We start from the raw sequence: 136358 nt of genomic DNA, 5'->3' as shown, positions 1-136358 counted from the left end.
TGTGAATTTTTTAATAATTTTTATTTATTTATTTAATTATTTTATTTATTTATTTTTTAATGAATTGACCTGAACTCAAAGATCAAATGCAAGCCTTGAGCATAAAAAGAAATCCAACACAGACTTTAATGACTTACCAATTAGGGCTTCAACTAATGATTATTTTATAAATCAATTAATCCTTTGATTATTTTGGTGATGAGTGGGATTTAAAAAAAATAAATAAATAAAAATAAATTTAATTTTACCCCCTTTAATCAAAAACAGGTCACTTTTTCAAATTGAACAGTGTAGAAAATCTGCAAATGATTCATTTACTGGTTCGGTCATTAACGAAAAAAAAAATAAAAAATAAAAAATAAAAAAATAATTAAAAAAATAATAATAAAAATTAAAAAAATAAAAAAAGAACAGAAAAAAAGTTGATCATTGTTTTTGATGTTTGAGGACAATTGAAATCAGACCAAAAATAATGATCTACTGGCAGTATTATGTGATTCCCTCCACTACAATCAACAAATACACACCGGAGATCAAGTACTCCTTCTTGCCGCTAGCGTCCAGGGTGACGCCGCACACGGCCGACACGGGTGCGGTGAAAATGGTGTCGATGTCCTGATTGGGTCCCTTGAACATCTGCGGTGGGGGGGAGGAAAAATAAAAAATAAAAAATTTGAACATGAAGCTTTGAGGACACATCAAACGCAATAGGCTTGCGACGACCTTGATCTGCTTGACGTCATACTGAATCCTCTTGATGGGGTTCCCGTAGATGTCGTTTCCAGAGTCCACCTCGCGCTCGCCGACCACCTTCGCTCGGATCACTGTTCAAGAAAACAGACGGTTTAGTACATTTGTATCCGTTTCCGTTTTGCAGCAATTAGCATTAGAATTCACATTCCTGGTGAAAACACTTGACAAAAAGGGCTTGTTGCAACATGGCCCTGGCTGATCTCTTATACTCTGCTGCCACCTTATGGCCGTTTTCTGTAATAACTACCATTGCTTTAAGCCACATATTCACATCAGGAGCCGCATCAAAGCCTTTGGTATGCTCTTTCATAAAAACGTGTAAACACGGTTTTGGGAGGGGTGGATACAGTATTTAAAAACGTTTTTACACGTTTTTGGGATTGAATGAGTTAATCACGAAAATCATGCTGTGGTATTTTTAACATTGCATTATGACTGATGCTTCCTGCTTCCAGACATGACCAGCTGAACTGGAGATGCTATGATGACTAAAAAAGGTTTTTCATTCTACTCTATTTAAAGAACCTGAAAGCGGATACGAACACAGTGTGCGCGTGTTTGACGACGTCCCGCTTCAACTATGCTTACGACATTAAATTCTCAATGGAAAATGTGAGCAAGAGAGTCAAGGAAAAACAATCAGAAGTGGATGAAATACACAGAGACATTCACTGAGCCACACTCAAGTTTGTTAACATCACACTCACTACGCTGCCCCACATGAGAAAGAAAGGACAACTACTCTGTATTATATATAAAACAAAACAGCAGCGTAAGCAAGGGTTCAAATTACATCCATTGATGTCATTTTTACAACACTGTGAAGTGCTTTCATGTGAACTTTCCGCAAGCTCCTTCAAGCATTTTGTACAGGTTGAATAATGCTCAACTTTATATACTTGGAACCGTGCGCAAACGTCAGCGTTTTCAGTCCCACTCCGCAAATATTCAGCACACGAGTGTGGTTGTACCTGGCTGGCGCTCCGGCCTGCATTCCTCTCCGGTTTTTCCCCCCTCCTGCTCTCACTTCCTGACCTCATTTTGAGTTGCATTCTAACGAGCAGAGGATCGACGACGGGGGTGCTAAGATGACAGGAAGTTGCCGTTAAAATTAGCAGTGTCGGCAAGATACACAAGATAAATGTAGTAGCCCAGCACGTGTAAAGTTTAAGATGAAGCACCTGAACACAACCCCCCAAAACTAGTAAGTAGTTCAATGGTATAATCAACCAAGCCATGTAAAAAAATGTCTCAAGGATCCATATCCAAAATTGAAAAGGAAGTCAGACATTTTGGCGTGAAGCAGCCATTTTGGGGCTCATACTCGGATGAACGTCGACAACGGGATTCACACAAATGAGTTCTAATCAGGTACACTAGATGAATTGGCCACGCTAAATTGCGAACCACAGAGGAAGAAGATGACTACTTGAACTGTAGAAGATCTAAATCGACACAATCATGGTAGACAAACCGTACAAGATGTCAGACACATAAGATGACAATGTGATCCATAGAAGCAAACCACAGGCAGCAATTGTAGAAGAAGACAACAGAATCCAACAAAGATTTTGCAAACTAGAAGACTAACTGTAGAAGAGAGCAACGCAAATCGTAGAAGACTATACGAACTGTAGAAACCGAAGACTGAAGGAGCTAAAGAACTGCACAAACAGAAGATGTGAAACAGAAGACACCAATGTAGAAGAGGATGATACAAAGCACAGATAAGTGGGCAAAACAATGTGAAGAAGAAGACGCAAACTGAGGCACAGGACGATGCAACGTCGTGAACGGAGAGACTGTAAAATGTAGAAGACGCAAACTAATGAAGAGTAACTATGCCAGGTAGAAAGTCTCCGCAAAACGTAAATTCCAGAATTAGGTTGAGAACAGTATGACGCCAACTGTAGAAAACCCAATATAGAGGACACAAACAGTATAAGATGTGACTCAATAGACAATGAAGAACCCATAGAAGAACCACAGAAGATGAACGTTGTAGAACACGAACTGAACCGTGGAAGAAAAAGATGATGGGAACGGCAGAAGACATCACAAACCATCAAAAACAAGTCATAGAAGACGAAGCAAGAGTCATACGTAGAAAAGACAAGAATTTAGAGGGACTTTGGACAGACCTAGTCACAGTGGAGTCTACAGACTGCAGATCAAACACCACAAGGTCATGTGATCTGCGCCACACCGCCAATCCAACAGCAAACCACCGAGTGACCCACATTTCGCTTGTTAGCGTTCTCAGGATGCGGCGGAATGACTCAGATTTTGATTTTGGACAACTTTTCCATGCACAAAGTCCCCCGCCACCCCACTGCACCACAGCCCCCTCCTCCAATCAGCCCACCACCACCACCATGACGACCCTCTTCCTTTTCCACATGCTGAGCCAATTACATCAGGCTGCGCTAAAGCTAAAACGTCAGCTGTAATTTCTGTCATGTCAGCTGTATGCCATCTGCAATGCTAATGTACAACAGCAGCGTGTTAACAAACCCCTTTATTTTGAAATACACCATCCTGGTATGGACTTCCTCCTTTACTACTTACGCTCACCAAAAGTTAAATGGTGAAACTTAAAAGTTCCTCTTTGTGAAAGGTGGATGTTGCATCATTTCAGACATCAGTAGAATTAGCCTTTACTTCAGCATGTTTGACTTCCCCGCGTCTTCAAGTTATTTCTCTGCCCTGCGAGGCAATTTATAGTATCTTTTGTACATTTGTTTGACTTCCTGTTCCTGCCAATTAATTTCACTATACTTTGAGGAACGATTATAGTAAGAGTGACATTAAGCTAATAGGAGTAACTGTTTAGTAGTCTTTAGTGTACATTTGTTTGTTTATAAATAAACATGTTTCGTAGTTCTACTTTGAGGACTTAGTATAGTAAGAGTGAGATTAAGCTAATAGGAGTAACTATTTTGTAGTCTTTAGTGAACATTTGTAAATATGTTTCGTAGTTCTACTTTCTGAGGACTTAGTATAGTAAAAGTAAGATTAAGCTAATAGGAGTAACTTTTGTAGTATTTAGTGTACATTTGTTTGTTTATAAATAAACATGATTCATAGTTCTACTTTCTGAGGACTTAGTATAGTAAAAGTGAGATTAAGCTAATAGGAGTAACTTTTGTAGTATTTAGTGTACATTTGTTTGTTTATAAACAAACATGTTTCGTAGTTCTTTCAGTGTCCTGAGTGAACATTTCCCGCCATGTCTCCCTGTTTATTTAGCCGGCTAATGAGCATTAAATTTAAATGTTAAGCAGTCAGTCAATAGCCCAGCTAGGCAGTGTTTCAACGTATTTGTCTTTGTTACTTCGCTGCCAGCCTCTCATGCCGTCACAGCAGCATCTAAAGTGTGCTTGGTCATTTCTTCACCGCCTGGACTAAAGACGACCGATTAGCTTAGCGCTAGCTAGCTACCATTGGCCAGGGTACTGTGAGAGATCCTGGGAGTTGAAAAAAAAAAGTTATTTTTAACTAAAAATGTCCAGCCTGAGTTGCAATTGGAACAGCATAGTAAGCATTACTGGCATTTTTTATGTCTACAATTGGACATAAGGCCACAAATGCTTGAGTCCCCCTAATTCTGCCTAGCAACAAGCAGCCGCGTAACCACAAGAGAATTGTTGCTGTGCTAACTAGCAAGTTAAAACCGTATTGTCGCCGATGTTTGCGGCGAGAGCATGACACTGCATGACCGCTGCGGCTTGCGGCCCGCCATGCAGAATCAATGAGCATCAAAACAGCTTGTCATACACGCAAGTTATTTACAGTATGGAAGCCATTTCCACTACATAAACACCCATTGTCGCACCGCATCATTTTGACGACGTTGATTGCAGGAAGCACACACAGACGGCTTAAAAACAAAAATGCTCTCAACGACTGTGCCGCTGGGTCACGCGTAAACCAAAAACCACATTTTAGACTTCCTGTAATGGACTGTTGACTCACGAAAGGTCTAAAAAACACACCGGCTCACCAAACACAGACATCCTGTTTCTCAAGGAATGGAATCAAAGGAGCATAAGACGTTTATTTGTTGGGATGATTTTTTCCCCCCTAAATATATTTTTCGTAGCTTCCACATCCCCGCTTGACATGCACTGCTTACACTAATAACAAGGCTGTGAGCAGAGGCTAGTTTACAAAATAACGGTCAGTTTTGCCAAATTAGTGATTTGGTTGCTGTATTTAGCAACCAACCCCAAACAGTGACTATTTTTCAAAAGTGTGCTTAAAATTAGGGATGCACGATAATGCTATTTTCAACCGATACTGATAAAGCAAAAATTTTGAAAGTGCGGATGTCGATAACCGAATTTGGAAAGTGCCGATGGTGATGTCGATAATCAATAAGGTAAGCCAATAATTGTTTGCAAAATTAACTACAATACAAATATACCGTGGAGTTTACTATTAGTCTAACATGTACAAATGCATTGAAACGTGTAAAGTTTATACAATGTTTCAATTTATGTAAAGCACCATGAAGCTGAATTTGATTGATATGAGCTACAACCACAACAGATGGACCAACGTGGCATGTCGATTATCGGCCGATTTCTTTATTATCTGGTTTATCTGACGTCAAATAGTTTGATAATTGCCGCTAATTATCGGCCGATTTCTTTATTATCTAGTTTATCTGTATGAAATCAAATTGGTTAATAATTGCCAATAGTTTTCAGCAAATGTCTATGATCCGGTTTATCTGTAATGAGTCAAATTGGTTGATAATTGCCGATAATTATCGGCCGATTTCTTTATTATCTGGTTTATCTGTTTGACATCAAACAGTTCGATAATAGCCGATAATTATCGGCCGATTTCTTTATTATCTAGTTCATCTGTATGGAATCAAATTGGTTGATAATTGCCGATAATTTTCAGCAAATGTCTTTTTAATCTGGTTTATCTGTAATGAGTCAACTTGGTCGATAATTATCGGACGATTTCTTTATTTAGTTTAGCTGTATGAAATCAAATTGGTTGATAATTGCCGATAATTATCAGCCGATTTCTTTATGATCTAGTTTATTGTATGAAATCAAATTGGTTAATAATTACCGATAGTTTTGAGCAAATATCTTTATGATCTGGTTTATCTGTAATGAGTCAAATTGGTTGATAATTGCTGATTAATTATCGGCGGATTTCTTTATTGTCGGGTTTATCTAAAGAAATCAAATTGGTTGATAATTGCTGATAATTTTTGGCAAATTTCTTCATCTGGTTTATCTGTACGACGTCAAATTGGTCGATAATTATCAGCCACCGATCTTATTGTACATCCCTACTTTAAAATCTATTTTATTTCGAAGTCATATTGCCCAGGACACATCAAAGTCTGCGTAAAAACACCTAAAACGTTCCCACTCGTCATATGAAATTCACTACAGTCAATAGACATAACACAAACAAAAACAATGACAAGCAAGTGCAACTTCTCACACCAATTTTCTCACACATTGCTAATTTTATTGCTTCCCCCTCGCTTGAAAACACACCCAGGATGTCATCCAGATGTCACCCGAGCCGCAGCGTTCACTTCCAGCGTTACCGATGTTTTTTTTGGCATGTTTTGAAGTGCTCGTCCCTTTTATGAAGCATTCCTGTAATTCCGAAACTCGCACCACCCCTCCTCACAAAAAGGAGTGGAAATCAAAGTAAAAAGACAAACTGGACACTAGAGAGGAAAGTTTGCGGTGTGGTTGAGATTCGATTTCTTCTCAAACGCTCGCCCCCCCCCCCAACCCTGAAGTGAGACCGACCCTTTCCACACTGCTTCTCTCTTTTTCCCTGCGCGGTGCCACGTTGTCCCGGCCGAGCCCCGTCGGCATCCCGAAGGCCCCGTTTCGTTCCCAGACTGCGCGTTTAAACACACTTACAGAAAACTAAGAAAACAGACAGGAAAAAAAATGCGATTATGAATGTGTCTCCAATGCAAGTACAGACAGAGTGTAAAAATGCGCTTTAGTGGGGACTTGACTCAACTTGCTTGATCTTTGCTACAGAAATTTAGGACTTGCTTGAAGATATTAGCGACTTATGTTTACACCACACTTGTTGGTAGAATTTTATAAAGTCGTCGTAGTGAATAAGAATGAAAGTTAAAGTGTTTAAGCAACTAATTGAAGCAGATAACTACATTGGCTTTCATATTAAGTCGTGATTTATTTTCAAGGGAAGCTTATACTATAAAGCCAAAAAGATTATACAAAATCGTTATTGTTGGATTCCCACATATGTTATTGTGATTTGTATTCTCCACACTTTTTTTTGCCACGTAATAACTCCCACTTAATACTTCCAATTAGGGCTGCACGATATTGGAAAAACATGCGATATACTTGCTGAACATAGCGATATCGATATTATTGCGATATTTAACATGTACCTAAAGAAATGTCATTTTTTTTACCTAATGAAAGAAAAACATTTTTCATGTGGCAAAATAAGCAACCTTAATGTAATCTTAGTTAATTAATTGTAATTATGTCTTGATAATTTTCAACTATTGAATGGCGATGCACATTTTAGTTAGCGTCTGACTGGTCAAATTCATATAAAAAGCGTAAAATTCCATATAAAACTTATTGCGTGCCTTTGCGATATGCATATTGCAAGGGCCAATATCGCGATATCGATATTTTTTCGATATATTGTGTAGCCCTACTTCCAATTTACATTGTTCAAATTTCAACTAGCTACAAAAATTCACGTCTCTCAGGATATATATTTGATTCCACATTACTTACAATATTTGTACAATTCACATTTAATATCAACTTTTCCCCATTCATCGTCAATGGGACAGACATTGAACTTTTTCTAGGTATCACTTTCCATGCCCACTTTATAACTCAGAATTTTGGCACAGTTGGTAAAGTGCATTGTCAAACCAGTAGGTTATAATTTTATAATTTATCTCTCACTTAACTTCATAAGCATTCCACATGCATTCAAATCTTAGCGTTTATCAGCATTTATTAGCATTCAGCATTCCCGCGCAATTTCTCCGGAAATTGCACTTAGTCTAGTTCAGATTATTCATTCATTCATATTCCCAAAGCATTTCATGCTCAGCATGCGGTTTCCTTGGCAACCTGAGGGTCACATTGGGACTGCGAAACACTCATGTATACACTTTAATGTCTCAACTGAATCTGTATGTAATGAATAGACAGCAAAGCATAAATGCTCCCCATCCAACCTGATGGGATCTTGAGCAATACAGCAAAGAGGAAGCGGCAAAACTGTCCAAAAGATTGCCGTGCTAACTGCGAAACTTGCGACGTCATACTCAAAAAGACCTTTCCTTGTAAATATTTGTTTTTCTAAATACATTGGCAAAAAAAGTAACATTTACAGAAGGAGAATTCTGATGGGGACTGTAAAGTAGCAAAATGTGGAAAAAGTGAATCACTGTGTGGACTCCCCAGATGGAGATATAAATATATATTGTATAGACAACAACACAGTAGACCAGACGCTTGAAACGTTTGTCATGCGGCTTAAAATGATGCAACGGCGTCTTACTTCCAGTCCATAAAGAGGAACTTCTACAATTCACCTTCATCATTACTGAGTACCCAAAATGGGTCACACAAACGTAGTGAAAAAATTCCAAGGTGTCCTTGATTCTTCAAGGAAAACTGCAAAAAAAAAAAAAAAAAAAAAAAAAAAAAAAAAAAAAAAAAAAAAAAAAAAGTGGTTTTCAAATTTTTTTTAGCTCATTCTGTAGCTCCCTAAAATGTCACAAGATGGCACCAAGGCGCTGTCTAAGAGAAAAGTAGTAATTGGTGTCAAGGAAGTATAAAGAAGTTTAAGATATTAGTATGAGCAAATATAAACATTGAATTACTGGCTGTTTTTCATGATATTTACTGGTAGTTTGATTATATTTTTGTACATGCAGTTGTCATGTCATCATTTTTTTAATTTAATATGAATGTGGTGCTCTAAAAGTTATGTTTAAATATACAACAAAACTCTTTTTGTGTTTTTAACATGACATTTTCTTTAATCATTCTAAAAGTAGGTCACGACTTGATGACAGCAGATGAGAACCACTGCACGACACTACAATAACTAAAATCTAGCCAAGGTTAAATAAACATCCTAAATCAAGACAAAATATTTTTGTTCTTTTGTCTGATGAGATATTTCTTCAGACCAGACAGTTTTTGTGTTAAGGGCAATTCTCTTGTGTCGCCCCTCTTAAAATATTTTCAAAGTATTATGACTATAATTTCATGAGTGCAAGTAGTACAAATACAGATGTTTCTTAGATGCTTTTTTGGGGTAAATGAAAATCTTGCCAAGCCGAATTTACTGTTTGATTGTGAGGTCTTTCTACATAAATTGATTGATTGATTTCTCATACAATTAGAGCAATTAAGGACCCGTTAAGCCCAGTTTTTGCAGTGTCTGTTGTGCTCTAGAAGGGGCTCTGCAGGAGGGTGCTGCTTTTAAAAATCAGCATGCAAACCGAGTCGTGGCCTTGAACAGCACACAACACCACTAGAAGGCTAAACAGATTGATGATTCGGGTGCTAGTTGGTGTGGCATGTGGAACAGACAACAACAACAGTGTCTGGGCATGTGTGGGCGGTGTACTTACCCACGTCGGCGTTGCAGAAAGCCTGTTGCGGGTGCACCGGGGCGCAGCTGCACGCCTCGGCCAGCTCCTCCGCCCGCCACACGAGCAGCAGTGCCAGCGTGCACAGGACGCCGTTCACGCTCAGCGACATTGTTGACGCAGACAAGGCGACTCTTGGGGTTTTCTCTTTTTTTTCTGCAGTGTTGGCGGTGAAGACGCCAACGAGAAGTGACTGTCGTCTTGTCTGTAAGGATATCTTTTTTTTTTTTTTTTAAATGAGCGAGTCAAGACGTCAACGACAAGACGAACGAACGGTTGGCGTAAGTCACAAAGGTAAAGTCAGGTTGTGTCGCATTCAGAGCCGAGTTCGTTTGGTCGAGCCGTTCAAGGACTCTTGTTGTCGTCCGTTGCTCGGCTCTTTTATAGACGCTGTTTACTGGCCACGCCCCCTTCCTGCTACAGCAAGTCGGAAAGGCCAAAAAGACCGGAAACACAATTGCAGCTGCAGTAACGATTACAAGTTGAAGCCATACGATTACTTATAAAACGTTTTAACACGAGCATTAATGGCAGAAAAACACCTACCGAATTTAAATTGAATGGAATTCAATATTTATCTGTCGTTGCTAGCTTATATGCGCTGCTGCTTACAAGTAGAACATGGCTGTAAAGTTTACACAACCTCACGCTTCAGTGTTGCCAACTTAGTGACTATGTACAGCGGATATAAAAAGTCCACACACCCCTGTTCAAATACCAGGTTTGTGTGATATAAAAATGAAGCAATTACAACTGAAACAATGTGAAACAACTGAAATAATATGGTAGCAAAAGTGTGCACACCCTCAAAAGTAAATGCCTATTTCTGTATTGTAAAAGCAATATTTAGCCACGTTGGAAATTTTTGCCTGGAGGTGCGATTAATTTGTCGAGGTGAAGCGAATCCCTGCTGACTTTTGGGAAAAAGATGAGGTACACCCTGGATTGGTTGCCAGAAGAGATGTAACAATATCTAAACATCACGATACCTTATATATCAGGATATGAAAGTCACAATATGATAATTATCACGATATTGTAAAAAAAAAAAAAATTAAAAAAATAAGAATAAAAAGAGCTGCTACTTAAAAAAAAACATTTGTGCTTTTGTACATTATAGCAATGAAAAATATAAAAATATAAATGTATAAAAAATGTATTAATATACATAAAATATTGAGGCACTTACTTGCTAATGCAACCACACATTTAGTTACATATTGACTCTTTACATATAAGGGCCAAAACATGCCTTGTGAAAAATAAACTGAACTTAAAAAAAAAAAAAAAAAAAAAAAAAAGCCACCAGAGGGTGCTAGAACTGCACAAATGGAAATCAACCTGACTTTGAACAGATGTGCTGCTTTTAATATCGTGACATGACAACGATATATTGTGGCAGTTTTGATATTGCGATATTTCCGTTATCGTTACATCCCTAGTAGCCAGTCAATCTCACAATTAAACAACCATGCTTTAGTCAGCTCCCTATTTCTGAAAATGTCTGTTAGCGTGTCGTTTCGGTTTCTGTAAACCGTGAAGGTGCTTGACCAAACAAAACAAATTAGAATACAGCACAGTAATGATTTTTAAATATCATACGTCTTTTATTACATCTACTGAGGATTGTGGTATCTTTTGACACAGCTTCAGTTGAACCATGCAAATCAGAGCCAGAGTTGTGTCCTCCATTTTGCGCACCACTCCCATATTTTTGAAACCAGTGGTGGTGTTTGTCCATCTTGAACCGTGCATAGGCGTCCATTTGTGTTTTGAGAACATCCCAAAAAAAAAACTTGTTACTGTAGAGACGTTGTCCAAGGCACGTAAACACTTGAAGAAAAGAAGAAGTACCAGGACTTTTGCTCAGTTCCGAGCTAGCAAAGTCATCAAAAGAAAATTCCTGAGAAGAGATTATTTGGTTTGTACTGAGAGAGAAATGGAAATCATCACAGCAGAATTAAAAAGCATTCATCGAAGTTCCCCACGTACAGTATAAGGTATAAGTTCCACGTAATAAGCACCTCTTAAAACATGTGAGTAACCACTGGGGAAAGGAGTAAGAGTGAGTACGCAGTGAGTCCTGCGGGTGGAGTTCTCAGAGGCCTTTGTTGAAGTAGACATGCTGCACGCTATCGCCGCACTTGGATGTAATGGAGTCGCGCAGTTCGGGCTCCAGCTTCGACACGGCAATGGAACTGGGACACAAAGACGGCAGACGACAGATACGGTTAGGACTCATCAACCAATCAGATGGCTTTCAGCAATTAAAATGTCCTCACCTAATTATTTGGAATTTGTTGACTGTTGGGCTTGAATTCCTTTATTATTATTATCATCATCATCATCATCATCATCATTATTATTATTATTTATTAATTAATTAAAAAATGTTATTCAATTATATATTTTTAAAAATATATAGATGATTTTGAACAAAAGCAAATTAAGATTTTTTTTGCACACTGACTGCAGCCCTTTTTGCAGCTCTAGGCCTGAATTACTTAGTTAAACGATAAAATGTAACTAAAATGGTATAAAAAAAGCTAAATATTGAATATATACAAAATTTATATGCTTAGAAAAAAATATTTGAACAAAGGGAAAATATATAGAATTTTTTAATTATTTTATTTCGTAGCCTGTTACAGGAAAACATATTTATATTTTTTTATTATTATTATTTTATTTTGTATCCTATTAAGGCAATAAATGAGTTGGGCTTGTATTACTTGTTCTATTCAATTATATTTAAAAAAATTAAATATACATTTTATAAAAAGGATAATTACGATTGAATTTTTTTTGCAACCTGTTAAGACAGCAATCAAGTTGGGTTAATATACTAGTCTATTGATAAATATATTTGAAGAAAAAATATATATGTATATATACAATAAAATATTTAAAAAAAAAAAAAAATACAATGAATATTATGTTTTTATTTATTTTTTGTGCAACCCGTTCAGCCAGCAAAAGAGATGCGGACTTAGGAACATTAAATTAACTTTTTAAAAAAATTTGTGCAAAAATATTATATAACAATTAAATAATGATATACATTTAGATACATTTAAATGTTTTTTTTTTTATTACAGCTCATTACACCATTGCTATTTAAATTGCCTTTAGCATTTATTGACCTGAATAGAAATATTAATATTTTATTCTGCATCATCACTTATTTTCCCTCTCAATCACACCAAGAAAAATGCATGCATTATTCTTCATAGTCAAAAAAATATTTCTGGAATAATAATAATAACAGAAAGTATCCACAACAAATTCGACACGAGTTACCATCTTTGCGGGAACAGCGAGCAGGCTGCCGGTACCATGAAGGTCAAACTGTTTGGAGACAAGCGCAACAAAAGCGAGTTGACCCCACCTTGAGACTTGTATCGCTAAAACTCCTTCCAACCTCCCCTCGCCAGATGTCGTACTTACAAGACGCCCACCATCATCACTTGAATGGGCCCGTGGAGGTATGTGATTCTCTACGGAAGAGAAGAAAACACGTCTCCACGGGGTGACTCAGCAAAGAAAGGCGGAAAATTACAAAAAAAGGAACGAACCTGCATGAATTTGTATTTTTCCAGCCGCTGCATGATGATGGGGAGTATGACTGCGGAGGAGAGCGCAAAATAACGAGCCGTTTGTAAGACGGGGTTGTTGTTTTTTTTTTTTTTTGTCTGTACGTACTCATTCCCGGTGCAGCCATGGTGATCCTGGAGATGACCACCTGCGTGATGCCTTTCACCGCCGCTTTCTGCATGAAACAACATTTCAAGTGAATGCAGGAGGTTAAAGGTCGGTTTGAGTTTCAATATTTATGTTCAAATCAAATATCTTACTTGTGAGTGGCCGAGCTTGTTGCCATTTTCATCGGTGACAGCGATGCCGTTCAAGATTTCCCTGAAGGAACATTTTAGGCACATTTTCAGTCGGGAGAAAAGATTTTTTTTAAATGACGTGACGGGAAAATGACTTTTTAACTGCTTGTATATAAATAGTGGGGGTATTTGGATTAATTGGCTGCCTAACCATCAAGTGTCAAATTAAACAACCAAGTAAAATTGTATTTGTTTGGTGACGTGTACATTAGGGTCCTAGCTCTTTTTTTAAAATAGACAAAAATCAGCCGATTTTTTTTCTTCAGATTCTTAGTTTTTTCAAGACATTAGCACACCACACCTAAAAAAATAATTAAATATATATCAAAAAAAAAATTGTCAAATTTCTTTTCACTGTTGTTAATTTAAGCAAACTGAACGACAAACATATTGTAAAACATTAATGGAACAACATGTAATTCATATCTATTTTTTAAAGTACATTATAAAAATTTAAATAAAAAAATATATACATTTTTAAGTACATGTAATTCACATCTTTATTTTTGTAAAAATATATTTGAAAAATTACAATTAAAAAAAATTATAAATGACATTTTTAAGCACAACATGTAATTCATATCTTTATTCTTGCAAAAATATATTTTAAAAATTACAATAAAAAAAATTAATTACATTTTTAAGTACAACATGTAATTCATATCTTCATTTTTGTAAAAATACATTTTAAAAATTAAAATAAAAAAAATATACATACACATTTATAAGTACAACGCAATTCATTTTTATTTAAAAAAAAATTTTTTTTAAATTTAAATTTAAAAATATATATAATTTAAGTACAACGTGTAATTCATCTTTATTTTTGTAAAAATCTATTTTTAAAATTACAATTAAAAAAATATAAATTATATTTTTAAGTACAACATGTAATTCATATCTATTTTTGTAAAAAAAAATACATTTCAAAAATTAAAATTATTTTGATTTTTTTTTTTTTTATATACATTTTTAAGTAATCGGGCGATAAATCGGAATAACACCTACAGAAAGTCTACACACCCCTGTTCAAATGCCAGATTTGGTGATAGAAAAATGTCAACTTAAAAAAAATGTTTTCCTCCATTAATGTTATCAATAGACTATAAAATTAAATTCATTTTTTCTTTAAAAAAATAAAATAATTTTTTTTTTATATTTTTGAGAAGGAGTATAAAAATAAACAACATAGCCTTGGTTGTAAAAGTATGCACACCCTCATCAATGGGCATGTGGCTGTGTTCAGAATTAGCATTCAAAGTATGATAACTGGAAACTGGTGGATTGTCACGAATAAATCCCGCAAGTCCGAAAAGTGCGCATGCGGGACTCACTGTTGCCTCATCATGGGAATGTTGACACAGTTGGCCGCCGCCACGGCCGCGAAAGGGACCCATCGCGCCACCAGTGGAGGCGCTCTCTGCGGGAGGAAGGCGGCGGCGAAGCAGAGTGTGATGTGTAGCCACGGGGAGAAACTTCACACACAAGAGCGCCTACCCGGTCTCCGTGGCAACCGTACCTTCGTGTAGAGGTTGAGTCCCACCGCCGTGGCTAAAGCCGTGCTGGTGGCGGTCGCGTAGGCCACGCCGATCTGCCTGAGGCGCGCAATGATGATGTCATTTGAAGCCTGCGATGGCGATGAACGTAAAGAGGTCTTACTTGGGCGTGATGGGCGAGGCGGCGTTGCGGTTGGTGTAGTTGACCAGCGCGTTGAAGGACTGGTTGACCCACTGCCAGAAGACCACCGCGGGAACAGTTCTGGAATAACAAACCCGTCGATGCACTTTTTAGCAGCTGCCATCGTGGTTGGCGAGCATGTTTGTATTAAATTGCTTCTCTCATTTGTGTCGTCGACTACTAACATTTTTTTTTTTCGTTTTTCTTAGTTTTAGTTAGTTTTTTTTAATTAAGTGCAGGGTCAAAATAGGTCGCTAATTATTTTGTAGACAATTTTTAAACAACTGTTTGACCTTTTTTTGTAGCTATAAATCTACAGCAATACCAATATAAATATATTTAAAACAGCATTAAACAAAGACAAAAACTGACATTTTTGTTACAATTAGTAATTTTTACAAACATAAGAAGTTGTTTAAATGTGTTTATTAAAAAAACAAAAAAAAAACCACTTATTTTCACAGTATTTTATTTTGTTAACGAAAATGTTTTTTCAATTTGAGTTTTTCTTTAGTTTCGTTAACTATCTTTCATAACCTTGTCTGATTAACGCAACACCTTCTTTCTCCTGTTAGCCTTGATAAAGCCACAGATTGCGCAATAGAATTAAACAAAACTCTGCAGGAGAACACGTCCAAGGTGACGTTTGCACAACTCTAACCTGTAGAACTGCAGCATGCAGCCGGTGATGGCCATGCCGCCGGGGACTTGGAAGGACATGCGGCCGATGATGTTCATGCGGTCGCCCGAGTCGGGGTGGAAGGCGGAGTCATACAGCTTCTTGGCATAGTGGAGCTGCTCCTCGGTGGTACCCGGGGGGACCGAGCCCGCCCTGGAAAACAAAACGTGCAGTTGAACGCGTCGTCATGAACCATTTTTCGACATCACCGTGTCCTACCTGCAGCTCTCCACCAAGGCTTTGGCCTCGTCCAGGCGCGAGTCGGGCAGGAGCGCCGTCCGCCAGTCGGTGATGTTGAAGAAGTGCCAGAGGCGCCCCGCGAAGGTGGTCTGGTCCCATCGCGGGGCGTCGATGTCGAACGTGGGGCTCAGCGCCATGGCGGAGGATTCGCGAGTCGTAGGTAGGGGAGGGTTGACGTTTATCCTCCGAAAAGGTTCGGATGAAAACCTGAGGAAGAGAGTGCAATTACAGTTCTGCCAGTAGAGTTGAGTTGATTTATTGGATTAGATTCAAAATTTGATAGCAATCGGACAAAAGTTCATCTTAACTCATTTGCTCCCAAAAACGTATAAATACGTTCAATTTTAAATGCTTCACATGTCCCAAAGACGTATTTACACGTTTTTGTTTTTTGTAATGTTTTTTTTTATTCTACAGCATACAGAAGGCTTTGATGCAGCATCTGAACGGCAGAGAACGGGTGAAGCAATGGTATGGTATAATTATAATATATATATATATATATTATAATTATATAATGGTATAATTACACAAACGGCCAGCAGATGGCAGCAGAGTATAAAAGTTCTAAACAGATTTGTCAATAATGATGACATCTAATGCTAATTGCTGCAAAACGGAAACAAATAGAAATAGTTTTTTTCCTGGTGAAAGAAGAGATCTAATCGTTCTTTTGATAGGTTCCCTGTTTTATAGCAATAGAAGACAATATTCTGTGGGCCTTGCAAAATCAGACAAAATCCAGTAAAACAGCCAGGAGCGAAGGGCGTTACTTTGGTGAAAATGCCTGCGAGTGAATGAGCTAAGTTACAGGTACTTTTTTTTTTTTCCCCATCTTCATCAATCTAGATTGTCCTCGAAAAGTTCCTAAGGTGCAAATGTGCCCTTTGCATCCTCTTGAGACAAATTTCGAAACAAGTGCCCCGCTAGAAATAATTGACAGGCGCCTAGTGAATGGTTCGTCAGGTTCGTCTGGCGCTCCGCTCGGCTCCCCGACCAGAACCAGCAGAATCCAGCTTCCCACAGAAAAACAACAACATAACTTACTAATTATTCACATGAGGAGTTAGTTATTCACAGATGTTGCTTTTAAGAGACTTTGTGCAACCCAAGCTTGACTTTATCTGGATAGTTCTGGATCTGTTTACTTTCTAATGTGGGCCTGCAACGGTCAAAAGTCAATATTTTTCGTAATGCTTGCTGAGCTTTACCAGCAAACTTAGAACTGATAGGCCCCTAACGGACATTCACATGCATGAAAGTAGGTCATTAGTAGAATACGTAAAAAAAAATGCTTATATACTAACTTGTAACGTTCAAGTTTCCAGATGTTTACTTTCTCACATGCCTGCCTGCGTTAGGAAACAAACACATGGATCGTGATGTTGCTGGAGCAACTTTAGACAGCATTTTACTCACAATTAACTCAAGTACAATTTATTATAGCCGTTAAAGGAAGCACCTCCGTGTGCACCTGGAGCTTGACAAACTGGATCTACAAGCCGGAGCGCATCTGGATGTAGTCCACGCGGTCCCTAGACACTCCGGGCGTTGCGTTGAAAATGTATTTAATTGCATTAAAGAATAAACGAGGGTGTGATTCAATTGCATTCGTGAGTTGGGTGGATGGTTATGTCAGAAAGAGCAGAGAAAACATATGCCCGGTAGAGTGATGCAACTTGTGTCTCGTGTTACTGGCGATATGCCCGCAACGAGGCAAAGAAAACACCAAGAAACAGATTTTTGTGCTTTAGCTCGCACGACAATACGCAATACTCACCTTTGAGTGGGTCGTCCGACGCTTGTGAGTAAAAAGCTGCCAGGTAGAGTCAAGAAACGTAAAGAAACGTTGCACGTGGCAAGCTCTCCGCCAATGGCGCGGCGGGGCAGCTCCCGGACGCAAGGAAATCGGCCGGGTCCTAAAACCCGAGTAGATTTATCGTTCTTGAATAAAACATTAGTCTTCTAGCTTGCTAAATCGTAAAGAGTCCACGACCTAATTACTCTTAAAGTAATATTTTATTAATATAACATAAAATGCAGAGTCACAAAACATACAGTCAATACAAGAAAAAAATAAATCAAGTCAAGCGACTGCTTTAAAAAAAAAAATTAAAAAAATAAAAGTTTCAAACATTTCACCTGCCTTTAAAATGTCTATAGAAGTCTCTAACAAATAGTTAGAAATTTATCTGAATAAATGTATTGTAACGAACTGGGTTATGCGCTAGAGACGGTTTCATTCATGATATATTCCGAAATTTACAGGGACACATAAACGCCACATGACGCGAGACTTGAGTCCAAGAGCGGCTTGTGATTGGTAGAGAACCCGGAAGCGAGTTTTTTTTTTTTTTTATGCGAGTAAATATAGCAAGAGTTAGCGTGCGAGTAATTGTTTTCTTGTTCTGTTTTGTGTGTCCAGTTTCTGAATTGTATGTTGTTTTTTGAATTAAGAAAAAAACGGGGAAAGAAATCGAATCGAATCTGTTAATAAAATGAATAAAGACAAAAAAAAAAAGTAAGAAAAATCAACAGTGCGGAGTGGAGTAAAATTAGGGTAAAAGGTTTTGTACTTGAAAAGAATAAAATTATGTGACACAGAAAATTATACCCATACATATCGTTAATGTAAGTAAAAGACAAAGGCAGGATCTTACATTGTTGTTGGTGCAAGCCACTTCGGCCTCACTGTCGCCACCTGTCGATGGGAGTGAGAACAAATGATTTAATTCTTACGTCCATTTTTTTTTATCAACATTGTTATCCATCTTTATGTAGATCCTCAGCATGCTGTTTACAGCGTGAAGTGCTTTTCAAGCACTTCAGCGGCTTAATATATCCGCCACTCGCGCGTGCCTGTGCGAGTGACGTCACCGTCCTTAGTAACCCTTCGCGGCGGCGTCTCCACGACACAAGACAACAAGATGGTGAGTTGTCCGTAATTATCGTTAACTGTGCGAAAGCGGGCCGAAACGTGACCGTTACAACACGGGCAGGGATGCAAAGTTGTCAACTTTGTTCGCGGGGGCGATCCAACCGCGAAAGCCGCCCTGTTGCGTTAGCTTCAGTTGCCAGGAGGGGAGATTAGCTTAGCAAATTAGCCGCGTTTAGCATCCCAATTACCAGCCAGTCAAGAAAACGGGACATCAGTTTAGATGACGACCAAGAACGTTTTCGATGCACTGAATACATGTTTAGAAGACGGAATGAATGTGACTAGTGTTTTGCACGTCTGCATCACATGTTCGAAGGTTCTGGGTTCGAATCTGGGCTCCGGCCTTCCTGTGTGCGCCATGAAAAACTAAAGACCTGAATTTAAAAAAATCCCTGATATTTCTTGCATAAAAATAAAGTGATAAAAATCAATGTTGTGTGTGCAGGGATTGCTGTCAATCCTGCGCAAGCTAAAAAGCACACCTGACCAGGAGGTGAGGATACTACTGCTGGGACTGGACAACGGCGGAAAGACCACCCTTCTCAAGCAGCTCGCCTCCGAGGACATCAGCCACATCACTCCCACCCAGGCAAGCAGTGATCCACTCTACACAGACCTAAAGAAAAAAATCACAATTTTTACCAAGCACATTGGTATTGCTTTTGAAAATATGATTGGTCTAAGTTTGAGACTCACAAATGTTCCTCCGACAGGGCTTCAACATCAAGAGCGTTCAGTCGCAAGGCTTCAAGCTCAACGTTTGGGACATCGGCGGCCAGAGGAAGATCAGGCCCTACTGGAGGAACTACTTTGAAAACACAGACGTGCTCGTACGCCCGTGACGCTATCGGCACATTGCGGAACCAAGTCACAGTTGACATCATAACGTCACGTTTGGTTTGCAGATTTATGTCATCGACAGCGCTGACAGGAAGAGATTTGAGGAGACGGGTCAGGTATGTACCCGGTCTGAGACATTATTAATTCTTCTGCAACATGCTACACGTTTTGAAGATGCCTACCTAAAAAATAAAAAAAAATAAAAAAGTTACATAATTTGTTTTGTTAGGTGCACAGTACGTATGAAGTCAATAGAACATTAATTTTGTATGAGTAAATATAACAGAAACAATGATATAGGAATGTTTGACACAGCAAAAAATAGTCATTTATTAATAATAAAAAAAAAAAATCATTACTAAAAATATTTGGTTTCCTCCAAGGTAACGACAACAAATAATGGGGAAAAAAAACATATTAAATTTTTTTAGATTGATTTATGCTTCAATAACGGCAATAAAAAAAAAAACAGTTAAAAATGGTTATTTTTCTTAAAAAAAAACTTATTTGCAGCTACAATATCAACAACAAAAAATCGATTACTAAAAAAATGCCAGTTTGCAACAAAATAATAATTAGCTTGTTTTTTAAATAAATAAATAAAAATGCTGGTTTGTGTTAAAGCAACAACAACAAAATAATTAAATAAAAATTACCTTTAAAACGACGTGCTTTCTCCTGAAGCATCATCAACATCAACATCAAATAAAATAACTTTTATTTTAATGCTTGTTTCAACTACATCATCAACACGTTAAATATAATTACCTGGAAAAAAATGGCAAATGCTGAAGTCAACTACAGCATCAACAATAAATAAAAATAGTAAACATTTAATAATAAAAATTCAATAGTCATCTTTATGAATTGAAAAAAAATCAGTACTAAAAATATTTGGTTTAGTCCAAGGTAATAAAAAATAATGGGGGGAAAAACAATTCCTTTTTTTAATGATGAGTTCTGCTACAATATCAGCAGTTAAAAAAAAAAGAAAAGAAAAAAAGAAAAATCATTGCTAAAAATATTCAGTTTCCTCCAAGGTAACAACAAAAAATAATCGGGGGAAAAAACATTCCTTTTTTTTTTTTTAAATGTTGATTTCTGCTTCAATATCAACAATAAAAAACAGCTAAAAATATTTATTTAAAAAAAAAAAATCTGTAAAAAAAAAAAGGGTTTTCAGCTACAACAACAACAACAAAAAAAATTAAATTACTTAAAAAAATAGAAGTTTGCAACAAAATAATAACAATTAGCTTGTTTTAAAAAAATGAATAAATCAATAACTGTCATGTTGTCGCTTTTTTTTTTTTTTTTTTTTCCAGGAGCTGGCCGAGCTGCTGGACGAGGAGAAGCTGAGCGGCGTGCCCGTGTTGATCTTCGCCAACAAGCAGGACCTCCTGACGGCGGCGCCGGCCTCCGAGATCGCCGAGGGCCTCAACCTGCACACCATCCGCGATCGCATCTGGCAAATCCAGTCGTGCTCCGCCCTCACCGGCGAGGGCATCCAGGTACGCCAATTTGTTATTTTAAAGAATTAGTTTGCGCTTTTTTTTCCATTTTTTTTTTTATTTCTCCTTTCCTGCAGGAGGGCATGAACTGGGTGTGCAAGAGCGTCAACTCCAAGAAGAAATAACTTGACGTTTCTGGTCGTCTTCTCCTCGGGAAGGACGTGCGACGACGCCTCCCGAGCCTTAAACACTATACGGGGTACACCTGTGAATGTACACGCGCGCACACTACTAACCCAACGTGGAGGTTTTAACGTCACCGCCGCATTCCTATCCGTCACACTTCCGCCACTCGCGTTCCCCGTCGAGCTGCTGTCTATCAAGAGGAATATTGGAACACCCACCCTCGTTATCAGGTCAAAGCGTGTCATTCCTTAGTAATCGGTCCACGCGCTTTCATGGCCCCGTTTTGACGTGAGGTCTTTTATTTTTCTAAGTGTTTTATTTATGGCAGAGAGAATAGAGTGTGCTTTCACCACCCCAAACCTGCTCAAGAATGATACTGTACATGTTATGTATAAAAAAATAAATGAAAAAAAATGTGATAAATTACAGGAGTTTTTAAATCCACTGTAAATAGTGTGAACCCCCCCCCCCCCCCCCGTGTCTCGTCCCACTTCTTGCGACACTTTTTCGGGTTAGATTCCTTTTGATATTCTCGAATGTGATCCGTGCAGAAGTGAAGGTACTGTATGTGAATAAAAGAAGAAAGAAATGGGAAAAAAAACGAGTGTTTATGTTTACCTTGTGTGAGTGGAAGCGGCCTCAAGGTGAGCTCAGCAGCTGTCGGTGGCAGTGGAGAGGTCTCAGGCGTGCGTGCGTGCGTGCGTGCGCGGGAGACGGCTCAACTGAATGAGACAAAAAAAAAAAAGACACGAATGGATCAAAACACAAATCCAGGCCGTGTAGCATGAAAAAAAGATAAATGCTGTTGGAAAAGATTATCGGTGGCCTCATCTTCTCTCACAAACATCCCTTTGTCTCATCATACACACACAGTACTATGTACATAGCTTAATGAACAACCATTATAAAATACAATAAAAAATGTGAGTGAATTGGGTTATTTAAATGTAATCTAAAAACTGTATATTATAAAATAAATTTCTAGAGCCCACCAACCATTCACGACACTTTTTTGTCACCTAAAATGTCTGACTCGCCTGCAAAACTCCAAACAAACAAACAAACTCCACCCAGGAAGGCCCGAGCCTGGAGTCGAACCCGAATCCTCAGAACTGAGAGGCGGACGTGCTAACCACTAAACCAACGTTTTCGTCTTTGGTAATTTAATGCATGATCCTTTGGGAATGATTTTAAATGTGATTTTTAGTAGATTTGATATCAAACGGAATAATGAGTTTGAAAGTATGTCACACAGAAGTGACGTCATCTAGCAGCAGCCAATAGAAAAGCACCTTCAGTTGACGTTGCTCCCATGTTTTTTTTTTAAATATTGCGCCCAAGTAATACACATGAAAAAAATAAATAATAATACTAATACTGAAACTAACAAACCAAACTAAAACTAAGCGTTTTTAAATAACTAATAAAAACTAACAGAACCAAACTGAAAACTAATAAAAACTAAAATTCCAAAACTATAATAACTCTACTGCCATATTACAAATAAAATTGGACATACACTGTAGCATTTTTCTAAATATGCAAAAGCACAAATCAATTATTTGTACAATTTTTAGGACTAAACACAATTTCTCTTAACATTATGTGGCACTCAAATGAAAAAGTTTGGACACCCCTGGGCTACCTACTCAAATGTATTTGATTCGTGAGCGACCATATCACTCCACTTTCCATTGCATTGGACAGCTGCACGACAGCTGCGTGTGTACACGCGTGGGAGAATGTCAGGAGGGGGAAAAGAGGGAGTGTTTTACAGTACAGTATGATGTGTGTGTACTGTAAGGAGTGGGAAGAATATTTTTTTTAAGTTTGCTGAGGGTCGCTCACGTGAGAGGCCTCGGGAGGGACACTTACGGTGGGAGCGGAATGAGGGTGGAGTCGGAAACGAGGAATGTTATTGTTACAATGCTGTCAAATTGAATGAAAATACAATCTAAAAAGAGTGCTTGGACACAGTATTTCATCACCAAGTCACTGCCATTTGTTAGTAATAACGCTCCACCCCTACGTAGACAACTTAGTCGAACATTTTTAATCAGAAGCTAATGCTAACCCTGCAGCTTAATTTCACGGAAGGACAGTCCAACTTTATATTTACAATGTTCCATGCGCCCCCACTAGTCTAGACATGGTACTACTACATTGTGATGAATGTTGCGTTTTTGTAATATGAATTAAGCATTAAAACCTACTTGTTTTTATCCATCTCTGGGGCCGGTCATTTTGCCACTTGCCGTCCACTGAAAATGACATCACATTTGCTCAGTTAACGAACAATCATGTCTCAGCTGTTGTTCACAAGCTGAGCCGTGATTGGTCGTTACCTGAGTAACTGCGCTGTCATTTTCACTTTTTTTTTTTTTTCTTTGAAAAACTATTCATGATAAGTATATAAATACTTGTCGGTTGTATGAAACATTCTTTTGATTTTAATCATTTGGTACACTTTAATCAACCAGACAGAAACGTTTTAAATTCCTTTCTTTATTGGAATTCTCCAAAACACGTGTCATTTTTCCATTTCACAAAATATTTACAAAAAAAGATACTTTCAAGTTGTTTTTTTTGTCCTTTCTCTTAAAATCGAATGTCCTTAATGGCTTCTATGCAAGAAGGCTGACCAGTTCATTCTCGTTCTTTTAGAAAAAGTAGATCATCATACACTCCTTTTTTTTTTTTAACTGCATACATTGCCTCTTCTTCTGAGTGCTTAAAAAAAAAAAAATCTCTTCCTTTGCACGCTTACAGCTGCAAAGAGGAAGCCAAGAGCTATTGCGCGCGCGTACATGTGAGTGTGTGTGCTTATTGAGAGGAAGTGACATCGTCGCCCTGAAGGAAGTACGTTAGATGGCGTCGTCGGATCCTCTTCTAGTCAACGCTTGATTGGTTTGGTCTGTCCTGCCAGTCTGGTCTCTTATTTCCCGTGGTGAAAAATAATGGAAAAGTGTCCTCCAAGTGCATTGTGGGTATTGGGTGGAAGAGCCTGGGAAGCAGTAACAAGTGCAGCGAAGGAGGGGACTCAAAAATGAAAAATCCGACGACGTAAGGCAACTGACCTTGGTGGACGCGAAACCAGAAACATTTGAGAAACTTTTTTGTTTTTTTATCCCACCCATTTAAAGTTAATTTCCATTTTTCGCTCTATAAATAAAAATACAACTTCCCTTCTGTCTCCTCCCTCAGTCTCTTAAAATGGCTGCTATGCTTTTTTTTTTTTTTAAGGTTTTCTTTTAAACATTTTACATTGACCGAAAAAAAATTAAAAATAAAAAGCGATCAACCCTGCCCCCGAATGTGTATACATTGTACTCTAGAGGTGTCCGTGTAGTTTAAATGTGTGTAGGCTATAACGGCTTTAAAGCAATCGAAAGTAATCACCTGCATTTTTGTGGTACACCATTATGGAATTATTCAATTTGTGCGCTCTTTCTTAACAAGATGGCGCCAAAGTATTGGTTAGTAGTACATTGGTGTTTTCCCCCAAATCATGTCATCTGCAATCCGTATGTTTTTAGGGGTGTTGTCATATGTTTTGCTGTGTGTGTTAACTGGTGACGTAGTGCTTTGTTGACGGTTGCCCGTACAGCCCGTAGAAGTCGGCGTGTCTGTGCGACTGCGAGGCGTCGATCCAGTCGCGCACCGCCAGGCCCTGCATGGACGGCCCCCCGGAGGCCAGTCCGGGCGGCGGGGGGTAGTCCTGGGCGCTGACCCACGGGAAGGAGCCCGAGCGCGGGTACGGCGGGTGGCCGCGGTGGCCCGACACGGACGGCACGCCGGAGCAGTAGCAGTTATCCATGGTGCACACCAGGATCTTGCGCCCGCCGTACTGCGGCAGCACCGCCTGCTGGGAGGAGTGCGAGGAGCCCCCGGTGGCGCCCCCGCCGCCGCCGCCGCCGGGGGGGAAGTGCGAGGAGCCGAAATGGTGGTTGGCGCCGTCCGCGATGTGAGGCGGGCCGCACGGCTGGTTGGCCGACTGGCCCTCTCCGGAGGAGGAGGAGCCCAGGTAGGGCTGCTTGCTCGAGGAAGAAGAAGACGAGGAGGAGGAGGAGGCGTCTTTGAAATTGGCCGCGCCCGTTTTGCCCGAGTTTCCGTCCGGGAAGGCGGCGGAATGTTTCCGTTTCTCCGTTCCCGAGGTCGAACTCTGGCCGCTTGGGAAGGCCGGGACGGACTGCAGGAAGGTGGAGGGAGGGGTGAGGGGAGCTGAGGGGGAGACAAGAGAACACGTCAACACAGAATATGTTGCTTTTTTACGGAAGCGTATTGCATTCACTTGAAAGAAAGAAAAATAAAAAACTCCTGTTTTTCTGACTAATTTTGGGGGGGAGCTTTGTTTTTTTGAGTATCGGTAGATTTTTTTCTGTTTTTGTTTTTTCTGTTTATTGAATATTTTTTCCTGTCATAAAAAAAAAAAAAAAAAAAATTCCGAAAAACAGAAAGAGAAATTACTCCGAAAAACAGGGGGAAAAAAAATTATTCCAAAAAACAGAAAAAAAAAATCCCCCCCCAAAAAAAACAAAAAAAAATAAAAATCCAAAAAACAGAAAAAAAAAAATATTCCAAAAAACAGAGCACCAACTTCTCCTGTATATCTGACTGGATAGCCGATAGCCCATACACGCTAGTGCAAGCCGTTGAAGTCACAGGACGGCCATCTTGATGCTCCCATGCCGCAAGCAGATTACTGTATAAACTAGACGGTATTACAAAAGTAGCCTAATGGCAAACAAAAATGAAAGCTTATTAATAATTTTGAGTTGCTTAAACATATACATTTGCACCTTTTTTAAAAATTTTAAAATAACTCATTTAATAAATCTTGGTTAAAAAAAAACAAAAAAAACCTGCATCATTCGTATTTAAAAACAAACAAACTTATTTTAAATGTTTAAACACTTTTGTGTTTTGTACCAAAAAACAAATGATTGATTTCAATTATTAGCAAATTAATTGGGATTAAATTCATGGTCGAGCAGCCCCAGTTTAGAAGCGCGTTACCACTATCAGACATTTTCTAGAAGGGAAAAAAAAAAAAAGGGGGGGGAGGGCTACCCAAGTAATCGATTGAATAATTGATAGCACAATCAATGATAAAAATATTTGTGACAGCCGTAGTTGTAAGAATGTGCTATGTAGTGTATGTCACTATTACTCCCTGGTAAAGGCAACAAAAACAAAGATCAGACCGTGTACCTTCCAACGTTCTCTTCAAGCTCTTCTCCCGTTTGGAGATCTCCGAGAGGAAGAGCTTGGCGTTCAGATTGCCGACCTTGTAGGGGGCCAGAGTGCTTCCCACACACGCCTGAGACCTACAAAACATTCCCGATGAGACCCCGACGACAACCAGTAAGACGCGCAAGCCCTCGTACCTGTCGGTGAGGATCTTGACGGGCTTGGTGTTCTTCATGAACGCCAGCTCCTCCGCCTTGCCGAACGCCGTGTTGATGGCGCTCAGCAGCTTGTGCGCCTCGTGCCGCTGCTCGCCCAGCGCCAGGACCTGGGCGGCGTTTTCCTGGCAGAAGCGCGCTTGTGCCCGCTCCAGCGCCTCCAGCGTGCGGCCCAGGTCCTCCTCCAGCAGTTGGTGCATGCGCTGGTACTGCATGCGAACGTCCTCTTTCAGCTCCAGCACGCGGTCCTTGCGGGGGGAGGAGGCCAAAGTGTGAATGGCAACGCAAAATGGAGGCTGGGTTGCGCAATGCCAATGCATCGGAAAGCGCTTCACTTTTTTTCTTCTTTTTTTTTTTACACATTTTATCCTACAGCATCACTGTTTCCTCGTTTATTGCGGGTGTTATGTTCCAAAAACTACCCGCAATAATGGAAATCCACATTAATTAGAAAAAAAAAAAAAAAAAGAAGAAAAAGAAAATCCCGTTAATTATATATTTTTTTTTAATTTATTCTTTTTTGTTTTGATATGATTTTTACTTTATTATAAATGCTTTTTCACTTAGGTTATTTTTTTCCTTTTAAAAGTACGTTGTTTTTTTTTAAATGTACTTATTACAGTATACAGCACTGTATATATATTTTTTCCATTTATGATATATGTCTTTCCATTTTGGTATGATTTTTAGTTTATTATGAATGCCTTTTCATTCATCATTTGTTTTTTTTGTTTTTTCATTTACAGTCATTTTTCCATTAAAAGTATGTTTTTTTTTAAATGTACTTATTACAGTATACAGCACAGTATATATTTTTTTTTCATTTTTTGTATTTTTCATTTTGGTATGATTTTTAGGTTATGAATGCTTTTACATTAATCTGTTTCTTTTTATCATTTACAGTCATTTTTTCTATTAAAAGTGTTATTTTTTTAATGTACTTATTACAGTATATATATATATATATATATATATATATATATATATATAGTTTTTCATATATATGTTTTTTTCATTTAGGCATGATTTTTAGTTTATAATGAATGCGTTTTCATTCATCATTTGTTTTTTTTTCATTCACAGTCATTTTTCCTATTAAGAGCTTTTTTTTTTTTTTTTTTTTTACTTATTACAGTACACAGCACAGTATATATGTATATTTTTTAATTTATTATATGTTTTTTTGTTTTGGTATGATTTTTAGTTTATTATGAATACTTTTTCATTCATCATTTGTTTTTGTTTTCATTTAGTCATTTTTTCCATTAAAAGTATTTTTTTTTTTTAAATTCACTTATTAGTAACACAGCACAGTATATATATATATACACTGTATACATACATACATACATACATATATATATATATATATATATACATATATACATACACATATATATATATATATATATATATATATATATATATATATATATATATACATACATATACATACACATATATATATATATATATATAATGTTTTTTTATTTTGATATGATTTTTAGTTTATTGTGAATGCTTTTTCATTCATCATTTATGCTAAGCACGCTGCTAAAAAAAACAAAAAAAAGACAAACAAAAAAAACAAAAAAACAAAATGCTATAAAAAAAATCCAGCAAGGCCGCGAAAGATGAACCCGCAATAAACGAGGGAACACTGTATTCTAAAAATGACTCGTTCAACTTATGAGGACACTATATGAATTAATACATATCTTTTTTGTTCTCAAAATGGCAAGTCAATCATTTCCACATGCATTGTCCGCCACGTGCAAACGCACCTCCACCACGCACTTGTCCGAGTCCAACTTGCATAGCTGCTCCTCAATCTCCTGCACGCGGTCCTCCACGCGCTCCTGCTGCCTCAGTAGGCTTTGCTGCAAGGTGACAGTACAAGAAAACAGAAGGAAGAAGGTCTTTAAACACCGCAACATTTCCCCCTCCCTCCATCCCCGGCTTAGTTGGTCCCCATCCGACACGCACAATCCCCGCAGGAGGGGAGGACCACGCTGTCATGGCAACCAGCAGCTGTTTCGTGCTTGCATAAGTGCGTGTGTTGGGGGTTTGACTTGATAAATGAAGCGACATAAGCAGGCAGGAAAATTTCCCCTCCCGTTTTAGTGGCCCCGCTAAAAACATGGCCATGTTTTCAGAATGGGAGAGAGAATGCGAGGCGATGATGATGGAATGCTTTTCATTTCTAGTCCTGATTATTGTTGTTGTGCAAGGTGCTGGATATCATGAGCAACCGGTGAGAGAAGCAGTTGCGTAAATTATGAATGTGACCGAGTGTGATTGGATGGGTTACAGTATTTGTACATTTTTGTTTATTTCTATTTTGAAAGGAGGAGGACATTATTAACTCATTCACTCCCAGCCATTTTCACAGAAGCAATCCCGGCTGTTTTACTGGATTTTGACTGATTTTGCAAGGCCCACAGAATATTGTGTTCTATTGCTATAAAAGCATGGAACCTATCAAAAGAAAGAATAAAGTCTCTCCTTTCATCAGGAAAAAAAGTATGTTTCTATCTGTTTCCGTTTTGTAGCAATTAGCATTAGAAGAGAGCTAAGTTTCATCAGTTTTCACAAATCTATTTAAAATTGTAAGTAATTTAGCTTTTTTTTTCTACATGGCCCTGGTTGATCTCCTTTGCTCTGCTGCCACCTGCTGGCCGTTTGTGTAATAACTACCATTTCTGCAACCGTTCTTTGCAGTTGAGAGGTTGCACCAAAGCCTTCTGTAGCACTAGCATTAAAAAAACAAAACAAAAAAAAAACGGAAAAAAACGTATAAATACGTCTTTGGGACACTTAAAACAAAAACGTATTTACACGTTATTGGGAGAAAATGAGTTAATAACTGGCAAGAAACGTAATTTGACATGTCTACAACGGGTTAACATAGGGCTGCTCGATTATGAAGAAAATATTCACAATTATTTTGGTTACAATAAAAAATAAGAAATAAAATTCTTTAAAACACTAATTATGCAAGTTCTTTTTGACGAAAAATATAAAAATGTGCAAATTTATCAATTGAAACAATTCAAGCAACTCAAAATTAACATTACTAATTTTTGACGATTATGCACATTTTATAACTGAAGTAGGGCTGCACAATATTTTGAAAAAATATTGATATCACGTTATTAGCCCATGCAATATGCATATCGCAAAGACATGCAATGTTTCATATGGAATTTTATGCTTTTATTTGAATTTGACCAGTCGCTAACTAAAATATGCACCGCGATCCAACAGTTGAACATTATCGAGAGGTAATTACAATTAAATAACTAAGAATATATTTAGTTTTCTTATTTTGCTGCATGAAAAAAAAATGTAATTCTATCATTAGCAAATAAAAATGTCACTACTTTAGGTACATGTTGAATATTGCAATAATATCAGTAATGACTACATTCAGCAAATATATCACATGATTTTCAAATATCGTGCAGCCCCTACTGTGGAGTGTAATAATTGAAATTGTAATTGAATTTTGATTAATTGCACAGCCCTAGAACGTTAACGTTAATTTAACAGTGGTGTCTACTTATTTTTACACTGTAGTATTATTGAAAATTATTTAAATAAAAAAAAAAAAAAGCCTGGCAGTCCACCAAGCTTTGAAAGCACTGGGGGAAACCCTGCAGAAGGGCAACCAAAACTTTTGTACATTTTTCTAAAAGCAAAATGGGAAAATAATCAATTAAATATTCTAAAATTGGATATTTAACTATATATTTTTTTTTCATCCATATGAATCTCCACAGCCCCAAAAAATAAATAAATGTGTATTGAACCTGATGTTGATTTATCGGTGATGATATAATCAGTCCACCTCTTAAAGGTTCTACACTATTTTCATATAAAATTCAGTCAATTCAATAAACAAAAACGAAACAAGATATAGTAGCGGCATCAACTTGATCCAGATTCAAGCGAACAACCTCCCCCCCCTTTGCAGCCACATTAGCGCTTGCAGCTAAATGCTAATGCCAGCGCACAGACCTGCCTCTGTGTTCCCTGGGCCCATCTTTATTCTTATTTCGCTACCTCAGTGTGTAGCACGCTAGCATGCTAACAACAAGCCATGTCAGTGCGTGGAAATCAGGATCGCGGGAGTGCGACGTGGCTGGCCACTCGGCAAACAGCTGATTTTATCATCGGTTCCCTGATTGGAAACCACTGGCCTAGATATCACGTGCGCGCACGCACACACACACGGTTGCCATGTTACAAGCAGGACTGTGACCTGGTTGTGCTGACTGACTGAGTCGGGCCGCGAGCAGGAAAAAACGTCCGGGTCGAAGTAGAAGAAGCTTAGCAGAAGGAGGTTGGAGCTATGGATAGGTGGGTGGGATCGGGCAGTGGGGGTCAAGAGGGGGGGGTTGGGTGGTCCCAATCTTTCGCTGTCATTTCAGCACAGTGGCTTTTCCATCAGGGGCAGGGGGCCACGGGGAAGGTCTGGCCGCGCCTGGGAGGGAGGTGAATTTGATGTGCGGGGCTAATGGAGGTGAGGGGGATGGGGACGGCGAAGCGAGGAGTCAAAATCATATTAAAGATGGCCGACACAGCTCGAATCAACTGTTATTCATCTTAAAGGCAAGGCTGGCATATAAGAACCATAGCGGATTTGGTGAATATGCAAATATATGCTAAGTAGACCCTCATATCAATGTGCATGAATGCAGAACGGTAATGCAATGTAAATATTCAGCACTAAATAATTCAGTGGGTTCTAATTAGAGACCATCCAGACTATTAATAATGTAGGAAAAAAATGGCAAAGGGTATTTTTTTTTGAGGGGGGGCCTGGCTTTAGAGTTCAGATGGGCAACCACACCCCCGACTGTAACCCCCGTCACCCCTCCTGCTGACTCATAGCGACAGGAAGTACAAGAGGGTTGACACCGAAAGCCGGTGTCATGAGTCAGTCGACGCCTCACGTTTCCCCCTCTGACTAATCCCCCCCCCCACACACACACACACCTTAGAAAAATATGCACATGTGTAAAGGGGGGAGGGGTTCGAAACGGCAGGAAACCGATATGTCATTTAAAAAATTTTAAAATCCACACAATCGAGTGACGAATCACTATAATCCCCTCGCTGGCGATCCCCGAGCAAGGATGCACCTGTGCCGGCGAGATAAGCCCGCCCCTCCTCCTTCACAATGAGGGACCCTCATTGTCCCCGCCACCCGCAGCCCCGCACCCTCCGTCGCTGCATTGTGTGGCATTCCGACAGATGACAAGGACGACCGCAGCAAGCTGGATGCATATTCCGGCCTTTCAGTCAATGAAATGTGACCGTTTCAAGGCCGCAATTTAAATGTGCTTGTTGCTGCTTGGCGACGACACAAAGTGATAGCTTTTATGTGGGTGCGATTCAGCCGTAAACGCACAAAAGCACTTATTGATCGTGTCAGACCAGCACCTATCTACATATTTTTGTGCTTCCTCTATTAAGCCATTTTAATGGCGGAATAGCTAACGTTACCCACAGGCTGAGCTAGCTAGCCGGCTTGACAACAAACAGCAGCTGGATGGAAGATTCCAGTTGAAGTCGACAAGCAGGTGCTTGAAAGCTCCTTGTGGGGTGAATACCAGAGCGAGACGGATGGTAAACATCTCAAGATGACGCAGATAAAAGTCGGAATCAGATGGCTACTCAACATAAGGTATAATGAGAATCATTAGCGATATATGCTACGTATCACCGAGTCAAAAAAGGTACAAAAAGAATCATTATTGTTTGTATCATTGTATCATTATTAGCAATATATGCTACGTTTTACTGAGTCAAAAACATAAATTGCTTTATAAAAAAAAAAAAGAAAAAAAAAAAAGGAACTAGTATTGTTCCATATTTTTGCTGTGTTGCAAGTCTTGGCTCCTTAGCGCCATCTAATGTTGTGGAGGCATATCGCACTTATCTATCACGGAGAATGAACTGTTAACTGTGGTTGTTTATCAAACTGTGAGTTAGCTAGCAACCTACTTCCTGGTTTTGGTACTCGTCAGCGGTAGCTCAGGTAACAACCAATGGCGATTCAGCTTCACAAAACAGGTGAGCCATGGTTGGTCGCTCATTATTATTACTTACTGTAGCTAATTGCTACAAAATGGAAACAGATACAAATATATTTTTTTCCTGATGAAAGAAGAGATGCTAATCTTTCTTTTGGAGGGTTTCATGTTTTTATAGCAATAGAACTCAATATTGTGTGGGCCTTGCAAAAATCTGTCAAAATCTAGTAAAACAGCCGGGACCAAAGGGGTTGCTTCACTTAAAATGGATGGGAGCGAATGAGTTAAGTCTTTAAGATTGATGAAAAGACCTAAAATACAAATCATATAAAATATTTTGAAGAAATTACCTTTCGTGTTGACTGTGAGTGTTGCCAAGTTTCTCATATTAAAATACTCATAAAACTCATATTCAATATTATTAAAATACCGAGTTGATACTAGTGGGGCTGCATAAAATATATTATTGTAAAGAAACTTTACAATAATATATTATTGTAGCAGGTTGACAGTAACCTCAATAGCCCTGGCCAAAAGCAGTTTAAAAGTGTCTGTGGTGAGCGTGTGAACGTCTTACTCTGATGTCATTGCGGCGCATCTCCACGTCAGCGACGGCATGCCCGTGGCTGGGGTGGCAGCGGGCGAAGCAGCAGTACTGGCACACGGCCGTCTGCTCGGCCTCGCAGTGGTAAAGCCGGTATTCGTCGTGCTGCGGGCAAGTCCACGCCTTGACCGCCTCGGCCTCCACCAGTAGGTGCCCGAGCGCCGAGCACGGCTGCTGCAGGTGCGTCTGCACGTGCGACTGGCAGCACGGCGCGTTGCAGCGCAGGCACACCTTGACGGCGGGCAGCGGCGGGCCGCGTCGACACAGGATGCACTGGGGCGGCGGCGCCGACGCCTTCTCCACGCTGAGGGCGTTGTACTTCTCCACGATGTTGGACAGTTTGTGGTTCTTCTCCAGGCTGGGCTTCTGGCTGTACGCGTGGTTGCACTCGGGGCAGCGGGCCAGCGTGGAGTCCTTGGCCCAGGCCTCACTGATGCACGGCCTGCAGAAATTGTGCTTACAGGGCAGCTGGATGGGCTCGGAGAAGACGTGCAGGCAGATGGGGCAGATGAGCTCCTCCTCGAAGCAGTTCTTCCACGTCTCGGCCATGTCGGACGCCATGGCGGCGGGGAAAAGGCGTACGACGACGCCTCTCTGGGTTTCGGTCTGCGTGTTCTCACGAAACCCGAGCCTCCCGCCCACACCACCCTTCTCTGAAAAAAAAAAACCTGACGCTGTCCAGAAAGTGTGCGTTTACCTCTGCGCTGACACCCTGACTTGTTAGTTATTGCTGCAGCAAGTTCCGGAAAACTGACCAAAGGAGAACACACACAGTGAGGCTGACGTTACAAGATTACTGTAAACTGTGACACACGCGCTCGCACATACACACACAGGGCGGGTTTTTGTGTGTGTGGCCTACAGGAAGCAGCAGCCTGCAGGTAAAACCTTGGAATCCAAACAAGGCACAGATAACTAAACCTGGTGCAGCCCAATATGCAAATGAGCACAGGACCTCCTGCAAGTGCACTGACAGCTGCCTAGTGCTTGATTCATTAACCTGCTCCCACACCCTGATTAACACTTTTTTTTCTACCTGACTCTGAACCTTTAACAGTCACTTTTTTTTTTTCAGCCGAAAAAAAAACGAACGAAGCAGCACAGGAGGTTCGGCTCGGCTCGGTTAAGCACACAACGGCCGTGAACGCACCACGGACCCACAACAGACTCCGATTAATAACGCCTCCGTTTCGTTTTGACGTGAAACGCCATTTCCATGAGATGAATAATAATCCACACACTCACACACATACAGACAAGGCCGCGGCTCTCTCTGGCACTTTCCACTCGAAAACAAAAGGGCCTACTAATCTTATTAGATGGAGAAATCATAAATTCATAGCCGGGCCGTCGCTTTGGATGCGGTTTCACTGCATAGTTGTCGCTTTTTAAGGGCTCCAGTCGAAGCTACGGAACAAAAGAGCTTTTATTTAGCTTTAAGGATCCGCAGGAATGTTGCTTCGACACCCATCGATCGAATAATCCCCCGCCTCCACACACACACAAAAAATACAATTATTATGTATTATTTAAATCTTATTCCGGCGTCCTGCTTATTCGCCTGCTCTCTCCGCCGCCGTCGACCAACAACATATTTTAATCGACTTATCTCGACGACAATCGTAGGGGGGGGGGGGGGAAATAAAAGCGAAGCGACTCACCTCACCATTTTGTAGCACAGGTACACATTTTAAACCGCACTTTCGTCACAAACGCGGCCCTTGCTTGCATACAACAAATACATTATTTTCTTAAATATATTTATGTAACTATTCCAATGATAGAATATAAAAATATGAGGATATTAAAAGTCGACGTCGATCCGCTGTCCTTGTTATACTGGCTAGCTGCTGTCATCAGCCATCTTGATATTAAAACAACACACACATAGGATATCCACGGTGGAAAAGGTTGGAGGTCGTTTCACCGAAGCTTTTCTTCTTTTTACTCTATATTACCGACGAGATGGAATAAAAAAGGCCGTTTTTTGTTGTTGTTGTTGTTGTTGTTGTTGCTACTGCTTAATGACGCTCTTCTCTTCGGGTCCAAAAGTCCACAATCCTGACGTGCTAGTTATTTAGTCACGGCCCATATTTGGTCACACGGTCCCGTAAGAGTCGACGACTCCTGATTTATAAAAATCCAGGTCGCTTTGGGGCTGCTGGGAAGACAAACACAAAAAAAAATCTTTTGACGTTTTCTTCTTTAATGGCTTCCTTTCTTCCTGTGTCTCACTCTGCCCCAGCCAGGCTGTCGACAGAGGAGGAATGCGGGCGAGCTGGACGCTTCCTTCGGTTAGCATCAACGTAGGCGAACAGTGGAAGCAGCAACTTCCGGCGTTTCAGAATTAAACCGGATGTAAGAAGTCCACTGCAAAATATAACTTTTTAATTGCTTGTATGCCAATTATTGGGTTTCTGGAGTGACTGTCTACTCTTTAAGTGTGTAATTAATTGAATAAATACATTTTTAGTTATCTACTTCTGAAAATATGTCTACTCCGTATGCTAGCAGTTTTGTAACGTCACAGTGTATGGCAATCAATAACCAGAAAGGCACAAGTCGTCAAATTTCCAGAGTAAAAAGAACCACTTTGACGCATCGGTCAAAGCAATAGCATTTCAAAGCCAAAAGTTTAATTAAGTAGAGCTGCAGTATTAGCACAGATTAGCATTAGCTTCTGATGATAATGTCGTCATGTTTTGCTTGGTTGTCTCAAAGTGGTATGTGAGAATTGTGTTTGTTTTCATGGTCTTGGGTGATAACAAGCTGAAGATGCCCAAATGCTGGCAGGTAACGAAAGCCAGGTTTTCCAATCTATTAGCAAAGCAGTAAGTGTGGGAAAGATGAGGTCTGATTTTGACCGTGGCATGAAATATGCTAGAAAAATATGTCTAATTTTTGTTATGTTGGGGGTCGCACATGTTATTAGACACCTGGGAACTGTTTTATTGTGGAAAAGATATAATGTTTTCTGTTAAACATTATGTATAGGTAGTATTTTGGGTTGCATGCAGACAGCTTTTCAAAATAAAGCACAGTCAGGCAGTACTAACGACAGTGAAACTCAGCAGTGTGCTAATTATAGATTCCGGTAAACAATGGAGGTTGATTACACACCGAGGAAAATCAGTATGTGGTCACGCAGACCATAATAACGAGCGACGGGTTGTCGGCCTTTTGAACCATGTTAATCCTGGCTTACCTTTCCTATGATGCTTTTAGCTGTGTGCTACATCCAACATGGCGGATGATGACGTCATGATCACACAGTGCCCTCTTTATGTCACTTCAGGAAAATCACAATTCTTTTCACTTCCTGTTAAGTAAGAGTTTGACATTCCTAATTGTCATAAAAGCACAAAACAGTCAATTGAGAAATACTTTGAAGACGCCTGACAGACTTAGTAAAAATGTGCCATTTCCTGATCATTTGCATGCCAACCTAATTGTGTTTCTCAACTCCTTATCAGAGGCCCCACATTTCATATTGTCTGCCAATGAATGTCTTTTTTTTATTTTTTTTATTTTTTTTACTATGTTTACATATATGAAAGTTCTGTGTGGTCTAGTTAAATAATAACCTTTTAAAATGGTAGGCCTACAGATTATAGAATGTATTTAAGTACAAATGAAAAAAATAATAATCATCATTTTGACTGTAAATTAGGTACAATTCTTTCTGTATCTTAATCCATACCTTACTCCATAGTCATCTTCTTCTGCTAGTTGTATCTTGTATGCATCAGGTTACTGACAAGCTTGACAGCCAAAAAACACAAACCTCAGCATTTGAACGGCTCAAAATGGCGAATGAGCTTTGAAGTTTTGTGGGTCGTAATGAATGTAACCTGCAGGGGGCGACAAAGACCTTTTGACGGGGAGGGTGAGCAGTTTTGTTTACCGAAGAAAAGTTTTGTGCTTGGGTCTCTCACTCGATTCTGAAAATGAAAATAATTATTATTATCAATTAAAATGTATGTCATTTTACAATTTTAATCATAAAGTGATGCACTATAAATTTGGATTGTATTATCTAGAATTAATTTGATTAGAAGTACAGAAGATGGATGAATGCACGTATCGGTTAAACAATTATGTAAACGAAATAAAAATGTTAAATGTGCACTTTTTAAAAACTACATGAAACCGATATAAATTTAAATATAATTAAATAAAAATGTTAAACGTGCAATTAAAAAATACATTAAACCAACAAACCAATTATTTAATGAGACAAATTAAATGAACAAAGTAAGAATTATTTTTAGTCGAGTGGGGTGGTGGTGGGTGCCGCTGGTGTGTCTCAACCTTGGTCCTCGGGTCACACTATCCAGCCTGTTTTCATGTCTCCCTATTCCAACACAGCTGATTCCAACGACAGCTCATCAGCTACGCTGGACTAGGGAGACATGGAAAACCGTCTGGATAGTGTGCCTCGAGGACTAGAGTTAAACTTGAGATGGCGAAAGCGATACACTGGCCTAAATAACACATTCGTGCTTCACAACTAAGCACTCGTCTTATGAATGTTGTCTTCTGCCACAAAGTATTTTGCTTTTAACCAGATAGAAAGCCCCGCTTTCGCAGGGCATCAAAAAATTGGTAAAAACTCTTGTTGTTCCTCCCCACGGAAATCTTTAGTAAAAGGCGAAAGATTTATACGATCTGAAGAGAAACAAGAGTGTACTGACTTCTTCGACTTAGGCACGGCGAGGTCATTGCAATAGATACAACTTAAACTAACGGTGTGTTTACGACACGTTTTAACACTCACTCAAAACATCGTACTCGATAGAATAACGTTTATACAAAAAGGATATGATGAGGTTATAATCAAAGTTTACGAAATAAGAAGTATAAAACCTTAAAATAATTCTTGCGGCGCAAAGCATGCTGGGAGGAATGTCATTTCCTGGTTTACTGCGTCATCCTCGCTGTTAGCTCCTCCTCAGTGACGCGCCTTTAAATTTGAATGTAGCAAACAGCAAATAAACGTCAGACCGGTGTGGGATTAGATTCATCCCTCCATTTTCTGCGGTGTTTATCCTTGTTTGAAGAGTTGGACATCACATGCTGTGTTGTCTTGGGGGTCAGTGGCAGAGTCGGGCCGTTTCCAATGAATCTAAAAAGAATGATTTTGAATATGGGTGGAAGCCTATGGAAGACCAAAAGTGCCAACATTAAATAAATAAATACACCATTAAATAATTAAATAAAAGTGTCATTAATTAATTAAATGTGTCATTAATTAATTAAATGTGTCATTAATTAATTGAATGTGTCATTAATTAATTAATTTCAGTGAGTATTTATTTATTTATTTATTTATTTATGTATATATGTATTTATTTATATATTTATTTATTTATTCATTTATTTATTTCTCTATTTAATTATTTCATGGTCGCTGTTTTGCGGTGTTTCGTGAATTTATTTTATCTGTCAAGCTCGCCCGTCAAAGTTAGTGGGCGGGGCTGAGGCCTGATTCACTCAAATCTTGTCTAAGCGACTGCTTCGGTCTGAAGTGGTTGTCAACATGGCGGCTATGGTGATAGATTTTTTGCTGATATAGAGTGATCGAGGCTTGTCGTTGTGCAAAACCAACATCAAAATAAAAGCGATATTTCTTTTATTTCGATAAAGTACAATTTTGCCTTGTAGGCGTTTCCATTGAAGAGTAATTTGCTTCTGAGGCGTAGTTCTCGTAATGTCCCGTCTCAGCTCTCGCGAGATCTCGCAGTTCATGTAGGCGGTCGCATCATGCAACGTCACGAGAATAAATTGTTTGCGTGTTTTAGACTTGATACATTTAAGGGATTTTAAATATATCTCAAATTCTATTAGAAAAAATATTATAGATAGATGCAGGGAGATTTAAGAAGTCTTGTTTATGATGCCTGGAAACAGCAGTGGCGCGGGCAGCAAGTCAAACAGCGACATCTGCTGGCTTTTAGGTACACACGTTTGGAATGTGATAGAGTTTACTGTTTGTATGTTGTTAATTTAATGTTTTAATTGTTTTCGTATGTTTGATTTGTATTCCATGTTGGCGACAGCAGTTTTCATTGCAGCGATTTTTTTAAGTGCTCTCAAAATAAAGTTGAGCTGAATTTAAATTTGCTACTATTGTTAGTAACGTTTTACATACATAAATGCAAATTTTGTTTTGTGTGTGTATTTTTATTTTTTTTGCAATGTTTTGATCGCTTTGGTGATGTTTGTTGTTGGACTTGCAGCAGTTGTTCAATCGAGCATTTTGCACCGTTGTGGCCTCTCGCTGAGCCACTGATCCTGTACTTCCTTTTCTCCGTGACGGGGCGGAGTCACATGACTAGTAGGAAATGCGGGGGGAAAAAAAGTGTTTCCGTTAAAATTTTGCGAAGAACTACCATTGCAGCACGTCTCAAAAAGCACCTAATGAAAGCGTAAATCTAATGTCTAATGGAAACGCACCTATTTAGGTGAAAAGCGCCACCCAGCCTATCAATTGTGTTTACTAGCTACGAACACTGCATCAATTGACTATTCTGAAATGGATTTGCCTTGACTTGATGAGCAGGTTGACCAATCAGGTGTGAGGACCCGCCCACTAACTTTGACGGGCGACCTTGACAGATAAAATAAATTCACGAAACACCGCAAAACAGCGACCATGAAATAATTAAATAGAGAAATAAATAAATGAATAAATAAATAAATAAATATATAAATAAATAAATATATAAATAAATAATCACAGGGAAATTAATTAATTAATGACACATTTAATTAATTAATGACACTTTTATTTAATTATTTAATGGTGTATTTATTTATTTAATGTTGGCACTTTTGGTCGTCCATAGAAGCCTGTGTACACCATGATATCCACAAAATTAAAATAGAATCTCAAATGCTTTTACAATCCAAACTGATTTTGCTTCTTATTTTTCCCTTCATGGCTTTGCTGAAAAATATTTGAAACAGTTTTTGTCGTCTGTTTCTAAAGTAGGAAGTTAAGTCGCTAGTTGCATTTCTAAAAATTGTCACTTGAAAGTTCTGAAAAGTCACCAAGTTCGCAACTGGACTTTTGTAGACATACTGTTTGCAGCCATGCTGTTAGAAAGATGTGCTGTCAAAAGGTGCAAAAAAAAAATTAAATGTCCTGAGTAATACACTCAATTTAATTAAAAGGCAAAAAAAAAAAAAGATTACTTGCCCATCCCTACATCATGTATATAGCAATTTCCCACAATGATTGTTACAACTACTCCAGCTACCTCTGATTCACAACTGAAACTGAAGCCATTGCATAACTTGATAATTTGACAGACCATTGTTATTTCCCTTTTATCTTTGTACGCTAATGCATGAAGATAATGCCGCCTGCATCTCAACTCGGAATTCTTCACTACAGGAATGTGTGCAATTGGGCGAGCCTGTTTTCGACCCAAGCATCAGCACGACGACTTACCGTGAGAATGTTACCCGTGCATTGACCCAACCACACAAACCCAAGCGTTACGTGGAATGGAAAAGCCTTTGAAGTAATACTATGCAAAAACACAGTATAACAGCCATAATCACTGGTAACATAATCAGCGTTACCTATAATACACTGTACATAAATAGTGTTAAAAAGAGCCCTTCAAATGTCAAGTAAAACCATTCGGACATTCTTCCCGTTACGTTTTTTGAGGGGGTTCCGTTTCACTTCTTTGATACAGTCGCATGATTTTGCTTTTGTGCAAGTTTTCCCAGGTTTTCATTTCCAGGATGTAGTCGTGATTTGCGTAGAAAATCACGCGGCTCTTGTCATGCTTCTGGAAATAGTAGTTGGAGTATTTAGCGTAGTCCCTCGTCATGAATCCGTATGCGTCAACCTGAGTAGAACGAAAATAATTGGATCAGGAGCTTATATTTTTGCGTCATTGTTTAAAAACAACAACGATATCTCACTATGTCACATGTGTGAAGAGCCAGGAAGAGAGCAAATGCGCCATTGGTTGGTCGGACTATTGCCCAGAATTTCCGATTCAGGTTAGGAGATTTCAGGAACCTGAAAAGTGGCAAAAACATGCTTTCAGTGGGAGTTGTAGTCATGAAACATAATTAACTCATTCACTCCCTGCCATTTTCACCGAAGCAGTCCCCTTCACTCCCGGCTGTTTTACTGGATTTGGACTGATTTTGCAAGGACCACAGAATATTGTGTTCTATGATTGTTCTATAAAAACATGGAACCTAACCGAAAGAAAGCTTAAAATCTCTTCTTTCATCAGAAAAAAAGTACATTTCTGTCTTGTTTCCGTTTTGCAGCAATTCGGAGTGGAATATAGCTAAGTTTCATTATATTCACAATTCTGTTTAAAACTGTGGGGAAATGAGCCTGTTTTCAACATGGCCCTGGTTGATCTCTTATACTCTGCTGCCACCTGCTCGCCGTTTGTGTAATAAATACAATTTCTTCAACCGTTCTTTGAGAAGCTGAATCAAAACCTTCTGTATGCTCTAGTATAAAACCTATAAATACGTCTTTGAGACACCTCAGACATTTAAAATAGAACGTATTTATACGTTTTTGGGAGCAAATGAGTTAACAAGTGAAGGTCTACCTGTTGCGCACGTATCGTAGAAAATCTTGGTGCAGGACATAAAAACGGCTCTCGTTGTACTGCCCCGTGTAGTACGTCTGGGGCCTGAAAGTGAAAGATTAAAAAAAAAAAAAAAGAATCATACAAATGTAAACAATCAAATATATAATCAAATTCATCACCGTCTGTTTTTGTACGGGCCAAGCTCCACCCTCTCTCCTCTGAGGAGTCCCCGTAGCCACTGGAAGTCCCTCATGCCCTCTGGAATCATCACATATTTGATGCCCTGCGCGAAACAAGCTGCATGAGTGGCAGTATAATCAACGAATGGAATTGAAGGCGGGTTTACCTCGTCGTGGGGGGCCGACTTGTAGCCGTATTTCTTGAACAGATACAAAGACGTGGTGATAGAGTGCGCCGTGTGGACGTAGACGGACGTTTTGTTCCCCACGTCGTCCTCGTAACCATTGGTGACCGCGCCGTTCATCCTGTCACATTATTATAGTTATTGGTGATTTTTTTTTTGTGTGAAGTCATCGCTTTACCAATGTGCTCCATCGCGCACACAGACGCGAGACATTTTTTTAAGGGTTGACTCTTGTTAGACATGTTCAGCAAATTTTATGTCACTAAATGAAACTGGATCGGGGGGCTGAAATTTAAAAACAATTCTGGGTGCTTAAAAATGGCCAAATTGACCCACTACGACTCGCTTCCAAACAAAATGGCGGATAAAATATCTACGTCTTTTCATGGCTTTCGTGGCTTCTTGAGATTTTTTTTGTGGGTCCACTCATGGCAGTCATGCATACCAAGCAAATTTCATGTCGCCAAGTGATAGTTGCTTCAGTAAATGTATTTATTTATTTATTTATTTTTTTAAATGGCTGGATGGATTGATGTTGTCTTTCGTCTAGTTTGTCTTCCTTGTCTCGTTATCGTTACCCTTGTCCACCTGCGTGTGTCTTCCCTTCTCATTATGTGTGACCAATCAGTGCCCTCAGCCTATTGTGTTTCCCAGGTGTGTCTTGTTAGTGTTGGTGGATTTAGTCAGTGGTGTTTGTTCACGCGGTGTGGGAGCATTGTCTTGTCTTGTTATGCCGTGCTGTGTTGGTGTCGGTTGTCATCAAGCCAAGTCTCCCCACGTCCCAGCCAAGTCTTTTTCATCCAAGTCTCCCCACGTCCCAGCCAAGTCTCTCCACGTCCCAGCCAAGTCTCCCTACGTCCAAGTCAAGTCTCCCCATGTCCCAGCCAAGTCTTTTTCATCCAAGTCTCCCCACGTCCCAGCCAAATCTTTTTCATCCAAGTCTCCCTACGTCCCAGCCAAGTCTTTCCACGTCCCAGCCAAGTCTTTCCACGTCGCAGCCAAGTCTGCCAAGGCCCAGCCAAGTCTTTCCAGCCAAGTCTCCCCACATCCCAGCCAAGTCTTACCAGCCAAGTCTCCTCACATCCCAGCCAAGTCTCCCCACATCCTAGCCAAGTCTCCCCACGTCCCAGCCAAGCCTCCCCACGTCCCAGCCAAGCCTCCCCACGTCCCAGCCAAGCCTCCCCACGTCCCAGCCAAGTCTTTCCAGCCAAGTCTCCCCACGTCTCAGCCAAGTATGTCCACTTCCCAGCCAAGTCTCCCCACGTCCCAGCCAAGTCTTTCCACGTCCCAGCCAAGTCTTTCCACGTCGCAGCCAAGTCTGCCAAGGCCCAGCCAAGTCTTTCCAGCCAAGTCTCCCCACTTCCCAGCCAAGTCTCCCCACGTCCCAGCCAAGTCTTTCCACGTCCCAGCCAAGTCTTTCCACGTCCCAGCAAAGTCTTTCCACGTCGCAGCCAAGTCTGCCAAGGCCCAGCCAAGTCTTTCCAGCCAAGTCTCCCCACGTCCCAGCCAAGTCTTTCTAGCCAAGTCTCCCCACATCCCAGCCAAGTCTTACCAGACAAGTCTCCCCACGTCCCAGCCAAGTCTTTCCACGTCGCAGCCAAGTCTGCCCACGTCCCAGCCAAGTCTTTCCAGCCAAGTCTCCCCACGTCCCAGCCAAGTCTTTCCAGCCAAGTCTCCCCACATCCCAGCCAAGTCTTTCCAGCCAAGTCTCCCCACGTCCCAGCCAAGTCTTTCCAGCCAAGTCTCCCCACATCCCAGCCAAGTCTTACCAGCCAAGTCTCCCCACGTCCCAGAAAAGTCTCCTTACATCCCAGCCAAGTCTCCCCACATCCTAGCCAAGTCTCCCCACATCCTAGCCAAGTCTCCCCACGTCCCAGCCAAGTCTCCCCACGTCCCAGCCAAGTATGTCCACATCCCAGCCAAGTCTCTCCACATCCCAGCCAAGTCTTTCTAGCCATGTCTCCCCACGTCCCAGCCAAGTTTTTCCACGTCCCATCCAAGTCTTTCAAGCCAAGTCTCTCCACGTCCCAGTCAAGTCTACCCACGTCCCAGCCAAGTCTTTCCATGTCCCAGCCAAGTCTTTCCACGCCCCTGCCAAGTCGCCTCACGTTCAGTCCAATCATGGTGATCAATCCGCTCACGTCCCGCCCCATCATGGCTACCTGCTTCCCCTTTCCCGGTCAAGTCTTGGTCCCCAGTCTTCTCACGTCCCATCCAGTCCTGTAATTAGTCTTTGAAAATAAAGTTCCTTCTATTGCCCTTCCTGTTTGTCTCCCTGTAATGTTTCTCAGCAATTGGGTCCATCTCCCCTCACCCACTCAAACCACCCACCGTGATAGTCATACCTAGGTAGGAAAGAATGCCACTTCTCCTGTCTGGTGGGCAGAACACGTTTGTCCGCTTGCATTGTGAAACTGTTATATGAAAACAAAAATTCTTGATCTCCGATACAATCGCTTTACATGTGTTGTTTTTTGTGGTTTTTAATCTCACAAGATGAGACACATACCAGCACGTGTAACTGTCACAACCTGGAGACAGCTCCATCCACATACCACACATGGACTAAAGTATTGGGAAACCTGCTGTCAGTCTTCGTGCCTACCGTAAAACACAGCAGTTAAGGTGGCTGTAACACGTTCATTTATTATTCACAATTTGGGTGGATGTTGCTCCCGTAATAGATCGCGACACCATTGTATGCTGCCGGACAAACCCACATGAAAGTTGTTTGTATTGGACGACGACTCATGTGGGCAAACTGGTTTGCGTATACAGTTTGCCATAGGCTCTATTGTGTGCGCGCCTTGAGCCATATTTATTTAAAACATCCTGAAGCTTACTGAATGTCAATTGCAAATGAACGCTGCTGACGTTTGGACTTGAAAAAGAATGGACTGAAATAATATTGCATGACAACTCATAATTATAGAGCATTATATTAGCGTTACATAGAGCGTTATATTAGTGCAGGTTAATTAAGCACCGGTAATACTAGGCAATTAGATTTTGTTTTCATATCCATGTAATACATATTTATTATAAAATAGCTAGGTAATAAAACAACCAAACGTCGCCAAAACTAAACAGAAAGAAACTATTACCGAAACACGTAATCGTGTGCGTTGATTTCTTCCCCCATTTTGGAGCCGTTCAGGATGCCGGCGGTGCCCACCACAGCACAACGAATGCAACCGTCGGGCTTAGGAGAGAGGAGAGGCTCCTTTGGCTCTGGGATCAACTTGACTGCGGACATTACATCTGGCAAAAAAAAAGAAAGAAAAGAAAAGACATTATTATACTGCATTCAAGGAAGGTGGATGTCGGATTTATCGCACTTGTATTGTCCCATTCCTGATGTCAAAGCGTTTGAGGTGAATATAAACAACAAAGATGGTTGATTCCGATAAATTGTTTGTTGTTCTGGCTAACGCAAGTCTAAATCACGTTGGGTTATGTCAGTGCTTCTCAAATAGTGGGGCAAATAGTGGTATGAGATCGGAAAAGTCCGACTTCCCACCTTCCCCAAATGCAGTGTAAGTTTCATGTTTTATTTACAGCTATACTTCCATCCACATGCAATAACAAAAATTAAAATTCCTCGCAATTTAGTGTCATCCATCGGTGTCGTAATTCTTGTTCAAATTTGTCAGCAAATGGATAAAATCCTTAAAAGTTACAAAGTTTGTCTTTCTAAGATCCCTGGAAATGGTCGAAATGATCCTAAAATGGCTGCTTCAAAACAAAATGTCAGATTTCCTTTGAGGCACTGGTAAGATTACTCATAATAGATATGTCTAGCAAATGGTATTGTTACTGAGTGGCGGTGGCTTTGGATTTTTAGAAAATTTTTAGAAAATTTGGGGGTCCTGGAAATGGCCAAAATGATCCTAAAATGGCTGCTTCAATGCAAAATGGCTGTCTTCTCAGGCTTAACCTTGATAATTTTAGTTATGTGTACAAAGTCTCATGTCGTTATGTAAAAATGGCTTCAGGGGGTGAATTTTACAGAAAATTCTGATGGCCTGGAAATGAAAACGAAAAATCACCCAAAATGGCCGCTTTGATCCAAAATGGAAGACTTTCTGTGTCTTCTCAGGCCCGAGACTTTTGTGGGTCTACGAATGATAGCAAAATGACAACCTTCCTGAGACTTTACGACGTTTTGGCAACCATGTGACAAATCTCTGACGATAACTGGAAATGCCGACTCACCATTATAAGAGAATCCCATGAAGCCAAAAGGATTGTTGAAATGCGAGAGTCTGTTCCACTCGCTCATGTTAATGTTATCCTTGTGCAGGAACAAGCGTATGTTGGGAAGGAAAGCCTTCTTAAAGTTCTCATCCTTGGAATTCCTCAAAGATTGTTGGCACCTCTAGAGAGAAAAAAAAGAAATGAAATTCATGCGTTCATTTTTCTTTAGTGTAATGGAGCGCACTTACTGTGTTAGCAGGTGCAGCATCCTGGTTATACACGTCCTCGAAATCCCACACGGGAAGTTTGGAGAAATTTGTTCTCAAGAGGATGGGCATGGGCGTCTCGGAAACGGCGGCGCGAGTGGAGACGTTTTCTCTCTCTGTGACGGGTGCTGAGGTTACAGACGTGGCAAGCACTTTGGTATTGATGGCATTCGGCGTGGCGGTGGTTTCCTCATTATCCAATTTGGAGGCGTTCGTCTCAAAATTTCCAGAGAAAATGCTCCAGCTGAATCAGACGAGAAAACATAAGAATATTTAAATGACCTATTCCTCCGTTTCGACAACAGTTCCCATCATCCAAACACAAACCCTTCAAAAAGTTTTTCAAATAAGAAAAAGCACACACTTACTTGTTCACTGATACATTTTCTTGAAAAACAACAAAAAATACAATTCCGATGGAGATGACGAGTAGCCAAGTAAAAATCCTGGATATGTGGAAGGCCATGCTCCACCTCGGACCTGCCAGGCTGGAATGATCGCTGCTCTGCTGGGGCTGGTTGTGAGGGGGAAGTGTCACCTTGTGGCAATCGCACCTGGGCAGGGCTTGCGCTCGGCGCTTGCGCCCGGCGCTTGCGCCCACTCAGACACAAACACACACATGGTGCCTTGTCACTACGCACAAAGCACCCAAGCACCAGCTGCGCGTTTCCTAGAGTTCATCCACAACAGAAGAGGTTTGTATAAGGCTCCTGGAAGAGTCTGTCATACATGATTCTTATTAACACTAATGTTTTTTACTTTAGTGACACTTGTAACAACTGAACAGTGATTTCATTCAACAAAACACGATTGAGGAAAAGTCTTATGATTTTCCAAATATCAGGTGGAAAATTTTTTGCACCATTGCAGAAAGGTTTACACTATGTTAAGAATATACATATGTAACATGAGAACTAAATAAATAATATATAGGTACATTTGCTGTAATACAAGACCACATGCAGTGTTAGTTGCTCCACATTGTTCAAACACTTCCATGTAAATAACCAGAAACGCCTATATAACAAGGGACGTATGCAAAAAAGATAATTATTTTAAAAATGTATTGTACAAAAATACTGAAAACACTGAACCGCCGGAGACCAACTATTTCGGAAAAAAAAGGGTTAATTTTTGGCTGCAATTCCATGAAAATGTCGCCATCTCCTGGTCAGTATGAGAATTACTGTCGTGACAACTGACAACTTCCGGTAATCGGAAAAAATTAAAACAAACAAACGGACAGACAGACAAATTCTTAGTGTTGCCCATGTAGTAGACGTTCACATTTGTGAGCAAATGGACAAAATCCCCCAAAGTGTAAAAGTTCCTCTTTCAAAATCCCTGGAAATGGACAAAATAATCTGAAAATGTCTTAATGACCTCTGTGGCTAAATTGTAGAGAAAATTCTGGGGCCCCGGTGTCGGTACCAGATGTGATCGGGCTGCCAGATTGTATCGGGGTCGCCTGCCGATGACGTCACGCTACAGGATTGTCTGGAAATTGTCCGTTTACAATTGTTCAAAATAGCAAAATGTATGGACTAAAATTGTAAAAACGTAAATAAGCCTAAAAATATAAAAGCATGATACTTAAGAGTGGGAAAAAAAATAGATTGAAGCGCCTTCTTCGCACTTGCCGGTGAAGTCAGTACAGCAGCGCTAACAAAGTTAGCTTCGGTTTGGTTTCTTTCTTAGCTGTTTACAAATCAATCACAAAAACAAATTATTATTATTATTATAATTATAGGAACACATTAACAATCTAAACCAGAGGTGTCAAACTGCATTCCCACTTTCAACACAGCTGACTCATATTTAAGCTCATCAGCAAGCGCTGCAGGAGCCTGATAATTATCCTGATCATCAAATCAGGTGCGTTGGAGTAGAGATACCTGGAAAACCTGCAGGACTGCGGCCCACGAGGAATGCAGTTTGACACCTCTGAATTCTAAATTGACAATAGGCCCATTTGTCACATCTGAAACAATTACTTTATACTTATTCAATATATTTTGAAGTTATATTCTTAGGTTTATGTTAAGTTTTGGCAGCTCAACGATGCATTCGGATGAATGGATGACGGAAAGATGAAGTTTCTTTTTTCTCTCTCTCTCTTTTTTTAAGAGAGAGCTAAGAATTGTTCATTCGGTAGTCTTACCGATTCAACGTCTTATCATCATTGCTCTGTCTTTTTTTTTTTTTTTAACGAGTATGTGTGCGTGCGTGCAAATACGTGTACATTTCTACTCATTAATTCACCTAAAACCTAATAAAAATCCCAGACTTTTTTTCTGTTATCTCCAAATACGATCATTTTTTGAGGACGAGCTTGGGTCCTGGTTTGGTTTTACCTGCTATGAAGAAGATTGAAGAATTTCTTTATGAAGGGAACCAACTCAAGTTTATTTCGAGAATGTATCGCTTGTTGATGACTGAGAGTCCAAAACCAGGTTTACATAAGTCTAGTTTGAAATGGGAGTTGGATCTCGGTGTTGCAAATTGATGAGCATTTATGGGTGGATTTGTGCCAGAACAGCCTTTCTACTCTCATCAATGCGGTGTTTGCCCCAACAGCTTTTGAGAATCAAAAAATGCTTTGTCAAGCATACCGGGACGCTGATTGGACGTTCTTTGCACGTCGAGAAGTACCTGAACGCTCAAGGGGGATTTTTAGAAGTGCGTTCCGGCCCACTTAAAACACTGTCTCTTGCTATATTTACATATATTACATGTGTGTTTCATTTAGAAGAAAATTTTAAAAACCAAGTAACCAAGTAAAAACCATTTTTGTTAATTCTCACTGTAAACTGTGGGGAACCGGTTTACTCCAGAAACATGTCAATTGCGTATGTTGAGGAGCTGTTGTAGCAAAAAGAGTACCGATACCCTTCCCGAAAAATTGGGATATGTTTATATTTTAAGTCCTTTGCATAACTTTTATTCGATTAGGTTTACTTACTGACTCCCCATGCAATTTTTGGAGCAGAAAGTACCCCCAAACCATGACAACATACCTATTACTATACCTTTACCCCCCCCCCCCATACATGCACAACTTTGTAGTACGCAAGCGCACCTATATGTCTTTATAGCGCCTCTGCCGCCCGAAACTCTGCTCGGAATTCTTCACGACAGGAATGTATACAATTAGGCGAGCCTGTTTTTGACACAAGCATCAGCACGACGTCTTACCGCGAGAATGTCACCCGTCCATCGACTCAACCACACCCAAGAATTACGTGAAATGGAAAAGCCATTTGAGGGTAGTATACTATAGTAACATGATGCAAAAACACAGCATCACAGCCATACTGACTGGTAACAAACATAATCGCCGTTTGTTACCTATAATACACTGTACGTCAGGGGTGTCCAAACTTTTTCCTCTGAGGGCCACATCCAGAAAAATAGAAAGCTGCAAGGGCCACTTTGATTTTTTGATTTTTTTTTTAAAAGTTATTTATTAACACATTCATTGCCAGACCAGCAAAAAATCCATCACTTGACGTCTTTTTCCGTCAATGGCAGTGAATGAGTTAAACATGGTAAAAATCAATGAAGCAATTATAAATTGTTGATATAATATACAGTTACTTGTTGAAAACTGCTAACAGTCACAAGACAAATAGTGACCCCTGTGTGCCACTATAATAGATACGCCTCTCCACTGAGCAGCAGTTGAATCCCAACTTGTCATTCTGAACCACAACAAGAACAATCGTCGTCAACTGACCACACTTAAGAACCATTAATCTAATGTGATGTTTTCACACATTGGACCTTGACACTAAGCAACAAGTGGATGAAACTTTTTTTTTTTTTTTTTTTTTTTAAAACAGCATTCAAAAATTATTTTTAGTATTTGCCCGGGGGCGCCAAAAAATGTATGGTGGGCCGCAAATGGCCGTAGTTTGGACACCCCTGCTGTACATAAATAGTGTTAAAACGAGCCCTTCAAATGTCAAGTAAAACCATTTGAATATTCTTCCTGTTATGTTTTTTGATGTGATTTCTTTTCATTTCTTTGATACAGTCGCATGATTTTGCTCTTGTGCAATTTTTCCCAGGTTTTCATTTCCAGATTGTAGTCGTGATTTAAGTGGAAAATCACGCGGGTCTTGTCATGATGGAAATAGTAGATGGAGTATTTAGCGTAGTCTCTCGTCATGAATCCGTATGCGTCAACCTGAGTAGAACGGAAATAATTGGATCAGGAGCTTATATTTTTGAGTCATTGTTTAAAAACAACAATGATATCTCACTATGTCACACGTGTGAAGCGCCAGGAAGAGCGCAACTGCGCCACAGGTTGGTCGGACCAAAGCCCAGAAATTCTTATTCAGGTTAGGAGATTTCAGGAACCTGAAAAGTGGCAAAAACATGCTTTCGATGGGAGTTGTAATCATGAAACATAATTAATAAATGAAGCTCTACCTGTTGCGCACGTATCGTAGAAAATCTTGGTGCAGGACGTAAAAACGGCTCTCGTTGTACTGCCCCATGTAGTACGTCTGCGGCCTGGAAGTGAAAGATTACAAAAAAAAAAAAAAGAATCATACAAATGTAAACAATCAAATATTTCATCAAATTCATCACCGTCTGTTTTTGTGCATGCCAAGCTCCACCCTCTCTCCTCTGAGGAGTCCTTGTAGCCACTGGTAGGCCCTCATGCCCTCTGCTATCATCACATATTTGATGCCCTGCGCGAAACGAGCAGCATGAGTGGCGGTATAATCAACGAATGGAGATGAAGGCGGGTTTACCTCGTCGTGGGGGGCCGACTCGAAGCCGTATTTCTTGTACTGCCGCAAAGACACGATGATGGAGTACGACGTGTGGACGTAGACGGACGTTTTGTTCCCCACGTCGTCCTCGTAACCCTTGGTGACCGCGCCGTTCATCCTGTCACATTATTATAGTTATTGGTGTTTTGTTTTTTTTCTCCAAGTCGTCGCTTTACCAACGTGCTCCATCCTCGTAATTATATCGCGCTATATTGGGGTTCAGTGTCATGTCTAGTCCACCAACAGCAAATATTGAAGGGCACACAGAGACAAAAAACTAGGGATGTAACGATATCCAAACATCACGATACGATAATTATCACGATATTGGCAATATTTAAAAAAGATCACAATCTTGTAAAAAAAGAGCTCATACTAAAAAAAGCGCAATATTGTGCTTTTGTACATAACAACAATGCACATAAACCACCTACAATCTTTAATAACAATATTGAGGCACTTATTTGCTAATGCAAGCACACATTGATCGCTTCACAAGCAAATTAGGTTCCCCTAAATTTGACAATTAGCATAGATTTTAAACATAGAAGGCCAAAACGGCGGCACGGTAGTCGAGTGGTTAGCACGTCCGCTTCCCAGTTCTGAGGTCTCCGGTTCGAGTCCAGGCTCGGACCTTCCTGGGTGGAGTTTGCATGTTCTCCCCGTGCCCGCGTGGGTCTTCTCCGGGTACTCCGGTCTCCTCCCACATTCCAAAGACATGCATGGCAGGTTAATTGGGCGCTCCGAATTGTCCCTAGGTGTGCGTGTGAGTGTGGATGGTTGTTCGTCTCTGTGTGCCCTGCGATTGGTTGGCAACCAGTCCAGGGTGTCCCCCGCCTACTGCCCAGAGCCAGCTGAGATAGGCGCCAGCAGCCCCCGCGACCCTTGTGAGGAATAAGCGGTCAAGAAAATGGATGGATGGATGGATGGAAGGCCAAAACATCCCTAATGAAAATTAAACTGCACTAATAAACTAGCCACTAGAGGGTGCTAGAACTGCACAAATGGAAATCAACCTGACTTTTTTTTAAACAGATGAGTTCCTTTTAAATATTGTGAACTTGACGACGACGATATTGTGGCAGTTTTGATATCACAATATCACGATATTGCCTTTATTGTTACATCCCTACGAAAAACCATCCACACTCACAAGCACACCTAGTGACAATTCGGTGCGCCCAATTAACCTGCCATGCATGTCTTTGGAATGTGGGAGGAGACCGGAGTACCCGGAGAAGAAACACGCGGGCACGGGGAGAACATGCAAACTCCACCCAGGAAGGCCGGAGCCTGAACTCGAACCCGAGCCCTCAGTACTGGGAGGCGGACGTGCTAGCCAGTCAACCACCGTGCCGCCCCCGGTAATTCTGGGTAATTATATTTTGTTTTCATATACAACATGTAATACATATATATCATAAAACAGCTAGGTGATAAAACAACCAAGCGTCCCCAAAACTAAACAAAAAGAAACTATGACCGAAACACGTAATCGTGTGCGTCGATTTCTTTCCCCATTTTGGAGCCGTTCAGGATGCCGGCGGTGCCCACCACAGCACAACGAATGCAACCGTCGCCGCCGGGCTTAGGAGAGAGGAGAGGCTCCTTTGGCTCTGGGATCAACTTGACTGCGGACATTACATCTGGCAAAAAAAAAAGAAAAAAAAAAAAAAAAAAAAAAGACATTACTATACTGCATTCACGGAAGGTGGAAGTCGGATTTATTGCACTCGGATTGTCAAAGAGTTTGCGGTGAATATAAACAACAAAGATGGCTGATTCCGATAATTTGTTTGTTTTTCTGGTTAACGCAGGTTTACTATTATTATTATTTTCTAGCCACTTGTGCAGTATAACCCGCGACAACAAATGCACATGACGATGCCTGATGCCTGTGATTGGCTGACAGGTGTCCTGCTTACTGACATTGCCGTTTTAGCTGATCTAGGACCTGTAGAGTGCGGTTTGCTGTTAAGCGCTAATTGCAAAACTTGCCAGCAAGCTAAATTCTCGCAGAAGAGTATAAGAGATCAACCAGGGCCATGTGGCAACAAGCTCTTTTCCCCTGTTTTCAACAGGTTTGTAAATAATGACAAAACTTAGCTATATTCTAAAGCTAATTGCTTCAAAATGGAAACAAATGGATAGAAATACAGTCAAACCTCGGTTTTCGAACGCTTCTGTTCTCGACCAAATCAGTTTTCGACTAGAAAATTCGAGAATTTTATGTCTCAGAACTCGTCCAAAAAAATCGGCTGTTGACCAAACTGAAAAAAGTCGTTTTTAAGTTTTGCATCGTGTATTAGCCCCTAATCATGGGTCCAAAGAAAGCAAGTGCATTTTGTTTTTGTTTTTTTTCTCCATCATTTTAGATTCTTCTATTAACTCTTTCAATCCCAGCCATTTTCACAGAAGCAACCCCTTTTGCTCCTGTCTGTTTTACTGGATTTTGACTGACTTTGCAAGGTCCCCAAAATGTTCTGTTGCTATAAAAACATATCCGTTTCCATTTTGCAGCAATTACCATTAGAATATTGCTAAGTTTCATCATTATTCACAAACCTGTTGAAAACACTGGCAAAAAGAGCTTGTTGCAAATGGCCCTGGCTGATCTCTTCTACCACCTGCTGGCCGTTTTTTGCAATAACTACCATTGCTTTAAACGACCTCTTCATGTCAGAAGCTCTATCTTTATGCTTTAGCATTAAAAAACAAAACCAAAAAAACGCATAAATATGTTTTTGGGAGTGAAGAACAAAGTATTGAAAAACGTATTTTTACGTCTTTGGGTTTGAATGAGTTAAAATAAAACAGTGTCGATTTCTACCCTTTTCTATTTCTGGTAAACAGTACAGTGCAGTTTATGGTGTAAAATAGTTTAAAAAAAAAAAAAAAAACTTGGAAAAAGTTATTTTAAACTTGGAACGGATTAAAATTATTTACATTAATTATAATGGGAAAAATTGTTTCGGATTTCGAACAATTCGCTTTTGGAACAGCCTTCTGGAACGGATTATGTTCAAAAAACGAGGATTGACTGTATACTTTTTCTTCCTGATGAAAGAAGAGACTCTAATCTTTACTTTTGGTAGGTTCCCCGTTTTATAGCTATAGAACACAATATTCTGTGGGCCTTGCAAAATCAGTCAACATCCAGTAAATCGGCAGGGAGTGAAGGGGGTTGGTTCAGAGAAAATGGCTGGGAGTGAAAGATAACTGGAAATGCCTTGACCTACCATTATAAGAGTATCCCATGAAGCCAAAAGGATTGTTGAAATGCGAGAGTCTGTTCCACTCGCTCATGTTGATGTTATCCTTGTGCAGGAACAAGCGTATGTTGGGAAGGAAAGCCTTCTTAAAGTTCTGATCCTTGGAATTCCTCAAAGATTGTTGGCACCTCTACAGAAAAAAATGAAATGAAATTCAGGCGTTCCTTTTTCTTTAGTGTCATGGAGCGCACTTACTGTGTTAGCAGGTGCAGCATCCTGGTTATACACGTCCTCGAAATCCCACACGGGGAGTTTGGAGAAATTTTTTTCGAAGAGGATGGGCATGGGGGTCTCGGGGACGGCGGCGCGCGTGGAGATGTTTTCTCTCTCTGTCACGGGTGCTGAGGTTACAGACGTGGCAAGCACTTTGGTATTGATGGCATTAGGTGTGGCGGTGGTTTCCTCATTATCCAATTTGGAGGTGTTCGTCTCAAAATTTCCAGAGAAAATTCTCCAGCTGAATCAGAGGGAAAAACAATAGCAAGGACATGAATACTCAAAAAACACTCAAAAAGAATAGATTTATTGAATGTTAGGAATTGTGTGGGGTAACTGTTAGAAATAACGCCATATATACCCTTTAAAACGTTTTTCAAATACCAAAAAGCACAACACTTACTTGGTCACGGATAAAGTTTTTTGAAAAAGAAGAAAAACGGCAATTTCGATGGAGATGACAAGTAGCCAAGTAAAAATCTTGAACATGTTGAAGGCCATGCTCCACCTCGGACCTGCCAGGCTGGAATGATCGCTGCTATGCTGGGGCTGGTTGTGAGGGGGGGCGGGGCGGGGGCGTCACCTTTGAGGCAACCACACCTATAGACAGGGCGTGTGCTCTGCGCTTCCACCCACATATACATTGAAAAAAAAATTCAAGCACCAAGTACGGTAAATGTGACATATATGTATCAATGGTGAGCGGTGACTTTTTCGAGTGCTAAAGAGTCACGTATGTACGCAGGCCCTAAGATGACATGGTAGAAAAAAAAACAAAAAAAAACTTTGAATTCCCTCGCAAACATCTTTGCGCTCCCTCGCAAAGATTGAAAATGGACGGCGGGCCGCAAATGGCCCCCCGGGCTGTAGTTTGGACACCACTGCTTTAATCCTTACTGCAGGCCATCATTATGTAACCTCATACTAAACCTCAAAGAAACCACAATTTGTCTCTTTCCTTAGAAAAAAAAACAGGTGCAAAAAAAAAAAAATTGCAAAAGAAGAGCGTGACTGATCAAATTGACTTTTTCCGTGGATACTTGTTGTAACAGCACAGTCTTTTCTTTCTTACAGGTTTATCCATTCTCTCTTCTTGTGTCTTTCCAGGCACAAGACTTTTTGTGGGTCTACCAATGATTGAAATTCTCAGTAAATTTCATTTTGATGGCTAATAAAAATGGACTGAATTTTATAGAAAATTCTGGGGGCCTGGAGAAATTAAAAACAAAAACAAAAAACAATCACAGCAGATTGAATAGATTTTTACAAGATATGTGACCGTTTTAATGCAAGTATTCGAAGTTGGATGCATCATAAACTGAGAGCAAAACAATGGTGATGTCATTAACAGCCAATTGTGTTTTAGTTGTTGAACGGGAGTAGAGAAAAGCAGTGTTGGTTTGCTCCAAAATATATTTGAGTTTGTCAACAGAAGACTAACTTATGCACTTAGATGTACTCTTGTTTATTTATTAACCTGCACTTTCAAAATAAAACAGTCACAGTTGTACTTTCAACACATTTCAGACACTAGTGTTATTCTTATTATTGTTTTGCAATTTGTTTTTCGTTTTGCTGTGCTCTGATTCACTTCTTTGGTACAGACGAATGATCATGCTGTTGTGAAGTTTCTCCCAGCTTTTCATTTCCAGCTTGTAGTCGTGGTTGGCGAAGAAAGTCACGCCGCTTTTTACGTGCCTCTGGAAATAGTAATTGGAATATTTGGCGTAGTCTTTCGTTATGAAGCCATACGCGTCCACCTAGGATAAAGACAGAACTGGATGAGTAAAACGGTTTTGATATACAGGGTGAGCTAAACACATTTTTTTTAAACAGTTACCGCAATTAGGTAAATAATTTCCGTCATCAACTCACCGTGTCACACGTGTGAAGAGCCAGGAAGAGTGTAAAAGCACCATTAGTCGGTCGGACTATCCCCCAGGAACGTTTATTTAGGCGTGGAGACTTCAGGAACCTGTTGGCAATAAACGCCACATGATGCTCAAATTGCTCTACGCTTGATCTCTACAAAATCTGCCTAGCAACATGTGCCTGCGTGTATTTTTTTCCCCAAGGTTGATAAATCAAGGAGGACCTGTTGCGAACGTATCGCAGGAAGTCCTGATGCAGGACGTAAAAGCGGCTCTCGTTGTACTGCCCCATATAGTACGTCCGTGGCCTGCAATGGAGGACAAGTAAAAATGATGTAGATGTTTAAATGCTATTCTACAATTCCCTCTTATGGGCAAGGAACCAAATCTGGTAACATCAGTGAGAGCTGCGTTATTATGAGGGGTGTCAAAATTAGAGCGTTAATTTTGAGTTAATTTAAAGTTCCTTTAACGCCATTAATTTTTTTTTGAACACGTGATTAACGACTGTTATTTAGAAAGCCTTTACTGGGGGAATGCCAGTTGCAAAGCAAAACAATTTAGTGGTAATAAATTTAATAATAATGCATATATTTGTGGAGTTGTAGTTCACAGTTTTAAAAATATGCAGAATTTCACAAACGTTTGTGTTGGTTATTTTTATGCCACTAGATGGCAGAATTGCATTTGTAAGACGGTGACATCTTAGAGAATTTTTCTTTTGATATTAAGAACTATCTAATCTTGAAATGGATACTTGACTCATTGAGCCATTTTCAGCAGTCAAAGTTCATATTTTGTCCAGAATGAATTTGATAACTACAATATTTTTCATGTACAATTAATACCTTTAAAAAGTATTTTTTCTACTTGCTGTGGACTGATGATGACATCACCTGTGCTGAGGAAGTAGGTAACAGCCAATCATGGCTCAGTTTACTGACCAAACCCAGAAAACAGATGAGCCGTGATTGGTCGTTACCTACTTCCTCAGCACAGGTGATGTCATCATCATTCGACAGCAAGTAGAAAAATTACTTTTTAAAGGTATTCATTGTACATGAAAAATAATGAAGTTACCACATTAATTATAGACAAAATATGAACTTTTTACTGCTGAAAAGAGCTCAATGAGTCAAGTATCCCTTTAAAGATTAGATAGCTCTTAATATCAAAAAAAAATTCTCTAAGCTGTCACCGTCTTACAAATGCAATTGTGCCATCTAGTGGCAGAAAAATGAACAACACAAATCAATGTCGCACTCGTTTTTTACAGTACACATCTTTTTAATTTGAATTCAATATTATGAATTATAATGAAATTTCTGTATCAATGACTAAAAGATGCAGCCATATTTCTATTAGTTTTACTTTTTTGTTCCACTTTTATGTTAACAAGAGTGTGGAAACAGGAAAAAATGTATCGTGCATTTATTGATTTTATTGACTTCTATTGAAGAAATGCGATTAGTTACAATTACAATTTTTAATCACCTGACACCCCTAGAACTTAATTTATATTATTTATGCTTTTCATAAAAAATAAACAATTTCTTTGAATAAAATAACCAAATAGAACCCAGAGACTTTATTGCTAAGATATATATTTATTGTAAGCCAATGTAATATTCTTTCACACACAAGATAACCTAATCGATGTATAGTCTGTTATCTGGCATGATTTATTTTTATTACCATTTTTTACTATACGGTCCAAGCGGCACCCTCTCTCCTCTGAGGAGTCCTCCGAGCCACTGGAAGTCCCTGAGGCCTTCTGGAATCATCACATACTTGATTCCCTGCACAATATGAGACATGCGAATGATATAATGTTACGTAGAAAAGCGCCACTGAATGAGTGGTGGTTACCTCATCGTGCGGGACCGACTTGTAGCCGTATTTCTTGAACAAACTCAAAGACGTGGTGATGGAGTGAGCCGTGTGGACGTAGACGGACGTTTTGTTCCCCACGTCGTCCTCGTAACCCTCGGTGACCGCGCCGTTCATCCTGACGGAAAACATCAAAATCTCTTTGGAGGTGTGTCTATACCAGCGGTGTCCAAACTACGGCCCGGGGGCCATTTGCGGCCCGCTGTCCAATTTTCAGTGGCCCGTGACATATGCTAAAAATGGCATTTGAGTCAGTTCAAATAAAATAAAAACAAAAATGTTTGGAGATGGTCAAAGTAACAGGTGCCATTAAAGGTTATTTTAGTTAACTAAAACTAATGAAAAAACTAAAATTCAAAAAACAATATTGTTACAGAAATAGAAGAAAATGCTTTTTAAAAAACGAAAACTAACTGAAACCACATTTTATGTTGACAAAACTAACTAAAGCTAACTATAATTATAACAAACATATCCTTCGTTTTAGTGTTTTGTAATTATTTTAATGCAATTAATTTAATGCATGAGCCTTTGGGGATGATTTTAAATGTGCATATTAGTAGATTTGTTTTGATCTCAACCGGAATAATGATGTCACACAGAAGTGACGTCATCTCGCAGCAGCCAATAGAAAAGCACCAAAAGATGATGTCGCTCCGATGCTGTTTTTTTTAAATATCGCGCACAAGTAATACACATTTAAAAAAAACAAAAACTATTACTGATATCGAAACTAACAAACTCAACTAAAACTAAGTATTTTTAAAGACCTAAACTAACAAAAACTAACAGAACCACCCTGAAAACTAATCAAAACTAACTAAAAGGAAAAATTCCAAAACTATAATAATCCTACTGCCATATTACAAATAATTTGGTTTATATACTGTAGCATTTTTCTAAATATGCAAAAGCACAAATAAATTATTTGTGCAATTTTGAGGACTAAACACAATTTCTCTTCATAACATTATGTGGCCCTTCTTGCGTCCTTCTGATTTTCTGTATGTGGCCCTCAAATGAAAACGTTTGGACACCCCTGGTCTATACTCATAATAGATTCATCTAGCGTAAAAATTAACAAAAGGTTACCGAAAGACGTAATCATGCCCGTCGATTTCTTTTCCCTTTTTGGAGTCGTTGAGGATACCGCCGTTGCCCACTACAGCGCAATGGATGCAAACGTTGCCGCCTGGCTTTGGGGAGAGAAGAGGCTCCTTCGGCTTTGGGATCAACTTGACTGAGGACATTACATCTGAAAAACAACAATTAAAATCAACATATATAATAGATTTATCAAATGAATGGATAGATGGTTGGATTTGCCACCTTTGTAAGAGTATCCCATGAAGCCAAACGGATTGTTGAAATGTGAGAGTCTGTTCCACTCGCTCATGTTGATGTTGCCCTTGTGTAGGAATAAACGTATGTTGGGAAGGAAGGCCTTCTTGAAGCTCTCGTCCTTCGAGTTCCTCGGAGAGTGTTGGCACAGCTAGGTCGGCGACAGCAAAACAAAAGGAGTCAGTTATGCAAATTAACCACTCGGCAATCCAATGGCATGGTTGTCTACATTTTACCGTGTTTCTGGGTGCAGCATCCTGGTTATACAAGTCCTCAAAATCCCACACGGGAAGTTTGGAAAAGTTTGCCTTCAAAAGAATGGGCATGGGGGTCTCTGGGCTGACAACACGCGTGGGGAGGTACGTCACCATCTCGGTGGATGTTTTATTGAACATGACGCTGGCTGTTGAGGTGGTGACGTTTTCCTTGTGATGCCATTTTGTGGCAATAGTCTCATTCCATGGGTGATCTGCGACTAGTTCAAATTTCTCAGAGAAATTGGTCCAGCTGAATCGAAGGAGGGTGCAACAGAAGAAGAATTTATACAAAAAACTAATTGGCATAACACCACAAAACCCAGCAAATGAGCTGTCATTTTGTCATCAGACAATAGCAAATTGTTGCTGTGTAACCGATGGTACAGCAAACCAACTAAAAAACAATATTTTAAGTATCATTATCACACACAAAAAAAAGCTTTAAAAAAAAGAAAATGCCACTTACCTTATTCGTGGGATAAACCTTTTGTTTTGAAGATGTGACATATACCACTTATTTTTTATTTTTTGCATTCCTCAAAGTTTGACTTCGTTTCTCACAGTTCCTATCAGGATGTTAAATTGTGTTTTTGGAAACTTACATTTGTTTTACGATTATTTAATAATAATATTGATGGTTTTTAATATTTGTTTTATGTGTACTTTCCTGTTCTTTTTTTAATAACTTGATTTAAAAAAAAAAAAAATAAAAATACAATCCCCGGGTGCCCAAAACCAATATGGCGGTCACGTCTTTTACGACGGATAAAGTACCCGGATGATCGTCAAGATCAACGTGCCCAACACAACATGGCGTCAACTCATTCACAAACACTCAAGTTTTTTGTTTGTTTTCTTTAAAGTTTAAACCATTACTACTGTGATAAACACAGTGTTTAATAGTTATCCGATGTCACTTACCTTACATTTACCGACAGATTTCCCTGAAGTAAAACAAAAAAGACAACGCCGAGGGAGCCGACGAGCAGCCAAGCAAAAATCCTGGCGGTGTGGAGGACCATCGCTGCCGGCCGAGAACACCATGCGGTCACAAACATACAAACGCCACCTGCGTGTTCAGTTTTTATTTATTACACAACAGCAGAATATTACACGGGGAGGGAAAAAAAATGCGTTTATATTGGGAGTTGCTCACATGGTAGCTTTGTACTGCGTTAGTCCAGCCGTTCAACAAAAAGCAAAAACAACACAAATGGACCACTTGTTTTGTGCCATAACAAAATAGCGGCTGCTGCAATACTGTCACACAAATGTGTTGGTGAGTTTGGTCGGCGAGGTAAGGCAGCGCATGTGACGCCATCGATGTCTCTCTCTCTCCCCACTCAGATGGAGTAGAGACGCATCTGCTCCTCCATGTCGCCCTCGGAAACGTCGCCGAACGTCTCCGTGTTGTCCTTTAGCAACTGGAAGATGGCGGCCAGCTGCTCCCGCTGTACCCTGGAAAAACAACGGAGACGATGGCGGTATTCAGGTTGGGCCAACAGCATACGCTTAAAAAAAAGTAATACTTTTATTACATTTATACTTAATGACATTTATTAATCACAGTTTGATACACATTAGGATGTAAATGTATTCATTTTAGGGTTTGTGTGTTGACCTGGAGACCCTAAAAGTGGCATTGAGCTCCAATCCTTGCCTCCTTCCTACCCTTTTATCCTTCCTCCATCCCTTTAATGCCATCATTTCATCCTTGTAGCCCTCCTTCCATAACCTTCCTCCTTCTCTTTTTTTATATTCTTGTTTCTGGTCTTCTTCACATGCACCCTAGCTACCTTACTTTGATACAATTTTTGCTTCTTTCATTGTCAATTGTCGTCATAACATCCAATACGTGTTACAGGTGCACTCCATTTCTTCTTTTATTACAAACTTAGCTTTTCGCTAATGATAATTAGTTTTTGACAAATCATAGTGAATCGCCAAAGTAGTAATGGGTTTTCAAAGGGGGCTATAGCATCCCCTAGTGGTCTCCCTGGCGCAGGTGCAATTAAAATTGAATTTATTTTTTGTTAATTTATGAGTGACACTCTTTACAGTAATAATAATGCTCAGTTTTGATTATCACCTTCAGCAAGGTCCGATTGCAGATGCTATTTTGGTTATTTATTATTAGTCTTCATAAATAAGGTATTTTTCATCCAGATTTTGACTGTAATTATCTGGCCACAAATCAATTAAAATTGTGGCCACACAAGCTCATTATGCTCATCTGAACAAGTGACTGCTGTGCCAGGAGAGCCAATCAACACTTGGAACTGGACCCGTGACACCCGGGAGTAGCACCTTTAATAGACCAAGACAGTGCAGGGAAATGTGACATCTTTGTAAAGCAAAATCCTCAGGGCGAGTCCCTGCGTCTTTTCCTCTGCTTGCTAATATGTCTCTCCGCCACGTCCTCGGGTCAAACGTCCTGTCCCGCGAGCTGGCAGGGACTCAATCTGGCCTTAAGTCAGTCTAGCCCGCATCGCACGGCAGCTTAAGAGCGGAAAGCTGCAAGGGAAAGGCGGCCAGCACACAAGCAGAAGGTCACAGCATGTTTTGAACTGACCTCTGCTCCTCCTCCAGCTCCTCTTTGGACATCATCATCTCCATGTGGTGCGAGCGCGACTTTCCGGGGAGGTACTTCAAGGAATTGTTTGCGTGGAACTCCGATTTATCTGCAAACAAAAGCAGTATACACGTTTAATAAAAACATGAAGTAAAACACAATATACAATACATATGCATTTTAAAAAATATATTAAGTAATTTTTGTATTTATTGTTAATAAAAAATATTAGTAATATGAACAATTTTACAAATAACATTTCTAACTTTATTTATTTAAAGAACCAATGTACTTGTTCCAAATAAAAATTATTAAAAATAAATTTACATGTTGAATGTAACACGTTTTAATTATATTACATAATTTGTTAATGTACTGTAATTAAAATAATGTATACATTTCATTATTAAATTAATTTTACCAAACAATTTATTGTACAATAATAAAAATAATAAATGTTATCCATATACCCAAAATTTTTGAATTTTTATTAGATAATTTTATTAAAGGGACACTTCAATTAATTAGCCCATTATAGCAATAAAAAGTTAATATTTTGTCTAGAATTAATTTGATACTTTCATTATTTTTCACATACAAATACTACCTTTAAAAAACACATTTTGCAACTTGCTGTCGACTGAAAATGACATTACAAGGGCTCAGATAACCAATCACAGCTCACCTGTTTTCTTGGTCATGTGACATTCACAAGCTGAGCTGCGATTGGTTACCTGAGCCCTTGTGATGTCATTTTCAGTCGACAGGAATTTGCAAAATGTGTTTTTAAAGGTACTAATTGTACATGAAAAATAATGAAAATATCAAATTCATTATAGGCAAAATATTAACGTTTGGCTGCCAAAAATGGCTAAATAAAGTATCCCTTTAATAATTTTATTTTTAAATGTTTTATTAAATAATTATTGCAAATAAAAAGAAATAGTAAAAAAATAGATATATTTTAATATTTTCTCATTTCATTAAATAAATTTGTTGTACAGATTACACAATAAAATAAAAATATTTAAATATAATAATGTATACTAATAATATTAATAAAATAAATAAAAATAATATTAATACAAATATCTGTAAAATAAGGAAATTCATAAATATTTAAGTACATTGAACTTTACATTAATTTATTGATCAAAGAACTTGTTAATTTATTGTAGATTTTAACAAAAGGACATTTATTTAGCGTTTCTCATTTTTGAAATTAGTTAATTATAATAAAATAATGAAATAACTTTTAAACATTTTATTTAAGCAATTTTCTAAAATTATTTTTTTTACAATTAATTTGATGGTTGATTAATTGATTAATGGCAGCACCTCAAGTACAAAAGTTTGCCTGCTCCTGCATGAAATGCACTCATGTCGGTCAGGGAATCCTACTACATTCTCAGTCGAGCTCAAATTTGGTGCAGCTTACCGTTGACTTCCGGGCTCTCTGCGTCTCCGTCGGTCTGGGGGTAAGAGAAAGCACACTTTAGGAGCTCCTGATCAGAGAGCCCGATGAAGGAGCGCCGGCCGCGCCCCGACGACGCCTCGGACGACGAGTCGAAGCTGGCGTGCCTGGAGTCGGGCCGCGGTACGGAGAGGCTGGACGCCGCCGACGAGGAGGAGGAGCGCTCGGCCGGGGCCGCCGCGACCGCCGCCGGCTCCGGCTCCTCGCTGGCGGGGCGGGTTTCCGCCTCCTCCTGTGCCGGAGAATGAGCCGGTGGGAGAAGAGACAGAGGCGTCACCTTGAATGGATGTTTGACAGTTGACTTGAAAACATTGGAGTGGTGATAATTGCCTTGGGACTTTTCTATTGTGCACTGAACCAGACCCATGTTTATATTTTCGTATCCATGTTTATGTACCACAAATGGACTCTCTGTAAAAAAAGTCATTTCTAATGTGCATCAGTTTTATTTCCGGACTTGCAAGTGTACAACAAATAGACTTTAAGAAAATGATTTCTAATGTGCATCAAGCTTTCTATTGGCACACATTTGGATTTTCACTAAAGAATGATTTCTAATGTGAATTGAATCTTTGTTTCTATGGCAATCACATTTGGACTTATTTAAAATTATTTCTTATGTGTACGATTGGCTGGCGGCCAGTTCAGGGTGTACCCCTCCTACTGCCCAAAGCCAGTTAGGATAGGCTCAAGCACCCCCGCGACCCTTATGAGGAGTAAGTGGTCAAGAAGACGGATGGATGGATTTCTAATGTGAATTGCATTTTCTTTTGTACTGGGAGATAACTATGTTTATGTCCAAGAAATGCACTTAAAGTAATAAGTAAATTGATTTCTAATGTACATCAAATTTTTATTTCAAATGACATGTTTTTCATGGCAGTAGGAACATGATTTCTACTGTGCATTAAGTCTTTGTTTCTATTGTCAGCCACATTTATGTACAACAGTAATTTCTAATGTACATCAGGCCTTAGGTTTTTTTGCCGTTTTTCTGTGGACATAAATGGTACAACTTGTCGTAAATAATTGATTGCAAATGTGAATTTATTTTATTGTTTGCTTTGTACAACAAATGCAGTGAAAAGTATTGATTTCTAAAGTCATTTAACTTATGTCCACATTTGTCATGTACTGTGCAACAAACTGACTTCGAGTAAGAAGGTGATTTTAAATGTGAATCGGAAGTTTGGTTCTCTTGGTACCTCATAGGCAGAGTACTAACAGTAAGAAAGTGATTTCCAATGTGCATTGAGCCGGGTAAATCATCTACAAGTTGACAACGAACTTTGTTTGCTCCTTTGACAGGACAGAGTGGGAGGGGAAGGTAAACAGCTTAAGGCGGCGACGTAATCTATCACAGCTTTAACACAACAAACAAATGTGAATGGAGACTCACTGATAGCACAGATTTGACCACGTCCCAGTGGTCGTGGGAGCTGCCGCTCAGCTCGCACCAGGCGTCCCCCGCTGCTGCCTCCTCCGCCGCCTTCCCCTGCTTGCTGTTCTGCGGTATGTGGCCGTTCTGCTTAGCCGCCGTCTTGCCACCTCTGTCGGCGTCTGAGCTGGGTCCAGCCGGGTAACTCTCGGCCGGAGATGGCAGCGATCGGGAGGTGCCGTTCAGCAGCGACGTTGCGACCACCAGGGCGAGTAGCGTGAAGATGACGGCTGATAAGATTAAAGTCAAATCCATAGCTGTTTTTTTGTTTTTTAATTGTCCCGCGTGGTTCCACCGGCAGCCATAGCGACGATTTGAGGATAATCTCCCCCAGACAAGCTGCCTAAACGAGCGGCGTTTACTGGATAAGGCAGGCGGCTCTGTCCGGGTGTGACGTCACGCCATCTGTCACCGCCCCCTTCTTCCTCCGCTGTTCATCAGGCGCGCCAGCAACGTGCTCGGCTCATCACCTATCTAGGTGTTAATCTCATCAGCGGAAGTGTCCAGATGTACCGTAGATGGATCAATTGTGACAGCACCCGTGTAGGCACAGGGTGACTTGACTTACACAAAAGAAAGTCAGGCACAGGTCAGCGAAAAGACGCTCGCCCTGACCTGAAGAACACTTCCGGGGGCGTGATCATGTGACTCGTTTCCATGACGATAGTCTAGTATGGTTGTCCGGTTTGTTTTTGTAAGGCGGAAAAGTACAATAAATGACTTGTAGTTGTGCAAGTTGTGTGTCAACAAACGATACATTTTAACAAATGGACAAAAAGGTCATATTTCGATTTTTTTTTTTAATAAACTGGCCCGACACAGTTTTTAAACAACAAACTTGCAGTTAAGTGTATTTAGGTATTTCTCATTTGGATTGAGCTACTGCTAACTAAAACAAATTAGACTATTTTGTTTACGTAAGACATTAAGTGGAAAATTTAAATGTTGACTTTTTCAGTAAAACTTTCAATTCATTGCAACCTATATTGCTCCACATTTTATGGAAGATGCAGAGCCCTAAACCTGCTGTAAATATGGCAACATTCAAATGTAAATTTACACCCGGAAAACAAAAACCACACAAGCAGCCCATTTTCAACAAACATTTATTGGCATTCACCTGAAGAAAATGCAAGAGAACAGAAGTCAACGTGGGAATACGTAGCACAAAAAGATGTGATGAGGCATCCAGAGCTGTCCATTTTTTTTTCCCCTCTTTTTTTTTTTTTTTTTTTAATCGGCAACCCTTAAACTGTGAGCCACACTGGACCCACTTCCCAGGAGCAAGTGATGAACCAGACATGGGAGGAGGCAACAAAGGAGGGATAAAAGCTGTACACCACACAGGAGGGAAGTCAAAGAAGGCACAGGGGGCGGGGAGGACAAGGACGGAAGGAGGATTCGAGGGAGGTGGGTGGATGATCTGCAAAACCTTTGAGCTTACAAACCGGCAAACAGCAGCGGAGGGTCGAGCGCCCCGGAACAGTGACCGGGCACTCGGCACCGCAACACGCCACACCATGTCACCACTGCACTGCACTGCACTGCACCGCATCTTAACAGCTAACCAGCATTACTCAACTGCTACACAACTGCGCCTAGTGCACAAAAGATACACAAGAAAGAGGGTTAGAGTCATACGAGGCAATTTTAGCTAACAGAAAAAGGAAAAACAAAAATGTCATCTTGACAACTAAAGCCAGGCTGATTAACATACAGCACGTTTGTCCAATTGAGTGGGGTAACAAGCCAATATTTGTAATTGACAACCTCCTGCCGAGACAGAGTATAACAAGGTCTTGCATTCAAGAAATTAACTAAAAAAAAAAAATAAAAATAAAAAGGTTTATTGAAGCACAAATTCAGAAATAAAGCAATTTCAAAAGGGGGAACAAAAACATACATATTCCTTTCATTCAAGATGCCCAACTTTGTGAACAAACAACATGACGATTCTTTAGGTAGCACAAGTGGAATTAACTATTGAGAAAATGTTTAGACCAAGTTCCAAATAACCTTTCAGTCCGCTTTCAATGGCAATAGTGGAGTCCATTTGAACATGGTGAGACTCCTCCTGATGTCCTCGGCAAAACAAAACAAACATCCGAGAGATCTGCAAGGAAAGAGAACAGAGCATTGTCAGCAAAAGGACACCCCAAAAGACGCCATCTTAACCCCTAACCCGAGTATTGACATTACGTGACTACACCTCATGTACATTTTACGCACCTTCCATGGCACCACATTCCCAAAGTCTAGCTCTACACAGGACTCTTGCACTTATTTTCAAACAAACCTTTGGGTCGAGAGGCGGGAGTGCAAAGCGCAGGCGGCGGGTGGGGGGTTTCCCGCCCGAGATCCCTGTGAACGTACCTCACCACACCGCCTCAAACACCAACTGACAGCCCCGCACCGCCGCCATGACGACCTGCTCCTGAGCAACCAAGCGTTGCCTGGGTGACCTGCTCCCGAGCAACTGCCGCCGCCCCCAACCCGGAAACGGGCAGGCGACATGGGCGGGGTTCACACACTATAACTGCTCTCTCACTGCCACACCCCCATCTCCTCCTCCTCTCTTTGCAAACAGGACTCAGCAGCTTGGAGGAAAGAATTTCACATTAAGTGAACGTTTGGAGTGAAGCACACCCATATATACTCACATTAACCCAATTCCACCCCCCCCCCCCTTTTTTTTGCGTGTTTGATATTGTTTATCATGGCAACATGAATGCTTTTGAACCAAATTAATCTTAGCTATTGCTTAAAATAGTCATGGTTCTGCTGACTTGGTTGATTATGTCAAATTGAAGAGCAACCGCAAGAAAGCAGAATACTAAACATCTCCCATATTTATACGTGAAATTCCAGCCATCTCGCTAAATACCGTCATGTCGTGTCCAACTTTGAGCTAAGGCTCCGTTCCGTTGTCCTCTGGAGACTTGGGTCGGCTCTTGGACTTCGACCTGGATCTGGACCCGCGGTTGGAGGCGGGAGTCCGGCTCCTTGACCGAGAGGGGGACTTGGACTTGCTCCGTCTCGGGGTCCTGGACTTAGATTTGGAGCGGGACCTGGATCGGGAGTAGGAGCGGGACCTGGAGCGGGAGTAGCGACGGCGGCTCCTGGATCGAGAACCACTCCTGCTCCTGGAACGGCTGCGTTTGCGGCGGCGGGGGCTCATTGAACGTCTGCACAGAAAAACATTGAATGTCACAAGTAAATATTTGATATTTCACTTTAATCGTGGCTTTTATACATGGGTCAAAAGAAAAGAAAAGTGAAACCCTTCCCTTCCATATAAAATATATATAGTTGACTAGTTATGCACGTGTTGAAGAAAACAAAATGGCTGCTTTTCACGTGTGCAAAACATTTTTCCAACTACTTCTAAATGGAAACGGCGGCCAAGTAGACCACCATTTAAGCACGTGTCAACTTTGTTTCACAACTAAACAGCTTTTTGTCATTATTTCAACCCCTAACCGACGTACCCTTCGTGCCGACGCTGCGGTGCTCCTCTCCGGCTGTACAGGGAGTCTGGCGGCCGGCCATAACGGGCCATCTGCACGCGGAGCTCCCGTCCGTCGAGCAGAGCTCCGTCCATGGCGTCCATTGCGTCTTCGGCGTCGCGCTTGTCGAGGAAGCGCACGAAGGCGAAACCACGACTCTCCTTGGTGTACCTGTCCCGCGGGATGTACACGTCGCCCACGCGGCCGTACTTCTCGAAGACGCGGCGAAGCGTCTCCGGGGAAGTCCGGTACGTCAGGTTGTCCACTTTGAGGGAAGTCATCCCCTCCACGTCCGGCGGCGGCCTACCGTAGCTCATTTTCTCCGCGAAACCGAACGATGGTACACTAAAAAATAATACTTCTAATTCGTCCTGGCTGTAAAATAACCACAAGACGACGCTGGTTCTAAATTAAATTCGTGCTCGATTCAGTTTTGAAACACTCACGCGTGTGCGCCACCCAAGCTGCGTGTTTCCAGTACACGAAATGGCGGCAACAAAGCTTCCTCTCCCTCTTTCTTCTCGGCCCGTGGTGGCCTTTTCTGATTGGTTGATGCGCTCGCTCGTTTCCCCCAAATATGCTTTACTGCCCCCTGTTGACGGGGAGGTTACATGGCTATAACAAGGCATTACGTGCCACTTTTGCTGCTAGATTTAGCAAATTTTCAGACTACCCAGCAACTTTCCCCCCACAAAAGCACCCAGAAACAAATTTATCCACTGAATTTGAGTAGAAATGTTTTAACAATTTGTAAAAGATGTTTCCTTGCACTACATTATATCAGTTGTGTATTTATTTTGCTTACCCTCTCTAAAATATTGACTTTTTTTTGTTTTTTTAATTGAGCAGGTTAGGTCTCATTGTCAATAATGGTGAAAAGTACGGGAATTATTGGCATATTAGGGCCGTGTATACATATATATTTGTTTTAATAATCCGAGAAAAGAAATGCAGATTTGTGACATATATCCAAATTAATTTCTCGTAAATTTGTGAGTTATTTTCTCAGAAATTTGCCACTTTATTTCGCAAACATTCGTGATTTTCCTCGTAAATTTGTGATTTTTTTTTCACGTAATATTATCTTCTTTTTTTTTTAAGTGTCTCTGAACTGGGATATATACTTTTTATATATTCACCAATCCATGCACAAACTAATAACCCCTAAATGCCCATCGACATGTACACGTAATTACTCAATGACGTCATCACGTAACGTTAAGGTCAGTTTGCGACTTTTAGCAACAAATTACCCTGCCTGTAACAGTACCTCTTGAAAAATAGTTGGCAACTTCACCTATCGCTCCTCCTTTGTCTACCTCAAAATGTTTCAGTTTACCTTACAAAATTATCTATAGTGAGCTACCATGCTATGTTGTGGTAGCTAGGTTTCTTGGTCATTATTTTTTTTATGGACCCCTCACTACGCCCCACGAGGCCTCGCGTGAAATGTCATGTTTTGCGTAGCTAGCTCATGAAATTAACCTGTATTATTTTCCTCCCAGTCGTGTATTGCTACTACGTGCGTGTTACCGTCTCTGCATTGCAGTCATCGCGGGGGGGGTTAGCTACATATGAGGCGGCTATGTTCGTTGCTAAGTAGAGAGAAAGAGAGAGAGGACTGCACCAAAACCAGGGTCCGGATTTGTGACGTCACAGGGAGCCACAGACCTCTGACAGAACCGAGGTTGACTTAAAGACCAGCGTTCTGCCACCACCTTGTTGTACATTGACGTTTTTGGTGCTTTAAAAGTCCAAATTAAGCTTGTTTGTTTTCAAAGGGAATCCCACAACTGCTGCTTTTACCCCTCCAGCCTCATTCAACCTACCAACCGAGCTCCACCGTTGACCGGCGAGGACAAACAACCAGAGGACCAGTCACTAATCCCTGGAACGGTCACATCCACCGTGTAGAAAGGGGAGCTCAATCCCCCTTTTTACGAGAAATGGACACGAACAAGGACCAAGTGGATTAAATGAGTCGAAGTAATCATCATCGAGGGGGTTTGACAAAGCGAAGCTGAATGTCCATTTTGTCTTTATTCTTGTCATTTGACTGGAGATGGGGGCTTTCGCGAGCAGACAAAACATAGGCGTGGAAGAAGTGGATATTCCGTCCAATTCGGTGTACCGTTACCCACCGAAATCTGGTAAGTCGCCAACAACAGGTAAACCCAATGTGTGTGCGCGCGTGTACTCGAGTGTGTGTTGCTGTTTGTAATGGATTCACGCTGTGTTGCAGGTGATTGTGTTTTGCGGTAAAATGATGAAAAAGTAGTATACACGTAAGCAACAGAGGCTGCTTACAAGGTGGAAAAGAGCTGCAGAAAGGCCTTCAGGGTTAACATTACATATTTCTGTGCTGTAAAATTGTTTTACAGTCACTGTAAATAACACTAAAATAATGCTGATTTATTATTATTATTATTATTATTATTAAACACAAGTAGGGTTTGATGAATTTAACAGCACATTATTGAACCATTCCTAATCTTGAACCTCTGGTGTTTTTGTAAAAGTAACCAAAACATGGCACCCTCATAAGCTCCAGAGATCCATTTCACATTAAAATATTCCAAATAGTTGCCTTTACGTCAGTCAGTGGCGGTCCTAGCTTGAATGGCACCCTTTGGGAGACAACCACACCCCCGTTCACCCCCCCACTCACCTTCATCACGCACATACATAGAACTGATGGGAAATACAAAAAAACTAGCATAGACTTTAAATATACATACTGCAACAAAAAAATAATAGTTGGAATTTAGGGAAAAAATGGAAACACAAATCAATTGAAATGGGGGGAAAAAAACAAGACAACAGCAATACTTTTTTTCTCCAAAGTAGTAATATGTCTGTTGAAAGCGACATAGTATAAATCCAAATCCCAGTTTGATTGCAGCGTGGCCCGCAGGGGAGTTGAGCTGCAATCTGATTTGAAAGATCAAAGATAGATGTTGAAAGAAACGTTGCTTTCGTCTCACTTTAAACGGAATTTGCGCGATTACACTTTGATGTCACACTAATGAAAAACAACACCATCCATTGTGAGAGGCCAGTGGCTTTGTTGTTATTACAGGAAACAAAAAAAATATATATATTTTTTTTACAATTTACAAAAGATCCCAGGTCTCAAAACACCCTGTTGAGAGAGCGCACTTAAACACAGACTTCTTGCCTTGCTCATTCATGTGATCACCTGGAGCCAATGAGTACTGATTTTGTTACCATGACGACCGCGGGGCGAGGTTAGGGATTGAACATGCAAGGATCTATTTTTCTGTGTTTAGCGAGCAATCAAGTATTTGCCCCTTATCAGAAGCTAACATTGTTAGCTAATGCTAATCTGTGTAACTAACAAAACTCATTGCAGTTCTGCTTACCTTTTCGACTTTGATATGATGGCAATATCGTCACACCTGTGTGCTTTGTGGGTATTTCTTCATGATAGTGCTTCAGACAGACCTGAAAGTGGTTCTGGATCAACATGTGGCGGTTATCATGTACATTTTTAGAATTAGGTCGCTAATATTTTTACTTTGTTTTTTTAATTCCACACCTGGTATGTGGCCAGGCTCGTGAACAACTAAAAATAAAATGAAAATTTCTATAATATTCTCCTGTTTAAATCTATTTTTTATGGCATTTTTATATGTCATTGCTTGTCAGTGTTAGGGGAAGAAGGAGGAAGGTTACAGATGAAATTGATCTGTCAGACCCAGTTCCCGTTAGCGGGATCTGGTGACAAAGCCGCCGACCTGCTTCAGGAGCTGTCATTCAGTCTTCTTTTAGTCCGAGGATGTGCAAAACAAGTCTTGAAGGTGTCAGACTCGACTCACACCTCCCACATTCTGTCAAATATGTATCCGGATGCGTACTATTACTTGTCATTCCTCGTTGTGAAATAACTTTCCTAGCTTCTTTTCTGGAGGGGTGAAGTTTGGGCCAAAAAGTATGGCAATTTTTGCTGTTAACAATTTGCGGTCCAAATTTGGAAATTCATTTTATAATCTTGTGGGTCCACAGGAAGTTACTTTGCCAGCCACTTCATCATGGGCGGAGAGAAGTTTGACTCCACCCACCCTGAAGGTTATCTGTTTGGAGAAAACACAGACCTTAACTTCCTCGGGACCAGACCAGTCGCGGTAAATATTCTCATTCACTCATGTCCCTAATATCAAATTACAAATTGAAAGTTAATTTATTGCTGAATAAGTACAAATATATTGTGCTTCACTGCCAAGTTTAGCTAGTTTCCTTGTTTGTTTGTTTTTTAAGCTAGGTTTAGCTAGCTAACTTAGCTCTACTGTTTAGCTTGCTGCTATATCAGGAGGTATTGTATTGCACTCATATCAGCACAAAACAACAAATCAACCAGTCCAGTATTTTTGTTTTTTGAAGATTCTCTTTTGTTTTTCTCAAGACAACTGATAATTCAGTTTTTTAATCCATCTTTTAATTTTTTAATGACCTTTTATGAGTTTACATTCTGAAATAATTTCTTCATTTTAAACCGAGAGTTACTGTATTAAAGTAAAATAAATTGAAATAAAAATACTTAATTTTCTAATGTAAAATAATGCAATTAAAAATAAAAAAATACATTTAATTAAAGCAAAAAATAATGAATTGAAGTTAAATTAAATTAATAATTTCAATTGTAAGAACAGTAAATAAAAAATGTAGACGAAATGTGAAAAAATGAAACGCTATAATTTTTGCATTCACCTACTTGTGGAACCTCTGTATTTTTTTTTAGGATCCCTCACTTATTATTATTTATTTATTTTTTTACTCGATCCCTCGCATCTTTTTCACGAAAACATTTCCAAAGATACTTGTTGTACATATTTTGTTGTTGTTAATATTCTGTATATGTTTTTCTGTGTTACGGAAAAAAATAATGGTAGAAAAAACTATTAAAATATATATATATATTCCGAAAAACAGAAAAAAATATTCACTAAAACAGAATTTTTTTTTAATTACTTTTTTCCTTTTTTTTTTTTTTTTTTTTTTTTTTTTTTTAAAAAACAAGGGAATTATTTGATAATTATGGCTATTTGAAAACACAGTCTGCGATTGGCTGGCAACCAGTTCAGGGTGTACCTCACCTACTGCCCAAAACCAGCTGGGATAGGCTCCAGCACCTCCCGCGACCCTTCTGAGGAATAAACGGTTAAGAAAATGGATGGATAAAAACACAGTATTTAAAAAGTTCAATAATTTTTTTACAATTTCTTTCATGATTTCAGCACCTTCGTCAAACTACTCCTTTTACTTGACAGCCGACTCCATCATCTGGCATTCATTTGGTGTTGACGTGCTGTACACAACCCCGCTCGTCTGCAGCTGACGGCGTCCCGCTGCAGCGTTTAGCAGCCTTCCCGCACTCTGCCCGATTGCAATTTACATGGACGTGTCATCCTGTCAGAGTAATTAAAAATGAAAAGGCTTTCTCCTGCGGCGTTTCAATCATGTCACCGGAATGTTGAGCTCACGAGCAGAGAATTTTTGCAAAGAAACTTGTGGTCTTTCTTCCGTTAATGTCTAGACTCGGGCTAAAATTAGCAGTTTTCCTCCCAGATTATGTGGGCGTTTAAATCCTCCCGCGGGCTCAGAATTCACAAAAAAAAAAATCTCCCTCTCGTCATCTCTCTTTGAACGAGACGCTCAAAGCAGCGTTATATAACGCTCGGTGGCTTGTGAGCAGATGGCGCAGTAAAAGCATAAACCCAGCTTGAGTTATTGCGCTCTGGCTCAAGCTATATTTAGAGATCCTCCCTGCCCACATGCAATAATCTCCCATAAGGAATTGAATGTTTTCAAATGACGTTGGTTGAACATACACAAGCGTGAATGGCCGCTGTGACGTTTCTAATAAGACCTCCAGTGTTGCCTAATGAAAGACTCGTTTCAGCACCAGCGCGACTCCCACCGAGGCCCAGATGTGTATCGCTACTGTCGTTCGCAGGCGCGTAAACACTCGAGTGAGGTTTGTGGAGTGAGCGGAATTATTCCGCCGCATCCTAGGTTGGTCTTTTTTGCACAGTCAGCAGCTTGTGGCTTGGAATCAAATCGAAGACAAACACAAACAGGGTCAAGTTTGTCGATGTAAACAAGGGATGCTTGACCCTCAAGGCCAAATATTAATTCACAGCTGATAACTATCTTCTTGGAAAGTACATCAAATTCAATTAAAAAAATTTTATTACACATTATAAAAATTTCAATTATTACACATTGTAACATTAAAAAAAAAAAAAAACACTAGTAGTATTTTTTTGAGTTGTCTAAATTAATATATTTTCAGTTTTTCACCTTTTTAACTTTTAAAATAACTAATTTCATAAATTTATTTTTCATGTTGAGTAGTTGAAATCGTTTAATGTTAATAGGGCTGTGCAGATTAATCGAAATTCAATTAAAATTTCAATTATTATACTCCACAATTATAAAATCAGCATAATCATAAAAAAAAGATTATTAGTACTAATTTTTAAGTTGTCTAAATGCACATATTTTTGCTTTTTCACCTTTTTAAAATGTAAAAATAGCAAATTCAATAAATGTAGTTTTCATGTTGAGTAATTGAAATTGTTTATTGTTAATAGGGCTGTGCAAGTTAATCGAAATTCAATTAAAATTTCAATTATTACACTCCACAATTATAAAATCAGCATAATCGTAATGAAAAAAAAAATATTAGTACTAATTTTTGAGTTGTCTAAATTGATATATTTTCGGTGTTTCACATTTTTTTACATTTTAAAATAACTAATTTAATAAATGTATTTTTCATCCAAAAGGAATAGTGTTTCAAATAATTTTATTTTTAATTTTTTTTTACGTTTAAACATTTTCTTGTTTTGTAACAAAAAAATCGCACTTCTGCACTCCAACTTCAAGTTTTTTGCGAACATAAATAAATATAATAAATTCTGTTTGGTCCTAAAGGAACTTATATAATTGTAGTGTTTCAATTTTTTTTTGAATTCGTCATTTTATTGTTTTGGACCAAAAAATAATTGTTTGAATAATCGTGATATCAATTCTTGCCAGGTGTGGTGGGTACGAGAGGACTGTCTCTTAGCGTGTATTAAACGTTCCCAAACCATTGTTGTTTTTTCTTGCTTTCAGTTCCCATACGCGGCCCCTCCACCTCAGGACCCGGTGAAGACCCTACGGAGCCTTATAAACATCCGCAAGGACACACTGCGGCTTGTACGGTACGCTGTAATACAACTCCCACTCGCACAAGTGCTGACTAAGAAAGAATGAGCAGCAACCGCTAAATCCAGGCTCGGTGACAAAAATGTGGATGTTTGTCGGTCTGTGTGAGTCAGCAGCCTACTTCCTGGTTTAGGGAGAAGAAAGTTGACAGCAGCATTCTGGATTTTTAGTGCACAAAAATGGATAAAAAAATGTTTTAGAGCAAAAAAAAGATCAACACAAAATAAATGACAGCAGTCAAGACGCTTTCATAGCATGACCTTTTGCTAAATATATTTTTACATTAATTGTGCTTTTATACATTTAAAAAAAAAATACAAATCGACTGAGATGATTTTTTTTGAATCCAGATTGTTCCCCAAACCGACACCTTGAGTTGAAAGTTAAACTTAATCAGTTCATTCAATTTTAAAGTTTTTAATTGGATGATAATTGATTTAGTGTGGTCTCTGTATCCACATCCGAAAATGACACAAATAGCACGTTTGTGTAAAAGAACATCTATTTTCAAACGACTGCGTCTGCTTGCAGGTGCAGCGAGGACCTGAAGTTGCCCGGCGACGACGAGGCGGGCAAGCAGCGGGCCTGCTACAACGTGGAGTTCACCTTCGACGCCGACACGCAGGTGGCAATCACCATCTACTACCAGGCCGTAGAGGAGTTTCACAACGGCGTGCCAGTGTAAGTTCTCCAGAGAACCAGCTTGATTTTTTTTTCTCCATTTTGTGTGAGCGAACCCGTTGACCTTAATTGGTTCTACGTAGGTACCTGCCCCAGGACGGCTCTCTGCAGTCGGAGACGGTGCACTTCAAGAGGGGGGTGAGCCAGCAGTTCTGTCTGCCCTCGCACACCGTCAACCTCAGCGAGTGGGCGGACGAAGAGGTGAGTCGTCCCTAAGAGTTGCTGTATGGAAGTCAAGTCAAGTCAAGTCAAGTCACCTTTATTTAGGGACGGCTTGATTCGCGCCTCACTTAATTTAAGGCGCCAATTTTTGGACTTGGGACTCGCTTGGCTACGATTTATGAAAGACTCGACTTGACTTGAGCTGCATGACTTGTAAGCTAGTGACTTGATAAGTCTTTCTTTTTTTTTTTTCAAGAATTTATTTCATTCTTTAAAAAAAGAAATTTGTATAGTAATATAAATAAAATAAATTAAATTATATTATTATAATTATGTAAAATTATAATTATATATATTACATGCATTATAAATATTACTATTAATAAATTAAAATTAATAAATAAAACTAATAATATTAATAATCAACACAAAATAAATAACAGTAAACAGTAAAGATGCTTTCATGGTAACAATTAAACAAAATTATTTAACAGCATGACCTCGTGCTATATATATTTTTCCATTAATTGAGTTTTTATACATTTTAGTAAAAATACAAATGGACTGAGATGGTTTAGTTTCGTAATCCAGATTGTTCCACAAAGTACATATTTTTTAATGTAATTTTTATATTGACTGGTAAAATTTCACGATGTGCTTCATACATTATTTTAAGGTGGTTAAACTTGATCAATTCATTGAATTTGAAAGTTTTTAGTTGTATAAATAAATATTGGATTAGTGTGGTCTCTGTATCCACATCCAACCACGACACGAATAGCACGTTTCTGTGTTTGGTGCAGGTTTTGCAGGCACAATAGGTCGGGTATGGAACGACACCAAAGCATTTTTCTATATTCAGATTTTTTTCCAGGTCCATACTGTGCTCCCCTTTAACTCATTCACTGCCATTGATGGTTATCGACCACTGAAGCAACCCCGGTCGCTCCCGTCTGTTTTACTGGATTTTGACTGATTTTGCAAGGCTTACATAATATATGTTATACTCTCCTGCCACCTGCTGGCCATTTTTGTTCTAACTACCATTGCTTCAAACGTTCTCTTCAGTTCGGAGGCTGCATCAAAGCCCCCTGTATGCTCTAACATAAAAAAAAACGTATAGATACGTCTTTGGGACACTGGTAATATTTGAACTAGAACGTATTTATACGTTTTTGGGCGCCAATAACTTATTTGTTCTCCGCAGCTGCTGTTTGACATGGACAGGGAGATCTTCCCCATGGTGGTGCAGGCCGTGGTTGACGAGGGCGACGGTGAGTTCACTTACACACCGACACGAGGGCGTCGTCAAATGACTTTGTGAATAAATAAATGTCTTTGCTTTCTGTACGCAGAGCACCTGGGCCACTCTCACATACTTCTGGCCACGTTTGAAAAGGTAAACGTGATTTTGAGGTCCTTTTCATACGGAAGCATATTGCAGTCACTTGAAAAAAAAGATCCTGTTTTTCGGACTATTTTTTTGGGGGGGAGCTTTGTATTTTTGAGTAATATTTTTTCTGTTTTTCTGAATGTTTTTTTTTCTGTTTTACTGAATATTTTTTTTCTGTCATAAAAAATATATATATTCCGAAGAACAGAAAAAAAAAATACTCAGAAAAACAGGGGGGAAAAAAATTATTCCAAAAAACAGAAAAAAATTATTCCAAAGAACAGAAAAAAAATTATTCCAAAAAAACAGAAAAAAAATATTCCAAAAAACAGTACAAAAATTATTTAAAAAAAAAAACAGAAAAAAATATTCCAAAAAAAAAAGAACAAAAATTATTCCAAAAAACAGAAAAAAATTATTCAAAAAAAATTATTCCAAAAAACAGAAAAAGAAATATTCCAAAAAACAGAAAAAAAAATATCCCAAAAAACAGAAAAAAAAATATTTAATTTATGGTTTGTTTGTTTTTTTGTTTTTGTTTTTTTTTGTTTTTTTAAATAATGTTTTTCCCCCTGATTTTCTGAGTAATATTTTTTTTTCTGTTTTTCGGAATAATTTCTTTTCTATTTTTTGGAATAAATTTTTTTTCTGTTTTTTTGAATAATGTTTTTCCCCCTGTTTTTCGGAGTAATTTTTTTTTCTGTTTTTCGGAATATTTGTTTTTCTATTTTTTGCAATATTTTTTTTTTCTGTTTTTTTGAATAATGTTTTTCCTCATGATTTTCAGAGTAATATTTTTTTTTCTGTTTTTCGGAATAATTTTTTTCCCATTTTTTTAAAGTATTTTTTTTTTATAACAAAAAGAAATGATTCAGAAAAACAACAAAAAGTTAGTCAGAATTTTTATTTCAAGTAAATTCAATACACTTCCATATTTTCAAAATGCACAAAATGTGATGAAAAGTCTGAATTCGTCATGCTGTGGTTTTTCGACGGCAGCACACGGACGGCAGCTACTGCGTGAAGCCTCTGAAGCAGAAACAAGTGGTGAGCGCACGTCGCTTTTGTCAAATATTTGCTCAATCGATTAGGTGACATCATCTCGTGTTTTTGTTTCCCAGGTGGACGGCGTGAGTTATCTCCTGCAGGAGATCTACGGGATCGAGAACAAGTACAACAGTCAAGAATCAAAGGTAGAAACGCGACAAAATCGGCCTTTTTTTTTTTCCCCGTTCCGATCGTTCGCGCATGTTTTGACGATCGTCAGGTCGCCGACGACGAGATCAGCGACAACAGCGCCGAGTGCGTGGTGTGTCTGTCGGACGTGCGCGACACGCTCATCCTGCCGTGCCGCCACCTGTGCCTGTGCAACGCCTGCGCCGACACCTTGCGCTATCAAGCCAACTGCTGCCCCATCTGCAGGCTGCGTGAGGACGCGCGCGCCAAATTGCGTGGAGGTGTTCTTTTGGAAAACGCTCACGTTTTTTTTGTTTTGTTTTTTTTTAGCCTTCAGAGCCCTGCTGCAGATCCGAGCAATGAGGAAGAAAGTCAGCCCTTTGACGCCGACCAGCTTTAACCCCGTCATCACTTCACAGACGTCTGACTCAGAGGAACACTCGGTACGCTGATGGAGCTAATATGAGCTAATGCTAACTAGGGCGTGATTAATTAATCTGCCATTATTATTTGTTTAAACCAAAATATTATATGAGCTAATGCTAATTAGGGCATGTTCAATTAAATGGCCAAATTGATATATATATATTTTTTAATCCAAAATATAATATGAGGTAATGCTAGTATGAGCTAATGCTAACGAGGGCTTGATCGATTAATCGTCCAAATTGATTTTTTTTTTTAAACCAAAATATAGCAAGCTAATACTAGTGTGAGCTAATGCTAACTATGGCTCGATCAATTAATCTGCCATTATTTTTTTTAAACCAAAATATTATATGAGCTAATGCTAATTAGGGCTTGTTCAATTAAATGGCCAAATTTGATTTTTTTTTTTTTTTTTTTACCAAAATATGAGGTAATGCTAGTATGAGCTAATGCTAACTAGGGCTCGATCGATTAATTGTCCAAATTGATTTTTTTAAACCAAAATATAGCAAGCTAATGCTAGTATGAGCTAATGCTAACTAGGGATCGATTGATTAATCAGTCAAATCGATTTTTTTTTTAACACCAAAATATAACATGAGCTAATGCTAGTATGAGCTAATGCTAACTAGGGCTTGATTGATTAATTGTCCAAATTGATTTTTAAAAAAAAAATTTAAATATGGGTTAATGCTAGTATGAGCTAATGCTAACTCGGGCTCGATCGAGTAATTGTCCAAGTTGAATTTTTTATTTTTTTTTAAAACACAAAATATTCTTCCAAAAAAATGATATGATAAACATTCAATGTAGAATGGGGGGCATATTGGGATAAAAATCCCTTAGAAGAATGGGAAAGATCAGGAAAAAAAAAAAACATCCATGAAAATCTGCGATTACAGACCAACAAATATGTCGGGGTCGACTGTTATTTTAATTTGTAATATCACCATTCACCACTAGATGGCAGACCTTTCGTAGGTGCACTTACAGTTGTGCACTTATACAACAATGTGAGTGCACATCATTAACTCATTCACTCCCAGCCATTTTCATGTTCTATTGCTATAAAAACATGGAACCTACCAAAAGAAAAATGTCTCTTCTTTCATCAGGGGAAAAAAAAAAAAAGTACGGCATTTTTTTTATCTGTTTTTATGTTTTGTAGCAATTAGCATTAGAATTAGCTAAGTTTCATCATTATTCACAAACCTGTTGAAAATACTGGGAAAAGGAGCTTGTTGCAACATGGACCTGGTTGATCTCTTTGCTGCCACCTGCTGGCCATTTTTTTTTTTGTAATAACTACCATCGCTTTAAGCAACCACTTCAGGTCAGAAACTGCATAAAAGCCTTCATACAAAAACTCTAGCAAACAAAAACCTAAAAAACGTATAAATACGTTTTTGGGAGTGAATGAGTTAATAAGATTTTATTTTATTTTTTTCGGATTTTGCAATGATTAACGATTGTCAACGATGAATCAATTCAATTGATGAATCCAATTCACCGGCGATCGTTGTTGTTAGCAGGCGTCGGAGCACATCCCCCCAGGTTACGAGGCCGTTTCCCTGCTGGAGGCTCTCAACGGGCCCCTGGCCACGTCCTCCGTGGCGGCCCCCCTCCACTCGGGCCCCAGTCACGTGTCGGGGGCCGCGCTGCCCCCGTACGCCGGCGAAGCCCACCCGGCCGCGGCCCGTTCCCTCTCCCCGCTCGACCACTCCAACTCAAGTCAGGGGCTCAAACTCAAGAAGAGCGCTTCCAAGTCAGTCACATTCCATTTTTTTTGTTTTTGTTTTGTTTTCAAGCTTCTTCAAACCACACGTTTGCATATGTTATAGGTCGCTTTCCCAGAATTCCTCAGTGCTTCCCGAGGAGGACGATGAGAAGTCTTGCAGTGAATTAGAGGCCCGTCGACACAAACTTGCAGTCGATCCGCAGGAGGTGCGTATTATTATCCAATATTTCTACAATTTGTTTGCACATTTGTCTTCTTTTGATGAAACGCAAAAGGTAATCGGGCTGCTTTCAGACAAGAATGACTGTTGAGAGGATGAAATTGGAAAATTTGGACGATATTAAGCCAAACCATGGCTCTAAACGATTACTCGATTGAAATAGTGGTCGATTAATGAGAATTGCAAATTTACTAGGGATGGGCGAGTACCAATACCAGGTGTTGAGGTGTCGATTAATTTGATAATCGATTAGTTGTCGATTAATCGATAAATTTTGCCAGATTAAATATTTTTATTAGGGATGGGCGAGTACCGATTACCAGGTGTCTGTATCGGTTATTGATTAGTTGTCAATTAATCGATTGATTTTGACATTTCTAATGTTTTTATTAGGGATTGACGAGTACCAATACCAAGTGTCGTATTGGTGTCGATTAATTTGATAATTGATTACTTGTCGATTAATCATTAATGGATTAATTTTGCCAGTTCTAATATTTGTATTAGATATGGGCGAGTACCAATACCAGGTGTTGAGGTGTCGATTAATTTTATAATGGATTAGTTGTCGATTAATCGATTAATTTTGACATTTCTAATGTTTTTATGAGGGATGGACGAGTGTCTATCGGTGTAGGTTAATTTGATAATCGATTAGTTGTCTATTAATCGATTAAGTTTGACATTTTTAATGTTTTTTATTAGAGATGGACGAGTACCGATACCATGTGTCGATTAATTTGATAATCAATTACTTTTCAAGTAATTTTACCAGCTCTAATATTTTTATTAGGTATGGGCGAGTACCGATACCAGGTGTCTGTATTGCTGTCGATTAATTTGATAATTGATTAGTTGTCGATTCATGGATTAATTTTGCCAGTTTGTATATTTAGGGATGGGCAATTATCGATTACCAGTTGTCTATCGGTGATCGATTAATTTGCTAATCGATTAGTTGCCAATTAATTTAGAAATGTCTAATGTTTTTATTAGGAATGGACGAGTGTGGATATCGGCGTCGATTGATTTTGCCAGCTCTAATATTTTTGTTAGGTATGGGCGAGTACCGATACCAGGTCTCTGTATCGCTGTCGATTAATTTGATTATTGATTAGTTGTCGATTAATGGATTAATTTTGCCAGTTTTAATGTTTTTATTAAGGATGGGCGAGTACCGATACCAGGTGTCTGTATCAGTTGTCGATTAATCGATTGATTTTGCCATTTCTATTAGGGTGAGCGAGTACCAATACCAGGTGTCTGTCGATTTCATCCCGATATTTTGTCGGGTTGTGATCTCCCGTTTGAATGCATCTCCGTTTTGTTTTTCTTCAGTGCGGAGTCACGCCCGACAGCGAGAACCTGACTCTGTCCTCTTCCGGGGCCATCGACCAGTCGCCGTGCACCGGAACGCCGCTCTCCTCCACTATCACTTCCCCTGAAGGTAACACAAAACCGTGTAATCCTTTCAAAGACATCTTGAAAAAGAATGTTTGTTGTTTAAATAGCATGCAGTGGTCCTCCCAAAGGACGTCGCTGTCAACAAATACTTAGCGCATGCGAAAAGCAGACAGACGCTGTCGGGAAGACGATTCCAGGATCGAACACGTTCCGGTTTCCATTTACAGTACAAGTCGTATTGACCAATCACATTTGAGTCATAATAACGCACCCGTCTCGAGGGCAAGTTGCATACAGTCGTTGTGAAATGTCGACAAGATGTGGAAAACAAAACTCTCAGTCCGGTCCAAGGAGCGTTTTAACATGAATAAATGATTAGCCGGTGCCGACGCTCGGTGGCCTCCGATCGATTGTTTCCGAAACGTCGTCGGACGGTGATGTGTGTCTCCGTGTGTCCGCCAGACGCAGTGAGCAGCAGCCTGGCCCAGTCAGTGATGTCCATGGCCTCGTCCCACTCGCGCCACTCCCACATCAGCACTGACACCATGTCCTCCATGTCAGGGTCCTACCTGGCTGGGGCGGATGGCGAGCCCGGGCCGGGCCGGGAGGGGCTTGACGCCCGGGGCCGGGAGAACCGGGACGCCCCCAGGGAGAGCCGAGGACCCTCTCAACTGGATGGGGTAAATATCGCTGCTGGTGTGTAACGGTTATTTTGATACAGATACATCTGTCAGTTATTTTTTTTATGATAAGATGGAATTTAAAAAAATCCCATCCCTTTATTATAAACAGGACAATACAACAATTACTCGATTAATCGACAACTCATCGATCATCATAATTAAAAATGTCCAAATACTCGTCATGTCTGCTCCTCAAAATTTTTTAATTCCCATCCCTTTATTAAATACAGGGCATTATTTTAGGGGTACAACAATTACTAGATTAATCGACAACTAATCGATCATCATAATTAAAATTGTCCAAATGCTCGTCATGTCAGTTCCTCAAAAATAAATAATTCCCATCCCTTTATTAAATACGGGACATTATTTTAAAGGGACAACAAATAATCGATTAATCGGCAAAAAAATCGATCATCGTAATTAAAATTGTCCAAATACTCTTCATGTCAGCTCCTCAACAGTAAAAATTTTCCGATTTCTGTCATCCTCCATGAAAGCGTACTGATTATCTTTGTTTTGAACCAAAATGAATCATTTGCTTTGACTTTTGAAAAACAATGATCAATGATTGTGGTCCATAAAATGTCAGAAAATTGATGAAGAATCTGATAACGACGCAACGATAATCGGTCTGCTGTCATGGAGGGCGGTGCAAAAATGGGAATAGTTTATGATGCTGAAATTCTGAGGGTTTGGACTGTTTTATGTGAAACGATTCATTGATGATCACAATAGTTGTTAACTTGATAATCGATTCGTTTTCGATTTATCAATGAATCATTTCAACTACTCTCACTGACTTTTTTGCTTCTTTTTCTTCCCAAGGAGTCAATAGAACTGAACTATTCGGTGGCTGTCGACGAGCAGGACTCAGAGGTGACTTGCAAACGATGACTCGCATCGACGCTTCATGTCGAAATTTGACTTGAGCTCTTCTTGTTTGTTTTCTAAAGGGAAACGATGTCACGGAAGAGGACCGCTCCTCGCCATCGAATGGCAAAGGTAACTCCGGTGACACTTTACACGGTTGACAACATGTCACCTGGTTGAATAAATCTCATCGTTTTAAAGCATCCATGTAACGTTAATTTGATCCCATTTTTTGGGGCTCGAAAAGTCACATTTGAACGGATCCGACTCGAGCATGAGTCACTTCAAGCTTGCATTTGCATGCCTTCGCGCCATGCATATTAATTACACTTCCACATTATTTGCTCCATAATAAACTTTTTTTTGTGTGTGTGTGGTGAGCCAACAAACACGCCTAATAGCTGAATTTACTACACCTGATTTCTCAGAAAAAATACTGATTACCGATTAATTGGTCAAATTAATCAGACGATTCATTTTACCGATTATTTTGCCGATTAATTTGAGCGATTAATCGTCTGGTAAATGTAAAGAATATATAATAAAAAAAAAAAAAGAAATCGCCTCCAATGCATTTCAGTGGGTGTCAATTATTCACGGATTTTCGCTATTTGCGGTCTGATGAGTGTCAACTGTAAATATATGACATGTATATTTAAGGATACAAGGTTATTGTATAGAGATTTATATGTAATAAATAATGAAAGCATTATTACTTGTATACAACTGCTGTAAATTAGAAAAAAAAACAATTGGAAAACATCGTCCATTGTCATTTTGGCTCATGTTTGCTGGGGCCATAATCGTCAAATTGAAATGAATCGGTCAGGCCCTAGCAATTATGACTTTCTTAAATCCGTGTTGTGCTGATACTTCTTAAAATTAAAAAAAATAAAATGAATTAGCATCAGGGCTGGGCAATAAATCGAATTAATTCGATTAATCGTGAAATCGAATTTTGTCTTCTGGATTATTAGAAGCTCTTATGTTCTGTTACATCCGGATGTTATTGTGAGTTGTAATTTTGCTAACTATGAAAGTTACATTTATTTTATAACTGTTGTAGAATCAGTATACATTATTATTATGATGATGATGATGATGATTATTTATTTATTTTTGAATAAATTACACCTTTAAATAATTGTTTGTTATGTTTATTAGATTAAAATCGTAATCGTCCTGATTGAAAAAAAAATCGATTTTATTTTTTGGCCATATTGATTTCATTGTAATAATTAATTAAAATACATATATCACAACATCCGTCTCTTAATGGGCTGCAAAATTATAAAACATTTTTTTTTTTAAATCTAACCAATCAGTTATGACAACAAATCAAATCCATGTTCAATGCAGCTCCACTCCAGTCCTGTAGGTGGTGCTAGCTGACATTGCATTCTGTTTGTCAACAAACAAAAACAAACGCATTGCGCAATTCTTCATCCTTCGCATGGCCAACGACCCCCCCCCCCCCCCCCCCCCGCTGTGCCCCGGCTGCTCTTGTTTGACCTGTGCCCTCGCTTGCAGGTGGGCGGAGCAGGTGTCCCGAGTCGGCCAATAACAATCAGGGCGTAGCCCTGTGTGACACGCCCTCTTTGGGCTTGGACAATGAGCAGGCTCCTCCCGACAGCCGATTTGCCGGTGAGTGGACGCCGCCGACCAGAGGTGACGTTAGCTCGCTAGGCTAGCACCAGGGGGAAGAAGAACGCTAACGCTGCCGGGCTAACGAGCAGCACCTGTTTTTTTTGTTTTTTTTCCGTTTGGTCCCGCCGCTGCTGCTTCATGGCTTGTTGGGTAGCGAGTAACCAATGGTGCGCTCCCGCCATCCTTCCAACCACGCGCATGTCTTTCCCTTCCCCATTTTGTTGACGTTTTTCGCTCAAATGGCGTCTTTCTCTCTGTGTGTGTTTATGTGTTGTAAAATGTCTTGTGTTATCTCTTCCTGCTTCCTGTGAATTTGCTCCCATCCCGTCTTCTCCTCCTCCCTTCCCTTTTCTGCCCTCTTCTCTCGCCTCCTTTTGGATGGAAAGATGAGGAGGCGTGTCCGGGTACATGTTGACCACTAACTAGGTATGCAGCGTTGGCGAAATCTGGATCCACGGTTATTATGGTCACAATTTAGGGAGGGCCAAAATTGCTCCCCAAAAATTAAAAAAAAAAAAAACTACATAACTAAATGAGTAAAAGTGAAAATAAAAATGAATATAAAACTATAATTTAAAAATTAAATACAAATTATTAAATTAATTACATTTATTATTATTAAATGATTATAAAATTAAATAAAAATTCATTCATTTATTTATATATATATTATTTATATTTATTATTATTGTTTCGATTATTTATATTTTATATTATATATACAAATGAATATAAAATGTAATTTAAAAATTAAATACAAATTAAATTAATTCAATTTATTATTATTAAATTAAATAAAAATGTATTTATATATATATATATATATATATATATATATATATATATATATAATTTTTATTTCCTTTTATATTTATTTAATTTTTGAACTCTCATTATTCACATTATTTATATTATTATATATTAAAATATTAAAATATAATTTAAAAATTAAATACAAATTATTAAATTAATTACATTTATTATGATGAAATTATTATAAAATTAAATAAATGTATTTATTTTATTATATATATATCGATAGATAGATAAAGATATTTGTTTTTTTTAATTTCCTTTTAAATTTATTTATTTTTATTTAATTTTGGAATTCTATTTTTATATTCATTTTTATTTTCACTTTTAGTCATTTACAGGATGAACATTTGAGTGTTTTATTTATTAGTATTCATCTAACTTTACAGACATAAAAGAAATGGAATTAGACAATTTAATAAAAAAAATAAAAAATAAAAAAAATTGCCGATTTTTGAAGGGTGGGAATGTTTCAATGACTTTGTTTTCATCCTATGTTGAAATATGTTAGTCTTTTTTTTTTTTTTAACTGATTTGCGATGAAAAGAGCGAATATCAGCCAGCCGATTAATCGTTTGAGCCCTAAGTAATCACTTCTGTTTGTAATTGTGCATCTTTTTTTTTTTTTTTTCCCCCTTATGTTCACCATCTCTTTCCCCTTTTTGTCATGTGTTGTTCAGGTCTGATGTACCTGGGCGGCTACAGGCCCGTTTTGGACTCCACCAGCAAGCGGGAGGAGCAGGCAGTGGAGAACAACCGGGAGGGCCAGAGTCCCAAACACCCCCGACGTGGACCCCTCATTGTGTAGCGCGCTCGCACCCACACCCAAACAACACTGCTACTACTTACTACTTACTACTAGCACTTCCTACTCAGTGCTTCATCGCTGGATAACGGCTGAGCAGGGAACCTCACCACCACCACCACCATCATCATCATCATCATCATCATCACCTCAAGTTTCTTCTCCAGTGAGCTGTTACCTGAACACTTTTATATCTTATTTTATTTCCCGCTCCGTTTTTATTTATGACTTACCCCCGTGACAGTTTCATGTTGTGGTTACAAGTTGCTGCTGCTCCTCCTCCTCCTCCACCACCAGCCAATCAGTCAGGGGCTACTGTGACCTGCAATCACCATGCCAGGTGGGCTACCTTAACGCGCTAAATGCTTCAAAACAAAATCCGCCGCTGAATGTGAAACGAAAGCGTTCGCTGCCATTGACGGACATACTCGTCAACGGCAGCGAATGAGTTATTAATAGCGGTGGGACGTGATTAACCAACAGTCAGCGATGACGACGCCCATCCCTGGCTACCTTACCTTGTTAGAGGAATCGAACCCCCGACCGCCCGGCCGTCTTAGCATGTCAGTATTGTTGCAGTGCAACTCTGGAAGCCGCCACCCAGCAATAAAAATGGCTTCATTTTTATCCTCAGTTTGCACTGAACGGTTACATTTAGAAACTTTTTGTTGTTGTTGTTGTTGTTGTAAAGGGACTTTTAGTAAGAGACATTCATATCCTGATGATTCTTTTTTTTTTTTTTTTTAGTTCATTTTGTCTCGATTTGTGTTTTGATCCGTGTCGTCGATTCGAATGTGGATTCAACTATGTGAAACATTTGTGAAGGTTTACACAAACTCACACTCACCTACTTCATGTACTGTAGCGGGTCAATAAAGGGACACGAATGCACTATTAGCCGTTTCCTAGGCGACGTAATGTTTGGGTGCATGAGGCTGAAAGGGGGGGGAGCATGTTGCGTCCGGGCGTGCGTCTATCTTTTTTCTTTTTTTTTTTTTGGTTAAGCGTCCATTTCTCGGCCTGTCACATGATCACAAGTCTGAATGTGTCAATCCCAATCTGGAAGAACAACCCACTTTTGTAGGATTGTAGGCGTGAACGTGAGGCGGACAATAAAGTTTTTTTTTGCAAAGTTTGAAAGTGTTACTTTTTGGCGACTTGATATTTTGGTGGTGGTGTTTCGGTCAAAGTCTCAGTCACATCAGTGTGTGCTTATAAAGTTTGTTTATAAATTTTGTAAAGTTTTTTGGGGACACTATTACCACTGGAAAAAATCAGAATGGGAAAAAAAAATGTCTAAAACTGTAATAAAAATTCAATATATTTTAAAATAAAATTGCATATATACACACAGTTTGTAAAAATAGTACAATTTTATAAAAAAAACAAAAAAACAGTCTAAAATGGTAATGAAATGTTATATAATAAAATAAAAAAAATACAATTTTAAATACTTACTATTTTAATACAAATAAAAAGATTAAGTACATTCATGAATTAAAAATCCTGTAATTAATTAGATTATTTTTTGAATTGCCTGACAGCACTAATATATTAATTAGTACATTAATTAATAAAAAAAAATCCTGTAATTGATTATTTTTTTAATTGCCTGACAGCACTAATATATTAATTAGTACATTAATTAATAAAAAAAATCCTGTAATTAATTTGATTATTTTTTTAATTGCCTGCCAGCACTAATATATGTATTAGTGCCATCAGGCAATTAAAAAAATAATCTAATTAATTACAGGATTTTTAATTAATTAATATAATTAGTCTATTTTAATCTCATATCTGCTAAAAGTCCCCAAATAAAGAATTTGAATTGTAGGACATTAGAAAATTAGAAAAAAAATTGTAATGTATAATTCATTTTGTTATATTAAATAGTTTTAACACAGGAAAAAAAATGTGAATCATTTTAATAATTCCTGCATTCAGCACAGTAAAACAGTTGAAAGTCACAAGTTACAACCCAACGAGGAACGCTATTTGTTTATAATGTAATTACGTTCTTAAAACCTTGAAAGTGTACTTTTCATAACTGATTCAGCTTCCTGTTGTGAGATTTCCGTCACTGGACAACAATTAGCAAGCTGGGATTAAAAAAAAAAAAAAAAAAGTGCTTTTGTGTGTAATGTCATTAGAATGTCATTGTGGTGATCGAGTGTCTCGCTAATGGACTTGTGGGCGTGTGCATGGAGCTTTGCTGTTGTGTTTTTTTTTTTTCCCTTCTCCTCCAATCCGCATCACCTGCTTCTTTTCAGACACGCCCATTTTGCCACCTGCTTTTATTTCTCCCAGTGCAGCCTGGAAGCGATAAAATCGTCCAAGAAGCACGTCGACGTTTCCTCGTTAGCGCGCAAAATGTCCTTCCAAAAGCCAGTGGGAGGGGCTTCTCATGTCAGCTTTTAAAAAGCTCTTCCGCCACTCGGCTTCACTTCGCAGCGACGATGAACGTGCTGGCCGTTGTCCTCATCCTCTCAGGTAAGAGCAAAACGTTGGCCGGTTCAATAACTTTTTTTAATTTATTTTTTTATTTTTTTATTTATTACGTCGTAAACGTGAAATTACATTCAAGCGTTTTCCAGCCATTTTAATTAGTCTTTGCTTATCATTTAGTCATTTCCTTGAATAATCTTTCTCTCCGTATCGATATCAGTCTTGAAAAGTTGCCTTTATCGATTCATATGCCAAAGTATGGTCATAAAAAAAAAAAAAAATGTCTTCCATTTTTAACAACTTGGTTATTCTGTCGAACAGGGATGGGTAACTGGTGACCACACTCTCCTTGATTCATTTTCATAAAGATAAAATTGATATTTTTACGTACCAAAAAAAAAATAAAAAAAAATAATCTTAAAAAATTCGGATTAACATACAATATATGAAAAATGTTAGAAATTGGGAAGAAAATCCCAGAAAAACCAGGAAAAATCCAAATTATGAAGAAAAAAAAGGCATGTGCCAGTATGAGTAGTTATCGATACCGAGTACCGATACCACTAGTCCATGACCCCCCCCAAAAAAAACTATTTTAAAGAAAACTTAAACAGCATTTTTCCTTTAAATGGCATGAAATTAATAGCAATTTTCTATTATATTTTTTAATTTCGAGTTCCTAATCATAAAGTTGCCACAAGAGGGCGACAAATACTGGTATCGCCCACCATCCGATACCTTAAAGCGATACTTGACTCAGTGAGCCATTTTCAGCAGTAAAAAGTTAATATTTTGGCCATAATTAATGTGGTAACGTCATTATTTTTACGCACAAATTAATACGTTAAAAAAGTTTAATTTTTCTACTTGCTGTCGACTGTTGATGACATCACCTGGGCTAAGGAAGTAGATAACGACCAATCAGAGCTCAGTTTTCTGACCAACCCCAGAAAACAGGTGAGCCCTGATTGATCGTTACCTACTTCCTCAGCACAGGTGATGTCATCATCAGTCGACAGCAAGAGGAAAAAAAATAGTTTTGAAATGTATTAATTGTAGATGAAAAATAATGAAGTTATAAAATTAATTGTGGACAAAATATAAAGTTTTCACTGCTGAGAATTGTTCAATGAGTCAAGAATCCCTTTAAAGTAAGGCTGGAGATTGTACTTTTATGTTGTATTATCACCACTCGCCACTAGATGGCAGACATGTTTTAGTTGTGCTTATTGGGTCTTATACTGAGCTATACTCCAACGTGAATCATTTTTTTTGACAATTTTGAATGCTATACAGGTCAAACATCAATCATATAAAAACTTGTAATTGAACTAACTACGTCCCCAGGTGTGGGAGGGGCCTCCCCGGCCAAGGTGTGCAGCTACCAGGACGTGGTGGACCATCTGAACCTGACGTCGAGCGACCGGGCCTTCCAGTTGACGCGGCCCGTCCTGGACCACACGCATCCCACCGTGGTGGAGATCAACGTCATCCTGTACGCCATCTTGGCCGTGGTAAGTCGTTGAATCTGCGCAGTTCGCGCAAGCACGAATTTGCTGGTGACGTTTTCCCAACACGCGTGTCCCACATGCAGATCGAGAAAACGCAAACCTTTATTCCGTTCCTGTGGACGATGACGGTGAGCGGGCGACGATGTTGTTTTGCGGGATCTCGCCGCACACGGTAATTTGGTTTGGAAAATGTCTGCAGTCTTGGAGGGACGAACGCATTTTTTGGGAGCCGGACGAATTTTGCGGGATTGCGGAAATTGTCGTTCCCACCGACGTGCTGTGGAAACCCGACGTCTTCATCCTAGAGATGTAAGTTGATGCTACACGCAATAATCATTTTGTATACAACAACCCAATTTCTTGGGGTTGTAGTCGGCAAAATGACCTAAATTTTTGAAAAATGCCGCCGTATGGGTCAATAGGTCGCTTGCACATCGTAATGCATCATGGGAGTTTTTCCTTCGGGCGCCATATTGGGTGTCCGCCGGTTCACAAGGTACACTCGCGAGTTACACGGTAGAGTTTATCAACCTGATGTAATTTTCGCAGTATTTTCACGATTTACCGGAAGATCAAAAACAACGATACAGGCAGAAGGTGTCTCTGTGTGGCGGGATTGATCCTAATTACGTCCTGACCAAGGGTGATTTTTTTTTTGACGGAGAAAGCTTGCTGGCCAAATGTGACATCTCTGGACATCTTTCCCTACCTCGTGTTGACAACATGCTCCATAACACGCCAACAAATCCCTGGAGGCTTACAATTATTTTGTAAGCGGGTGGATACAGAGTGTAAACTTTAACATCGCATCAGAAGAAACGGTTGCTGTTGCACGTAAGTAAACCACATGGTGTTGGTAATTCTGCACACAAAAATGTTCTCAGGCTTCCTGTTATCATTGTGTTTACATGCACAGCTGGCTTTACCTCATGTGGTTTTTCTAATAATTTTATAACAGGCAAATATGGCAGAGCGTATAAGAATAAAAAGTAACTGCACAGCCTCCCCGTGGCTTAATTAAATTTAATGCTACCCTTTCACTAGTTACATGTTACTTAATCAACTTATTCTAAATGGTTAAGGTTAACCACTCTCAGAGGACGTATTTTTAGTTTCAGTTTCCAGTACAATAAAACGTGTTCATGGTAACTACTGAGCATACTGACAGCTTTTCTTATGATCTCACGGTTAAGGAGGCTGTCACAACACCCAATTTCTGTCTGGTGCCCGATGGCAACAATTCCCATCACTTGTCACGACAACACCAATAGTATTACCAGGTATGTATGTATGGCTTTACTTTTTGTAGTTTCTTATTTAATTCTATGTTTCATATTTTCATTACAATGTTTGTAATATTTTCAGATTCAGGCACAGATGAGTTTAACTGGACGGACTTCTGCGACTTTGTGGTGTGGACAAAGTGTGATTGAGCGAGTCCACCCAGATCGCTCGTTTTGGCCAGTTGGAAAAGCCAGAGTTTTTTTTCCCCAAAATCCCCTCCTTACCTGAACTGCTCAGGAGAGCATTTACTAGATCAGCAGTGGACTTCCAGTGTTCCTACTCAGCCGCTGTCACCTACCACTTGCTCATGTACTTCAAAGATGCGGAATAAAGTATTTTTTTGTGCTGCAGCAGATTGTAAAATCAAATGATATCACTTGAAGTGTGCCAATCTAGACTGCCAAAAGGACAGTGGTTTTGTGACAAGTGTGAAACAAGGATTATTGGGAAAACTGTAACACAGTACTGGTAATTGTCTTGCATTAAACAAATTTAAAAGAGAGCAACTTTTTCCTCTGTACATAGTATAATGAAAGTCATTGCGTACCCCATCAACATTACATCATACCGTCATCTCAGGATGGTAGGCACCTGTGCTAAAATAAACTACATTAATTAACAGTTCAATTTTTAACCCTGAAATTACTACATCTAATCATTATTCACTTCATTTTTTGTGCTTTTAGAAATAATAGAGATTTATGCCATTACTTTAAGAGGGACCATATTGCACATTGAGTCAAATCCTGTCATTTGTATTATGTATAGCTTTGTAAACAAACCCAACAATAGAATTTGTATAAACGCTGCCTTTATTAGCGCCAAACAAACAGTCGCATGTTGTCCTCCTCCAATGCTTTGATGCTCGCCTTCGTTTCCATCATGTCATTGGCAATCAAGTCGGTGTGGCATGAGATCCCTAAAGAAAAAAATAAAGAAAAAATCACAAAAAAATACGGTACCAGTAATAGGTTTAATATAGTAAAGTAGTATAGTTTTTTTGTCAGTGTAAAAGAAATGTACACATTTTGTTGCATTTTTTTAATGTATGAACATTGCTACAGGCAAATACTTATTTCTATAAACACTTCCAAATGTCTCTAAAATATAAGGTGTGTGTACACACACAAACTAACACATACATTCACTCATGCATACAATATATCATGTAATGAATTCTGAGTGGCATACCAGAGTCAATGATGTCAGCAGTACTTGAGGGTACAGGTTACTGGAGCCATCTGGCTGCATAACTGCAACAATCTCTGCCACTTCGAGTAGTCTTTTCTTTGCTTGTCTCTCCTGTGCACGTTCATATCTTGGCACCGACTGGGCTGAGACATAGATGTTGGAACTTGGGACCCAACTTTAATGTTGGAGCCCAGTCGGGATGATTGGACAGAAAAACGGGCGCAGGGCGACCTGTTAAAATAAACAAATATATAAACAAATAAAATATGGAAAGACTGGTTATTTTGCCGCAGTAGGGTGGCCGTGAATAAGTTCTTTAGCATGATGTGTAGGCTACCGGGGGTCTGTTTACTTGCATCACCCCCGGGGGTCTGTTTTCTTGCATCAGCCCCTTCTGTCTCTTTTTTTCCCCAAGTTTACATTTTGCCACCAAAAAACATGTTATCGGCATTAAAAGCCCAAGACTAATCAATCCAATTTCAGCAGTAAACACTTTGCACTGGCACTACTTGGGTGAAAATGTTCGATGTTAGCTTTCGGCTAACGTCCGCTAGCCAGCTTGTACTACCGAACTTGCTTGCTCATGAATCCAAAACATAAGCAACTTGCCCATATATGGGCGGTCGAAACGTTATTAATCCTCATGCATTAAATAAAGGTAAACAAGCTTACCGCTCACAAAGTGATCGCTGCACACACGAGCCCAAAGTAACGACTTCCCTCCGGAGTCCGCACTCCTCTGTCTCCAGGCCCTGGTTCCTAATTATTTTCGGAATTCGGAAAAAAGACCGACCATTTTCCCCCTTGGCTTTGTTCGAACAGCCAACGATGCAGCAACAATGTACCATTTTAAACGCAGAAAACAAACGTGATAGATACGTGTTAGACCGAATCGCTACGTAAATGGAGGCCACCCAGCATGGCGACTACGAGAAATCCGAGGCGGAAGTGACGACATGTGCAAGCGACCTATAATGGTGTTTTTTTTTTTTTTAAACCCAAATTGATTGTATTTATTTATGTATTTATTTATTTATTTTTATTTTTATTTTTTATCTCCACTCGAAAAACTCTGTAGGCAAAAATAAAAATATGTGGACTGACCCACTAACTTGGGTCAATTTGACAAAAAAATAAAAAATATTTTATTTTATTTTATTTTATTTTATTTTTTTCATTTTATTTTTACACAAGTTTCTGGGTTGTTTTGCACAAAACAACCCAGAAACTTGGCTAAAAAATGAGCCGAGTTAGTGGATCGGTACACATCGGTTAATTTTGACTACACAGTTTTAACAAAAAAAAAAAAAAAAAAGTGCTTTGTTCAAGAACGTTTGGATCAGTTGTGGTCTATTGTTTTATTTTTTTTATTTTTTAACCCAAATTGAGGTTTTGTTTTTGTTTTGTTTTGTTTTAACCCAAATTGATTTTTTTTTCTGGGTTGTTTTGTGCAAAACAGCCCAAAATTTGGGTGGTCTGGGACAAAAAACTTCGTTTTGGGTCGTTTGGGTCAGTAGTGGTGTTTTTTTTTTTTTTTACCCAAATTGAGTTGAAAACTGTGTAGTCAAAAATAACCGATGTGGACCGATCCACTAACTTGACTCAATTTTACCCAAGTTTCTGGATTGTTTTGTGCAAAACAACCCAAATTTGGGTTCTCTTGGACAAAAGAACCTTTATAAAAAAAAAAAGGTTCTTTTGTCCAGGAACGTTTGGGTCAGTAGTGGTCTATTTTTATTTTATTTTATTTATGTATTTATTTATTTATTTATTCATAGCCCAAATTGAGTATATTTTTTTTTTTATCTACACCCTAAAACCTGTGCAGCCATTTTACCCAAGTTTCTGGGTTGTTTTTTAGATTTTTTTTTTTTTTTTTTAGACAGTTGGGTCAGGTAGTCAAACGTCTAAGTTTATGCTACACACAAAAATCATACAAACTAGTTAAAAAAAAAATAAAAAAAAAAGCGGTTGTTAGCTCAATAGGTGCTGAAATTTTTTTTTTTTTTAAAATCACTTCCTTTATTGTTTGGACTGACAAATGGGATGCCAACATGGAGCGATTGTTGGTTTCCATCAAGTCACCTGCTGTTTGCTGACTCACTATTGTGTATTGTAAAGTTAATGACTACACTATGGTCCCATTATATGCGAATAAACACAAGGCGTACCGCAACCGGCCCGTTGATTGCGCGTGTTTTGTCAGGGTGGAGAAAGACAACTCGCAGCACAACCCTTACATGCTGGTCAGGCACGACGGGACCGTCTTCCTGGATCAGGACATCCGGGCCGTCAGCATGTGCATAATGGACGTGCACAAGTTCCCCTTTGACACGCAGCGCTGCAACATATCGATGGCATCGGCAGCTTTCAAGTGTAACCACTTTCATACAAACACACACACAAAAAAAGACTCCTTTCTAAATTGATGTTTTGGGTCACGAAAAGAATGTATACTCTGTTAGCATTTGCTAACTTCCTGTTAGCGCTAGGCTAGCAATGTTTTAAAAACAAAGTGTGTTTTGTATTTAAATATACAGTGGATGTAATTCTTAACGTTGTGTACTTAGTTTTACAGTTAACTCGGTTAGCATTTGCTAACTCCCTGTTAGCGCTAGGCTAGCGATGTTTTAAAAACGAAGTGTGTTTTGTATTTAAATATACAGTGGATGTTATTCTTAACGTTGTGTACTTAGTTTTACAGTTAACTCCGTTAGCATTTGCTAACTTCCTGTTAGCGCTAGGCTAGTGAAGTTTTAAAAACGAAGCGTGTTTTGTTTTTAAATATACAGTGGATGTAATTCTTCACGTTGTGTACTTAGTTTTACAGTTAACTCGGTTAGCATTTGCTAACTTCCTGTTAGCGCTAGGCTAGCGATGTTTTAAAAACGAAGTGTGTTTTGTATTTAAATATACAGTGGATGTTATTCTTAACGTTGTGTACTTAGTTTTACAGTTAACTCCGTTAGCATTTGCTAACTTCCTGTTAGCGCTAGGCTAGTGAAGTTTTAAAAACGAAGCGTGTTTTGTTTTTAAATATACAGTGGATGTAATTCTTCACGTTGTGTACTTAGTTTTACAGTTAACTCGGTTAGCATTTGCTAACTTCCTGTTAGCGCTAGGCTAGCGATGTATTGAAAGTAGCATTGAAAGGAATATCGATTCGATATCGATATTTTCGACCCTGTCCTACTTTCCGCTCTCTCTGCACAGATCAAGACATGCGCGTCTTCCCAGTGGTGAACTCGTCGCGGGCTACCGAGTTCAGCAAATCCCTGATGCTTTCCCAGGGAGAGTGGGACTTCCTGCATTTGTCGGTGAGCAGCGACAACATCACCATCGACTACCAAGCGTGGGATTGTCTCGTGTACACGGTAGGCCGATTTTCCCGACCTTCCCATCAGCACGGCGAGCCCGCCGTTTAACCCCCGTGCCCCCTCCCCCTCCCAGTTCGTCATCAAGAGGCGCCCCCTGCTGCACGTCATCAACTTCCTGCTGCCCATCCTCTTCTTCCTGTGCCTGGACCTGGCCACCTACTTCATCCCGGACCGCCACGGGGAGAAGCTGGGCTTCAAGGTCACCGTGCTGCTCGCCATCTCCGTGCTGCTGCTCATCCTCAACGACATCCTGCCGTCCATGTCCAACAAGACGCCGCTCATCGGTACGCGAACCGACCACGGGATCGTCACTTGAATCCAGCATTTTTCATTTACTTTCTGTTACAACACCAAAAATATTTGACAAGGTATTTTTCCTCCCGTTAGCCACCTACTGCATCGTCATCTTCGCCCTGATGCTTCTCAGCCTGCTGGAGACCATCATGGTGGCCTACCTGACGGACGGGGAATCATTGGTGAATACGTACGCCAGGAGCAGACGGGAGAACGAGCCGACCGATAAATCCGACACGGGTACGACTGTATACGGAACTGCTGAAACGATTGTTGATAGCGTCACGTTTAACCCGCTTTGTGTTTTTAGACGAGATCAAACAGACCGGATCTTTGTGTTCATATGTGATGGGCGGAGAGGAACAACACGAGCTGCTACCTGTACCAGAACAGGTAAAGTCACTCAATGGAACGTGTGGACAAAAATTGGGATGCACTATTAACTCATTTGCTCCCAAAAACGGATAAATGCGTTCTATTTTAAATACTACTAGTGTCCCAAAGACGGATTTATACGTTTATGTTTTTTTAAATGCTAGGTATTAGGGGTGTGCCCAAAAAATCGAGATTCTCATTTATTAATCTAGTCGAATCGATATTAATATCCAAAAATCGATTTTATTTCAATTAGAAATGAAGAAGGGGAAAAGGCAGTTGTAGCCTACATGTTTTTGTGGAAAAAGGCACTTACAATACAAAATTACTAAATGTTTAAACAAAAAAAGACACGTTAATGTCTCTGTCATTTGGTCTTGCAAAGCAGACTGGAGTAGATCATGACAATGTTGTGCATATCTGTAGATTGAAGCAGAAATCATTTGTCAATCAAATCATTTTGAATCAAAAATCGTTTGAATCGAGAATCGAAAATCGATTCTGAATCGATTCATAGACACAAAAATCATAATCGAATCGAATCGTGAGACAGTCAAAGATTCCCAGCCCTACTAGGTATGGTAGTTATTACAAAAACGACCAGCTGGTGGCAGCAGAGTATAAGAGATCAGCAAGGGCCATGTTGCAACAAGCTCTTTTTGCCAGTGTTTTCACCAGATTTTGATTTCTGCAAATTGCTGCAAAAACGGAAACAGATAAAAAGATACTTTTTTTTTAATTCCTGATGAAAGAAGAGACTCTAATCTTTCTTTTGGTAGGTTCCATGTTTTTATAGCAATAAAACACTTGCAAAATCAGTCAAAATCCAATAAAACAGCCGTGAGCGAAAATGGCTGGGAGTGAATGAGTTAAATATAATTTTTTTCAAAGCGGTGTAACGTGCGTGTAGGTCAACGACGGCGCGCTGAGCGCCGAGTCTCGCCTGTTGCTGCTGGTGGTGGACGAGCTGAAGGAGCTGCGGAGGACGCTGAGCGTGCAGCACAGCTGCAAGGAAGAGAGCCGCAAATGTGCTTGCTTGGCCAGCAGGATCAACAAAGGCTTCTTCTTGGTCTACCTCGCCGCCGTCGTACTCTTTCTGTCATTTCTGTACCTGGAGTGGACCAGTTAAACATCTCCAATACTCTTAATGTAACTTTTTTTTTTCTTTAAAATGGATTACGTCATTGATTCCCAACCGCTGTTGCATGCAGGAAAATGCACTTTTCTCTTAGTTTCTCTTTAATTTTGCGCAAAGCGTAAAGTGATGAATGTTTGGTAATCTTCCCATGCCAATGACGTGTAGTCCACTAGGTGGCAGAAGGTACAAAAAATGAACTTGCACATCCAACTCAACTTAGCAGGCGAATTATTTCAGCATATAGTCTATTACATTTGGTGACATTTTTGTGTGGTGCGGTGTCATGAGATTTTTCTCGTGTAATGTACAGTACGGATTTAATAAAGCTCGGAAATCTTATAATATATATCATTAAATACCAAATAATGTGTCTTTTGTTGTATTTTGGGGGTAAAAGGAGCACTTATTAGCCTTCGTCTATCTTTATTTTATTCCTGAAATAAGATACAAATATAATAAACCCAATAATGGTAATTAAAAAAATATATATATTAATTTTCTTTATTATTCAATATTTATTTTATGCATTGAAAAATTGCTTCATTTTCTTTATGATAAGCCATGGAGTTTTAATTAAATGAAAATGTTGTTTTTTTTAGAATGAGTTTATTTTCTGTTTATTATAATATAAACAAGGGTATTATTTTTATTTAATGAAGGTTGGGAATCTTATTACTGTATATATAATTAAATACCAAATGTCTTTTTTTGTATTTTTATTATTATTATTATTTTTTTTGTAAAAGGAGTACTTACTGTATTAGCCTTCATCTATCTTTGTTTTATTCCTGAAATAAGATACAAATATAATAAACCCAATAATGGTAATTTAAAAAAAAAAAAATGTTTTGTTTTCTTTATTATTCAAAATTTTTTATGCAATAAAAAATTGGTTCCATTTTGTTTATGATAAACAATAGAATTTTTAATTAAATTAAAACAGGTTGTTTTTTTTATAATTACTTTATTTTCTGTTAATTATAATGTAAACCTTTTTTGTTTATTATAAATAAACAAGATGGTATTGTTTATAGCAAAAACAAGATTCTTTTTTTATTATAAACTACTGGTAGATATTTGTTTATTCAGTCAAAACGAGATTGACATTTAAATGATATACAATTTTTCATTATAAAGAAAAATAAGTTTATTTTTTCTTATAATAAACATGATTACTTTTGCTCATTATTACAACAAAAACTAGGTTATTTTTCTTCGTAATTAAACTATTTGGCGCACAAGCTGATTCCAACTCAGGTGCATGCATGTGAATGTCTCAAGCAACTCATATTGAGTTAACTAATCGATCTAAAATTAACGATGGACATCACATCGCCGTCAATAGTCTCTTAACATACACAATGAATTAATTATTCATGCTATCGTTTCGCTCCTACCGTGCATGTCCATGCGTGTGCGTGTTTAACTCGATTTGTCTCACTTTTTAAGGGCCCTGCACGGCACGAGAAAAACATCATCAGTTCATCACCATCGCATTAGAAGAGCCGCAACGCCGCGTCCGCTCGTCGCTCCTCCTTCATAAAAGGACACCGCGGAAGCGACCACTTACTGCCTGTCAGTAACTTCATCATGTTCGCAGCCTTCGTCTCCCTCCTCGTCTTCTCGGGTAAGCGGCATCGCACGGCAATGAATGAATGAATTGTTTTCATCTACTTTTACTGATTATTTGCAGCGTGTTTGTGCATGGTGAAAAATGTTCAATTGTCGAACCGATTTAAAATACAAGTTGATGCATTTTCTTAATGATGATTTTATGTATTAAAGGCGGTCACATGTAAAGACGAGTATTTGTTAAATCATGACTTACCAGAACAGTTTTGGGGGAAAAATAGATTTCATTGGCCACACCCAGGCCAGCAATTGATTGAATCAAGACGTTACCGCGATAGCACTTGTCAGACAAATTGAAGTAAGCGACTGAATCTTCATCAAAAACACGCCATTAAAAGTAATTAAAGAACAAATGAGAATCAAAGTGAAGTCATTTGGAAGATGAGTCGACTCGAGTGAGCCATTACGCGCTAATGGAGAAAATTGGGGAGTGTGGTGAACCTCGGCCAGAAGTGGTCAGACACCGAAATCACTTCAAGAGTGCAAATGATGGCTCATCCGGGAAGTCGCGAAAAAGAAGCCAGAATGACATCCAAATTGGCCTCCGTTGAGGTCCGTGTTCGTGGATGAGCAATTAAGCAAGACACGAGGCAATAATGGCATTCATGGTATAAAAAAAACAATAAAAAAAACCAACTGACTTTTAGAGAAATAGTAACGAGATAACACTTTCTGGAAGCAAAAATAATTAAAAAGAAATAAATTAATAAAAAAAAAAAAGAAAAAAGTCCCCCCGCTCAAATTTTTGGTCCCAAGTCAAAGCAAAAAATAAAAATAAAAATCTGACTTTAGAGAAATATTATGTGGCGTGACAAAATAAAACTTTCTGAAAGCAAAAATAACTATAAATAAATAAATATATACAAAATTGTCCCCCTCTTATTTGGTCTCAAGTCAAAGCAAAAAAAAAAAAATCTAAATAATGAGATAAAACTTTCTGGAAGTAAAAATAACTAAAAATAAATAAAAATAGTCACCCTCTCCAATTTTTGGGGTCCCAAGTCAAAGCAAAAAAAATAAATCTGACTTTAGAGAAATATTATGTGGCGTGATTAGATAAAACTTTCTGGAGGCAAAAATAACTAAAAATAAATAAATAAATAAATAAAAATTGTCCCCCTCTCAAATTTTTGGGGTCCCAAGTCAAAGCAAAAAAATAAATAAAAAAATCATCTGAACGAAAATTTGTATCTTAAAAAAAAAAAATCCAACTGGTCACTCGTTTGATTGTCGCTGGTGTTATCCACCGTAGCAGACGGCGTGACGTCGGAACCGACCGGCTGCAGTTACCAGGATGTCTTAAACCACCTGAACCTGACTCGAACCAACGAGCTCTTCTCCATGACGCGGCCCGTCAGGTACTACAAGAGGCCCACTCACGTGTCCCTGGAGGTGCTGCTGTACGCCATCCTCAACGTGGTAAAGCATACTTATGTACATTATATATATTATAATCAGCAATTGGGTTGAGACTTTCAACTGTTTTACTGTGCTAAACTGTTTCATAACTCCTGTTCATCGAGTATTGTAATGTCACAATGCATTTTTGTCACTGTACAATTATTTTAAAGTAGGTACTTCCAGATTTGGGGGCTTTTTTAAAAAAAATATATAAATTAAATTATATATTTATATATAAATTAGCTATTTTACATTTTTTAAATAAAATTGTACTATTTAAAAACTATATATATATATATTTTTATATATAAATTATATATTTATATATAAATTAGCTATTTTACATTTTTTAAATAAAATTGTACTATTTAAAAACTATCTATATCTATATATATATATATATATATATATATATATTTGTTTATATATAAATTAAATGATATATTTATATATAAATTTGATATTTTACATTTTTTGAATAAAATTGTACTATTTAAAAACTATATATATATTTTTTTAGATATAAATTAAATTATATATTTATATATAAATTTGATATTTTACATTTTTTAAATAAAATTGTACTATTTAAAATCTCTCTCTCTCTCTCTCTATATATATATATATATATATATATATATATATATATATATATATATATAAATTAAATTCTATATTTATATAGAAATTAGATATTTTACATTTTTTAAATAAAAGTGTACTATTTTTAAAAACTATATATATATTTTATTTATTTATTTATTTTATTAATCTAATGATATGTCCACTTTCTAGGTGGAGAAGGAGCAGAAGTTTGTTCCTTACGTCTGGACCGTCACAGTGAGTTCCGCTTTGATGATGATGATGATGATGATGATGATGATGATGGCACGATCGTTCCGAATGTATTGGTCTGCCTTGTTCTTCTGTGGTCTCTCTTGTTATTGAACTAAAGCTTGCTAACTTGCTAGCTTGATGCTAACACGCAATTGAAAACCCTATAGACAAGCTAATAAAACTTGCATCGATGTCACGATAAACCTTTCAACTACTTATATTGGAACGCAAGTGGTAAAAACACCTGCATATAAATTAAACAACTTTTCTTTTTTTGGTGGCTTTCAGAGCTGGCACAACGAATACATCTCGTGGGATCCCCAAAAGTTCTGCGGGATCAATAATGTGTCTCTTCCCGTCGGCATCCTGTGGAAGCCGGATCTCACCATCGAGGAGATGTAAGCGCTCACGCGTCCTTCGCCACCGAGCCCGCAAAGTTACTCCAAATGTCTCCCGACAGGGCCGAGAAGGACAAAGCGCCCCCGAACGTTTACCTGACCATCAGGTCCGACGGCCTTGTGGAGGTCACAAACGACCAAGTGCTGTTCAGCATGTGTCGCATGAACATTTACAGGTTCCCCTTCGACACGCAGCGATGTAACCTCTCCTTCAAGTCCATCATACATTCGTGTAAGTTGCACAAAATATCATATTTTTCTTTCAAACACACTTTGAAACATCCATTTGGAATTCAATCAACTCGACTTCCGCCGCAGCCAAGGACATGCGGCTGGAGCCCAGCAACAATTCGTCCCAGGCCACCGAGTGGTCGCGCGATTTGATGCCCACGCAGTACGAGTGGATCTTCCTCAACTTGAACGTGACCTCCATCAAGGCCAGCAGCCCGGACCACCAGGACGTCATCGTCTACACGGTCGGTCCAGCCTGCCGCCTGGAGACGCGCCCACGCGGCTTCACGGCCAAACGGAAATTCAATTTGTCTTGTCAGGGGAGAACAAACAAATGTGCATGTTAAAAACAGATGGCTCGAAAGAACCCAAACAAGGCCAAAAAAAACGACCCAACTTTTTGGGTTATTTATTTAACCCCAAAAATGACTAAACTACAACACCATTTTTTCTTCTTTTTTTATCAAATGAAAAACCCACAAAAAAAATACTTGTTTGGTTCAATTTTTGGGGTTAAATTAATAACCCAAAAAGTTGTGTCTGCCCTTTTTTGGTCCAATTTAGGTTTGTTTTGTGTCTGACCCAACTGCTTTTAAAGTACACAAACTTCTCTCCAACTGGGTTTCAAAGTAGGGTTTCCCACAAAAAAAACAACAACAACAAAAAACAATAATTAGGTTATTTTTGTTTTTTGTTTTTTGTTTTTGGTAAATTTTTGGGGTTTAAAAGAATAATCCAAAAAGTTGCGTCTGCCCTTTTTTTTTTTTCTTTTTTTTTTTTTTTTACCCAATTTGTGTTAGTTTTGAGTCTGACAACTGGGTTTCAAAGTAGGGTTTACCGCAAAAAAAAAAAGAAAAGAAAAAAATTTGGCTATTTTTTAGTTTTTTTGGGGGTTAAAAGAATAACCCAAAAAGTTGTATTGGCCCTTTTTTTTTTTTGACCCAATTTGGGTTAGTTTTGAGTCTGACCCAACTACTTTTAGAGTACACAAACATCTCTCCAACTGGGTTTCAAAGTAGGATTTCCCACAAAAAATAAAACAAACAAACCAATAACCTAATTATTGGTTTGTTTGGTTATTTATAAATATATTTATATTTGTTTTTTGTTTTTTTTTGGTACATTTTTGGGGTTAAAAGAATAACCCAAAAAGATGTGTCGGACACTTTTTGACCCAATTTGATTGAGTTTTGACCCAAAATAACTCATATATTTGTTGTTGTTGTTTTTAAACTCGTAGTTGTTTTTTTTGTTGTTGTTTTTTTAAACAGTTGGTTCAGATTTTTAACTAGAGTTAGATGTTTCAAATTGGGGTTTCAAGTACGTTTAGGGTTTCCAAATTGGGGTTTCAAGCCAAAGTTATTGTTTTCAGATAATAATAATAATAATAATCAATTGTATTTATTATTAATGCACTTTACATTAGGGTTTCAAGACAGAATTAGGGGTTTCAAGCCAGGTTCAATCTGTGTTGATTGTCCAGATAAGCATGCGGAGAAAGCCCATCCTGTACATCATCAACTTCCTGCTGCCCGTCTTCTTCTTCCTGGCCCTGGACTTGGCCTCCTTCTTCATCTCGGACTCGGGCGGTGAGAAGCTGAGCTTCAAAGTGACCGTCATGCTGGCCGTCACCGTGCTGCAGCTCATCCTCAACGAGATCCTGCCCTCCTCCTCCAACTCCATCCCTCTCATAGGTACACAGGTTTCATTTTGTCAGCATCTGGGAATATAATGTCACAGGACAGTATTTGTTATGAAAAACACACTTGAAAAACTAATTTGGGTGTTTTTTTTGGAGACTGGAACAGATTAATTGCATTTCCATTCATTTCAATGAGGAACCATGATTTGAGACACAGAAATCTCTTTTCTACTGCATAATTCCGCTGTTGACCACTAGATGGCAGCTCACTATTATGTTTGGAAACTTAATTTGAATAAAAACAGGAAGTATTTCAGCTCAGTCTAGTTTTTGCTGAAGATTATTGAACGTTAAATCCTCTTCAATCCTGCTTTTTATGCCTACATAAAGTGACGGCTATTACGATATGAATTACTAGCAGAAAATTATTTGGTGTTACAATACTTTTGTCTTTTCATATTTATTTAACTTTATAACAGAAAAAAAAATGGAGGGAAAAATACCAGTCTTTTTCCATGGATTTTTTTAATTGGAATATTTTAACGTCATTATGTTGTTGATTTTAAAAGAGCTAACTTTGGTTGATTAAATCCTCTAGTTTTGAGATGTGTGGTCGCTTTATATAGACTTAGACTTAGACTTGACTTTATTGATCCCTTTGGGATGGCTCCCTCTGGGAAATTTACAATTTATATATAAATTGTAACATAAACGACGCCATCTTCAGCCGTGTACTGCATCGGCATCTTCGCGCTGATGCTGCTCAGCCTGCTGGAGACCATCTTGGTGATGCACCTGTTGGAGAAAGACAACAAAAGCGACAGCGACCACGCGGACGCCGACGGAGACGGAAGAAGCGACGAGCGAAACATGCAAACCGGCTTCCACAAACAACACGGAGGTGAGATTAGAACCATTTTGACTTCAGTTAATTTTAAGAGCAGGTTTGTTAGATTTTATTATTTTTTATATTAACTTATTCACTCCCAACCATTTTCACTGGTGTTTTCCTGGATTTTGACTGATTTTGCAAGGCCCGCGAAATATTATGTTCTATTGCTATAAAAATATGGAATCTACCAAAAGAGAGATTAGAGTCTCTTCTTTTATCAGGAAAAAAAGTATATTCCTATCTGTTTCTGCTGTGCAGCAATTTGCAATAGAACATAGCTAAGTTTCATCATTATTCACAATTCTGCTTCAAACTGTGGGGAAATCAGCTGGTTTTAACATGGCCTGGTTGATCTCTTATACTCTGCTGCCACTCAACCATTTTCTGCAGTAGAGAGACTGCATGAAAGCCTTCTCTATGCGCTGGCATAAAAAAACAACCTAAAAAACGTATAAATCCGTCTTTGGGACACTTAAAACATTTAAAATATGACGTATTTATACGTTTTTGGGAGCTAATGAGTTAAAAATGTTTTTAGCTGAGTTTTTTTTAAATTAGTTTGCTTTGCTTTGCTTGCAGAAGCTTGGACGCAAGGTGGCGTCTTTTATTCCATGCCTGAAACGCCAACGGAACTGATGCCGCTAACCAAAGAGGTGCGTCTCAACATCCCTGAGGTCACACAGTACGATTTAACCCCAAATTGTTTTTTTTTATTTTTTCAAGGCTCAGAGCGGCGCCCTGTGCCAAACGCTGGAGAAGCTGTCGGGCGAGTTGAGGCAGATGGAAAAAACGCTGACCGTGCTGCTCAACGGCAGGAATGAGAAAGACAAGTTGGGTTACTGGACACAAGTGGCCGCCAGGGTCAACAGAATCTTCTTCATCTTCTATCTGACTGTGGTCAGCCTCTTCTTGACGATTCTCTTTTCCAAGTGGACCTAGCGCTAATTATTAACACACATTACTGCCATTATCAGGTGTCCACGTGTGTTTGTGTGTGCCGTCTTTGCTGAGCATGATCATACAGAATAAAGGTTTGGGGTGGGAAAACAATCTTGTACGGATTGTATAATACATACATTACTTTTTATCTATCTATCTATCTATCTATCTATCTATCCATCTATCTAGCTAGCTAGCTAGCTAGCTAGCTATAGACATTGTTATGTAGTGAGCTAACTAGTTTGTAGTCACTGTATCTATACTTGTTATCAAGTGTCTGAGTGAGCAACAATAGCTAGCTAGCTAGCTAAATACATAGACATTGTTATGTAGTGAGCTACCTAGTTATCTATGTAGTCACTATCTATACTTGTTATCAAGTGTCTTTGAGTGAGCAACAAATAGCTAGCTAGCTAGCTAAATACATAGACATTGTTATGTAGTGAGCTACCTAGTTATCTATGTAGTCACTGTATCTAAACTTGTTATCAAGTGTCTTTGAGTGAGCAACAAATAGCTAGCTAGCTAGCTTAACACAGACATCATTATGTAGTGAGCTGACTAATTATCTATGTAGTCACTGTATGCACTGTATCTAAACTTGTTAAGTGTCTTTGAGTGAGCAACAAAAGCAATAAAAAAAAGAACTGACATTCACTGCCAAGGACGTATTTTTACGTCTTTTAAGAATCCAGACAGGGGCGGAGCGTTATCTAGTAAATTAAGCTCAACAAAATGGTACTTTTTACTTTAACTTGATCCAACTTATATTATGAATATGTCAGGCATGTTTCTGCATATGTGCGCATTTTATTTTGTGAAACCATGACTGGGTGGTGGGGGTGGGGGGGTATGATGAAAAATGACTTCCAGTTGGGTGCGGTTGGACACAGGTTTAGCCCTATTTTATTTGGACTCTACAATGACAATAAAGATTCCAATTCTAATTTTTGAACTGAAAATGATGAATATGGCCCCAAAAAACATTATTTGCTCAATTAAAACACACACTAGGACACAAGTTTTTAAATGACTTTTTTTTTTTTTTATCATACAGACTATCAAAATTGACATTTTATCCATCTCATGGGGCAGCCATTTTGATATTATGCTATGCTATGCTGTCGACTGAAAACGACAACAAATGTGCCTAAGGGCTCAGCTTGTGAACGTCACATGACCAAACACAGAAAACAGGTGAGTCCTGATTGGTCGTTACCTGAGCTTTTAGGCACTGTGATGTCATTTTCACTCGACGACAGAAGCCGGTGTAGTGTCAAAATGGCCGACCCTGAGACGGATAAAAACGGGTGGATTTTGCTGTTTGCTTCATATTGCATAACGACAATAGTAATCAGTGTTTACGCTGGGCGGGGCACATAAAAAATGTAGTAAAGAAAATGTTTGACTTGATTTCTACTGACACTGTATGTTGATGTCTTCAAAAAAAAGCTGCAATATTTTACTAAAAAAAAAAAAATGTTTTCTTTCCTAATCCCAAAAGCACTTTAGGGTTGTCAACAATCTAATTACTAATGAAAACACTTTCCTTCCAACAACATCAACATATTTTAATCTGACTATCAAACAGGGAGTGATATTTGAGCATTAAAGTGGTCAAGTCAGTCAGACAGACAAATGAACATGACCACAAATGAGGAGCAGCAACTGGCGCCATGATCGCATTTGCAGTTTGGACTTGTGGGATTCAAGTGTGGCCCAGCCCCCTTTTTTCTTCTTCCTTACGTCCACACGGATCGAGAAGAACACGCTCACTGCATCAAGATGCTCCCTCCTGGATGCTTCGTCTTCATGCTCCTCTTCACAGGTGAGCTCACTATTGTCTTTAATTGTTTGTTTGTTGTCGAATTGTATTTGGCCAAATGTTCTGTTGCGCAGGTGCGGCACGCTCGGAGCGGGTGTGTTCTTACCACGAGGTGTTGGACCACCTCAACATGAGCACACAGAGCAGTTTGTACTCCATGACGAGGCCCGTCAAAGACTTCAAAAAGCCGACTGTGGTTTCGCTGGAGGTCATCCTCTACGCCATTCTCGACGTGGTTAGTTTATTTATTTTTATTTTTTGCAGTGCACATATTAGTATTAATTGAAGCTTTTTAGAAAACGTTGGCACATATGTGTATAATTAATTTAGAATAAGAAAAACATAATAAAAAAATACATTTTTAAAATAATTATATGTAAAAAATAAAATTAAAAAAATTTTGAATAATTTTTTTTTTAAATAAAATTTTTGAAAAAATTAAATTTAAAAAATCAAATAAAAAAACATACAATACATTAAAAAAAATAACATTAAAAAAATATTGGTTGAATATGAAAATGTATGCAATATCTTTATTGCAATCAACAAAATGTGGCTGACGTCTATTCAATAAATGACAAATACTGTAAATCATATCATTGGTTGCCAGGTGTCATCTTAAACAAGACGGAAAGCTTCCAAATCATTTTTGCGGTTAACCGATCTGACCCTGACGCCGCTTGAAGGCTTTCTCAACAGTAATTAGAGACTTCCATCATATTCACTGAATAATTAACCGAGGCTGGGAAAAGCCATTAATGTTCTTTTTTTTTATGCCAGATTGTGAGTAGGTTATCCTCCCCTTCAACAATAAATAATGTTTTACACTTGAATTTTAATATTTGTAACTTTTCTTTTTGTCAACAGAGGGAGCTCGACCAGACCTTCGTACCCTACGTTTGGATGTTCACGGTCCCTTAAAAGCACTTTTTGCCAATTTATGAATATTTTTTGGTAACTCTTCTAATTGTGTTTCCTGCACAGAGATGGCAGAATGACCACATCTCTTGGGATCCGGAACAGTTTTGCGGGATTACGAACATCTCTCTTCCCACTGAATTGTTTTGGCATCCAGATCTCACCATTGAAGAAATGTAAGTATCGATCCATCCCTTCAAAATAAACCCCAACCTTAACCCTCAAACATTTGAAGACAAAACCAAGGATAAAATGTTGCCAAGCCTGCTCGAGCCTGACGTCTGCATCGTGCTGTTGCCGCGCAGGATAGAGAAGGACAAGGCCCCGCCGAGCCCCTACCTCACCATCCTCAGCGACGGCCGCGTGTACGTGAAGAACGACCAGGTGCTGCTCAGCACGTGCAAGCTGCACATCTACTTGTTCCCCTTTGACCAGCAGAGCTGCAACCTCACCTTCAAGTCCGTGGTCCACTCGTGTGAGGCTCAACAAAACACTCCGTGACTCGAAAAGCTCGTCTGTCCATGTCTTCATTTTGCAGGTGGCAAGAGTAATCACACTACTCCGTACTTAGGTACAAGTGCAGGTCAAATTGGAAGGACAGTAAACCCCCTTACAAGAAAAAAAAATATTTAAATACTCTATAGACCTGTTTTTGTAGCATTAACGTCTTTAAACACGTTTAAAAAAAATACAATCATGTAAAAAAAAAAAATAATAATAATACATTGAGAGACAGACAAAAGTATTTTACAGTGTAACAATCCCTCTTTGTGTTTACAGTAAACAAATATTGTTTTCCTAAACTAGCAAACTTATCTCACAGTAAACATTAAAAAATCATGGTCAAAGTTGTACATTATGAAAATAAATAAACTACAACCTTAACTTATTTATTATTATTACTATTATTATTATTATTATTATTATTATTATATCATTTATTGAATGTAGAAGAATAATACAAAAAAAAAACAGTCAATCCAATTTACGGGAATCACATAAATTAAAATAAAAAAAAATAGGAGGGGGAAAAACACCAATAAATAAATAGATAAATAAATAATAACATTCAGGTTGCTCCAAGTTGTATTTTTTTTTTTTATAATTCTGCATCTATATTAATTATTTAATGACATTTTTTGTTCGTTACAAATTTAAGAGACTTAAAAATAATTGTCAATTTCAATCAAAAATCATTTGAATAAAGGTTTCAAGTTTAGAAATTGACATTTATGGATATAAGCCATTTTCCACAATAAAATATACAAATTAACCAAAGTTGACAATTTTTTGTTCTTACATTAAAAAAAAATTCCATTCAATATAATCTTGTGTTTTCATTCACACATAAAACTACAACAATCGCTTTTTGTAGTCTTAAAAAGCAGGGTTAGATAAAATGAAAATATTTCCAATAAAATCTAAAACGTGCCTAAGTACTTCCGGTTTTGTTCTTTTTCTTTCGTATTCCTATTGTATCAAGTGAAATAATCGTGCAGCCATCTAATGGTCGGAAGTGGAATTGCAGTGCACCCAATATACAGGGGAATTAGACCAAAATAGTCAATAACTTTTTTTTTTAAACTTTATTTTGTTTTTGTTTTTTTAAAAGTGAAATAGCGAATGGCGATTATAATAGATTTTTTTTGTGGAAAAATGCTTATTGAGGGGTATGGCCCCTTCTTAGTCAGGATTTTTTTGGGTTAAAAAATATTATATATTTTTTTTAACGAATATTTGGGTAAAGTACAGATACCTGAAAAAGTATTTTACACTCAGTGACACTCACTTCCTGTCTCAGCTGAGGAACTGCAGCTACTTCACTTGCTCAGTTCCGCCCAAGCCACCAAGTGGTCGCGGGAAGTAATGCGCACGCGCAACGAGTGGATCTTCGTCGGCATGACCGTCGTCAACAAGACCAGCAGCGTGTTCGGCATCCAGCAAGATATGATTGTTTATACTGTAAGTAGTTTGATGCTGTAGACTGTATTTGAGCTGTTTCCAAACTTTCTTCGCGATGTCACAGATCAGCATGAAGAGGAGGCCGATGTTGTACATCATCAACTTCCTGTTGCCCGTCCTCTTCTTCCTGGCCCTGGACTTGGCCTCCTTCTTCATCTCGGAGAGGGGAGGCGAGAAGCTGAGCTTCAAGGTGACCATTCTGCTGGCCGTCACCGTCATGCAGCTCATCCTCAACGAGATCCTGCCCTGCTCCTCCAACAAAATCCCTCTCATAGGTCAGCCAGATGTGAAATGACGCCTCAAATGTAAACGGACTCGCACTCATTGACGCCGTCCGCTGCACCCTCAGTCGTCTACTGCATCGGCATCTTTGCTCTGATGATGCTCAGCCTGCTGGAGACCATCTTCGTCATGTACCTGATGGAAAAAGATAAAGGCGGCCAGGACGTGACAGTCAGCGGAGATCAAAGTGGTGAAAAAGGTGTTTTACGACAACTCAAAATGGGAAATTGACCTCAAAGTGCCTTCGGGCTCACATTGTGGGCGTCACTTGTTGTCCGCATTTGGTCACATGACATTTGCAATGCTACATATGGCCACGAAAATAACATTTCTGTCATTTTGTTTTCTTACAGAAAAGAAAAGTCAAAGTTGTTCATGCATCTGCAAAGTGCCCACAGATGAAAATCCACCTGAAATGCTAAAGGTTTCTTCAACTCTACATAATCATATATTGTTTATTAGTCACAATAATCCTCAAAAAAAAAAAAAAAACTTTGCAGGAAGGCCGACTGACGGAGTCCAGCTCCCTGGAGAGACTCTCCGACGAAACAAATGATTTGATAAAGGCCCTAACGCGACTTCTGGACAGCAGGAAGGAAAATGAGGACAAGCCCGGATATTGGACAAGACTCACCGTAAAAATCAACACAATCTTTTTCATAATCTACCTCACCGCTGTGTCTTTGTTTTTAGCTGTGTTGTGCTTCATTTGGCTGATGAACCACCAAGAATGAGAATTCATAAATATCAATTATGATTTGTTACTGTGGCAGTACCACGGAGTAAACAGGCTTTAGACAGTATACGCATGCGGTTGCTGTTGACACACAACTGAAACAAAAGTTGCTAACTCATCGTCCACCGTGCTGACTCTATGAAAGAATAAAAAAAAGAATATTTATTGCTTTTGTTGCTCACTCAAAGACACTTGATAATAACTTTAGATATAGTACATACAGTGACGACGTAGATAACCACAGTTAGCTCGCTACGTAACGTTAGCTTAAATGTAAATGATATAATGAAATGAGTACACGCACACCCATATGAACAGTTAAAAAGAAACAGAAGGAAAGGTGTAAAATATGTGCAATTGTGTAAAAATGTGATAAAATAAATACAGTACAGTTCTAAAGTTTGTGGGGCCACCGTATTTTAAGAGAAAAGCTGTTGTTTTTTTAAACCACATTAGCAATGTCCAAATGTCGTTTTTTTTTTTTTTAATCTGTGACTTTTAATTTGTAAGTGAGTGGCGAAATTCACAACCGTTTTCCCCCTGGACATCGCGTTTTTAAAACTCATTTCAGTGGTTGTATCTATTTTTGTACTAATTTTTGTAGTATTTAAAAAAACAACAACAACAACAACTTGTGTGCGCGCGCACGTGTGTAATGTGTCCTCCGGTTTTGTAGGGGGCGCTGCTTTCTACCACACCTCCTCTGTGCGGCTCAAATCAGTGACGTGGATTTTCATTCAGTCCGAGTAGCTCCAAAACAGTCAACACACGGCGCATCAACGCCTCTTTTCATTTCACTTTTATTACAATTACAACAAATTCATTTCGTTTTCGTCGCTTGCTGCGCGTCGAGACAGCTTTGACACGAGGTAAAAAAAACAGGTGAGTGCATCAATAAATGAAAATGTTGAAAAATAATATCAATAAAATGCCACAGAATGGCCGTTACGTGAGTCATTTGTGTGTGTGTGTGTTTTCCACAGGTAGACAAAATGAGTAAAAGCAACAAAGTGCTTAATTTAAGAGACAAAATAAGCGACAATGAGTTGGATTTGAGTCTGTGCAACCTCACCGAGGTGCCCGTCAAGGAGCTGGTGAGTTGCGTGTGTGGTGAGAGCTTGAAAATGCACCGATATTCATATTTAAAAGATTTATTACGTGACATTAATAGTTGACTACATGTCCGCTCGTTCCACTTTCGTTTCATAACAAATAGTAATACATTTCCTCCCAACAGGCGCCTTTAACCAAAGCGACTTTTTTGGACTTGTCGTGCAACAACATCACCTCCCTGCCGGTAAGTGCAGAAGTCTTCTTTGTAGATTATTTTTGCTATGTGTCCTATAGAAGCAACATGGCGGAATTTTGTACTTTTTAACTAGTTTTTTCTTCCCTTTTTATCTGGTGGAGGGTTAAAGAAAAAGAACGTCATAGCCATTTTTTTTTCTTTGTGCGTCACATGGCAGCCAGAGTTCTGCAACCTAACGCACTTGATGAAGCTGGACCTGAGCAAAAACCAGCTGACCTGTTTGCCGGATGACCTGGGGAACCTGACCGCTTTACAGCACTTGGACTTGTACAACAACAAGCTGAGCACCCTACCTGTCAGCTTCTCCCAGCTGCGGGTCGGTGGAAATGCGGCACAAAAACAAAAGTGGTATAACACTAGCTGCTGTTAAGCTAATAGGACGGGTTTTGTTTTTGGGGTGTCAAGAGTTTGAAGTGGCTGGACCTGAAGGACAATCCTCTGGACGCGGGCCTGGCCAAGGCGGCGGGAGATTGCCTGGATGTGAAGCAGTGCAAACAGTGCGCCACCAGGGTAAGAAAGATGCGCAGCAACAAAAAAAAGAAAAAAAAGATGCAAAGTCAAAATTGTATTTTTTCTTTTAGGTGCTCAAGTACATGCTGACGCTTCAGGAGGAGGCTGACCGTGCACGAGAGAAGCGACTCTTGAGGGAAAAAGGTCAGGAATCTTTCATAAATTGGATGTCAAATGTAAAATTATAAATTTAAAAAAAAAAATGACGTTGAAAATATACAAAAAATATATATTCTAATAAGCTTTGACATTTTTTATTGAGAGCTTTTTTTGTAAGCATTGCTATTTTTTTCTAGATGAATACAATTACATACAATGCAAAGTATGTTTTTTTTTTTTTTCCTGCTATAAAGTAAGAGTCCTTTCCTTGAAGAAATCTCAATTTTTGTTTATGGCAGAAAGTTTTTGTTTTGTTTTTTCCCTTATTTTCTTGAAGAATGTAAAAATATTTTTCTGAAAAAAAGTTATAAAAAAAATTCTGGAAGAACATTTTGGAGAAAATAATTAGATTTGGTGTAATATGACTTTATTGCAAAAAAATAAAATAAAAATGTATATATATATATATATATATATATATATATATATATATATATATATTGTTATAAAATCCAAGTTTATTCCTGTAACATGACAATATTTCTGGTTGGTCGGAATAGTGGGGGGAGTACTTTTAATTATTATTATTTATTTTTTTACTAATTATGTAAGATTATGACAAAAAGACAGACTTTAATCTTATATTAGGACTTTTTTTTTTTTCTCCCCCTAAAAACAAATTAAAGGAAAAAAAAATCCAACTATTATGAGATTAGGAACATATTTTTTTTAAACTAAAATATACTTATTTTAATATTATATTTTACTAAAATAAAAAAGTATACTGTCATTTTAAAATGCACACTTTGCTTATTTAGAAAAAAAAAAAAAAAAGACCATTTGTCATGTTTGGCTCTTCATTTTTTTTTTCTTTTTATACCGGAATTTTTATAATTTAACTTTTTATACCGCGAATTTATACCGGTAACTGTTTTCTAGGGGGGAAATAATGTTTTCTTAAAAAAAAAAAAAAAAAAAAAAAAAAAGACAATTTTCATCGGATTTTGACTATTTCTCATAAAATAATCAAGTGATAAGACTTTTCTGAAAAAAAAAAAAAAAAACTTTCTGGTAAAAAAAAACTTTATTCTTGTAATATCATGGGGAAGAAAAACACTATTTTTTTTCTTTTTATACCGGAATTTTTATAATATAATTTTTTTATACCGGTAACTGTTTATTCTTGTAATATCATGGGGAAGAAAAATATTTTTTTTTTTGGTCATCCCGTCAGAGCTGGAGAGAAAGCGTGAGGCCAAGAAGCGGGAACGTGAGGCCCGTGAGAAGGAAGCCCGTAAGCGGGAGAAGGCCGAGGAGAAGGAGAAGCGGCGGAAGGAGTACAACGCCCAGGTGGCCGCCACCGCCGCCGCCCAGGAGGAGGAGCAGCAGCAGCAGCCGCAACAACAGCATAAGAAGAAGGAAGAGAGGAAGAGCAAGAAGAAGAATGGACAAGCCTCAGGTAACACAAAACACTTTTATTGTTTATATTCGACAATTTTTATTTAATATATTGCAAAAAAGCAGAATTTTGTCCCAAAAGTGTTTTTAAAAACATTCTGTTTGTGTCACGTCAGCAGAGAAGAAGCCCGTCGCGCGGGCGGCGCCCAAGCCTTGCCGCTCTGTCGTCGCCGTGGTCTTCAAGCTCTTCCTGTTGTTGCTGCTCACCGTGGCCGTTACGTTCGCCATCTGCTGGGTGACGGAGCTGCGGCGTCGGGACGTGTGCGAGCCTCTGGACGTCGCCCTGGACCGGGGCCGGGCCTGGGCTAGCAAGCAAGAGGTCGTCGTCCGCCAGCTCCTCGGCGACCTCTCCGCGGCCGTCAAGGACTTCCTGGAATCCATGCAAACGTCCAAAAGCTAAGCTGAGTGGGATATTAAAGAAAGTCTTATTAAGATGGCCACCACCGCTTCTCGTTCACACAAAAAAAAATAAGGGGGGGAGGGGCACACGTGTGAAAATTCCTATGGAATTGTTGTCGCTCTTTGTACAACCGGCCTGTTTTTAAAAAGCATCTTTGTCTTTCTCACGCCACTTTGCGGCGTTCTTCTCGCAACGTGATCACGCCTTGAAATAAACGTGCCGACTCCACCGCGTCCTGCGTCCAGCGAGCTCACGCGGGAGCGCCCGTGGCCGCCTGTGACGCCGCTTGCCGTCTTCCGCCGCGGGCCGCCAGGTAGTCCCGCTCGGTCATGTGACCTACTTGCCGCAGCAACCTGCGACGCAGCGGCTCGTCCACCGTCGTCTCCAAGGTGACTTCCTTGAACACCTGACACACGGACACCTGTGGAATCAGCCAAGGTTATTTTGGTTAACTAAAACTAATGAAAAAACAACAAAAAAAAATAAAAATTCTTTAACGGAATAAAATAAAAACGAAAATGCTTTTTAAAAAAAAAAAAAAAGAACTAAACCTATATTTTATTTTCAAAAAACTAAAAGTTTGGAAGGTAGCTTACAGAAAACATTTTTCCTGTTTTCTGATGCGCAAAGAATAACTATTCTTTTAATTGTCTATTTTCCCTCAGACAAAAAACAAATCTCACAAATACTAATTCTCGTATAATTACCACGATTCCTGTCGTCTACATTATTTTTCTTACACATATTTGTAATCATTGTTTCTACCTGGTGGAAGTGTAGCTTCTTGAACATGGAGATGCTGACCTCGTTGTCCAGGCCGATTTTTGCTTGAAATTTGTTGATGCCGAGTTTGGCGACCCCTGGTGGTACACAAGGCAAACATCAGTGAAAAGATTAGGGGGAAGAAGAAAAAAAAAAAGTTTACTTCTCATCTTAAATACATAACAAAAACACCACCACCGTCGTAACATGATTTTATTGTTACACACAAAAAAAAACCTACAAATACTTCATAGTGTAGAATATACAGTAAAATCTCACCATAGTGCATCATCATCTGCGTCACCTCCTTCCCGATGCCTTTGCCTCGGTAGTCGGGCTCTGTAAATAAAATAAACTACTCAAATCAAGAGAAGAAGCTAGTGGAGAATCTCAAGATGGTTTGTTGACCTGCTATCATGATCTCTAGCTCAGCCAGGGAAAGATCCTCGGGGTCGCTCAGGAAGATATTGACGTCTCCGATCATGCATTGCGCCTCCTCGGCACCAGAGTCCGTCCAGCGCCGCTTGTCAAGGATGATGAAGGTGCACTCTGGGGGTGGGGGGGGACATCAAACATAATCCAGGTTCACCTCTTAGAGGAGATGTGCATAGTTTCTGCATTTTTAAAGTAGTTCTCAATGCCTGTGGAATGTGTGGATCAAGAATTATAGACATTTTTTTCAGCATAGATTTTGAAATGGTTGTAATTGAGGTGAATCTGTCTCATGCAGACAACTTACTGTCGGCGTCTTCCCTCCAGCTGCGCTGCATGTCATATTCTTGCTCCAGCGTCAGAGGCTCTGAGGCTGTCAGCTGCTGCAGCTCCGCAGACTTCATCCACTCGTGGTACCTAACAGAGACCAGAAAATCAATAATTGACAGAGATATACGTTTCAGGAAATTCAGGGCAGACCAAAAGTAGGTATACTTTTTTTTTTTTTTTTGTGCAACTTTGAACATTTACATGCTTTTTGTCCTTCCCTCGGGCCCACTTTTTTATCTATGCATTCTTCCTACTTTTCTGCTTTCTTTGCACCTCAGACCTGATTTTATCATCTTTATCTCTTTCCTTCAACCGTACTCAGACAAAAATACTTGGAATTCTTTACTATTTTTCGTCCTTTCCTTTAAATTTATCCTGGACCTAATTTACCATTATTCACCGCACTGTTTCTGTACTAAAATAAACACGTTAATTTCACAATGTAAACGTATCTTTGACCCAACATATATAACTTAGACAGTATTTTATTTTTTGCAACATATTAGTGCATCGCCTGAGAGATGACGTTGATGGCGATTACCTTGGCACATGCTCCGCATTATAAGGCACCAACACGACTTCGTGTCCTTCCAACAATGTGTTCTCATTTATCTTCATGATGAAAAAAAAATCGGTATTTTATATCTACATAAGTCGCTCTGTCAACACGCTGGCATTGAAGGGAAGGGGAGGGGAGACTTCCGGGTTCATTCTCACTCTACGCTACTAATTCAGCGGCACAAGTGACGACCGGCGCCACCCCTGGACGTAATCAGTATTTTAACTTTATTCCTCGCTTTATCTACCGTCAACAGTGCAGCATCATACGGGAAACACGCCCCAGACGAAATTAGAATATTAATATCAATAATGGAATATTTTAACATTTTATTTCTGAGTTAGTTCTCACACTACGCTCAAATGCAGTGGCTCCTTAGCTCTGAGTGGCAAATTACGAACTGCGACACCTACTGGACATACGCGGTATATCAATTTTTGCTCTTCCAACACCGAATGTTTGATTTTCACCACTTGAGCGTGGATTTGCAAACGCACACGCCAGGGAACACAAAACATGTTGAAGAAATCTGTCACTTGCTGTCCACTGAAAATGACATCCCAGTTGCTCAGGCTCAGGGAACGACCAATCACGACTCACCTGTTTGAGTTTGGTCATGTGACGTTCACGAGCTAAGCTGTGATTGGATGTTACTTGAGCCATCAAGCCAACTTTAAATAAGAACGGAAAACAAATGGAAAAATACAATAATGATTCAAGTGAAACCCTAAATTAAATTTATTTTAAAAAAAAATACAGGAAAATACCAAAATATAATAAACTAAAACACAAATAATACAACTACATTCAATGATAAACACAATATAGAATAAAAATGAAATAAAAATAACTAAATACATAAAAAAAATACCTGAATAAAAGAAATGAAAATACATGAATTACAAAAATATAATAAAGTTATGTATTAAGGTAAATAAAGTCGAGAAATTAAATTAAATAATAAACAATAAAAATAAGTAAATGTCTAATAAAACTAAAAAAAAACTAAAAATACATACATTAATTAAAATAACTGATTAACTAATAAAGAACAAAAATAGCATAAAGTAAAAATATACCAAAACGTAAAATATATTTCTAAATACATTAATACAAAACATTATATAAAAATGAATTTGAAAACATTAATTTTGCCAATGTAAACTGGGATAGGCTCCATCTTGTGTTTGGTATTCAAAAATTTTCGCTTGAGGGTCACATACAGAACAACGGAAGGATGCAAGATCCACTTTCAAATTCTTCAGCTTTAATTTATCAAACACGGCAAAATCAATCAAGCAAGCAATTATATATTGTTTTCAACTAAATTTTATAAATTGCTGTTGAAAGTTTTTTTTTTTTCCAAGATTTAACTAGCCTTGTAGGCCGTGTCAAATGTCATTTTTTGTATATGCTGTGGGCCGCTGAAAAATGGATGGCGGTCCGGTCCGCTAATGCCCCCCGGGCCATAGTTTGGATAACCTTGACTTTACAGTATCAGCGGTACTGAAAATGGATGACTAGCGTAATGTAAAGGCAAAATTGTTTTTGGGAACAATTCATTAATCTTATCCAGTACAAGAATAAGTATGCATGCAAATCCTGCCAGCTTACCTGATCTTAACTCTTTACCCACACACACATACACACGCGGTGTCCAGAGATTGGCCATCAGCTAATGGGATGACAGGTGGCGAGTTAATCCTCGGGGGCCAAGAAGCGCCACACCCACGGCACCCGCTCTCTCACGCACGCACTCCACTCGCACGATTCATCAGCGCCATATTGATGCTACAGGTTGTTTGACAGGAAACGCACTCGATAACGACAGAGAGGTCACCTGGAAGAAGTGAGAGCTGAAATGTCGGGAGGAAAACGCGACGCCATTTAGCCGGCAAATAGAGGACGCCACGTGAAGGTAGGAAGTGGGGATTTTCCTGATTCCAATGGCGGAGTATAATGTGACAAATTATATACAAAAATGACAAGAATTTATACGACCTGAATTATTAAAATGACATGGATGTGCACGGGTGCTTCCTCAACATCAATCTCGTCTAAACGATCACATAATCTGGATTGTATAATCCCACTTAGGTTCATTTGGGACTATATCCATCCGTCCATTTTCCATAGCCACTTGTAGCATTTGGAGCTAAAATTCTGCGGGAAAATGTTTTGGCTTTTCAGTCTTCTCTCTGCGACCTTCATGCACTCACAGCTAACAACGAGGCACTCTAAAATCACCGGATCTACATTCTGGCTGTTAAATATGACATTTTTTAAAACTGCTTTCCACCTACTGACTATTCCTTTTTTTCATCATGCGCACACTCATGGTGTACAACGAGGCACGCTAAAGCAGCTGTTTGAGGGTGTAGTCGCAGCTAGCTTGCTACCGCTTTGCAATTGTGTCAGAAAACCACAATACTAACAACAGGTGCTCAACTTCTTATATAAAGGGGGAGTGGACACAAGATGCCATTTTAGCCACGCCCCCCAAACAAATCAGGAAAACTTTAAAAAAAAAAAAAAAGAGTTTGTTCTTAGTCTTTTGCACTATTTCAAATTTCAGACGTCACGGTGCGCCTGTAAAGTATGGTGTCTTTGTTTTTTAGGTTGTTGCCATGGCGATGAGGCCTGTGCGACCCCACTCCGAGACCTACCCGTCGGTGTGTTGTTCCGTCAGCCCGTCCGTTTCCTACTCCAGCCTGACTGATGGCCCGGCGGATGATGGCGACGCCCACACGCCCATCTTCTCCGTCTCCAAGAGCTCCATGGACGTCTTCAAGCACGACCCGGCTTGGACCGGCGCCGACCTGCGCCGCAGCTCCAGCGCCAACGCCGAGCAGGGCCCCCCGCGGCAGCTGCACGGATGGCGGCGCGTCGGCAGCCTGCAGTCGCCCGACGCCCACAACCCGCCCGCCCTCGGCGAACGCTGGGTGGCCAACATGAGGCGCTGGAGTCGCTGCAGCGGCGGCGGCAGCCGCAGCAGCACGCCCGACACGGTGGTGTGGGGCGGCGGGACGTCGCGGCCCGGCAGCCTGGCACGGGACGGGTCCTGCTGCGCCGCGCCGAGCTCTCCCACCGCTCTCACCTCCTCGCCGTTTATCTCCCCGCTGCTGACACCCACTCTGACGCCGGGGGATCTCTGCGCCTCGTCCCCGGCGTCCGCTACCACGCTGCTACCCAAGCAGGGAGACTCCCCAGATGTCTGTTCTGAGTCCACTGCGCCCTTAAACCAACAGAGAGACTCCCCAGGGTTCTGTTCCGAGTCCACTGCGCCCTTCAGCCAGCAGGGAGACTCCCCAGTGCTCTGTTCCGAGTCCACTGCGCCCTTCAGCCAGCAGGGAGACTCCCCAGGCTCCTCTCTGGCATCTGCCACCCTGCCTCCTGAGCCCCTTTTCCACCCGACTGGCAGAGACAATGACACCTTCCCGGGTAACCGTTTGCTTTATTTCCAGTATCCCTCCCCGATGGCGTCATCCGTGTGCTCCGAGGAAGGCGCGTTGCCGTTCCACGGGTGCCTCCCCGGTGAGGAGACGCCCCCGACGTCCGACCCCCGAGCTTGTTCAGAAAATGAGACGCAAGAACCGGACGAACGGGCTTCGGCATGCCGCCTCCAGTTGCCGTGGCAAGCGCAGCCGAGGAGATCGCCCCTGGCGTCCTCTTTGAGTGACTCGCATCTGCGTGAGGGGTGCCGATGCTCCAGGGGAGGCGCCCGAAGGCGGGAAATGGTGGACGCCGCCGTGCAGACGCTCTCCGCCTCGCGCTTGCTCCTGGGCTCGCCGCCCGGATCCAGGCTAGACCTGAAGGCCTCCAACTCCGACCTGGCGTCGCCCTCCTCCAGCTTGATCCCGCCGAGCGCGGACGAGGAGGAGGAGGAGGAGAAGCCGAAAGTCGTTCAGGAGCGGAGGAGGTCGTGTCTTAAAGCGGAGCAGGACGAGCCGGGGGGGAGGAGGAGGAGCAGCATGAAGCAGGTGCAGTGGGACGAGGACGGCATGACTTGGGACGTCCACGGCGCGTCCATGGAGCCGGAGGTCCTGACCGCTGCCATTCGCAAACACCTGGAGCTCCACAACAGCCCCCAAACTGTCAAACGGCCCTCCAAGAAGAAGACCAAAGCGCCCAAACCACCTGCTCCACCGTCTGCGCCGCCCCCTGAGGAGACCCCTCCGGAGGTGACGCAAGACAAGGGAGGCGAAACCGAGGAGGCGCCTCATGAAGCCAGTAGAACGCAGGAAGGAGCCGCGGCAAATGACGACGTTCCGAAATCTCCTTCGCTGTCACGCGGGATCATCCGGAAGAGGAGCGTGATGAGGTCACTGAGACCAGGCTGGTGCGGGGGCTCGAAAAACGAAGATGACTAAGATCAAAGATGAGATCGGGTGGGGGAGTGCCACCTCAGAAAACCTTTTTTTTTTCTCCTATACTAGAATACACAAAATTTAATTGCACATCCACCACAATAGGTGGCAGTAGCGCTGTCATTGTCACAGAGTTAGCTCCTCTGCAAAAGTGAACATACAACCATTTTATAGACAAATTATACTATTTCAGTTGGAGGGAGGGATTTAATTTTGTTCTTCCTTTTGCGAGACAAAATATAATTGAGTAGCACCTGTGCTCAATGTACATGGCTACTTCTCTATTGCTGCTCTTTGCACATACAATTTAAACTGAAATCACGAAACCTAAATTATTATTTTTATTGCAATATTTTATTCATTTACTCAATTTACTTTTATGTATTATGTTTATTTACTACAGGATGCGTCAGGATTCTTGACTAACTTGATTGCAGATGGATTTATTAACAAGCACAGAGGAACAACAACAAAATCCTACAATATGACAGTCATCACAGTCGTATATTCTTTATCCTCTGCGAAGCATGACTAATATTAGTGCCGCACTGATGACCTGACTAAAGCTTTATAAATAATTTTTAATAATGTCATTACTGTATGTTTTTACCGTTATGGAGTTATGTAAACCTGACTCCGATAACAAGTGAGTCAGGAATTATGCCCCTCCCTGTTTTTCATTTAATAAGAGTATAATTATATTTAATAACATTTGTACAGTAAATAATTATTTATTATGTATTTATTTATGATTCTGTTTTAATCAAATCTGATGACTTGTGGTAGAACACATGTTTAATAAAAAAAATAAAAAAAATAATGGATTACTTTCATATGATTTAATTCTATCTAATGACGGAAACGAAAAACATTTTGAGACATTTCATTAGGTACTCCAAGAGTGTCAATTATTCACCACTCAAGCTTAATACAATATGCCAAGGAGACTTTTCACTGCCTTCTACGACCACAAAAATAAGGACATGGTTCGATGATGCGCTATACCTAATATTTTGCTCTTCAGCTACAGTCAACTTGTTGAACCACATTGAGGGGCTGCGACCATTCAGTGTTTCAGATGAGCATGCACATTCCCTTTCAGACTAAAAAAAACAACAACAAAAACGCACTGGTGACTTCCAGTGTGCTCTTATTTTCACACCATAACATGTACAGTAGAGGCGGAAAATAGCAATATAATTATCCATGTAAGTAAACATTGATTTTTTTAATTCTGTTGCTCTTCCTCAGTCTTCCGAGTTAAAAATCGGCTGATTTTTGCCAACTGTTGCCATGTTTGTTTGTTTTTTCGACAAAATACTGTAAAAGAGTCAAATGTTTTACTTGTAATTCTAAGTTAGTTCACTCAGTACTTCAACACCTTAAATTGGTCAGAAAATTTGTAAAAATAACAACCATACGTGTGGACTGACTAATAGTCGAGATTTGTGAATTTTTTTTTTAAATTTAACAAATTGTGGCATGGTAGTGTTTCGGCATCACGCCAGAAAAGAAAATGTTCAAAAAGTAAACATAAAATGTCCACAAAAAAAAAAAGAATAAAGGTAGTAAATTAGCATAAAATGTCTTTGGAATGACCAAAAACGTGAGATAATGCATTTTAAATAAGTCAGAAATGAAAAAAGTAACTATAAAATGTCCAAAACCAAAAGAAGAAATACTGAAAGCTACCATAAGATATCCACAAATTTTATAGCACAAAAGGGCAAAAAAATGTAAAAAAAAAAAAAATGCCATAAAATGTCAAAAAAGAAAAGAAGAAATGTACAAAATAGGCATAAAATGTGTTTTTGGAATTACCAAAAAGTCTGAAATAAAAATGTTCAAAAAGTAACTACAAAATATCCAAAACCAAAAGAAAAAATCCTGAAAATTACCAAATGTCCACAAAATTGCAAAAAAAAAATCAAAAATTTACCATAAAATGTCATTTTAAAAAAGTGCAGAAAATATGCATAAAGTGTGTTTTGGAATTACCAAAAAAAAGTCAGAAAATTGATTTTTTAATAACTCAGAAAAGAAAATGTTCAAAAAGTAACTATAAAATGCCCAAAACCAAAAGAAAAAAATCCTGAAAATTACCAAATGTCCACAAGATTGCCAAAAATATCAGAAAATTGATAGCAAAAAAGGAAGAAAAAATATATTAAAAATAAATAAATGTCCAAAAAATGAAGAGAGGCACAAAAAATATTTATTATATTATTAATTATTATACATAAAAAAACTAAGTATGAAAAATTGCTCACCCCTGAACTACACAAATAAACCTGAAAGCATTACTGTTGTTTATCCCCAGATGTCATTTGGAGGTCACTATGCCACTGTAGTACGTCACATGACATGATATTTGTGTACACCAACGTGTACTATCAGATGCGAGTGCGTGAAAAGCCTATTTTGTGTAAAGTCATCGCTGCGGGAGAACAATCCAGCGCCTCGTTGTGATACAACTCATTGTGTGTTGGTGTGTGCGCGTACCTGCTGCTATAAAAACGCCGGCTTGCGCGCGGCCTTGCCCATTTTGCGTGGAAGACGATGGCCGCCGCGCTTCATGTCGTGTGTTTGCTGACGCTGCCCCTGCTGAGTGAGGCCGCGTACACGTACACGCCTGGCAAGCAGCATAAGGTGTTGCACCTGGGTGAGAATACACACACATATGAATCATCGTCATAATAATAACGTGGTTGACCACATGAGTTGTGCTTTTTTTTTTGTAGACTGGCCCAGAGACTGCGGGATGGCCTACTTCAAACCTCACATGGCCGAGAGGATCGTATCAGGGAACGAGGCCAGACCGCACTCTTGGCCCTGGCAGGTTTCTCTGCAGGTATATTCAAAAGAAAATAGAATATATGCTAATGCCATGGGGGAGGGCACGTTTTGGATTTTTAAAATGAACACATGCGCCAGGTCATGCATATGTAAATGTGTACGGAAAATATGTCATATTGTTTATTTTAATAATTAAATCAGAGTTCATTGTGATTTTGTATTTTTATAATTGAAAATTAACTTCATTATAATTAAGCAATTGTTTATTTTATTATGTTCATTGTATTCGTACGTCAATTGTCTGGTTATTTAATATAATCAAGGGTAAATGTCAAATGTATTTTTTCCCACCAATATTTGCATATAACATTTTGTTAATATTTTTATTGCAATATTTGCAAGTCATTTATTAATTAATGCAATATATATTAGCTTCGAAAATATAAAAATGTAAATGTTATTTTCCTAAAATTTCAGATTAGTTCCATTAAATGTACATTAGATTTTTACATAATATTGATAGAACTTTTTTTTTTTCATAAAATGCAATTTTTTTTGTATTACGAGGACTTTGTTTTCCAAAAATCTGAACATTTTTTTTTTTTCCTTTGTAAAATATTATGACGTTATTCACGGAAAATTGCACCATTTTGTTGTAATACTGTTTTATATGTTTGCAAAAAATATCACTTAATTTCCCAAGTTTTTTTCTTGAAAAAATTCAACATTATTCTATTAAAATCAGACATTTCTTGTAACACGGAGTTTACTGTCATAAAATTTAAAACTTCAATCTAATATTCTTTAATATTATTTTTTTTTCTTGTACTAGGACTTTATTCTCATAAAATCACATGTACAATTACATTAGTCTCCTAAATTAGATTTGTAACTGTATTTCTGACTTTTATTTTTTCTACTTCTATATTATCTTTATTTCTTGTCAATAATACAACTTTTTGTTCTCATATTATTCCAGCCTTATCCTCTTCATTTTACTTACTGACGCTTCTTCTGTGTGATTGTTTGTCAGGTTCGTCCCAGAGGCAGTAAACATCACATTCACGTCTGTGGAGGAACTCTGATCCACAAAAACTGGATCCTCACTGCTGCTCATTGTTTCCAAAAGTAACCCTAAGAAAGGAAAAAAAAAAAACATTTTAGTACACTTGGGCACTGAAGCGGTTGATAACTTCATTCCAGGGGCAAGGCCGAGGACGCCGGCTCGTGGAGGATCGTACTGGGCAAGCATCGGCTGAGGCGCTCCGAAACGGCCGAGAGGGTCTTCCCCGTGAAGCGCATCTACCGGCACGAGAATTTCCGCTACCCGGCGCACAGCGAGCTGGATTACGACATCGCCCTGGTGAAGGCCGCCACCGACATCCTCCCGTCCAACTTCATCCGCTACGCCTGCCTGCCGCGCAAGCAGACCAGTCTCAAGCCGGGACACTACTGCTGGGTGACCGGCTGGGGCGACACCCGGGGTGAGTCTGAAAGAACATCACACAAAGTAAGCAGAAAATCTGTACTTTTTGGTGAATTTCAGTAATACGGAAGCTTCAGAGATGCAAAATATTACTGGGATGGGCGTGTACCGATACCAGGTAATGGTGTTGGGCCGATACTGGCCTTATATTACGGTATCAGGTACTGAGGAGGCTGCTGATACCAGACACCTATACGTAAGAAAAAAAAAAGTGACATCAAGTACGTCCTCCTCGGTAGTGGTTGGTGCAATACTGCGGCAGATTGACACGTCATTGGCAGAAAAAGATGTTTTTTTTCACAATATTTACTCAAGTACTCAGGAGTGAATACTGGTATCGAACATCTCTACAAACAAATGACCATATTGCAAGAACAAATGGTACCATTCAAAATGTAATGTAATGTCATTTGACTACTATAACAATCTGACCGTTTTTTTTTTTAATGCTAATCACGGGCAAAAGCAATATAATACGCCGTTTGTTTTCAGTTTCATGTGCATTATTTGCACTGCAAATATATCAGAAATGCCCGGATGATTGGAATCGTCCTTAGCAAAATTATTTCACCAATGACCAGTATTTATCTACATTTAAGCAAATTGACAATTTCAACGATGCTAAAACGTTGCTTTAGTTTGGAGTTAACTGTACAGTCTGTCAGTTTAAAACTTTACGACCATTTCAAAGGGCAAAGTGGGGCATGATAACACAAAATGAGCCGCCATATTGGTTTTGGGATCAAACCAGTTCGCATTATTTTCGGAAAAACGTCTGCGAAGATTACGAAAAATACTGTAACTGTAATTATTTGTAATTTTATACACTACCAAATTATTTTTAAAAAAGCCTCTGTCTCAAGCTGTGCCGTGCTATAAATGCACACTTACCTTATTTTTGACGAGCTTTAGTGAAGAGCATTCATGAAGCAAAAACACATTCGACACACCAGTTACCCCCCAAATTCACCAAACAATAACGGCACAAAAAATATCGTGAGATAATGATCACATTTCAATTGACGTACAAATTAACAGAGTAAAATATGAACCTGTTTAGTTGAACACACTATTATGTTGTATGAATCGTAACAGGTGTATACAGTGTACCTTGTGCCCTCTAGTGGAAGTCAGTATACACTCACTAGCATAGGTGCAGATTTTGGTGAAAATAAAAAAATGTTCAGACCAAGTAACGTGACATAATTCACTAAGAAACACCTGGCAAACTATCACACGTTGCAATTGACGTACTAATTAACAGAGTAAAATATGAGCTTGTTTCGTTGAACACACTATAGGTGCATATTTCGTTCTAATTAAAAAAAAAAAAAAAAAGTTCAGACCAAGTGACATAATTTCTCAAGAGACACGACGATCTATCACAGCACAGTTGTTGAGAATTATTGACATGGATATTTCTACATACAACAGCGGCAACGTGGTGTGGTTAAATAGCTCAATTTTCCTAATAGCAAATTGGTGAAAGTTCAGTTCTCATGGCTGTTTTTTTTGTGTGACATTTTGACCAATTGTGCACTCTCTCTAAATGTTTAGGGAAGAAGAGACAAGAGAAGCAGTCATGATATTTAATTGAAATACTTCCAGGTGGGAAGGAGAACGTTTCCCTGGCCGAGGCGCTCAACCAAGCCCGCCTCCCCATCATCGACTTCAAAACCTGTCGGCAGAAGAAATTCTGGGGCGACCGCGTGCGCGACTCCATGATCTGCGCCGGCTTCCGGGACACCGAGGATCCGCCCGCCGCCTGTCAGGTTCGCTGCCTCCTGTTCCTCCTAACCCTCCCAGATACCATACATCAGAACGGTTGCTCTTTCCAGGGGGACTCGGGCGGCCCGCTTTTGTGCCAGCTCGGCCGTGAGCGCTGGGAGGTCCACGGCGTGGTGAGCTTCGGCCCCATCGGCTGCACGGTGGAGAACAAGCCGAGCGTCTTCACTCGCACCGGCGCCTACATCCCTTGGATCGAGGCCACGCGCATCCGAGACTTCTTCCTGCACTGACGCCGCTTCCACAACAATAAAATGTTTGCCTTTTTTACGGTATTTCCCCGTGATTTATTACATCAGATGATGGGACATACATATTTTTCTTGCAGTACAGTTTCTAATGATGATTATCACCGTGAAATAAATACAAGAGTAACAGTGACTGTAAGGCAAAGTCCATCATTAAAAGACCCACTCGCAGACCTGCAGCCACACACGCATACACAAACAACAAGCACTTCCATTCCAGAGTCTGCGTACGGTCTGCTGAAATAATTTGGCCCTAATATCAGAGGATGAGGAGGCGGAAATCAGTAAAGCCTCGAGGAGGACGGTGACGACGTTCCAGTCAGGTGGTCCCAGTTGTTGTAGACGGCGTAGGCACCGGACAAGGCTAGACCAGCCAGACCCCCACGAGCCACACCTTTCAGGCCGCCTGCCAAAGCACAGATAGTGAATGGGAATAAGTCTACACGCCCCTGTTCAAATGTCAGATTTTTACGATGTAAAAAAATAAATCATTTGTTGACCGCCCCACTTGATCTAGACACATACCGGCTGACTTGAAGAGCATCCCCGTTAGCGTGCCGGCTGCTACTGTGTTGATGTCGTCCTCAGCTCCCCGGGCCTTCTCGATCACCACGCCGCACGCGCTGTACAACAGGGCTGCGGCAGCACAACGGACGTCAACGCCACAGGAACGCGTTTGTGCGATGAGTCAGTGTTTGGTCGTACCTACTGAACCCAAAGTGTTGGCCCACGAAGCTCCTTGCCTTGTCACCATATTGATGATCCTGGTGAGCATTTTAACAGCTTATCTCAGGAAAAATTAGTATGTAAGATATGCAAGACGTACAAATCTTAAATCAAACATTTTATTAATTAAAATCAATGACTCCATACATTTTAAACGACCAGTAAATGTTCAGTGGGCCTGATTGAGGTCCATAGGCCATACTTTTTCCATTTTTGTCTTGTCTGCTGCATAAACTGAGATAGTCTAGTACAGTAGACGCCATACTCACTGCACATTTCGCGGTTTGGACCAAGCCATGTCTCTGGTTTCCTTCAGGCCCATCCTAAGACCATTTAAAGCGCCGAACGAAGCTCCTGTGATAACAACAAGAATAAAATAAAATAAAAAAATGAAATAAAACAAGCAACCATTAAAAAAATAATAATCCAAACTTACCTGTGATGCATGAACCTCCAATTGTGAAGAAAGCCAACTCAAACCTTCCTCTCGTCTTATTAGCGCCTGTAGGCAGAATGAACTCGTCTGTGTCCTGAAAACACACAATTATTGACATTATTCTGTGATATTTTCATCATATCACATTGTCTATTTTTTTTTTAATTCCCCCTTACCTGAATCAGGTAACGAGGGTCGACGTTAAGGTAAGGCGACAGGGGGCTCATTCCAGTCACTAGAATGCGAAAAATGACACAAATATCAACATTGAATAGCACTGAAAACTCACTTCAGCATGCTAGCCGGTTAGCCGCTAAGCTAGCCACGTCGCTTACATGGAACACCGGCGAGCTCCGTGTTGGAATATTCTGGCGCTCCACCTCCGAAGAGACCACCGAGGCTAGCCTTGAGCCCACCAGTGCCTTGTGAGTTGTTGTCCATGTCTGGGTGGATGGTGGCAATTTAAAAAGTAAAAAAAAAAAAAAAAAAAAGTCCTTGCCTCGGCTAAGGAGCTGTAATTATGACGCAACGATCAAGATGATCCACGCCGAGTTGTTCTAATTAACGCCAATATAATAATAACTACAATAATATAATTAGACGATAGTGTATATTTTTTAAATCATCACGTGTATTTTACGAAAGAAAAGCAACATGTCTGTATCGGGAACTCGCTGTTCTGTCATGCCCCTGACCTCCACACAGCACATACACACACAGCAGCAGCACAAACACGCTCTTGCCGTAAAGTGATACTGACAATCGACGTCACAAGTTCGCTGAAGGAGAGGCACCGGACTACAAAAGTGAGAGGGAGAGAGCGGCCAACAAAGTTGTAAGAAATATATGTGTAAGTCTTGGAATTTCACGACCATAAGTAAAGTAAATCATAAAAGGCATGTTCACACAGTTTCAAATAAAGTTTGTCATTTTAGGAGCTACAAATCTGCCGTCAGTTTTACGCCAGTTAAGGACGAACTACGGCAGTTACTCCCGATGCAGAAAAACAGAATAGTATCGTGAGAGTTATTCAATTTAATTTAAGGTTTAATTCCATAAAAAAAAAAAATAATAATCATTTTTCAAAATTGCTTGTACAAACTCGAAACTCGTCAACCAAAAAGCATTTTTCGTTTACTCGACATCTGCCAATAGAGGGAGCCATAGCTCACAAATTTATATATACTGTTGCATTCGCCTAGGGAACGTTATGTACGATGGGGAGTTCAGGGTGGGGTTGTTTTGTGTGACGGACAGAACGGAACGGAAATTGATTTGCCACTTACATGTATTGTAAGTTTAACAAAAATTTTTAGCAAGGTATGTTTTCCGTATCCACCCGCCTGTTCATTTACCTGTAACTGTTCTTTTATAAAACAAATTAAAACCATACGCACATTCACTTCAATCATAGATTTGAACACAATGTTTCATTCAATCAGTTTTGAAGTATGTCCAAAGTTTTGGATGGTTGCGTAGCTATAGAAAAGTAAATCAATGTATATTTAAGTAATTTATGTGAGTTCTATGTTGTGTTGTGTTGTTCTGAATACGTATTTGACATTTCTTGACTTTTACCGAAAGAAACTTGCAGACATTTTGGCGTAGCATGTAGTTCATATTTACTTCGCTAGAGGTCGGCAAAGAGTTAACAACTAAGACCAGCTGATGAAGAGTAATTTCTTTTGATTCTGCGCACAAGAATTTTTCCACAATTTGAAAAAACGTATGTGGTATTCTTTCATCAAAATAAGGGATTATGTACATATTTTTACAGCAATATTTCTTTCCATGGTGAAACAGGCTTGTTTTCGGGGTAAATATGTCCCATGCAGTGTTCCAGCCACTATCCAGCTCCACACACTGTTGGGCCAATGACGAATCCAGCTTTCATTGTGGGCGGCTGCTTGCTACTACTCAATGGAAGCAGAATGTGGAAAACAAGTGATCGCAAAGACAAAGAAAACAATTTTGAGGTACATGCACACATCACCAAACACAAACACTCCACCACCGGAGAAATGAAATAATTGTTGTTCATAAGAAGCGGACGCTTCAGAGATGATCTTGCATTCACACTTGCGGGTATTCGCCAAACACATTTCCAACCCAATGTAGCTGAACACATTATCAGAAGTTAATCTGTGCAAACACTGCAGCTCTGCTTACCTTTTGGCACTGAGACGTTGTACTGCCAAGCTATGATTGGTGGAGAAACCCAGTATGGGGTGGTTGTTATGTTAAATTTCCCCACTGTTACTTAGAGACATGTTTTTTAAATCCACACTTTATGGGTAGGCCCTCTAGAAAGCTATTTTTACTATTTGTAAAAAAAAAATTAAGAAGTACATTTTTTATAATTGATTTGAAGGATTTAGTTCAGCTTGATGATGGTAACTTGACGCGAGAGCAGGCGCGATACATGTCAGGAGACATTTTTCCCCATGATGCAACGGTGAGATGGGCCACGCGCGCTCCCATACGCGCACGTTTTTTTAAAACGCGGACCCCCCCAGGAGGCCCATCTACGGCTCAAAGCGCCACTGAAGGAATTCAGTGTGCCGTTGCCGAATTTCCCGAATAACAGCATCTTAGCCGGGTATTCTGCCATTGTGTGTGTGTGTAGGTTTGTGACAGTGTGTGTGTATTCACAAGGGGCCAAGTGGAGCGATGAAGTTTGCCATTGTCGCCCAGTGTGGGTGTTTTTCAGACTCTCTGGCATCATCTGTGAGTTAGTGTTCTCTGTGTTGCTGCCCAGTGTGCCCACTGTCTTCCCACAATGCCCCATTCAGACCCCGGGGCCGCTCTCTCCCACTCTCTCTCTCCCTCTCGTCCTTTTTTGCACCCGCTAGGAGAAAAGGGGGGGGGGGGTGCTATAATCATCATCAAATTTTTGCAAAATAGCTGTGATGTCATGTTTTATTTTTGTTTTCATCCCCTCACTCTCTCTCAATCTCTCGTTTTCCTCCCGTCTTTCTTCCATTTTCTGTCTCTCTCTCTCTCTTTGAGCTCCCAAACACAAAAGACAAGGGGAGGCCGCGACAGGATCCCAGTGTAATGCTGGTTGCCGGGGAGACGCGGAGACAGTGTTGGGTCTTTAAACTGCCCTCACTAAGAGGGTGTGTGGAGTTTCTTTGGGGGGCTTATTTACATGGGAAGAGGACAAGGGTGAGAGCGAGGATTGGAGGTTTTAAATACAACTTTTTTTTTTCTTTTTTTTTTAATCTCTCCCACCAACCCCGTCGTCACTCCTAAAAATCATTCCGCCGCATCAAATATTTACCAAGCGGAGGAAATGTAGAGCTGTTCATTATGTGGAGAATGCATAGCAGTCTAAATCAACCTGTCACGCACACACACACACTTTGATTGTGGTGGGAGCCTTGATGTGTGTTGGCTCGCTTGGCCGGAGCTGACTGCAGAATACATTAGTGGAGCGATTTAACCCTCCAGTTTTGTCAGAATGACCCGTTTGAAAGTTTAAAGAAATGCAACACAAATTAAAGCTGCAATTAATGGAGCCCCTTTTTAACGGAAAATCCTTCCATGATGTTAAATTTTGGCGCCAGGCATTGTATGACATGTAAAACTTGGTTCCGATTGGAGCTCATCTGGGCACATTTTAGACTACCGTTATAGAATTAGCACAAAATGGCTGCTCCAAACCAAAATGGTTGACTTTTTGTCAAAATTTAACTATGGGTCATTCAATTTTTTTGTGCGTCTTGCCACAATAAACATATCGGTTAAATAAATAAAAACAAAATCAAAAGACAAACGAGATGTGTGAAGGAATCAAAATAACAGAATGTTAACTGTCTAAAAAATTATATGTTTAAAGGCACAGTCTTCCCTTTTCACTCAGGAAAATGCACTATACTGTATGAATACAGGATTTATACCCATGAACTCCTTCTCAATCTACACCTCTGGGCTTCTGTTAATGTGTGGTGGTGATTTTTTCCTAAACAGCCTATATTTTGCCATTTTGCGTTTGTTTAGTCAACAGTGGGACGTTTCTGCGGACAGACAGTTGTTTACCCCTCCAGCCAATCGCAGGATGGGGGGTAGGGAAAAATCACCACCACACATTAACAGAAGCCCAGAGGTGTAGAGTGAGAAGGAGTTCAAGGGTATAATCCTTTATTTATATAGTGCACTTTCATGAGTGAAAACGGAAGACCGTGCCTTTAAAGTAACAAAGAAACAAGACTGACAACAAGAAAACTGATGAGACCACGAGTCACACCTGGACAAGAGAGGACGGAGCTGATTGAATGAGAACAGGTGGAAATGAAAACCTAACGAATAAAATGACATGAACATGGAACTCAAGAGAATAGAATTAAAAAAAAATAAAATAAAATAAAACTTCATATAATCTGAAATTGTAAGTACGAACCCTGGATTCCACCCCTCTCAAAAAAATGTCTGCCTCAAACCAAAATGTCTGACTTCCTGTTCCAATTTTGAGAATGGATCATTGAGACTTTTTTTTTATTTTATTTTTTTATTTTTTTTAAAGACGTGGCAGTTGAATTTGTGTTGATTGGTGACACTAAAATACAGTCTCATCAGTACCTAAAAAAACTTGAAAAAAATGTAGTTTTTCTGCACACGTTAATTAAGAGCTACACAATTTTATGTTTTGTTTCGGACACTTTGACAATTCAACCCGCCAGG

At 39.4% G+C, this 136358-nt stretch overlaps 17 protein-coding genes, 2 long non-coding RNA genes and 1 other non-coding gene across 36 annotated transcripts in view; 9 read left to right on the top strand and 11 right to left on the bottom strand.

Annotated features, from left to right (window-relative positions):
- Positions 1-9788, bottom strand: part of LOC144004846 (metalloproteinase inhibitor 2-like) — a 13427-nt gene extending 3639 nt beyond the window's left edge. The window contains exons 1-3 of the mRNA XM_077502465.1: positions 9401-9788; positions 724-824; positions 528-636 (exon numbers count right to left, since the gene is read on the bottom strand). Coding sequence (XP_077358591.1) covers positions 528-636; positions 724-824; positions 9401-9530 — 340 coding nt within the window. The 5' untranslated portion in view covers positions 9531-9788. The remainder of the gene's footprint in view (positions 1-527; positions 637-723; positions 825-9400) is intronic.
- Positions 9789-11001: 1213 nt separating this feature from the next.
- On the bottom strand, positions 11002-19708 carry LOC144004894 (sideroflexin-2-like). 5 transcript variants are annotated; one of them, XM_077502564.1, is made up of 15 exons: positions 19542-19708; positions 19328-19461; positions 18568-18608; positions 17215-17259; positions 15887-16114; positions 15650-15820; positions 14971-15069; positions 14831-14906; positions 14646-14731; positions 13273-13333; positions 13121-13187; positions 12994-13043; positions 12866-12915; positions 12719-12766; positions 11002-11616 (listed from the first exon to the last, which is right to left on the bottom strand). In XM_077502564.1, coding segments are annotated over exons 3-15 (1083 nt in total). In that variant the 5' UTR covers positions 18570-18608; positions 19328-19461; positions 19542-19708; the 3' UTR covers positions 11002-11516. The 5 variants fall into 5 exon arrangements, 4 of the variants coding, with proteins under 4 accessions (XP_077358690.1, XP_077358691.1, XP_077358689.1 ...); XR_013279459.1 differs by lacking the exons at positions 18568-18608; positions 19328-19461; positions 19542-19708 and adding an exon at positions 17370-17671 and having other exon boundaries at positions 11002-11321; positions 11443-11616; XM_077502565.1 differs by lacking the exon at positions 17215-17259 and having other exon boundaries at positions 19542-19705.
- On the top strand, positions 18600-21915 carry LOC144004895 (ADP-ribosylation factor-like protein 3). The gene is made up of 6 exons (XM_077502568.1): positions 18600-18837; positions 19291-19434; positions 19559-19675; positions 19751-19801; positions 21011-21196; positions 21274-21915. Exons 1-6 carry the CDS (start codon positions 18835-18837, stop codon positions 21319-21321), a joined length of 549 nt encoding a protein of 182 aa, XP_077358694.1. The 5' UTR covers positions 18600-18834; the 3' UTR covers positions 21322-21915.
- Positions 21916-23809: 1894 nt separating this feature from the next.
- LOC144004775 (E3 ubiquitin-protein ligase TRIM8-like) lies at positions 23810-37199 on the bottom strand. Of its 3 annotated transcripts, none has more exons than XM_077502292.1 (7): positions 37073-37199; positions 36578-36691; positions 33346-35533; positions 28512-28607; positions 26710-26975; positions 26534-26649; positions 23810-25543 (listed from the first exon to the last, which is right to left on the bottom strand). In XM_077502292.1, the coding sequence occupies exons 3-7, from the start codon at positions 33931-33933 to the stop codon at positions 24888-24890; spliced, it is 1722 nt and encodes a 573-aa protein (XP_077358418.1). In that variant the 5' UTR covers positions 33934-35533; positions 36578-36691; positions 37073-37199; the 3' UTR covers positions 23810-24887. The 3 variants fall into 3 exon arrangements, with proteins under 3 accessions (XP_077358418.1, XP_077358420.1, XP_077358419.1); XM_077502294.1 differs by having other exon boundaries at positions 33346-34122; XM_077502293.1 differs by lacking the exon at positions 36578-36691 and having other exon boundaries at positions 37073-37160.
- Positions 37200-37946: 747 nt separating this feature from the next.
- Positions 37947-38060, bottom strand: LOC144005632 (U5 spliceosomal RNA). Its single transcript, XR_013279632.1, has one exon. It is a non-coding gene; the product is annotated as a U5 spliceosomal RNA (small nuclear RNA).
- Positions 38061-40517: 2457 nt separating this feature from the next.
- Positions 40518-47315, bottom strand: LOC144004933 (alpha-N-acetylgalactosaminide alpha-2,6-sialyltransferase 2-like). The gene is made up of 9 exons (XM_077502653.1): positions 47147-47315; positions 46761-47022; positions 46531-46693; positions 45420-45576; positions 42298-42436; positions 42131-42234; positions 41970-42053; positions 41314-41413; positions 40518-41237 (listed from the first exon to the last, which is right to left on the bottom strand). The coding sequence occupies exons 1-9, from the start codon at positions 47242-47244 to the stop codon at positions 41040-41042; spliced, it is 1305 nt and encodes a 434-aa protein (XP_077358779.1). The 5' UTR covers positions 47245-47315; the 3' UTR covers positions 40518-41039.
- Positions 47316-50772: 3457 nt separating this feature from the next.
- On the bottom strand, positions 50773-55554 carry LOC144005250 (alpha-N-acetylgalactosaminide alpha-2,6-sialyltransferase 1-like). Its single transcript, XM_077503299.1, has 9 exons — positions 55457-55554; positions 55033-55294; positions 54805-54967; positions 53049-53211; positions 51545-51683; positions 51378-51481; positions 51216-51299; positions 51044-51143; positions 50773-50967 (listed from the first exon to the last, which is right to left on the bottom strand). The coding sequence occupies exons 1-9, from the start codon at positions 55552-55554 to the stop codon at positions 50773-50775; spliced, it is 1308 nt and encodes a 435-aa protein (XP_077359425.1).
- A 948-nt stretch (positions 55555-56502) lies between these two features.
- Positions 56503-62973, bottom strand: LOC144005483 (alpha-N-acetylgalactosaminide alpha-2,6-sialyltransferase 2-like). Its single transcript, XM_077503698.1, has 11 exons — positions 62034-62973; positions 61569-61870; positions 61334-61481; positions 60392-60662; positions 60144-60306; positions 59907-60069; positions 58794-58932; positions 58620-58723; positions 57149-57232; positions 56929-57028; positions 56503-56813 (listed from the first exon to the last, which is right to left on the bottom strand). Exons 3-11 carry the CDS (start codon positions 61468-61470, stop codon positions 56577-56579), a joined length of 1398 nt encoding a protein of 465 aa, XP_077359824.1. The 5' UTR covers positions 61471-61481; positions 61569-61870; positions 62034-62973; the 3' UTR covers positions 56503-56576.
- LOC144005486 (uncharacterized) lies at positions 61195-63145 on the top strand. The gene is made up of 3 exons (XR_013279580.1): positions 61195-61691; positions 61760-61934; positions 63002-63145. It is a non-coding gene; the product is annotated as an uncharacterized LOC144005486 (long non-coding RNA).
- Positions 63146-66985: 3840 nt separating this feature from the next.
- On the bottom strand, positions 66986-70079 carry LOC144005485 (serine/arginine-rich splicing factor 2-like). 3 transcript variants are annotated; one of them, XR_013279579.1, is made up of 4 exons: positions 69385-70076; positions 68781-69081; positions 67913-68009; positions 66986-67494 (listed from the first exon to the last, which is right to left on the bottom strand). XR_013279579.1 is itself a non-coding variant. In XM_077503701.1 (3 exons), the coding sequence occupies exons 1-2, from the start codon at positions 69717-69719 to the stop codon at positions 68805-68807; spliced, it is 612 nt and encodes a 203-aa protein (XP_077359827.1). In that variant the 5' UTR covers positions 69720-70079; the 3' UTR covers positions 66986-68493; positions 68781-68804. The 3 variants fall into 3 exon arrangements, 2 of the variants coding, with proteins under 2 accessions (XP_077359827.1, XP_077359828.1); XM_077503701.1 differs by having other exon boundaries at positions 66986-68493; positions 69385-70079; XM_077503702.1 differs by having other exon boundaries at positions 66986-68009; positions 69385-70075.
- A 563-nt stretch (positions 70080-70642) lies between these two features.
- On the top strand, positions 70643-89799 carry LOC144005481 (E3 ubiquitin ligase RNF157-like). Of its 2 annotated transcripts, none has more exons than XM_077503694.1 (19): positions 70643-71552; positions 73429-73547; positions 76543-76631; positions 77167-77316; positions 77400-77517; positions 78686-78752; positions 78834-78877; positions 79871-79918; positions 79993-80064; positions 80139-80298; positions 80378-80490; positions 82006-82241; positions 82318-82420; positions 83773-83881; positions 84301-84518; positions 85350-85400; positions 85478-85526; positions 86925-87038; positions 88535-89799. In XM_077503694.1, exons 1-19 carry the CDS (start codon positions 71465-71467, stop codon positions 88660-88662), a joined length of 2076 nt encoding a protein of 691 aa, XP_077359820.1. In that variant the 5' UTR covers positions 70643-71464; the 3' UTR covers positions 88663-89799. The 2 variants fall into 2 exon arrangements, with proteins under 2 accessions (XP_077359820.1, XP_077359822.1); XM_077503696.1 differs by having other exon boundaries at positions 70644-71552; positions 82009-82241.
- On the top strand, positions 88782-101710 carry LOC144005482 (5-hydroxytryptamine receptor 3A-like). The gene is made up of 12 exons (XM_077503697.1): positions 88782-88825; positions 88904-88999; positions 90970-91152; positions 92455-92621; positions 92702-92746; positions 92818-92927; positions 97300-97469; positions 98307-98467; positions 98544-98754; positions 98858-99004; positions 99075-99157; positions 100050-101710. Exons 2-12 carry the CDS (start codon positions 88993-88995, stop codon positions 100266-100268), a joined length of 1503 nt encoding a protein of 500 aa, XP_077359823.1. The 5' UTR covers positions 88782-88825; positions 88904-88992; the 3' UTR covers positions 100269-101710.
- Positions 94425-96040, bottom strand: LOC144005488 (uncharacterized). The gene is made up of 3 exons (XR_013279581.1): positions 95766-96040; positions 95094-95324; positions 94425-94821 (listed from the first exon to the last, which is right to left on the bottom strand). It is a non-coding gene; the product is annotated as an uncharacterized LOC144005488 (long non-coding RNA).
- A 16-nt stretch (positions 101711-101726) lies between the features above and the next one.
- LOC144005484 (5-hydroxytryptamine receptor 3A-like) lies at positions 101727-108902 on the top strand. Of its 2 annotated transcripts, XM_077503700.1 has the most exons (11): positions 101727-101904; positions 103162-103328; positions 104106-104150; positions 104436-104545; positions 104608-104652; positions 104722-104777; positions 104864-105021; positions 106260-106470; positions 107146-107319; positions 107890-107963; positions 108034-108902. In XM_077503700.1, exons 1-11 carry the CDS (start codon positions 101868-101870, stop codon positions 108247-108249), a joined length of 1293 nt encoding a protein of 430 aa, XP_077359826.1. In that variant the 5' UTR covers positions 101727-101867; the 3' UTR covers positions 108250-108902. The 2 variants fall into 2 exon arrangements, with proteins under 2 accessions (XP_077359826.1, XP_077359825.1); XM_077503699.1 differs by having other exon boundaries at positions 104608-104777.
- Positions 108903-109961: 1059 nt separating this feature from the next.
- LOC144004628 (5-hydroxytryptamine receptor 3A-like) lies at positions 109962-114194 on the top strand. The gene is made up of 10 exons (XM_077501976.1): positions 109962-110077; positions 110149-110309; positions 110942-110986; positions 111059-111168; positions 111298-111467; positions 112794-112954; positions 113019-113229; positions 113304-113435; positions 113590-113660; positions 113737-114194. Exons 1-10 carry the CDS (start codon positions 110035-110037, stop codon positions 113968-113970), a joined length of 1338 nt encoding a protein of 445 aa, XP_077358102.1. The 5' UTR covers positions 109962-110034; the 3' UTR covers positions 113971-114194.
- Positions 114195-114688: 494 nt separating this feature from the next.
- Positions 114689-117786, top strand: LOC144004629 (leucine-rich repeat-containing protein 59-like). Of its 2 annotated transcripts, none has more exons than XM_077501978.1 (8): positions 114689-114854; positions 114956-115066; positions 115210-115269; positions 115439-115597; positions 115687-115791; positions 115863-115935; positions 117125-117349; positions 117468-117786. In XM_077501978.1, exons 2-8 carry the CDS (start codon positions 114965-114967, stop codon positions 117746-117748), a joined length of 1005 nt encoding a protein of 334 aa, XP_077358104.1. In that variant the 5' UTR covers positions 114689-114854; positions 114956-114964; the 3' UTR covers positions 117749-117786. The 2 variants fall into 2 exon arrangements, with proteins under 2 accessions (XP_077358104.1, XP_077358103.1); XM_077501977.1 differs by having other exon boundaries at positions 117465-117786.
- LOC144004631 (alpha/beta-tubulin-N-acetyltransferase 9-like) lies at positions 117351-120028 on the bottom strand. The gene is made up of 6 exons (XM_077501980.1): positions 119814-120028; positions 119250-119359; positions 118919-119059; positions 118790-118849; positions 118514-118608; positions 117351-118169 (listed from the first exon to the last, which is right to left on the bottom strand). The coding sequence occupies exons 1-6, from the start codon at positions 119888-119890 to the stop codon at positions 117999-118001; spliced, it is 654 nt and encodes a 217-aa protein (XP_077358106.1). The 5' UTR covers positions 119891-120028; the 3' UTR covers positions 117351-117998.
- LOC144004627 (uncharacterized) lies at positions 117988-126573 on the top strand. 6 transcript variants are annotated; one of them, XM_077501970.1, is made up of 5 exons: positions 117988-118137; positions 118938-119052; positions 119270-119427; positions 121641-121749; positions 122450-126573. In XM_077501970.1, exon 5 carries the CDS (start codon positions 122459-122461, stop codon positions 124199-124201), a length of 1743 nt encoding a protein of 580 aa, XP_077358096.1. In that variant the 5' UTR covers positions 117988-118137; positions 118938-119052; positions 119270-119427; positions 121641-121749; positions 122450-122458; the 3' UTR covers positions 124202-126573. The 6 variants fall into 6 exon arrangements, with proteins under 6 accessions (XP_077358096.1, XP_077358098.1, XP_077358099.1 ...); XM_077501972.1 differs by lacking the exon at positions 118938-119052 and having other exon boundaries at positions 117993-118137; XM_077501973.1 differs by lacking the exon at positions 118938-119052 and having other exon boundaries at positions 118003-118137; positions 119241-119427.
- Positions 126574-126691: 118 nt separating this feature from the next.
- LOC144004630 (chymotrypsin-like elastase family member 2A) lies at positions 126692-130540 on the top strand. The gene is made up of 6 exons (XM_077501979.1): positions 126692-126860; positions 126940-127049; positions 128028-128122; positions 128198-128478; positions 130089-130252; positions 130319-130540. The coding sequence occupies exons 1-6, from the start codon at positions 126758-126760 to the stop codon at positions 130496-130498; spliced, it is 933 nt and encodes a 310-aa protein (XP_077358105.1). The 5' UTR covers positions 126692-126757; the 3' UTR covers positions 130499-130540.
- Positions 130056-132429, bottom strand: LOC144004632 (mitochondrial import inner membrane translocase subunit Tim23-like). The gene is made up of 7 exons (XM_077501981.1): positions 132011-132429; positions 131852-131910; positions 131676-131769; positions 131509-131593; positions 131219-131277; positions 131039-131149; positions 130056-130919 (listed from the first exon to the last, which is right to left on the bottom strand). Exons 1-7 carry the CDS (start codon positions 132114-132116, stop codon positions 130795-130797), a joined length of 639 nt encoding a protein of 212 aa, XP_077358107.1. The 5' UTR covers positions 132117-132429; the 3' UTR covers positions 130056-130794.
- Positions 132430-136358: the final 3929 nt, after the last annotated feature.

Source organism: Festucalex cinctus, chromosome 17 (genome assembly GCF_051991245.1).
Source record: "Festucalex cinctus isolate MCC-2025b chromosome 17, RoL_Fcin_1.0, whole genome shotgun sequence".
NCBI classification, from domain to species: domain Eukaryota; kingdom Metazoa; phylum Chordata; class Actinopteri; order Syngnathiformes; family Syngnathidae; genus Festucalex; species Festucalex cinctus.
Note: the sequence above shows the minus strand (reverse complement) of the source record. Positions and strands in the feature narration are given on the sequence as shown.

What these genes read in the sequence shown, in the direction of transcription:
- LOC144004894 (XM_077502563.1), bottom strand. Translation starts at nt 17,518, where the DNA reads ATGCAATTGAATCACACCCTCGTTTATTCTTTAATGCAATTAAATACA. An exon ending in TGCATGCTGCAGTTCTACAG is followed by an intron (nt 15,070 to 15,649) that starts GTTAGAGTTGTG and finishes TTGTTATTCCAG; the next exon opens with AACTGTTCCCGCGGTGGTCT. An exon ending in GACTCAACCTCTACACGAAG is followed by an intron (nt 14,732 to 14,830) that starts GTACGGTTGCCA and finishes TTCCTCCCGCAG; the next exon opens with AGAGCGCCTCCACTGGTGGC.
- LOC144004895 (XM_077502568.1), top strand. An exon ending in TTGAAAACACAGACGTGCTC is followed by an intron (nt 19,676 to 19,750) that starts GTACGCCCGTGA and finishes TTTGGTTTGCAG; the next exon opens with ATTTATGTCATCGACAGCGC. An exon ending in TCACCGGCGAGGGCATCCAG is followed by an intron (nt 21,197 to 21,273) that starts GTACGCCAATTT and finishes CCTTTCCTGCAG; the next exon opens with GAGGGCATGAACTGGGTGTG.
- LOC144004775 (XM_077502292.1), bottom strand. Translation starts at nt 33,933, where the DNA reads ATGGCGTCCGACATGGCCGAGACGTGGAAGAACTGCTTCGAGGAGGAG. An exon ending in CGGACAAGTGCGTGGTGGAG is followed by an intron (nt 26,976 to 28,511) that starts GTGCGTTTGCAC and finishes TCCCCCCGCAAG; the next exon opens with GACCGCGTGCTGGAGCTGAA. An exon ending in GTCAAGATCCTCACCGACAG is followed by an intron (nt 26,650 to 26,709) that starts GTACGAGGGCTT and finishes AATGTTTTGTAG; the next exon opens with GTCTCAGGCGTGTGTGGGAA.
- LOC144004933 (XM_077502653.1), bottom strand. Translation starts at nt 47,244, where the DNA reads ATGGCCTTCCACATATCCAGGATTTTTACTTGGCTACTCGTCATCTCC. An exon ending in CATGGGATTCTCTTATAATG is followed by an intron (nt 45,577 to 46,530) that starts GTGAGTCGGCAT and finishes TTTTTTTGCCAG; the next exon opens with ATGTAATGTCCGCAGTCAAG. An exon ending in CTCTTCACACATGTGACATA is followed by an intron (nt 41,238 to 41,313) that starts GTGAGATATCGT and finishes CGTTCTACTCAG; the next exon opens with GTTGACGCATACGGATTCAT.
- LOC144005250 (XM_077503299.1), bottom strand. Translation starts at nt 55,554, where the DNA reads ATGGCCTTCAACATGTTCAAGATTTTTACTTGGCTACTTGTCATCTCC. An exon ending in GCACACGATTACGTGTTTCG is followed by an intron (nt 51,684 to 53,048) that starts GTCATAGTTTCT and finishes ATAATGTGACAG; the next exon opens with GATGAACGGCGCGGTCACCA. An exon ending in CTACGATACGTGCGCAACAG is followed by an intron (nt 51,144 to 51,215) that starts GTAGAGCTTCAT and finishes GCCACTTTTCAG; the next exon opens with GTTCCTGAAATCTCCTAACC.
- LOC144005483 (XM_077503698.1), bottom strand. Translation starts at nt 61,470, where the DNA reads ATGTTTGTGACCGCATGGTGTTCTCGGCCGGCAGCGATGGTCCTCCAC. An exon ending in ATGCTGCACCCAGAAACACG is followed by an intron (nt 60,307 to 60,391) that starts GTAAAATGTAGA and finishes TCGCCGACCTAG; the next exon opens with CTGTGCCAACACTCTCCGAG. An exon ending in CTCTTCACACGTGTGACACG is followed by an intron (nt 56,814 to 56,928) that starts GTGAGTTGATGA and finishes TCTTTATCCTAG; the next exon opens with GTGGACGCGTATGGCTTCAT.
- LOC144005485 (XM_077503701.1), bottom strand. Translation starts at nt 69,719, where the DNA reads ATGAGCTACGGTAGGCCGCCGCCGGACGTGGAGGGGATGACTTCCCTC. An exon ending in CCGCAGCGTCGGCACGAAGG is followed by an intron (nt 69,082 to 69,384) that starts GTACGTCGGTTA and finishes TTTTCTGTGCAG; the next exon opens with ACGTTCAATGAGCCCCCGCC.
- LOC144005481 (XM_077503694.1), top strand. Translation starts at nt 71,465, where the DNA reads ATGGGGGCTTTCGCGAGCAGACAAAACATAGGCGTGGAAGAAGTGGAT. An exon ending in GACACACTGCGGCTTGTACG is followed by an intron (nt 76,632 to 77,166) that starts GTACGCTGTAAT and finishes GTCTGCTTGCAG; the next exon opens with GTGCAGCGAGGACCTGAAGT. An exon ending in CTGACTCAGAGGAACACTCG is followed by an intron (nt 80,491 to 82,005) that starts GTACGCTGATGG and finishes CGTTGTTGTTAG; the next exon opens with CAGGCGTCGGAGCACATCCC.
- LOC144005482 (XM_077503697.1), top strand. An exon ending in TGTACGCCATCTTGGCCGTG is followed by an intron (nt 92,622 to 92,701) that starts GTAAGTCGTTGA and finishes TCCCACATGCAG; the next exon opens with ATCGAGAAAACGCAAACCTT. An exon ending in GGCATCGGCAGCTTTCAAGT is followed by an intron (nt 97,470 to 98,306) that starts GTAACCACTTTC and finishes CTCTCTGCACAG; the next exon opens with ATCAAGACATGCGCGTCTTC.
- LOC144005484 (XM_077503699.1), top strand. Translation starts at nt 101,868, where the DNA reads ATGTTCGCAGCCTTCGTCTCCCTCCTCGTCTTCTCGG. An exon ending in AGGACGTCATCGTCTACACG is followed by an intron (nt 105,022 to 106,259) that starts GTCGGTCCAGCC and finishes TTGATTGTCCAG; the next exon opens with ATAAGCATGCGGAGAAAGCC. An exon ending in CAACTCCATCCCTCTCATAG is followed by an intron (nt 106,471 to 107,145) that starts GTACACAGGTTT and finishes CGCCATCTTCAG; the next exon opens with CCGTGTACTGCATCGGCATC.
- LOC144004628 (XM_077501976.1), top strand. Translation starts at nt 110,035, where the DNA reads ATGCTCCCTCCTGGATGCTTCGTCTTCATGCTCCTCTTCACAG. An exon ending in CAACAAAATCCCTCTCATAG is followed by an intron (nt 113,230 to 113,303) that starts GTCAGCCAGATG and finishes CTGCACCCTCAG; the next exon opens with TCGTCTACTGCATCGGCATC. An exon ending in ATCCACCTGAAATGCTAAAG is followed by an intron (nt 113,661 to 113,736) that starts GTTTCTTCAACT and finishes AAAACTTTGCAG; the next exon opens with GAAGGCCGACTGACGGAGTC.
- LOC144004629 (XM_077501977.1), top strand. Translation starts at nt 114,965, where the DNA reads ATGAGTAAAAGCAACAAAGTGCTTAATTTAAGAGACAAAATAAGCGAC. An exon ending in GCAAACAGTGCGCCACCAGG is followed by an intron (nt 115,792 to 115,862) that starts GTAAGAAAGATG and finishes TTTTTCTTTTAG; the next exon opens with GTGCTCAAGTACATGCTGAC. An exon ending in GCGACTCTTGAGGGAAAAAG is followed by an intron (nt 115,936 to 117,124) that starts GTCAGGAATCTT and finishes TCATCCCGTCAG; the next exon opens with AGCTGGAGAGAAAGCGTGAG.
- LOC144004631 (XM_077501980.1), bottom strand. Translation starts at nt 119,890, where the DNA reads ATGAAGATAAATGAGAACACATTGTTGGAAGGACACGAAGTCGTGTTG. An exon ending in CTGGAGGGAAGACGCCGACA is followed by an intron (nt 119,060 to 119,249) that starts GTAAGTTGTCTG and finishes CCCCACCCCCAG; the next exon opens with AGTGCACCTTCATCATCCTT. An exon ending in AGAAGCTACACTTCCACCAG is followed by an intron (nt 118,170 to 118,513) that starts GTAGAAACAATG and finishes CTGATTCCACAG; the next exon opens with GTGTCCGTGTGTCAGGTGTT.
- LOC144004627 (XM_077501970.1), top strand. Translation starts at nt 122,459, where the DNA reads ATGGCGATGAGGCCTGTGCGACCCCACTCCGAGACCTACCCGTCGGTG.
- LOC144004630 (XM_077501979.1), top strand. Translation starts at nt 126,758, where the DNA reads ATGGCCGCCGCGCTTCATGTCGTGTGTTTGCTGACGCTGCCCCTGCTG. An exon ending in CCTGGCAGGTTTCTCTGCAG is followed by an intron (nt 127,050 to 128,027) that starts GTATATTCAAAA and finishes ATTGTTTGTCAG; the next exon opens with GTTCGTCCCAGAGGCAGTAA. An exon ending in GCTGCTCATTGTTTCCAAAA is followed by an intron (nt 128,123 to 128,197) that starts GTAACCCTAAGA and finishes ACTTCATTCCAG; the next exon opens with GGGCAAGGCCGAGGACGCCG.
- LOC144004632 (XM_077501981.1), bottom strand. Translation starts at nt 132,116, where the DNA reads ATGGACAACAACTCACAAGGCACTGGTGGGCTCAAGGCTAGCCTCGGT. An exon ending in ACCCTCGTTACCTGATTCAG is followed by an intron (nt 131,770 to 131,851) that starts GTAAGGGGGAAT and finishes GTGTGTTTTCAG; the next exon opens with GACACAGACGAGTTCATTCT. An exon ending in CAACACTTTGGGTTCAGTAG is followed by an intron (nt 131,150 to 131,218) that starts GTACGACCAAAC and finishes GTGCTGCCGCAG; the next exon opens with CCCTGTTGTACAGCGCGTGC.